Raw genomic sequence first — 144,179 nt, 5'->3', positions numbered from 1 at the left:
GCATCCTCAACTACCTCCAGAGTATCTGTGCTTCAGAAAAAGACTGGATACTTAACAAGAGAGGCCGACAACGGGAGCTGAGAAGGAACGTCCTCGTCTCCACCGTCTGAATCCTCGTCTGAATCAGACACATATCTGCTTCCTGCAGACACATTTAACACACACGCTAATTGACTCTTTTAATTGTCTGCGTTTGAACAAAGCCCACAGGGTTGTGGAGCTAAGTTATATTTCTGCAGAGGCGGTCGTTACCTTTCAGTTCCAGATTCAGTCAAAGTCTTTTCCGAAGAAAGACTGGGTATGGAGGCCAAGCACCAGTAGATTTTGGTTAACAGGACTCTGCAGGTCCATCATGAACCTGATCTGAAGATACAAACAGAGGTTGAGTCACAGTGACTCTTCACATGAAGATTTTTGACCCATGACTTCTAGATTCACTTCCATCAATAAATTTGAGAACTCAAGAAGAGCTTCTCTATCAGATAACTGTTCTAACTTGACATCCTCAGACTGGAGGACAATAAAGGCTTCTGTCAATTGAGTGACTATCACATCCATAAAGTAACTTCAGATGAACTGGAGAACATTGACTAGCAGGATTTCATGATTTAACTTGTTAGTAGTGACTTACCAGGTGCTGGTGTTCTCAGGGGGCTCCAGGGGCTCAGAGAACTAAAGGGTGTTCAAGCACCTCACATGGAGTTCTTCTTGAAGTAGTTTCAGCTGGAGCATCCTCCTTAGGGCATTTAGTAAAAAAACATCCTGGCCACAAGCAAGCTGAAACAGCTGATCACCAGGATGCAGGAACCTGAGCTGAAACAAACAATAATCAAGGTCTGATGCATCCTCAACTACCTCCAGAGTATGTGAGCTTCAGAAAAAGACTGGATACTTAACAAGAGAGGCCGACAACGGGAGCTGAGCAGGAACGTCCTCGTCTCCACCGGCTGAATCCTTGTCTGTATCAGACACATATCTGCTTCCTGCAGCCACATTTAACACACACGCTAATCGACTCTTTTAATTGTCTGCGGTTGAACAAAGCCCACAGGGTTGTGGAGCTAAGTTATATTTCTGCAGAGGTGGTCGTTACCTTTCAGTTCCAGATTCAGTCAAAGTCTTTTCCGAAGAAAGACTGGGTATGGAGGCCAAGCACCAGTAGAATTTGGGCAACAGGACTCTGCAGGTCCATCATGAACCTAATCTGAAGATAAAACAAGAGGTTAAGTCACAGTGACTCTTCACATGGAGGACTTTTGACCCATGACTTCTAGATTCACTTCCATCAATAAATTTGAGACCTCAACAAGAGCTTCTCTATCAGATAACTGTTCTAACTTGACATCCTCAGACTGGAGGACAGTAAAGGCTTCTGTCAATTGAGTGACTATCACATCCATAAAGTAACTTCAGATGAACTGGAGAACATTGACTAAGAACAAGTTATATCATGAAATACTGGTAGTGACTTACCAGGTGCTGGTGTTCTCAGGGGGCTCCAGGGGCTCAGAGAACTAAAAGGATGTTCAAGCACCTCACATGGAGTTCTTCTTGAGGCAGTCTCAGCTGGAGAATCCTCCTTAGGGCATCTAGAAAAGAGACATCCTGGCAACCAGCAAGCTGAAACAGCTGATCACCAGGATGCAGGAACCTGAGCTGAAACAAACAATAATCAAGGTCTAGTGCATCCTCATCGTTAAATCATTCAATCCTGGTCGTGATTTACTAGGTACTGGCTTTCTCACAGGGTTCCAGGTCACTCATAGAATTATAAATAACTTAACTATGTGTATTCTTTTGCACCACATTAATTTTCAACTATATATTAAAAAAAACGTGTGTCCATGACAAATAGTGGTCTTCAATCTTGTATCCTTGCCGATAGTTCCTTCTTTTCTTGTGTCATTCTTTCATTTTGCGAGATCATAGACAGGATTCTAAGATAACAGTGAGAATTTCTAGATTAAAGTCAGGATGGCAGCATCACAGCCGGGATTCAGAGCTGACAGCCAGTTTGACAGACAGGTGAATGTAAGAATTTTTGAATCTCTGATGCTGTGATACCACGTTGCTCTGCCCTTCAAACAACAGGGCTGTGAGTCTGATGGGAGTGGAGGCAAATGAAGTCAGTGGGTTTCTTAGCATTTTCTTCCTGAACCAGTGGTTTCTCGTCCATCATGTCAACTTGGACAAATCCATGATGACATTTTGTGTTTGATTCCAATGCAACACACATGGTCATCAAGAACGTAGATATTTTTTTCACGTGTGATCACAAGAACCTTTATTTCCTCGAACGTTTATTTGTGAAAAATAATAACACTTGTAAACCCTTGTGACTAACAACTAAAAAATAGCATCATAAGAAAAACATGAACTATCGTCTCACAGTTGAACCGATTTTAAAAGCGCCAACTGATTTGTTCTCAGCTCTGCCAGTAGTTTGTATGCTGCAGGAAGGAGATCATGGACGTTCATGAGTAAATGATAGCGGTTTTACAGCAACATTGTCAATAACAACAAGCATCACGCACAGACAATCTAACGATACAGGTTCACGCCACAAACAGCCACCCAGTAGAAGCAGATACAAACATGGAGCTCCTCAAAAAACAACGTGACTAAGTTTGTATGCTGAGGTGACATCGGGACATGACGTCAGTTACGTCACAATGATGTTTTTCCCTCCTGCGTCACTCACGTTGACTGTGGAATGTAGGAAGACCCAGCCATGCATCGTTAGCTGGAAGCTAACTGCGGCTAACGTCAGTGGGACTGTGCTGGAATGTTCCGTTGTGCTTGCTCACGGTAGCGTCCCGCTGGTGGTTGGAGTCTGGTCCTCCTCTCATTGCTGGCTGACAGACTGAGGTTTCATTACCCCTCATGTTCCACCTCGCTCAGTGGGAAAGAACCCTGGAGGCCATTGTTGTGACGCTGCACTTCCCCAAGGAGCTCAAACTCCCCACCTCCTTTTGTTGTCCTAGCTTCTTCTTCTCTGGTCGCCTCCACAGAATTACCAGAGCCAGCACCAACCTCTTATCCACAGTCAAATTCGCTCTGATGTGTCTGATACTACAACATTCTAGTGTGCTGTTGAAACTCAGAATGTAACAACTTCAATGGAACAAAAGTTCATCGTGTAATAACGGCTCATAATGTCATAAAATCATTAGCGCATAACATAATGACATCTTTGCTCATAATGTAACAATTTATTACATTATGAGCCCAACTATGTAGCCACTCATCGTGTAATAACGGCTCATAATGTAGCAATGGCTGCTACTGAGAGAAAAGTGCTGCATCATCACCATTTTTTACCACTGCCATTCCTGCAGGGTGAAAGGTCGTGCTTTCACCTCTCTGATTGTCTGTCTGGATGGAAGCAGAATCACAAAATGTCTGCAAAACCTGCTGGAGCATCAAGTCCATAACGACCACACCTGCGCACAGACTACTGAGAATTCACTGACAGGCAGAGGCCTGTGTTGGACTAGGATTTGGACATAGGTGGCGCTACAGTAACAGGCTGGATTAGGGAACAGGGAGGGGGACTGGAGTTCACTTTGTCACGACCCGGCTCATAAGCCATGACAAAAAGTGGAGATACAAAGTAGTGGATCAAAAAAGGAAATTAATTTATTGAAGAAGTGAGCAGCAACATAAATGTCTTCAAGGTATGAGGTGTGTCAGTCAGTATCATCAGTGTGTCTGTGGATGGATGAGTGGAGGACAGTGAGTGTGGAGTGTTGGATGGAGCAACCCTCACCTAGTAAGTAGGCCCAAGCCAACCAAACAGAAACATGTCAGGATCAAGAGAGAAGGACCAGAAGTGCTGAGAGGACGGTTCTTCAATACTCCACTGGGAGACGGGACAGGTGCTCCCAGTGGCACCAGTGGCCTACCAGCAGGATACCTGCAAGACAAACAAAACACACACACACACACACACACACACACACACACACACACACACACACACACACACACACGCCAGGCCCTGCTATACAAAAGGCCGTCACAATGTAGTTTGAGAGCATTTTACATTCATCCATCCATTTTCTTCCGCCGATCCTGTTAAGGGTCGTGGGGGGTGGAGCCTATCCCAGCAGCTTTCGGGTGAGAGGTGGGGTTCACCCTGGACAGGTCACCAGTCCATTGCACACTCGCAGCCACGCCTATGGTCAATTTAGAACATCCAATCAGCCTCGTCCACATTTGCATGTCTTTGAAACGGTGATACTGCGGCACTTTTCTCACAGTAGCAGCCATTGTTACATCATGAGCTGTTATGACATCACGAGTCGCTACATAGTTGGACTCATAATGTGATCAGTTGCTACATTATTACATCATGCGTAAAGACGTTATTACGTCATGCGCTCTTCATGAGCCGTGACTACATTATGAGTTGCTACCTGTGGTCCAACAGCAACCACATGCACATTCCAGCGGTGCTTCTCCAGCGCTGTGTGGCACCTGTGTCATACCTGTGCTGCAGCCTGCGACGACCACAGCACCACCTGCATCTATGGTAGGAAATGGTGTCCTGGATGAGTCCTGTGGGTGTCCTGTTACCAAAGGGGATTCCAACAGAGCTTCTGCTGAGCCACTGATTTCACATACGGCTCCACCGTGATGGATGAGGGCACTGATATCAAAGGCACCAGCCAGTTTCCTGTACGTGAATATATATTTAGAACATAATTTAGATAAGAGATTAGCAATTAGCAACAGGGGAACTATTCATTGGAACCCGCCATGAGACTGAGAGGAAAGGAACATCAGAGGGACCCAGACAGTGTGTGTGCATGTTCTGGTCGATGGCTCCCTCTACTGTTTCAAAATTGTTACAGCAGGAAGAAACGTCTCAGGGTGATCCTGTAGGATTGGTACTTCATACTCACAGGCTGTAGTGGTCGTATCAATTACTTGAGAAAAAAGACCAACAATTAACTTAAATATTGGTGACTGACCTACTTCTGAGCATCTGCCGTGTCACGTGACTGAGTGAACCTTGCTGACTACGGGAAGAAGCCAGAGTACCAGAGAGAACCCACACAGGAACAGGGAGAACATGGAGACTCCACACAGAAAGACCCCGTGCTCCAGCCGGGGCTCCAACCTGGAACCTTCTTGCTGTGAGGGGACAGTGCTGACCCCTGCACCAGCGTTTATCTATCAGCACATCGGCATTCTGAACTGGAGGTCAGGGAAAGGGGAGGGGGTTCTTTTCTCTGCTCCGGCAACAGTAGTATTTGTCACCACATTAATGTGTGCAGTCCATGTGGATTTGGGACTTCTCTCTCGGAGAAAACATTGGTTTTGGCTTCTACTACTGTCTGCAATAATTTCCACAGGAACCAGATTTCTGCTGCAGAAGCATTAAAATCTGTCTGAATACAAGAACACACATTGATTTCTGTATTGACTTGTTAGACTCATGCAGTAGAGACATGCAGTCGTTGAACATAGCAATTGAAAATGAGTTCACAGGTCAATTAATGTCAACAAATTTACTCTTTGGATCTGCAAGGCATTGACACAACAGGCCCATTTTGCTACATTGAACTTTTTTGATGTGGCATCTTTGTGGAAAGCACAGTTGAGACATTTTAAAACATTCTTATTAGCTGTGTTAGTCCCCCTCCTAGTGGACATTTTGAGAAAGTACAAGAAACAGGTAAGGAACTGTGGGGAATTCCCTGAAGGCAAAGGCCGACATCGGGATGGTGGGGTCCATAAACCACATGAAAGCAAGGCTCCATCTTGCCTCGTGTCAGTGATGTATCAGGACGTTTTCCCTGCTTTGGGTTCCTTCATACCAGCTGAGCATCGTTGAAACGCCGCTGCCTTCACGGGTATTGTTGCTGACCTTGTCCATCAATTTAGGACTGCAGTTCTTTACTGCCACTTCTGCTTCCTGTATCTGCTCTGATTGGTCAACAGCATCACGTGCTACAGTCGTACCTATTTGCTCCTGTTTCTCTGCTTTTATTGAAAGAGTCTCTGCTTTCTGTGTCACTTCACTTCAACCTTAGTAGCACCTGAATTTAGCCTGGATTGTACGAACATTTCTCATGAAAACTCTAGACACTGATGTATAAAAAACAGCCTCTTTTTCCCCACTGTCTTTTGTGTCCCTGTCCTCCACCTGCCTGTTTAGTGTGCCAGTCTTACAGAATCTCTCGCTCGTAATTGTGACCTAATCTCCCTTGTAAATAGGCCACTGTAACCTCACGCCTCGAGGAGGTTGTGTATGTGTGGGAGAGAGAGTTTTATGGGTATAAAGTTGTGGGTGTTGATGTGAACAAGGCCAGGCTGTAACTCTATAGCACTTGGATGTCCGTCACCGAGAAACTGGGGCTGAATGGTGGCATAATATGTGCACCTGACAGATACACGCACGCACACACACACGCACACGCACACATAAACACACACACACACAATAGCCATCATAAACTTGTGTTTTGGGGGTCCATTGTGTGTGTCAGTGTCCCACACTGCTCACTGGTGCTATCATAAATCTATAACCTTGACCTAGAAGCATTTAGGCAGACAAACTGGTTCTGCAACCTCCTTACGGCCTCACTTACCCAATATACTTCACACATAATCTGCAGGGGTTTGTGTGTGTGTGTGTGTGTGTGTGTGTGTGCGCACGCGCGCGCGTGTGTGTGTGTGTTTGATGCTAACATCCACAGTGGAATAAAACATGTTGTTTGTGTATCAGCTGATCAGTACAGCACTTTCCTGTTCCTGAATCCAATCTATCTTTCATCTCTGTCCTCGTTTCTTTCCGCCCGGGCCACCCCTCAACACACACTCTGTTGCTTTTGTAGTCCCACTCTCTCCATCACACCCTCTATATATGTGTGTGTGTGTGTGTGCGTGTGTGTGTGTGCGTGTGTGTGTGTGTGTGTGAGAGAGAGAGAGAGAGAGAGAGAGAGAGAGAGAGAGAGAGAGAGACAGAGTGCGCATGCTGAACATGTCCCTGTGCCAGTGTGCATTAATCTCCATTACTGAATCACGTGTATTAAGAGTTTGCAGGGAGAGAGACTGAGAGGACATCGAGGAGAGAGGCGTGCGTCTGTCGCTGCATTGGTTTCATGCAGCTCACACACACACACACACACACACACACACACACACACACACACACACACACACACACACACACACGCACAAAGGGTTTGTCCCCACACTTACCCTCTGACTGTGTTTGCTGCTCCACTCTGGATCCAGTTCATTTAAATATTAATCACAATTTCACCTCAGTGTGTTTTTCTAAAACGAGGTTGTTTCCTACATTTTCAGTTCTTAAAGCAGCCTCCACATTTATGGAGTTATATTTGATGATTGGATGAATATGAATTGTTATTAAAACTTTGATGCAGCAGCTTGACCCTATTGAAGTTCCCCATAGTTACCAAAGTACATGATTTATTCCCCTCATACATTATTTTCCAAATGTCTCTCACTTGACACTTATTAAGTACACCTCGTTAATACCAGGCTGGACCTGCTTTTGCCTTCAGAGTCCTTCGTGTCATCGATTCAACAAGGTGCTGGAAACATTCCCCAGAGGTTTTGGTTCATAATGACATGATATAGGATCACACAGTTGGCGCCCATCCATGATGGAGATCTCATGTCCGACCATATCCCAAAGGTGCCCTACTGGCTTGAGATTTGGCGACTGCCATTTGAGGAGGAGCAACACCCGCTGTGGTGTGGCTGTCTCCCGTCTGCTTTCCATGCGGTTCCACGTTTGTTGCGTTGAGTCTGAGTTACGACTGTGTCGGGGTTGACGCTGGGATTTGGCCAGTGTCTGCATGCATAAATGCATTGAGCTTGATTTGCTTAGCTGGTTAGATATTCGTGTTAACGAGCAGTTACACGATTACAATCACCGTCAATAACGTGAGAGTAGAAAACTTGGAAAACCATGGCAAGGCAAGGCAAGTTTATTTGTAGAGCACAATTCATACACATGGCAACTCAAAGTGCTTTACAGTTGCAGAAAAATCTGAAAATCACAAAAAGGCAGATAAAATCATAAAACATAAATAGAATCATTAATTTAAAGAAAAGGAGAAGAAAAGGACAAGAGTGCAGATAAAATACTTTCAGCTGTCGTATGCACGACTGAACAGAGTAGTTTTCAGCCTGTTCTTAAACCATCCAAACGACCCATTTTTTCCTGTTCCTGAAATGCCCTGCTAGGTTATGGTGAAGACACCCCCCCCCCCCCATCAAAAGATAATGTCATACAGAATAATGTTTTTTCATGATGCATTTATCTTTTAAATAATACAGATATATCTTTTTTGTATGTGGAATAATTTTTACAAGTTCGCTTGTAAGTACGCACAGGGGAAAAAACTACTAAAAGTCAGCTTTTAGCAGGCTAATTTTTAGCGCTAGAGTGATGCATCATGGCTCATGTAAATCCAAAGATGTAACACCTCTCTGAGATACTGACATGCATGTGTGGTGACATGTCTTTCCCCGGTCATCGTTTGGGCCTCCTGGGTTATAATATCCAGTTTAGGCTAACTGCTAGTTGTGTTAGCCACTAGTTTAGGATAGGTGCTAGTTTAGGTTAGCTGCTACTTTAGGCTAGCTGCTGTTTTAAGCCAGTTGGTTGTTTAGGCTAGTTGCTATTTAGACCAACTTCTAGTTTAGGGTAGTTGCTATTGAGGCTAGCTGCTAGTTTTGGCTAGCTGCAAGCAAACACACAACAATGTAAAGCTTTAACACTTAAACATGAAGTTCAGCTTAAGGTCTATTGGTTGGTAGTAATAGCTCTGAATACCTTTAACTTTTGGTGAGCCAAATTATGTATACTATCTGTAATTTCTTCATTCCAAAAAATACCTTTAGAATATGTAATGTATGTTCATTATCATTTACCGTTGTACGATTGTAAAGATTTGCAGCAGATTCCATACGATTATTGAGGAAGACTCAAGACATCTGGCCACCAGTGCTGTGGTTGCCACTTATTCAAGTTAGATATCATAGAGTCCCAAAAAGATTAATAACTGTGCATATAAGCCCAAACAACCTTGATCACCAAGAAAATTGGGGTGCACTTTGGTGAAGTGGACTATTTGAGCCACACTTACTGCTCTAAATGTCATTTTGAGGGTGGATTATTCTGATTCTTGACAAAAAAGGTGCTGTGAATAAAAATGAATCTTTCACCTACATAGGAAGGTGTGGATGATGTCAGCTCATCTCGATGACCAACAACATTTGAAGTCATGGCCAGAGAGCAACACAGCCCCCAGTTCTATCAAAGGTCAGCGCTGCTTTAAATTCTCTAGACATCTGGGGACTCAGCCAATGTTGTGACACATCTGAGCTTCAGCGATGATTTAATGATGTGAAATACCAGCGTCACATTTTCACAGATGGTGTGTGTGTAACTAAATCTAGTGCTTCTTTGTGTTAGGAAGTGAAAGTGTTGTACTAATGCAGGACCACACGTCTGGCTGTAGCCCGGAGAAGAAGAAGCCAAAGTGATTATTTGCACACATTGATTTTTGATAGTGCTGTCGATGTTGAGCTTGTGGCTTGAACACTAAAATGTAAATCCCCCAGCCTCAAGTTTTGTCTCCTACAGATTCTGGATAAAAGGGAAAAAAACAACAAAAACAAACAGCCTTTGGTGTTGCATTCTCTCCCAAGCTTGAGTTTCACCAGATTCATTTGACATTTTTACTTTGGGACGGTTTGCACCAGCCATAATGTTGTCTGTGACAGGAAAATGTGTGTTTAAGAAAAAAATACTCATTGTCCCATAAAGTATCTGTTAGCTTCTTCTTGTCTGCCACCTGGGATGTTTAATGTCACAAAACATGGAAGTCATCCATTCATCGTGGTGCCGTTATTATTACATGACCCCCTACTTAGCTTAGATTTATTTTTTTGGGCTAAAGTGTAAAGTTTCATCAAATCACTGCATCCAGTCAGAGTAGTTCTGGCTGTGTGTCTGATTCTAAAATTATAAGGTGATTTTAAATTGTTACTTCGTGTCACGCTCAAACCCACTTACATTAATGCATGCAAAGACCTTTTGGAGAAAGGTTTATTTGATGACTTTCGGGGAAGATCTGCCAGCCTGCCCGTGTGTCCTACCACTCATTGTGCTAAGCTAACTAACCGTTTGCTGGTCTCTGTAGGTCTCAGCCCCATAATGCACTTGTCTGGCTGTGGGGAGGGTGACGTGTGTCGAGCTTGCCCCCCCCCCTGCTTGACTTCTTTGTGACGCAAGGATGCACTAGAGCCAGCCATGTAGCAACAAGCTAAAGGCGGCTAACTATTAAGAAATCTGTCTTAAAATATCAGTTTATAACCGCTCAAGGGCATCATCTGTATAATTCACGTGCTCTTTAACAACTTGTATGCTCACTAATTCACAACCATTTGGAGTCGAGCTACAAACTACATTTCTTCCAATTCAGCACTTGTTCAGAGGGTGCGACTTGTAGTACTGAACTTGATGTGTTATGCTGTGTTTTTTTGCTCAAATATTATAGTTTGTGGATAGCAAACAGAATCCAAGGCATGGCTTACAAGGCATGGATCAAACCAGAGGACACAGGGTTTTGTAAATTCATATTTTTGATTAATTTTCAGTCGTTTTTTTTTTTTTTTTTTGATTCAACAAGTGTTGACTTAGCAAGTTAAATACATGTGGCTGGCTCTTTATGTCACAAAGAGGTAATGCGAGAGGGAAAATGCAAAACACACTTTTTGAGTGGAACCCAGTGCATCCCAGCTGCTCCTGTGATGGAGAATTGTCTTCCTCAAGAAGAAAAGGTAGAACGCTCCTTCATCCTTTTAAAGAAGCACGTAAACCAGATGTGTTTCCTGGCATCCAGACGGACCTTTTTCAGCTTTTTATCCCTGCAGTTTCTTGAACAATGGAAGCAGTTACTGTCCCATTTTATTTCAGGAGTCTTCTCACATGCGCACACACCTTTGCTATGCCAGGATATAAAGACAGCATCGCCTCTTGCAAAATCCTGCATGAGCTTTTGAAATGAGTTCTGTTCAATTGTTAACAGTAATTCATGTCTGACACAAGGTGCTCACTTCTACAGACACACAGCAGCTTTGCAGTAACCAGAGTGTAAAAGGGCTCATGCATTAGAGATGATTTCTCCCCCGTTTTCCTTGGACTTGCATTACTAATAAATATGCTGCTAACAGATGGCCCATAATTTCTCACAAACAAAAGCATTTATGTGGACTTTTTATCATTTTCCCACAGGAGGTTATTTGCTTTGTAGCTGACTGGGTTTATTCAAAGAAGACTTCCTGCTGAAGGGAAAAATAAATATTCAAATGTTGCATGTTAATATTCAATTCTGAGTAGCCACTCGTTGACTGGAGAAGCTGAAAATAGACCAGAATCTGACATAAACATCCTACTTAAAGACATGATTAAGTCATGAATTCATTACTATTTAATTTATTTAATAGCGTGTTCTCACCTGAATGACAGAACGCCTTCAACCCCTCTTGCTCCCTCTGTAGCCCTTCGTCAGTGCTGAATTATCCCACAGTTTTATTATTCCCTGGAGTCAGCTAGTGCTGACACAGCGCTGAGGAGTTGTCTTGTGCCGTCTGCTCCCCTCTTCCTCACCCTCCCCTTGCTCCGGCAGTCTAGGAGAGAAGGAACCAAGGAAGGAAGTAGGAGGTAAGGAAGGAAAGAAGGAAGGGAAGCTACCATCCCAGAGGGGCCTTTAGAGAAAGACCAACGGCAGGCGAACAAAGACAACATGATGAAAAGGAAAAGAGAGAGAAAGAGCAGTAAAGAGGGAAACATTAAACACCCAACAAGAGAAAGATTAGACAGAAGGGACAGATGGATAAAGACGCCGGCAGAAGAAAGACTGACATATTATGGATCCACCAGAGATTCTTGGCTTCAGCTCTGGCACACATTTGCCATCTAAAAAAACTCATTCTGCCTTTGCTCACTAATCTCTCACTCTTCCTCTTTTTTTTTCCATCTCTTTTCCCGTCTACTCCAAATATACAGTTCAAAGACCCCCTGCACCTCCCTTCCTGTTCCCACATTAATTAAATCTGTGTGTAATTACTGTCGTTGAGAAGGGAATCTGAGGCGAGCAAGAAACATTGGTCACGGCCTCTGTATCTTTGATGTGAAATTACTTCTGCCAAGTTTACTCCCAGAATACCAAGCCACGCCACTGGAGCAGGCGCTTCAAAGTGTTGAAGTCAAAAGCGTCGCATTTTCAACCGAGCCACTCATACCTGTTGATCCTGGTTCTGCATCTGAACCTGGGACCAGGGGCAGGCACAAGAAGAGCTTTACCACAGGAATCTAAGACAGCTGGGAATGGAGATTTTATTCTCAACCCGTCACGAGACTCCGGCTCCTCAGCTGTGACCTCATAAGCCATTAATCAACGACGTGTAGATTGGAAGACATTTTTTTTTAGAAATGATGCAAAAATGAAACATAAATTACAGCCATCGTGTTGATCAATTTGAAGCTAATAAACAGGGTTATGTGGAGGGTATTTTCACCAGTAGATGGGGGTATAGGCAACGTTACAATGGCTGGGGCCATGTAGAACGGCAGCTTGGCTCATGGTCTTGGTCATGTGCAGCCCTTGGCCAGAGAAAAATGGAGAGCGGAAACACTTGGATTTGGACAAGTTGCAATTGTTGCTGCTTTAAGGTCGAGCGCCAAGTTTGGGAGTAACTGTAGAAACAGCTGGTCAATCGTATGACATATCGGTACGCGACTGTACATCAGATTCTGTTCCCATTAGGTGTGTCCTTTTTCAAGAAATGAACAAACACCACCGAATTAGTGTAAAACTTCTCTTTCGCAAAAATGAAATCGCGCTGTTTTGTTTTTTTTCTGTTTCTCTAATGCGCATTTCCTTTGTTGCAAGCTTGCTTAACATTGGCTTGACAATTCAATGGGACCCGAGTGACTCCGTAGCATCATCAAGGCTGCCTTTCCTTCCTTTCTTGACCCGACAGCAAATCAGCCCCCTTAGCAGGTTTGATGGATTATTTATGAAACCAGTTTGTAATTATTCATCAGCTGCTACAAGGACTGGGCAGTGTATGAATCCATGACAACGTTGTTGTGCAGTGCTACAAAAGGACTTGACTCTGGTAAGCCACTGTTTGACACTGGTATATGGTGATGAAACTATTTTCACGCTGAGCTGCTCAATACTGACATGTGATGAGGGCAGCTGACATTTCTCTCTGTTCCTTATTGTAATTCGTAGGGTCCAAATTGTGTCTGTGCTCATGATGAAGGGAAACCCTCATCAGGCAACCATATTGGTATTGTTCATTCTCGCCATTTTCACCCGCTGTGTTTCATCATTCAGTTTTTTTTTTTAGGCACATTATGGCACCACATCAGAAAATGGGGATAAAAAGTGCCAAAATTAAGAAAAAAAAAGTTCTTATTCGCAATAAAGTTTTAACACTGATCAGCCTGGTCCCCACTTGATGTCTTTGGACTGTGGGAGGAGGCCGGAGTACCAGAGAGAACCCACGCAGGAACAGGGAGAACATGGAGACTCACCCAGAAAGACCCCGTGCTGCAGCCGGGGCTCGAACCCTGAACCTTCTTGCTGTGGAGCAACAGTGCTGACCACCTGCCACATGCTACTCATCCGCGCTAACGCTCCATCCGCAACCATCTTGTCGGTGATTGGCTGGTTTATGTTTATGTGCACATCCTGTGCACTCAGTGTTTGTTTGGTGTTTGTGAGCCCTGTGTGGTCTCCAGAGACCGGACTTTTTCAGAGTGAATTCAGGGGGCAGGCAGCTAGCGGATCAGGGGGAGACGAGCTACGATTTGAGACAGAGGTGAAATGAAGCCATGCAACAATGCTGAGAGCACCTTTAAATGACAACATACAAAAGTGATAAGTACAAACAGAGTATGGCCGGATACAACTAGAGAAACTCGGTGACATCGTTTTCACAGAGGAGAATGTCAGCGAAGTCTCTCTCTGGCTGGAGAACTCTTCGTAGTATCCAAGACATCAACATCCTGCCAAATGAGGCATGCAAGCGTCGGTCAGCATTTAGAACGTGCCAAGTTGTGGTCGAAGTCGCTCTATCATTTTCTGTTCTGAGCCCCACTGAGCTCCTCAATCTGGAGTGATGATGATGATGACGGTAACGAAATTGTTCTTACAGTACATTACCTTGTATTTCAACTGATATTATTTATCAAGTTATAGGTTTCTCTCTTTTTAACACATCTATTGATCCTTTTGTTTTGTTGTAGCTTCTCATTCACACTTCAGCAAGTACATTTGCATGTTGCTTTTTTCTGGAAACAGCAATATTCGCGAAAAACAAACTCACATTTGTTGAGATCCTTTTATGCTTGCTGAAGGTGTGTTTTTAGCTTTTTTATATATATAAAAAAAAAGATTAAATGGGCAAAACTGGAGATGGAAACACCAAATTCAAATAAACTCTGACATCGAGAATCTTTATTTCTCGTTACTGTCCAGCTGTGTCTGCCGCCGTCGTCCTCCTGGTCATTCCCAAACTTTGTCTTCGTTTCCAGAGAGGCAGAAATATGCCCAGCATTTGTGGGCTTAAAAGAACTCACAGCTTGTCCACCTTAAAGTAATTCCTCGGGACCAAAACTATGAGCCAGCCTGTATTTCTGGGTTGTCCTTGTCCATGTCAGCTATCGTTACCAAGGTCCCACTGTGTTTTAAAATGTCTTTTAAAATCTTACTGATGACCTTTCAGCCTCTTCGTGGCCACGCCCCCTTGCTGTATCGCTGATCTTTCAGTTCATGTCCCAGTAGTTGTATATGTTCCACTTTGAGATCCTCACGCCGGGGACTTTTGTCTGTTCCCGAAAACTGAAAGGGACAGAGCATTTGCAGTCAGATGTAAATTCAAGTTTGTCTGTCTTGCAGCATTTCTGAAAGTTACTTAAATACATTTGACATTTTATGTTAAAACGGCTCGTGTTTGTACTTCGAGCCCACTGGAGATCCTGCTTTCATAGCTGCGCTGAAGCAGAACTGCCCTGCTAACACAGAAACTCTGGAACAGCAACGCAGCGCAGCAACAGGGACATGACGTCTTTGAAGGAGAGCAAGGCAGTTCGACACGTTACCAAGCAACGATGTTTACTTTCAGCAAACCAGGGCAGAGCTTTAGAAATTCAGGATTCTTTAAAACACAGGGAGGTTATTCAGCATTTTGTGATTAATTTGGCTAAAGCGTAGACATTTTCATATCTGAAGCCAGCCAGCCGGCTTCTTGAAAGTTAAGTTTTAATCTGTTGCTGTCCCTTTAAACCCCAAATACCGATCAATTTGTGTGATAAAGGTTCAATCACAACCATTAGTAAAAGTACAGAAGTTAATGAGATAGCTGCTAGCCACAATTGGAATTCAAATTATAGTTTTATTATGTCATAATACCGTTGTAATTTATTAGCAATAAAAGTTATTATAACATTGCCGTGAAAATTGGAATTAAATCATCACATCCGCCCTCTATACTGCGGCTCGCAGAGGCACCACAGCCTCAGACTGAACTAATAACATCTCAGCTGTCAATCATCCTCGTTGCCTCCAGGCTAACCTCCTGCCATCTTCTTTTCTTCACACTGTGATTAGCGTCCCATCTTCCCTCTGTCCTTTTCTTCTCCTACGTGGACCACTCAGGCCAAGAAAAGACACACACACACACACACACACGCACACACACACGCGCAACATGAATAACTTTACGACAGATCTGTATTTATTATTGCACTTAGTTTAATAGGATTTGCTGAATAATGTGTGTGTGTGTGTGTGTGTGTGTGTGTGTGTGTGTGTATATAGTGTGCACACATGTGTTGTACAGTTAGGAGACAGTTTTGAAATCTCACGTCCTCCATAGCATCCCTCTACCTCTCCACACACAAAGATACACCCTGACATGAATAGTAATGTAGCTCACACTCCCACCATTTTACGTGTGTGTGTGTGTGTGTGTGTGTGTGTGTGTGTGTGTGTGTGTATTTCCCCAGCTTTTATTTAGTCATGAGAGAGGGCCAAAAGGCAGAGGGACCAAATGGATCAGAAAAGTGTGTCTGTTTTTCACGCGTTTTCACACACGCAGCGTAAGGAGTGCATATGTGCTGCGTATATTTGCAGACAGTAAACACACAGCTTTAGTTCTCCTCCACAGCCTCTTTTTGAGCACAAACAAATATCAGAAATAATTTTAAAAAGTCAGGTAAGCATATTTTTTTTCTGGCCATGTTGGGGGACAGGACGGGCAGGAGGCGTAATGAAGGGGGGGGGGGGGGGACAGGCTGATTGTAGGAAAAGCTGAGTTCACCAGGGAGAGATAATGGAAACAGATGAAGGGAGCCAAGAAGAAGAATATGGAGGCATGAAATAGTGTAATATTCAGAATCCAATATTACTTTTTTATGTAAGAGCACTGGCGTGAGCTTATTTTATTAAAACAGTGCAGGAAAAGGAGTGGCAGAGTGAGCTGGTGCGTGCAATCCATCATTTTAGCACTCTTAATACAATGTGTTTCCACAGAATAAACATAGACTGGAATTACAGCCCATAAGATCCACAACAGTGCTGTCACACATGAACACACACACAATTACAGCACAGCAGCAGAGCTCAGGAATCCTAAGTGCAGAACGCTGTTCACACCCACTAACTCGTTCTATGTTCTGGGGATGTGAACACTGTCGAGAGAGCGCGTGACAGGCGGACAGTTTAGCAGCTACACGCAGCCGACAGGAAGAAAAACACCCTGATCATTTTTGCCTTTTCTAGCAGCAAAAAAAAAAAAAGAAAGAAAAGAAATCAAACTTTGGCACTTTTGGAATTGATTTCTTCAAATTTGCAACATAATTTTCACAGCTTCAAATTTTAGGAAGGTAAACATTTTGATTTAATGTTTAGGTTGTAATTTTTATGTTGAGCACACTTTTACTGCGTCGGGGTTCACTGTTTTTATTCATGGGGCCTTTTGATTTTATACTCAGATCGCTGCGTCCCGATGGACTTTCACTGGATACAAATGAGCCTATAACTATTTCTGGTGCAATATACTTACTGTGCATTGGGCCTGTCAAATAAACAAAAAGTGAAAATCATCGTTTGAACGTCAACGTATTCTAGTTTTGGAAGTGTTGCCCTTCGATTCTGGAGGAATATGGAGACGCATCATCTGTGCGAGATGCGTAACTTCTGTGGAAGTCGTAACCTGCTGTTAAGATTGAAATCACTGACGTGGTCAACAAGGGTTGCTCGCTAACAAATGTTTGATAAATAACCAGCAGTTGCTCGTCAAGGAAATGATGTCACCGACCCGTCGCCGCCATAAGCTACGTTACAACAACAATGCTCTCGCAACAATCCTCCGACTTTACTGCCAGGTCAAGCTCAGTTGAGAATGTGTGTCCACAGTCTCAGAGCTGATTTGGAGATTTGAGCGTGGCTGTTGCTCACGTCTATACTAATATACCCCGAGATTCAGGTGAGAACGAATGAGCGCCCCATGTACGTCCATTTTCGTCCATTTAATTGATAATCAGGCCGATGTAATTTATTAGCGCTTCTGCTCCAGTGATTGATGGACAGCATAACACAAGTACAATCGCTTCAAGTGACCAGCGGCGTGGTTCTGCACTCGCCCGGCGTCCTCTGTGAGTTGCAGGATTGTGCCTCCTTGTCCAGGCTCATCGGTGATGTATACAGTAACAGTCAGTTGCCGCGAGGAGACGTGAGGTGACGGTCAGACAGCTCCATCTGCATATACAACATGTGCTCCTTTGTCGCAGCTGCTTATTCCCCCTGTCCATCAACATCTGCATGGGCCGGAGCAGAGCTTTAGAGTAGGGGGAGGGCTGGGGATGGGGTGGGGGTGAGGGGGGGGGGGTGTGATGGAGTGAAGGATGGCAGTAAGGACAATGAATGTGAGGAAGCTTGGATGAGAACCAAAGGCTGCGATGAACACAAAGAGCAATTCGCATCCTCGCAGCGTAGGATGAGTCATCTCGCTCAGCACTGCGCTGTGAATGAAACAGAACAGGATGGGGGGGGGGGGGCATTACACACTCACTTACAGAAAAAAAAAACAGACAAATACAAACTGCATGATGTCTACCTCAGATTCTGTCACTGAATGTGGGAGGAAGAAAGTGTCCCAGTCAGAGAGGATGTAGTTCCTGATGCAGCTCCTGCACATGTCAAGAAGTAACAGGTCACTGCTGAGTATGATCTCCCAGTAACACCGTCGGTGTGTCGCTGTCTTCCAGACTTTCATCCACCTTTTAATGCCTCTGCACTGACGGGTGTCCAACTCTAGTGGTGTCCCAGGGAAGCTGGGAGACAATATGACTTTGAATTCAGCACAAACGTCCACCGGGACATCACGATATGATCAAAAGGTTTTGGTCAAAGAGCACGTGTGCATGACATCTGTCCCATTCTCGTTGACAGCATATCTCACGAATGGACATGTCCACTGAGACTGAATGACTGACCGATTCTGTGGGTCAAAGGTCAAGGACACTGTCACCTTTTGTGAACGCAATATCTCAAAGGAATTTCCTCAAATTTGCCACAAACAACCAGTGGGACTGAAAGATGAACTCAAAAAGGTGCATCTTGGATCAGCACGCAAAACCGAAACGGCCGCTGTCGTTTGAATTGTAACATTTACTGAACGCTCAAATAAGCATCATTTAAAAAGGAGCTAATTCTGGATTGTTTCCTTCTGCCCAAAATGATTGAAACCGGTACGTCCTATGAATATGGTCTTCAAAGTCAGGCTCAGCCATTGTATTAAATATACTGCTGGTCCAACAGGGGAGCTGACGGGCAGAAATACCCCAGACTTTAATGTGTCTGCAAAGCTCAGGAAAAAAATGCTACGCTCAAGTAAAAAACTACTTATATAATGAAGGTGAATTACTCCACATGTAAAATTCTGTCTTTTATTACTCCACCCTGATCCTCAGGCGATCGTATATAACCAATTCTAATATAGAATCCCTCCTGGGTGTTGTGCACAAAATGGCCTTGCATCATCCCCCCCCCCCCACACACACCATTATTTCTGGTATTTCCGCGACTTCGCACTTGGTTTCAGCAGAGACTTCAAATAACAAATCAAGCAGATAATAGAGGGAAAGAAAATCTTCCCTCCCGCCCTAAGATACACTCCTGCAGTAAACGCACCAGCTTTTGTTCAGTCCTTAAGTGGATTCTGGTTAAATTATCTGTGCACTCTCTTATCTGAGGGCATTTAGCCTCTGGGCTTGTATCCGATTTAATTAGAGGTCAGTGACTGGATCAATCCACCCATCAATCAATTATTTCAACCAATCACTTGTAAAGTCATTTGTCACAGCTCGCTACCTCTCATCCATGACAGAGAACAATGTGAGTTCAAGTGAAAGAGCAAAGAAAAGTATTATCATGCATTCAAATAAATCAAATCAGAGCTGTCGATTTTAGAATGCCGATGGTTGCATCTGTTCTGCTGGACAATGGGGAGGATATCAATAAATGGAAGTCAAGTCTGTAACTCATCAGTTTCATTTCACAGCAATGGAGTCCTGAGAGGCCTGCAGGCGCCGCGGAGTCAGAGATTACGATCTGTTTACTCAGTACTTTCTTTTAAATACTCTTCTGATGTCACGTTATGCAATTTTATGTTAAAAGGGTTATTCTATTACATCCCCACTCGGGTCTTTGAGGAAGCCAGTCAAACTCATCAGGTCAGCGGGACAAACGGCTCGTAAAACAGCCAACAAAATGTTTTATATGAGTCAGGAAAAAGGGCTCAGAGGGAATCTGTGTGCGCAGTCATAAATACAGTTGAACCAGTTAATCAGCCCTCAAACGCTGGGGACAAATGGATAATCGTAGAAATTGTAGGTTTTTAATTTGCGCACTCACTGACGGAAAAAAAAACACAAAAAAAAACAACTCAGTCAATGCCAAAAATGTACAAAAACCTTGACATATTGCATTTATATCAAACATGTCCAAAATAAAAATGAAATAATACACATAAGCAAGAAAATAATACTGAAGGAATAAACTCATCTGCAAATAGGATGGACCTCCAGTGGACGATTCCGAGGAGGTATTTTACGTTCAGACTACAAATATCACGTCACGTTTATATGCCTGGGCAATGTGGTCCTGCCACGTTGACCTTTTGAGCACAAAAAGGTTTTCAGGTCATAAACGAGTCCAAGCGGACATTTGCATTTTACCTGAATTTATTTCCTCGAGGTTTTCCTGAGTTAACCAGAATGGGACGTCTGCATAGACGGACATGTGCCTTCCCCTTATCACCTCATCAACACGATGCCATCGTGAGTTCCAGGCTTCACATTACGTATTGGTGTCTGCATAAACAGTGGTTCAGGCCGGTCTGCGTCCTCTGAGACGGAAGGAAATCCAATGAAGACTTTTCCCCACGGAAAAGATGTTGTCAGTCTTCTACTTGCTTCGGCTTTTATGAGAATTCTTCGAAAGACGCTGATAGACTGACAGTTCATGCAATCGCCAGCTGAGTATGTCTCTCGAAAGTGCCTGTCCCTTTCCAAAATGTCCATAAAGAGATCGATCGGGCGCGTGAGGTTCAACTTGACACTACATGGTGCGTCTCTTCAGAAGTGACTGAAGTGGTCAAATCAGTGTTTGGATTCTTGCTCTGCAAACCCGCATCACCTTTTGTCAGTTTTTTGTCGAGATTTGTGTACATTTGGATAAAAAGAGCAAAGTTCTCCACTTGAGGTCATGCTGCTGGCTAACCCAGCCCAGCTCTTCTTTCGCATTTTCTCAGTGTTCTTCATACCCAAGAGGACACGTTTACCTCTAAAACTTCTGAACATCCCTCTACATAATGCTAGTTGCTAACTTGGCAGTTTTGCAATGTCCAGGCAGCATACGCCAACACTTTTTCTGAAGACAGTTGCCTGCTGTGACTTAAAGAAAACCTTGAAATATTGTAGACCGAAATAATGAGCTGAAAGGCAGAAAACATCTGAGGTAAATTAAAGTCTGGTGATAATTGGGATGCATTTGGTTCCTTACTGACCCAAAGGTGCGTGAGCAGCATCCGAAGAGGACTTTGTTGGTGTGCATGTCCCTGATTTGTTTAATCACAGCCCTCTGTCCTCATCGGTTTGAAGCTAATCCCTTTAGGAACATTAATAACAACATACATCCATGAAAAACACACACACACACACACACACACACACACACACACACATACACACACACACACACACACAACCCTTATACATATATCTGTGTGAGGACCTTCATTGATACAGTGCATTTCCTTGGCTCCTGAACCTCACACACACACACACACACACACACACACACACACACACACACACACACACACACACACACACACACACACACACATTCCACTTCTCCACACTCCTTTTTTGTTGTTGCTCTTTTTCTTTTGTTCTGATCCTGAGGCGAGTTGGCACGGCTGATGAAGATTTAGGACTTTTTATTTGTAGGTGTGTGTGTGTGCGCGCGTGTGTGTTTCGGTAACTGTTACACCAGTAGTTCACTGTGTCTACTCCTTCACTCTCGCCTTGGAAAGTTATCTAACATCACACGTACACACACACACACACAGTACACACTGACTGACCTTGGGGATGCCGTCATGTGTGCAGGCTGCCTTTCACACACTCACCACATACATGCTTTTGTGCATGTGTGGGTGGGAAAACACGCGATTAAAGTGTAAACTGGTGAATGAATTGTGTATTTACTGATACGTGCGTTGAGTACCTACGCTGGCATGCCTGTGTATTACTGACAATCTTTGTGTGTGTCTCATGGACAGAGCCTGAGATGTGTCAGACTGATTGGGTTAGAACTGAACCACAGGGGAAATTCTCTGCCGTGATTGGTTAGTTTCAGAGGCTTATATTCAGAGAGGAGGGGGGCGGCGCATTGTAGTTATCAGTCCATTACCCTTCGTTGAAGATAAGGAATGTTCACTGGATGTTTCAGGATGTGTGTGTGTGTGTGTGTGTGTGTGTGTGTGTGTGTGTGTGTGTGTGTGTGTGTGTGTGTGTGTGTGTGTGTGTGTGTCCGAATGCATCTGCCAGTGCATTCGGACACAGTTTACCTCCACAAACAAAGTCGGGTCTTGTATGTTTTCCGTGCAGCAGAAGGTCACAGGAGGCATCTAGAGTGTTCCTCCAGGTACAGGCAGTCAGTCATAGCTGAGATGCTGATCCACTCACCTCTGCAGAGGTCATATCTGCGGTCCCCAAAGCCCAGAGGCCTCTGAAGGAACATCAATCACTACAGACCTTGGACACACCAACACACACCTCCACTTTAACACTACAGGACTATAATGTCCTGCAAGGACAGCCGTGGTCCCCCCTTTCATGGGTTAAAACTTCACTCTTATCATGTGAACAAATTCCAACAGATAAAGATGGTTAAATAGAGCACCATAAGGGAAGAATATTCAATATAATAGGTGTGTTGCAGCTTGCTAAGATGGGAAATTCATAGGTTTTGTCGAGCTGATTCACCCTTTGGATCATAATAAAAGCACAAGATCAAAAAGGGTCATTTTCCTTTTTTGGGCACTGCCACTGTTTCAAAAGTGGCTACAAAATCTCATTAGCAATCCTTTTACAGGAATAATTTAAGATTTGGATAAAAAAAAAAGCTCAAGAGCTTTTAGTTAAATGACATGATTCCACTGAGATAGTCAGAATACTGACTTGCATGGAAGGACATTCGTCATGATAGTGGAACTGATGCAGATATTGGTGTTGTGGAGACAGGGTTAACAAAAACGATGATGAAGATGCAGTCAAGAACAGAAGAAGGAGTCATTTAATATGTAAAGTAAACTGAAACAAGGGAATCACATAAAAAAAAGAAAGGTGAACCGCAGACAGGAAGTAAAACAGAAACTGACAACATGAGAACACGCGCTGGAGACACCAGGGGAATACAGACAAGGTCCATAAATTCAGACAGTACAACTGAGGAAGCTCTGAAAGAGTTGATGCAACAGGGAGACAAACAAGTACAACAGGATGTTGCTCAATTTAAAAAATAAAGCAGAGGTCTGACCTTGTGATGAGATATCTTAAACGGCCCAGGACATGGCAACATGTGAACTACAGCTAATGTGAAATGAAGAAGGGCACACATTCCTTGGCCTCGACATCTGTGAACATCTTCAACGACAAGATGTGTATCATCAAACCTACTGACATGGAAGCACCTCACCAACATGCCCCGCTCACCTTCGCACAAATCCAGGATGCTCTTGAGGAGTAAGAGAAGGCCTTGACACTGTGGAGGCGCAGCAGATGACGGCTCAGGCCCAGAGGGAGAAGCTGGCGAGAAGAGGAGGGCGGGTGAAGACAGAGAAGAGGAGAGCATGAGAGACGAGCTGGTGGGGAGGCCAGAACAAGCTTGAGAAGCAGACATGCTGGGTTATGGAGCTGGAGCAAGAAAGAGAGGAGGGCCGGAGAGAGACAAGCGGCAGCGCCGGGAAATGGCACCCGATCATAAAATGACCTATAACAAGCCACCTCGGTGCCTTTACACCAACCATTGGCCTCAAAATGCACGTCAAGCAGGAAAAAGACCAAGCTGCATAAAGGAATACGGCTGACGGCACCAGGAGTAGTGACACCACATTACGATTGCTTGGACAGCTTTGATGTTTTCTGACCGTCTCAGGCAGTAATGACAGTACAACCACAAAAAAACAACATTAACATGAAAAAGGGAAACTGACGTGAGGAAACATCCCACATCATCATGGCTGCCACTCAAACACCATCAACTATTCAGCCCATTTATGAGACTGAATGTCTGGAGCTGCACACACAGTATCACCTGCAAGATTTTCAAATATCTAATAAATAACTTTTGATAGCTGGCAATCTCTCTACTGTACCTTGATGGACAATTTGTTGTGAAAATGACTTTCTCTTTTATCGGCCATCAGAGTCGATTGCGCGATAGAGTTGATTGTGGATTTGTGTGTATTTTTTTTCCTCTTTTAGTCTTTGATGACTCTTTCCGCTCAATCCTCTCAGCCACCTGCTGGTAAACCTGTGCCTGTGTGTGTGTGTGTGTGTGTGTGTGTGTGTGTGTGTGTGTGTGTGTGTGCGCGCGCGCGTGTGTACGGTTCACAAAGTGGGAGTGCTGACTGCGCAAATGAAGGTGACATACACTTTAAAACAGAGCAAGTCTCTCTCTCTCTCTCCGCCTCCTCCTCTCTCTCTCCCTCTCACAAACACATGCACTCACACTCACCCACTCACTCTCTCTCTCACACACACACACACACACACACACGTGCACAAAAAGTCAAAGAAGTATAAACAGGAACGGTTCATGTTAATTTTAAAGTGGCAACAAGACTGGATGGGACAGGACAACAACACAGATTTGTTATGAATAAAAAAGAGATAAAGAGGTTAGGAGACAAGAGGAGGACGTCAGGTTCAGAGATGGAAATGTGCTGATTAGGGGAGGAAAACATGAAAGGAAACAATAGGAGGCGAAAGGAGGGGAGGGGGATTGGATGGAGCGGAGGAGAAGAAGAAAAGACAGTTCTAAATACTTGAGAGAGCCACAGCGGACTGTAGAGGACAGAGGAGAAGAGAACTGACCCATTGTCTAGTAACGATATAATACCAAGCCAAGCAAAGCGGACTATCTCTCCGCAGCACAGCACTCAGCTCTGTGGACCACAAGCTCCACAGCCTTCGTGCTCTTCATTAGTCGTTTCTTGACTTCCTCTGAGAGCTGAGAAGACGCGAGGCGCAGCTACAGTGCTCTGCAGCTTGCACCAGTGCGCTAATGCATCCTTGCAAACAAGCTTTTAAGTCGCTCGCTCGTCCTTCGGCTTCTGACTGTCTCGATCATTTTACATCTTCTGGTCCCTAAAATAGTTTTGTTTTGAGGAACCGAAAAGGTTTGAAAACCAATCTAGTGTTCCGTTCAGAAACACCGAAACTAAGACCACAACAATTTTCACCCTAATTTAGATCATGACTGTAACTGTGCTGGTTTGACATGGTAATGAGGAGTCCAAAAAACTACCAGCATCTTAAGAAAAGCACCTAAGTGGTCTACCAGTCTTGATCGTTAAAATGTGGTCTGGGATGGTGAAACACTGGAAGTCATTTGACAGCAATTGAGCTGACGGAGTGAAGTGATGATGTCGTCTGTGTGACTTCTATCGGACGTCCAACCCCCTTAAAACCCCCCAACCTCTGGGACACATTCGGAAACTTTGGAAAAGGTTTCTCTATGGTTGATGGACCACGACTTCCACGCGATCAGTTGCTCTATAACATCACGTTGCGGTCATTTTACAGTTGCCGGTCATTTGGTTCAGATTCAATATTGCAGTAATTCATCATTCTGGCAAGAAACATGAGAATATTTGTTGAAAATCACATCGCCTGGGGTTTGGAAACCTCAGTCCACTGGTCTTAGCTATGTGGAGTGGGAAGAGTTACTACTTCTGGACAAAAAAGAAATCAGGTGAAATAAATGAGATTCTGTCGGCTGATGTGAAGAGTGATGGCTGAGAAGCAAGCAGGATCGCATGTGGCCCCCAAACGCTACACTCGAGTGGACCATGCCAACTCTGTGTTATGCACTCGAAAGGAAACAAAATGGGTTAAAAATGACAAAAGACTCTGGAGGATAGGGACATAACGGGCAGCACAATGGTGGAGGCACACTGCAGAGGCATCGTGTGTGTGTGTGTGTGTGTGTGTCTGTGGAGAGAGAGAGCCAGAGTTGTGAGCTGGCAGAAAGCGAAGGCTGGCGCTGGGGCAGGCGAGCCCAATAGGCTGGCGCTGCTGCAGCTATAGAGCAGTTGTGTGATATCACAGTGAAACAGATTGAGATTATCCCGCCATGATCCACTGAGGAGAACAGAGGGATGTAAGAAGAAGCGAGGGAGAGGGGGAAGCAGAGATAGAGCTGCAGGGCAGCTTTCATTATTTGGGAGGGGGTTCCGCTAAAGTTGACTTTCATTTCTTATTCTTACCTTCTGTACACACAAAGTTGTCTTGGAATCCCAATATTAATTACACTTGTTGGACAATATCCACAATATCAGAACAACATGCTGGATATATTCACAGTTTTCTCTCAATGCTTGTTCCTGCTCTCTTCTTGTCCCACCTTTTGACCTCCATCCCTTGCTTTGCCTCTGGGTCCCAACTACGTAATCCCACCCTCGCACCGACTTCACAAGGCAGATATGCCTCATAGTTCATCTTCATAGCCACCTTTCAATTTTCTAAACCAAACAATTATAACCTCCGCTGGTTTGAGAAGTCTTCTTCCCACAAGTCTTATAGGAGACGCTTTGGTATATTCCAGCCTTCCAGCATAGCCGTTTCTGATGGTATTAACCGTGTTATGCGTGTGATGCTGTATGTGCATGTTGAAACATGGCACAGCATGACATGTCCCATGTGTATTGTGTAAATGTGCATGTATGTAATGATGCACTGTGGAGTTCAGTAGAGTTTGAGGAGGGATTTTCTAAATTGGATTAGCCATTATCTCTGAGGATTATAAATCTGGTGGCAGTAGCCAGGGGATGGCAGTCTTGTATACAGCCAGATTGACAGCTGATCAGGTCTACAATATGAGGCCCACGCACCAGTGGGCAGTGCCCTGAGGCGAACAGCAGCTTGAAATAGTTAGTAGTGTTACAGCTGATTGCTTGGTTGATGAGATCAAAAGTGTGTTGATCCAAGTCAGTCAATGCATATCTGGGATGCTGTAAAGGGGTGGGGGTGGGGGGGGTGGGGGTTCTGGTGCCCGTCACACTGCCGGTTTGGTGTCTTTTCATGGCATCCAAAATTTGTAGCTACACCCTGGTGAGCATATAATGAAAAAAAATGAAGAAATAACAATTTCAGCAGATCAAAGTCACAGATTAAAGTCAGAGCCCTGAAATCAGAGTCAAAGATCAAAGTCGTGGGTTGTCAAGGAAGATTTTTTGGGGGGGGAATGTTGCACAACCCATGGCCCTGCCCCTTGAACCAAGGTGCCTATTGTCAAATTAATCTTTCTGATTTTCACCGTCTGTCATCCTGAGGGTTGCAAATTTTTATTATGTATCTAAATATGCATTTTCAATCATCAAAATGCAAACAAATTGTTTCGAACTTCATTTTCTCATTAATTCTGTTTGATGAAAAAAACTTCAACACACTTGAATTATCAAGGATTCGATTTGTACTTAACGTTTCATCCATCAGACCTGCTTCAGGGCACATGTTTCAACAATGAACCAAGAAGGTAAAAAGACAACTCATCCCACAACACACCTGTGCACCACTGGGTGGTAGAAGCGCCACCTCTTTGTCATTGTGGTCTCTGAACAAGGCCCACAGAAGACAGCAGTATTTGTTATAACACGCCTTAAAAAGACAGATATACCAAAGTGAATGTAGACAAAAACTGGATACAATCAAGAAGCGTCTCAGCAGCGTTTGATCCTGTCGTAGGCTGATCTGGAATGTTCATGCTGTTTGATCCCCTTTCAGAATTTGCTTCCTGTCACAGGATGACGTGAGTCCTTCCGGTTCAATGAAGAAAACAAAGGGAATAAGCGGTTAAATAAAGCTATAACATCACGCAGCTGTACGGTGGGGTTGGTGCTACTCTGTGGTTAGAGAGGCAATAAAGGGTGTTGTAGGTGCAGCGTGGCTGTGACCCCTGTCAATCTTCTCCTTGTTAAAGACAGACTGATTTAGCTGGGCCACACCTTCAGTCTGCTACGTTGGGTTATTTATGCTGCCTTACGTTCTGTGTGTATGAGTGATTGGATTGATAAAAATGCATGTGCTTTTAACTTAGATCGCATGGTGTGTGTTTGCTCTCATTTAATATTCTTTATGGGGCCTTAAAACTGAACAGTCACTGTATGAATAACCACACCAGACAGCTGACCGCTAGTTAGCTTAGCTGCAGGGAACGTGGGCATTGGGACACAGGGGCATCTCAGAAGTCATTAAATACACTGTGTTGTCTGAATTAATAGACCTGGAGTTGCGCTGAACAACAAAAAAAAAAAACAAGATGAAAAAGAAATGAAATTGATAAAAATGATTAGATGTAGTTATTTCAGTTCACCGCCAAGAGTGTGTTGAGTTTTAGTTTTGGACTCTTTAAGATTGTATTATGATGTTTGTGTTCCTTGTGTTTTTGTAGGGTATTTCTGTGTTATAGTTGTGATTGGTGTTTGATCAGACCGTTTGTTGGTTCCTATTTCATTTTGAAACTCAGCTGTGCATTCATTTGCTTTCAATACTTCCTGGCTTTGTCCGTTTCATGCCTCCTTTGACTCACACTTGTGTCTTGTCAGCTCGTTCGTTTTTGCTCTGTTCCTTGTGATCCAGCTCCCTCTCTGCCCTTGTGTTTCTTCTTGTGTTTCAGTTTCCATAAAATTTAGTTTACTTATCAAGTCCTGCCTGTGTGCCTCTGGAGTCTCCCACATTCAACTTCAATACCTGTTTGCCGGAACTACTTTTCTGACTGGGCATAGTGATTTGACACAGCACCTCAAAGCCCTGTCGTAACTCAGTCTGACAAAATGTTTGTAGACAAGAAGTGTGACTGCTGGAATATACACAGAGGACCTGCAGGCTTTGGGAGCCGAGAGAGGGTGAAGCCATCCAAGTAATTCCAGGTATGTACACAGAACCATCAATGAACAGTTTTTTTCAATGTGAGGCAGAACCCTAGTTCTGATAATGCCGGCAAAGACAGTTTAGCTGAAATATGTTTGAATTTTGAGATGGTGTTCTCCTGCACCTCACTGTTAGCATCCATTGCAGCTACGCTAATTAGCAGTTAGCCATCCAGTGTGTGTCTGGAATGTCTGGTCTGGTCTGTAATGCACCAGGGAGGAGAGGAGAGTCTTATTTGCTTGCCTGGAACTAAAGAAGCATGTTTCTCCATGAGTTGGCGTGTTCCTCTTTTACCGTTTCAGAAAAAAAATCAAAGGTATGCAGTTGGAGCGTGTTAAAGGTGTGCAAAACGCTGTCGCCTGACGTCACTTATGTTGACGTTTGTTGTAAATACCAAACAAAAACACAGCGAGCTCGCCCCAACCCCCGTGTTTCTGTAAATATCATGAACGTGCATCGACGTGGAAAGTGGACCTGTGCTGCGCTAACGTCGCTAAGATGAGTGAACAAACTCCAACTGTTCCGTAAGTAAATTTATATTCTAAATCTTTATGCAATATCTTTATGATATCAGGTTATGAGTTAATTCTGATATATTTAAAATTATTGTAGACGTTTATGCGAAAGAGACACTTCTTGTAGAATTTGTCCTTCCTGGAATCGATGCTAGTGCTAGCTAGGACCTATAGAGTTAGCGAGGATTAACAAACTATTACATTGGAAAATGGCTTACAAGTGTCTCAGCAACGACACTACTCAATCGACTCCTCTTATTCCCCAATGTATGCATGAGCGCTACCCCCCCCCCCCATTCACAACCATCTTGTCGGTGATTGGCTGGTTTATGTTTATGTGCACATCCTGTGCACTCAGTGTTTGTTTGGTGTTTGTGAGCCCTGTGTGGTCTCCAGAGACCGCACTTTTTCATAGTGAATTCAGGGGGCAGGCAGCTAGCGGATCAGGGGGAGACGAGCTACGATTTGAGACAGAGGTGAAATGAAACCATGCAACAATGCTTAGTGTACCTTTAACTCAAAAACAGTAACATAGCAGTTTCCCTAATAAAAGTACAGATCAAATCAAGTGTTAAATTACGGCCAGTACTGTAAACTGGTGAGTACACACACCTACAGTACAACCAAATGTTGGAAAAATTCCGTTGCAGCTGAGGCTGTTGCTGAGTCTACGCCAGATTCATTTTAAAATGAGGCCTCTCCTTGTTTTTGAACTTATTTGTGATAGGACTCTTATTTCAAACCCCGCATATATGAATAATTATCGTATTTTGCTTTTTGATGCATGCTAGTCACACAACTGAGTTTTCCAGTTCGTGTTACTGGTTTCCCAAAACCAGAATAAGGGTGCATCTATGTGTCTGCAATGTGCATATAGCCTGATGTCCATGTCACTGTGATGCAAACGTTTTGAAAGTTGGCAAAAAAGGAGGAAAAAAAAACCAAACAAGAAATGTGAATTAGTTGAATTTTAATCAAGTAGTCTAGAGGGGTGGCTGACAGCTTTGAGAGGGAGCGTCGAACCCCTGAACTTCCAACTCTCTCGAGACGGCACGGGCCTCTGAGTGTGCCATCGCATCCTAACAACCGATCATTAGCAATCTTGAGATTCCACCTTTGTGTCGGAGACTCTCTCTGATCCCGATCCTCCTTCAGGTCCTCCATCATGACGCGCGGCCCGTCAAACTCCATCTGTCCAGAGGTGCGTAGTGAGAATTGCAATGAGCACCCCTCGTGGTGAAGGCGACAACTGCACAACCAGTGGAGGACAGAGTACAGAAAAGTCAAGGACAGTGTCGTAGTGATTCAAAAGTCTTAGTTTCCAAAGAAAGTAATTCTGAATTCAAGTACAGATGGTCATAAAATGTACTACTCGCATAAAATATTTGTGTGGCAGGTCAAGTTACAACTATATTTTTTTATTTTGGCAAACAGTTTTGCTGTTAGCGGTCAGTCACCATAAGTCAAGCTAAATGTATGTGGCTGGCTCTTACTGCAATCTGGAGTCACTAAGTGGTCATGCAGGTGAATAATCCTGACAGATTTTGCAACTGCTTGCCACCGTCAGGAGAAATAACCTTGACCAGACGTTATTACACCTTCATCTCTCAGTAAATATACTCTGACACAGGAGCAGTCCAAGGTCTGGCTCTGCTAAAATGACTGACGACAGAGTGTACTGCAGTGTTTACGACAGAAACGCTCGTCCTGCCAACTCACATTCCTAATGAGGCTTTTGAAAGGACACAATTTTGACTCGAGGCGTAAGAATACAACAGATATTTTATGTAACTGCCTGAAGGAGAAGTTTAATGATGGCTATACTTCTACATGATACCATGAGTTTAGGTGTTGAACTTAAGTTTGATACGATCAAATATTCCAGATAGTCACCAATATGCAGTACAGTGGTCCCTCGTTAATCACGGGTGTTACGTTCAAAAAATAACCCGCAATAGGCGAAAGCAGTCAGCTTTATTTTCTACAATTATTATAGCCACGTAACTTCTACCTTCCTTTAGCTTGTCCAGAAGTCCGACGGTTAGCATCTTCCTCTGGCTTTTGGGTGCTACCGCAGGTGCCTTTGACGGTGCAGAACGTTTCGTACATTTAGTGACATTGACTGACAATGGTCTACAGCCAATCTGGATGCAGAACACAAATGCGCTGTAAAAAAAAAAAAAAGCAAGCCAAATTGCACAGAAAAAAGATCCGCAAAACTGCGAGGCCGCGAAAGGTGAACCGCGTCATAGCGAGGAACCACTGTACCAGCAATTGTTTGTTTTTAGCTCAAATTAAAGTGGTTACTTAGCACACGGCTGCATACGGAAGATGAGATTCTACTCACGGATGTGCCAGTTTGCAAACAGACATTTTTCTGCAATTTTGCTCTTTTGTTGTTATTTGTTTTTCGCTGTTCTCCGTCATCTGCTATGAGCTTCAAACTCCACGTGTGGCTCTTCCTGTGTTCTGGAGTCCCAAAGAACGAATGCAGGAGGAGGGGAAAAAAAACATCTTCATGAGCTCAAGACAACTTTCTGTGAGTACTTGAAAGGGAAAATACCTTTTTTTGTGTGCGTGTGTGTGTGTGTGTGTGGGGGGGGGGGGGCAGGTAAAGTATTGCTTTAGTTAATAGAATGCTGATGAACATTAACCCCTCCCTGGTAGGAGTGGTGCTAGCATTAGCTTGCTGCTCCAGGTTCTAGTTCAGGTTGCTTGTTCTTTCTGTGGCCTTCACGAACATCATGACCATTAATGCTATTGACATCGCCTTAGCTGCTGATACATGTAAACTGACTATAAGTAAATGCATATTATACACTCATAAGAGTAGGACAATGGTTGTCCCTCTGAATAAATGCATACTAAATGTATTTATACTGTGAACCTTGGTTTACTGTCAGTGCAATATGTGAACAAGGGGAGCACCAGCACTTTTTCTTCCCCACTTTAAGCACTGGTTAGGAAGACAAACATCTAAAACGGTGATGGCTAACAGATGGAACAGTAAGTGGGCTAGAGAACGCCACATCTCTGTAGCAGAAGCAAACAGCCGCAGTGCTCATGTTAATGATCCTGACTTGTGTAGTGTGTCGGCAGATCAATAATGTATGTCTGCAGGCTTCTGTTTTGTTACTTGTCTTGTTCTGCAGACAGAGAAATGAAGGGAGGAATGCTTCGCTGCCCTCACGTGATCACTTCCTGTGGTTTGCAGTGAATTAGACCAAAAGGGTGGTGGGCTGGAGGAGTTCGACACAACACACAGACAAACTAGGCAGTTAACATGCTTGCTGGGTGTTATCCTGGTCATCCTATCCCAGCAGCCTTTGGGCGAGAGGCAGGGTTCACCCTGGACGGGTCACCAATTCATCACAGGGCCAACACATAGAGACATTGGCTCTCCCAGCCACGCCTACGGTCAATTTAGAGTCTGGATTAACCTGGTCCCTCTTGATGTCTTTGGACTGTGGAGGAAGCTGGAGTACCAGAGAGAACCCAGCAGGAACAGGGAGAACATGGAGACTCACCCAGAAAGACCCTGAGCTCCAGCTGGGACTCAAACCCGGAACCTTCTTGCTGTGAAAAAAAGTTGGTACAGCAGTGTTTTCTACACATGCAGTTTACGCTCACACACTCGAAATGTCCATTGCCATTTTCACACACACACACACACTTATTCACTCTAAAACTTAAATTACAAATTTCTACCATTATATTTTCTGTTTTCAAAGTGTTACCTTGAGTGTCAGCTGTCCAGCCTCTAGTGGTTTTCCCACCTGGACGCCTGTTAGTCTCTGTGTGTTGTTTCTGATTGATTCTTTGTGAAAACATCAAGTCCAGCTTTCCCTCATTTAGTTGTCACACATTTATGGGTTCAGATCAAAGTCGTCATCATCGATCCCAGTTTGAAGGATATTTGCCTCATACTGGTGCTGGTTAACAGGCAGGGTCCAAGACAGTGATGGTAAACTATGTGAGGCGTGACAGCACTGCAGAGGCATAATTTATTTCTAATCCGTGGTCGTATCAGGAATTTAGAGGCAAGCGGGGAGGCACACGAAGAAAATGACAGACATAAAGTCACACACAGTTCATAAAACACGCAAATGACAAACATGCACTTTTCAGCCCCTTGAACGAGCTTTGCCACAGCTCCATTTGTGCTTTTATAGATGCGCTGTGCGTACGCTCTATCTTTATTGTCTTATTTATCGGTGACCCCAAGTCTCGACAGGACGTAGGCTGATATATGAAGTCATAATGTGTTGGAGCCCTCCGTTTTCTCCGTGAAACTGCTGATATTGAGATGACAAATCCTGAGCTATACGCTGTAGCACCACTGCACAGGCACGCTAGGAATGCTCAAAGGCAGTGATGCTGCGGCTTGTCTCATCATGCATCCTCCACATCTCCAAATTCCTTCCCCCAGATTTTATTTCTCGATTAATCACAGTTGGACTTCCTTTTCTCTGCACGTACGGCACTCCTGTTTCTGTACTCCCCACAGATCCGTGCAGATTGTGTGTCGCGTGCTAACTGACATCACGTGAGGCTGCAGCCTGCCTCTCTCAACTCTCTGTCTTCACGCCTCCTCCAGCCAGGAGAAGAAACAGGAAACATGTAGACGATCATGTGGTGATTTAACACGAAAAACCACCCGTGAATAACAGTTTCACCCTCTTAAATATCAGACCGGCTAACACTCAGCATCCCTTTTGCTCGTGTTCGTCATGGATGTCTAAGGTGGTGGTCGTTGGACTATAGAAGAGCATAGGAATGAGACTTAAAACCCCAAACTGTTGGTCGCGAAGTTGATGTGTGTGTTTTTTTTTTAATGGGTTACAACTTTTGCCTGCTGTAAAACTCAACTGAAACCTCAAACACACCTGTAAAACATCACACACTCAAATTTCAAAGCTTTTGTACGTCGTTAAGACAGTGGCTGCCAACATGTGGCTTAATACCAACCTCACTGTGCTCAAAGCATAGCATAACGTTAGCTTTGTGCTTGAAACGATCCCATTTGAAAACAAGAGAAGCTGTGTTAACTTCTGGAGATTAACTTGCAACAGAACGTCTCAAGTCTTTTGTTGAAACAAGTGTGCAAAGACTCGTGCAAAAGTCCCTTTTTCTTTTACGCAAAGGAAACCAGTGGCGACGCTAACATCCAGGTTATAAGCAGCACTGTATTCTACCCCCCTTTTAATGTTTACAAGCGAAGGTCATGCAAAAGTTTCAAAGTCAATGTGAAAAAAGTTTGATTCAAGTCATTTCCACAGTAAAATACGGGACTGGTGTGGTAAATGAAACACCGGCGTCACTCTGTCGGCGTGAAACACAGAAATACACAGAAAGTGGAGGAGAAACATTTTACCTTTTTAAAAAGGAAAAAAAATCTTTTTTTTTTTAAAATTGTTTTGTTTGCCTACAAGCTGAGGTAGCTGAGGAGTCATTTAGCTTGTTTCAGAGTCCAAATGTTGATTCTGCTCCAGAAGAGAGGGGTTAGACTCCCTCTCAAAGGGTGGGCTCAAAGTCCACTGATAGGAAGATGGCGGACAGAGACGGAAGGGGGGGGGGGTGTGGCTACTGGAGGCTGAAATAATAAATGAGCCAACACGCCTTTACATAAAGCCTGAGATTAGACTGAGAGGCGGAACGGGGCTGTCACCTCGACAGAGTTGGGGATGGAACTAAAGAGGGTTACATGAGGAGACTGGGGGATTAGGAGGCGCTACATGTGGATGGTAATGCTGGTAGATCATCTGATGTGACCGTCTGCAACCAGAAACCTCGGAGTGAGTTTCAGGACATTTTACACATCCACGTATCTCCCGAACTTCATGGCCTGTCTCTTTCTCCTCTCGCGTCTTTTCTCATCAATCAACTGAAATCTGAAGGGATTCACTCATGAAACCTGGAATTAAAAGATGTCCCAACACTCGTTCACCACGCTGCAGGCAGCTGCGTGTTTTGAGGGATTTTCTGTGGACATTTTAACATCGTCATTGAGATCCTCAGTATTTTTTTTTGATGATATTGATGATTTTTAATTACAGTATCTCACCGCCGGATTAAATTGATCTCATGAAAGCATGTGATTAGCAGCAAAAGAAAGAAATGATCAGTTGAAATGTTCAGGCTTCCATTGCAATAAGTTTATTATAATCATACAATATTTATGATGTTGAAAAAATGTGGAGGAGCTTCCCTTTTGTACTTTGCACTGCCATGCTAATCCCTTCACATGCTAACCGTCTGCTGCTGCTGACATGGCAGCACCCAGTTAGGCAGATTGGTTACATTCCTCCATGCATTTGCATTCCCCTTAAATTGCCTCCAGTCCAGTTCTGCTGTCGTATTAAGTTTTATTTTTATTATATTTCAAGGGTGATGTAAAGACACATTTTCCCACACTAAGTGCTGTGATATCACCAGCAGGAGAGCGTCGACTTGTGAGGGGATTTTGCATCGTAGTAAAACAAAGTCATCCATTGTGTTTGTAGTACAGTAATAATTGACAGGCAATGACAACGGCCGCCTCCTCTGTTCAGGGATGGTCACGCCAGGTTCATGTCGATGGCTTCTTCAACTCCACTTTCAAGCCGTCTGTCCTCTCTGGCCAATATGTGGACCTGGCTGCCCCCAAAGGACTGTCCCACCTCCCTCAGATGTAAGTGGACAGCAGTCTTGACCCGAGGTGTTGGCTCTCCTCAGCTGTGCTGTCCGTTTGTGTAGTGGTTATTGTGTTGTTCGTGAACTACGTTGCTTTGCTTGTGTCGGGGTGTTTTGTCCGTCTACAAGGACACTGAAACATCCCAGTTGACCGTGACTCTGTATCTAAGAGATGCCGTCACCTGGAGGACTGAGAATCTTCACCGTCCTCTCATGCTGTAACATAATATTACATATACTTGTGTAAAAAATACTCTAAGTTTAATTATCTTGCCTGGAGAACTGTGCCACTGCACGCCAAAGGGGGGGGGGGGGGGGTGGGATTATCGACCAGCTGTGTTAAAACAGGCCATGAGATTTTGTCTGATCTCAGTTGCTAAAGTAGCTCAGGTCCAGGTAGAATTCAAATGGGCCTTTGTGTAAAAACACTCCTTTCTGTGTTACTCGGATATTCAATTTCTGGATTTCCGTCTTGCAACACTGCACTGCCGGCGCCAGTCCATCTGGGGTCACTGTGTGACCCTCGGTCCAACGACCTGCTGCGCTCTTCCTGGTCGCCTCTTGTGTGTTATTCCTCTGTCTGCATGTGGTTTTGTTTCATAGTCACAATATGGCGCCTCCAGCTGCATCCTTGTGCGGAGAGAATATCCTATTAAGAAACGGAAAAGTCAAAAGTTGACTCCTCTAACTCAAAAGTTTGGATGTGTCTCTGTTCCATGTCCTCAGTCATCAAAGTCTTCAGAAGGGCTGAATCCAGAGCAACTGGAGCTGCTGCTTGTCCATTTTCTCTTGATTTGACTCTTCTGGGTAGTTGGACAGTTAAACTCTTCAACAATATAAGAATGAGACTGAACCTGGAGACGCATGCAGACAGAACTGGGACAAGCTGTTTTAATGATGGAGGGATGGGAAGAAAATGAGGCCTCCTAATGGTTGCTGTTGCCGGATCATGGTGTCACTCTCAGAGGAGCTCACCCATGGAAACTGACTCACTCTCAAAAACTCATGTCCAGCTATACTTGGATGACACGAGCATAGAAACACAGATGCACACACACACACACACACACACACACACACACGCTGCACAAACTGACAAAGTGCATATCTGTCCTCCCCTGACTGTGTCTGTCTCTCTGAGTTTTCTTGCCCCTCCTCCTGCTCTCAAGTGTTCTGGACTGTCTCCTCGTTAGCCTTGTTCGCCCCCTCGGCGCTCTCTCTTCTGAGCCCTAGCTTGTCTTTGCAGAGTGATGTCTTCATTACAATCCTCCGATGTCTATTTCTCTAAAGCTCCCCTCTGACCTCAAGCTTCTCCAAAAAACAAAAAAACAAACACTTTCAAACCTCCGAGTGCTTGTTAGTATTTTGAGGCTCCAGGACTCTCCCCCAGGCTGGTGGTCTCTGTACCTCCACAGTGGGTTGGCAGGTGGTGACTTGGTTCTATGAGGAGATCCATGGTGCCCTTGAATGGTGGCAAGAGAGGGACAGCAGGCTGCTTATCAGCTCTGGAAGCTGGAATAGAGGAGTAAAAGGTGACTGAGTGTGTGTGTGTGTGTGTGTGTGTGTGTGTGTGTGTGTGTGTGTGTGTGTGTGTGTGTGTGTTGGGGGATATCCTAGAGGGTTTTCTCCTCTCGTTCCCTGCAACGCCAGCAGAAGCAGAGAAGGAGAGACCAGCTGCAGGTCTGCCTACAATCACACAATCCCACTATCATTTTACATTTGCCCGCTCAATGCTTGACTGCTCCAGGGGCCCTGTTTTCCTGCTGTCACCACGGTTTAGAGTAAACCTTTCATCACACACAGCCGGAGCAGGAGCCCGTCCACTCGTAACCGCGTCTAGGTTGTGCATCACTTGAATTGCTGTCACGACTTGTTGCAAACCAGCAATGACCGCTTGAGCAGCACATTGATGACTGCTGACGGGAAGCCATCGGTGATTAGTGGGGTTGAAAACAAACGTGAGATGTTCTGACCTTCTGTTGAAACCAAACCACCATTTCATCTTCACTTTGTTCTTCAGGCTGATGGCGTCTACATTTATGCAGATGTCAGTATAAGAATGGTATGAAACTTAAACTGTTGTTACCTCCGTGATCTCGTCATTGTGAAGTTTGAAGACTTCATATTTGGCATCAGATGTCACTTCAGTGGTTTGAAAAAGGGTGAGGCATCGCTCACGACAACTTGGTTGCTAACAATGGCTGAGCTAACTTGCCATCTCGATGTCAACGCAGTTAATGAGGTCCTCAAAGAGCTAACTTGAACTGCAAGCATTGAGCCTCGAAAAACTCTCTTCCATTTATAATCAAATGAAATGGAATGTTCACGGTTTTATATGTAACCTGGATGTTCCTAGAATTCCCTCTGATGAAAGCACAGCGTACACAGCGACGATCTTGACCTGAATAACACCATAGCTGGAGTTCAAGATAATCAAGACACCCGGAGTACGTCGCGCGTAAGTAAACACCTCAATGGCACGATGAAGCCCAACCAGAGCTTTTGTAGCGCTCGGCTTTACAACGTGCAGTCCACATTCCAGCGAGGGTTACTAACCCTGGCTAACGTGTCTCAACACAACAACATAACATTCCCATAAACCAACAACAGTGCGCATAGCATGGTTGGAGGAGCACCAGTGGGTCCAGGTCATTTCGCCGTGCGTCTTTGGTCGGGCGTGTTCGGTCAGTGGTTCGACTTTGTTCTGCGGTATATAACTGAATTGACTACTTCAACTCATTGAAAGACCTTTTCAGTCTTAACATTTAGGATAAGACTACTCGTCGAACTATTGGAGTGCATGTGAACTTCACATAAACACAATGGAACATGCATTCATGAATGTAGTAACTGCATAAGCCATACATTATGGGACGCTCATGTTGTCATAAGTAATGGCTCATTCTCCTTTTATTGTTTAGCTTAAGTGTCCCATGATGAAGAGCAACTTCACCGCTGCCTAATGACTTATTAATGTCCTTATTAGCAAAATCCCCAACTATTATTGTAATTAGTGTGAGTCTAACGATCAGAGGGGACACACAACAGTGATGTATGTTTGAGGTCCAGGGGTGGAGTTGGACCCCGCCACTACGTCTCTGGCTGCGAGCTCGTGCTGCCAGTCGTGTTCAGCCTGGGCATGAATTAATTCACCCTCACTGACCAGAATTTGAACAGAGGCCAATATGGAAGGTATAGAGATGTCAGCTGCAGTCAGAGGCAACACCAGCACTCTCCCAAGATTAAACTGCCAGCTGGATTTGATGCTGATATTGCCTCTCGCAAACGCTGCCTCCCGCCTCCTGGTGCCTTGAATACATTCATATACATGTATGGACGAGTTGGAGGACGTCTAGACTTCCATCCCTTTCTCACTACTACTTCATCGACGCTTATCTCCACTTCTTTACGTGACCCCCACCCTCTCACATGACAAATTTACAGCTCAAGCAGTCAAAACGAAGACTTTCCTCTGTGTTGTGTTGATAGTTGTGTATTTCATCGCATTCATGTTTTTCTACTTGTTTTATAATCTGAAATTGATTTTTAAAAAAAAAATTGCAATCATTCATATGAGTAAGAAAACAAAGGCAGGAGTCTAAAGCTTCGCTAGCTAAACGCTAAACGTGAGCACACCTCGCTGTCTCCCGTCTTTATGCACTGACGTTTAACATACTTGGCGTTAGATTTACTTAACCGTGCAGCTTGTGATCGCTCGCTGTCCAAAACAACACAGGTGTGCTCGGGTGTTTCCGTGAGGCACTGGCTAATGAGCTTTAGGACCACACCACCATTCATTGTGATGGGGTGATGAACGAGGGCGCAGGTACGGTAACTCTAACAGCACAGTATAAACATAAACAGGTGATGTCAGGACCCACCCTGGAAAACCTGCTCCAGGATTGGAGGTGTTGCCTTTATAATCTGCTACTCTGGCTCCGGTGGTTCTGCCCATACGTTGAACGTGTGGACGAACGCATCATTGTGCGGTGAGGAAGTGGTCAAGCATGTGACCACCAGATTGATCTGTTTTTTTTCTGTTTGTTTCAGATCTATTTTTCTCTCGGCTTATTTAGATTGAGGTCATGTGTGGTCATTGTAGCTGCTCCAGTTGATTACTATGATTATTGACTGCAGCGACCGTTGCTGTGTTCACGTTGCGTACTGTGGATCAACCCAGTGTGTCTCAGACTTCAGTGTGCAAGTGCAGGAGGAAATGGTGCCATCTTCTCAACACACTGAAACAAATAAAAAGTTCATCATTACTTTGCATAGACGCATTTGTTTTCAAACCTAAGAACGTCATTGGCCATCTGGGACCTCAAATTCTACTTCTTGAAAGAAGAAATGCTGCTGCTGCTTTTCATTTCAACGTGTTTTCGGACACTCAGATATTCAAAATGTTTCAAGTACGAAGAACAACACAGGCATTTGAATTTTACTGTTAAAAATAATACAGGATCCAAGAATTCCAGTGTAAAATATGATCTCAATATTAAGCTGTCATTAACTATTAACTCAAAGAAGTCTGCATTGTAAATAGTCTCATGTTTAGGGTTTTTTTTTTTTTCTGGTGAAATTTGCCAGCGCTGGATCGATACTGACAGTAGTGCTGGACCGGATCCTTAATAGTGAGACTAGATCAAAGTACATGTCATGAATCACAGCTTTAAAGCCGATTGAGAATCAGGCCCAAACCAAACTGCTGCCACAGGTCGGCTCGGGTCTCGCTGCGATAGATTTTCTGTTGGTGCAGGCAGTGGATTCACAACTGTAATTGCTTTAATCCCAGTTAAAACCTGTTATGAATCCAAACTAATCACAAGATTAAAATGTTCTTTTTCATTGTATTTTTGGGGGGAGATGGAACACAAATTGCACGTAATTTGCTGAATAAACGAGTCCAAGCGTCATGGTGATGTGGTTTGTGGTTCTGTTGCCACCTTGTGGTCAACATTTGCAACTGCAGTTTAAGTGAAGGTCACTGTTGGCCAACAAATAGCTTGTTTGGGTTCAGACTTGAACCTGCTGTTGTGGTTTGAGCTCACACCAAAGTTTTTTGTGCTAGTATTTAATAAAACTTTATTGATGTGATTGTTTTTTTTTTGGGGGGGGGGTGGGCGGCAACAATTAGGATAGTCTTTAATTACCTTGCAAACTCTAGTCATTCCTGATTATTCTAGTTTCTTAAGCATATTCCAGTAATGGTCAACACAAATCATTATTGCAGTTTATAATTTCATGTGAATGTCTGATCATTTTTTTACAGAATGTATATTATTTTACATCATGCATGAAACACTGTTGGTTCCTACCTGCGATTGTTTTGACGGGGATCAGATTGAGTCAAACATGAGGTGGGATTAACGGGCTGTTGAGGGGACAAATGAACTGGTGAGATCCCGACCAGAGAAGTTGGGATTGATTTCTGCTTCAAGAGAAGTGTAGCCCAAAGTAAACTCGCCCCCTGGAGGAGACGGAAGAACTCCACCTTCCACAAAACAGGGTTACAAAGATCCACCCATCCATCATTTGGTGGTGCTGCCACTCTGGAGCTGATTAGGTCCATCCTCTTGGTACCGGGACTTTATTGTCTTGCATCCAGTACTTGCTGAGATATGTAGTTAGTAGCCCTCTAGTGTTCTTCCTTCCTTAGTTAACCAATAACAATGCACAGGTGAAGTGTGATGCTTGTCGTATAGGTGTGTGTGTGTGTGTGTGTGTGTGTGGATGGATGGAGTGGCGGCGGTGACGCAAGTTTGTGACGGACTGGGACAGTGTCACAGCATCTATACGTCCTTGTCATCACTGAGGGCGCAGCACTGACAGCAGCCTCACTTAGTTTGTCTCTTTAAGCCAACATCACATCAGAGATGGTGGAAGAGTACCGGGGGAGGGGGGTGGGGGGTTGGGGTGACAGGGGCACCTTAGCCCTGTCCCGGCTCACGCTGAAGAGAATAGGAGAGAAAGAGGAGGAGGGGAATTTGAAGGAGGGATGTGAGTGACAGAGCGGGAGAGGAACAGGGAAGAAGGGAGGGAAGCAAAGGGGAGGGCTAAGAGAAATAGATTTGTGAGAGAGTGTGTGTGTTAGTGAGAGTATGTGAAGCACGCTGCCAGCACTTGCTTGGTAATGCACTGTGAACAGGGACAAGCAAGAGACGCACGCACACACACAGGCACACACTGCCTCTGTCACACACTCTTTCACACCGCGCAGCTTCCTCACACGTCACTCACACACTCAGGCTGAGAGGTGCCCTGTCCGGGTCTCTCTCTCTCTCTCTCTCTCTCTCTCTCTCTCATGGACACACACTGTGCAGCTGGACTCATAGCAGAACCAGACCGGACGACTGTCACTCACCGCTGGAGACTCTCGCATGAGCGGCAGCAATACAGCATCTACAGTAAGGCACAGCTACCTGCCTGCACACCCCCCCCTTCACCCCATCGCCTCCCTCCCCCCCTCCCTCCATTCATTCATCCCGCGTTCTCCCAACTGCAAGGCAGCATGCACGGCTGAAGGACACAGCGCTGCGCTCCGCTTTGGTGAAGCGCACTGCCGAGAGAGTTGGAGATCCACTTGCGGGGACAGATAGACTCCCCGCTCTTCCTCCCTCGCTTCTTTCTTTCGTTCTTGGTCCCTGCCTGACTATCTGCCCCCTTTCATTCATGAATGTCACCTCTATCTCGGGGAAATGCTGGATTTATCAAGTCTTATACCCGTCTTTTCTCAGGGTGCGGGTGAACACCAGGGTGATGCCAGGAGAGCTTGACAGACGTCCGCATCCCTCCATCCTCGTCCCGGCTCGCACGGCTGATACCTCAGGTCGGACTGTGTCTTCTTCCCTCGTCCTGTCTTTGTTTCAAATGGAGAAATTTTGCACGTGAGGGACAAGTACAGGAGATGCAGTGTCTCTACCGTGTTATTTTGGAGAGCTGATTTATTTTTTTGTCCCTCTGAATAACATCAGCAGGACTGAGGAAGTTCACAGGACATTTTATTTTTTCTGAGACGGGTTTCTCAATGTGTCTGAGTCCTTTTTGGCCACGGTTGAGTGACACTTCCCTGGAGCTCAAGGATGAGAGGACGGGCACGCTTGGACTGGGATAAAGCCGCCTGTGGACTTTAGGGTCCTGGTATGTCAGAGAATAAAACCATGACCGCGACGAATCAAGGATTCACCTGAACTGCAACATTTAAAAGCCAAAAAAACTAAAGAAGCTTCAGTTTTTGGTGGGCTCCTTCCTCCACCTCCCCCACTTCTGTCTGTCCTCTTCCTGCCTCTCCCTCTACCCCTTCTCCACAGAGGCTCCCCTCCTCCACTCTGCACCCCTCCCTCAGCAGTGCTCCGTCGCCCTGGGTGAGTGGGCAGGGGGGTGGCCCACGGTACCCCCCAACACCTGGGCGCCACCGAGCCACCAGTGGCTCGTGAGGCAGCGGCAGGGTCAGCGCTGGGAAGATGGCCGCTCTCGCCAGCTCTCTCATTCGCCAGCGCCGGGAGGTCAAGGACCCCCAAGCAAATCGGCAGATTGCCAGCAAGCGGAAACCCTGCCCGAAGAGCAACAAGTCCCTCTGCCAGAAGCAAATCCTCATATTAATATCCAAGGTTCGACTATGTGGCAGTCGAGGGAGAAAAATGGAGAAAAGACCAGGTGAGTTCTGGAAAGGCCCTCATGTGTTCCCCACCTTCCCTCCATCCTTCCTGTCTTTTCTTTCCTCTTTGTTCCCTTTTCTGTTTGTATTGGATAACAGGATTTTGATGGTGGACTTGCCAGACTACAGATTAATCCTCAACTGTAAAACCTCAGCAGAGAACATCCACTGTCTGTAATTTCCAGTTCAGGGCTTAATCTGAGTCTGGGAAACATCCCAGCCAATCTTCCTGCTGGATTTATACAACAACCTCTGTATTTATGGTGGAGGAGCTCGTGGGTTGGATGGAATAAACTACGGTTTAATACTCGCCGCAGCACTGACCAGCTCATGTTCTTGCTGTGATTCAGGATTTTGGTTTCAGCACCTGTGAACTGATAATTGGCCCAAGAACAAAAACCACAGCGAACTTCGCTCGTACACCAAGTGATTTAGCCTGATATAAAAATGTCAAGAGACGCCTCATTTGCAATTCTGGGGGCCATTAGTCTCTCCGTGCTTCCCTCAAGGCAATTGAATCGCAGTAATTTGTCTTGTGTGTTTGCACATTAAATGTAATTGCAAAATTAGTCATTGAAGCTAAATGAGAGGGTGACTGGAGTGTGTCTGTGCTGCGTCGGTCCACCATCTGACGTTAGCAGCCAAAGATGAATTGGATGTTGAAAATAACTCTCCTATAACGTTGATGGAACATCTTTGGGATGACGACTTAAAATAACCCGCTCCCTCTGAACGTCTGCGCTATTTTTACTACCATTTATTCATTTTATCGTCCTATACTATTCATAAAGGCCATTTATTCACACGCAAACCAGTCAGTTAGGGATAATCAGAATTTCTTTCAGTGAATTAGACAAACCTCTGCTTTTTCGGGCTTTTTTTTTTTTTTTTTTTCCTGTTTTTGAGTATTTTTTGAATTTTATATTTGTTTCAAGGAATTTCTCTTTTTGAGGTAATATTTCAGTCTTTGAAAGTATTGCTTAATCATAAGTTTAAAGCCATGTAGCCTCTTTTGTGAATGAATTTTTGAAGCTGCTTTTCCTTTTGGACTCATTTCATCCGTCTACTTTTTTTTCAAAGGCACTTTAGGAGCTCATGTTTCTTTAAAAGCCTGCAGCTAACTATTCTTTTCATCAGTTCACCAGTCGAATATTTTCACCAGAAAGGAATCGTTCAGTCGATTAAATGTTGAGAACATTGAGAAACTTGGACTTTTCTGTCATACGTGACGATATAACAGCCAATACTTCTCATAAAGAGCCTGGGGCCAGCGACTGAAACGACCAATCAACGGGATGTTTCCAACCGTTTTTTTGTTCCATCAACTAACCGATGACTGTGGCTGATGTGAAACATGATCTCTACGACACCGTGCGAGTGAGTCTGCCTGAAGGTGCTTGTCCTCCACACTCTGCCTTGATTCAATTTAGAGTGCAGTGGGTGTGTGACTTTGCCGCCTGTGTGTTGAGTGATATTTATTACCCCGGCGTGCCAAGTTCATCATGATAATTACATGGGGAACCTTTAACGTGGGAAGCAGCATCTGCCAAATAAGCGGCTGCTCTCTTTTGTAATTACGGTTGTAAAATATGGTGGATAGGTCGTGACGGTGCCAGCTCTTCGGGAAGGGGCCTCGTGTACGCCATCCCGATTGTTTGAAGGCATTTCCATCACGATGGCTCTCGTGTTTCTCACACTGGTATGGATTTATTATGGTAATGGCGGGAGCGAGGCGCCGAGGTTAGACGTATTACCAGGTTCACCATCCCAGTGATGGTGATTTGATGATTTACAGGGGTCTGTGTTAAGTACCGTGTACGGCGGGGCGCGTCTTCATCATTCTCTCAAGGAGTTTCTGTGTGTGTGTTCAGCATATGGAGGGCACTGGTGACCCCTGGCCATGAGTGTGTGCAAACTGATGTATATTCTCATCATTTGTGAGTTCCTCCCGCCCTTTCCCAGCTTCAGCCTGAGGCCACATTTGACCCCTGGACAGAAATAAACGTCAGAATATTCCTGAGCTGCAGCCGTCCTCCTCTTCCTCTTCCTCCTCTTCCTCTTCCTCAACCTGGCGAGACTACAGAGCAGCAAGCTCACACGGTCACATCCGGGTTCCTTTGCTGCTGCTCGTATCACGTGGCCTATTCTGCTTCCTGTGGCTTAAAGTACTTTAAAATCGTCTTATATTTTGGCTTATTTTGGTCCTGTTCTCTTCTCGTGGCTTTTAACAAGGACAGATTCTTAATTTCGAACTTTAGCACAGATTTAAGAGTTAAAGTCCGCAGCAGCACCGGGGCACACACACACACACCCAGGCGAGTCGAAGTGTTCTCAACCAGGAGTAACTTGATTCCCAACTGCATTATTTCCATTTGTTGGCCTGATTCTGAAATGATTTCAGCCTGTTGTGATCATGTGTGTTTCTATGTGCTGCTTTATTTGGAGCAACACGATGATCTGATTTGTTCCAATGCGTTCAATGCAATGAGGAGGGTAGTTCTGTTTTACAGAATCAACACTTGTAGAAGCTTACAACTTGTCACGCAAGACTCCACATTCGTATTACAATTCTAAACAGAAACCTTGGCGTTACGGACGTCGTGAATTTGTCACCAGTGCAGCTGCTTCGAAAGTTTTCAAGCAGCCAAAGAAAGAGCCGAAAGAACCAAAGCAATATGGTCCGCATCAGGCTGCAGGTTGCGCTCAACATCCTGGGGGTGGGGGAGGGGGTCTTCATCCCTGCAAAACATTCTAAAAGTTGCAACAAGTTTCTCCTGTTCTCACTTAGCTGGTGCGTAAAAGTTGGTGCGAAAAAGAGAAAATGGAAGCAAAGATTTACTCCACTATGTCAGCTACATCACACGATGTCACTGGACAACTACGAGAACACTCTTGAGCCTGTCCTTGGGGGAAACTGTGCTTTTGGTGGGTGTAATTTGACAGTAGCCAGCCAGCCTTGTTCCAGAATGTCGACTTTTCAAACTGTTTACCTCCACCACTCACTTGGACTGCATATGTTAGGGAAATACAGCCGTGCTCGGTGGAAGGAGAGAAAGAAACTGAAGTTCTCCTCACGAATTTGCTGAGCTGGTATATTTGTTACGTGGATTATAGTATGTGAGGTCGCTAGGGAGAGGAAGTCAGGCTGACGGAGTGATTCGAGGTGAAGGGGATAAGAAGACCTGTTTCAGCTGTGTGTCACATATCAGACTGGAGAAGCACAATGATGATACGCGTCCCACCGTACTGCTGACCCACCGTTTCAGCTCAGACCCTCGGCTGTGCGACGTTTATGACCGGGAGGGAGGTGAGGTGAGCCTGAAGCTTGGCTAGGAGAGTAGGGTTGTAGAAATGAACTCTCTGATTCATAGCGGAGGGTGTATTGTTCCTGGCGGTGGGAGGAGCGGAGCTGATCTGCAGAGCTGAGGCCCGCTGACAGCTTCATATTTCGTCACCCAACACACCACCTGTGTGTCCTGTCTCTCACAGTTGACACCGGCAGAATTCAGAGAGAGGAAGAGCACCGGAAGAATGCAAATGTTCCCATCGTGTGCAGCTGACTCTTATGATTTTTGGTGGTGGGGGAGAGGGGCGGGAGTACGAACGCGCGCGCGCGCACACACACACACACACACACACACACACACACACACACACACACAACAGTTGTTCTTAACCATATGAATCAGTAAGCACAATATATATAATATAGTTTTTCAGATATCCGTCATTTTTCTATCTATCAGCCTCTTCTTCTTTGCTTAATATACTGTTGTTGTGAGGTAAATATGTGAGCTATGGGCTTTTCCAAATGCTTTGTAGATAAAGAAAACCTACTTTTTTCCAAATTCAAAAGGTTTACAGGTGTAAAATCTTGTGTAAAATATCTGGGGGGGACAAAAAAAACTCCAATATGGTGCATCGGTAGTTTCAATCTGAAGTGGAGGTGCCGGGTGGGGATGAGCCCTCCGAATGCGGCTGAAGAGACAATTGCTTTGATCTAAGACAGAAAGAAAAAGCGAGGCTAAGTTAAATGTTTCCATGGACACCGATGGAGTGAAACTGTGTTCCCTTGAGTTCATCCCTGCAGATAAAACACTGTGTGTTTGTGAGCACGTTTGTGTGATGTCATGACAGGAGAGTTCAGGGCCGCTGAGGCTTCTGCAGGAGAGCAATTGCACTGAAGAACAGTGGTGTGTGTGTGTGTGTGTGTGTGTGTGTGTGTGTGTGTGTGTGTGTGTGTGTGTGTGTGTGTGTGTGTGTGTGTCCTCAAACAATCCCTGCCTACCTGATGGATGTGTGTTTGTGCGTCCCAAACTGACCTGCATTCTCTCCTTACACTGTCATCCCCCATCTCCCCCCACTCGGTCACCACCTCACCTCTAAACACACACACACACACACACACACACACACGCCCTTTCACCCTCACCTAACCCATACTAATGATGCCCCAGAACTACAGCGCATGCAGCTTTTAACAAGGTCAACTTAACCTGCACAAACACACACTTACAAGAAAGCCATCATAGGCCACAACACATGGACACACACACACACACACAAGTGCAGAATGAATGAATACACACGTTTACACGAACTCATAAATCAGACTGATATGCTCACACACACACACACACACACACACACACACACACATACACACACACACACACAAACAAATGATGAGATTTCATGATAATTTGGGTGGGGAGTGTGGGAGACAGATAATTTCACCATAGCTGTTTGTGTGTGTGTGTGTGTGTGTGTGTGTGTGTGTGTGTGTGTGTGTGTGTGCGTGCAGTACTGATATGATCTAATGAGGATGTTAAGCCGCCTATTGGATATCAAAGCAAAACCAAAATAGCTCATGTTGTCCTCTGCCTGCTGGAGCTGCCGTGGAAACCCTCCTCTCTTCTGTTAACAGGAGGCGATAACACTGGCAGTTGTTGCTGCAGCGCGGGGCCCAGCATTCATCCAGTTATTGCGGATCTGGGTGTGTGTGTGTGTGTGAGGCTCATTGTTTTGCCGTGATTCATCAGGTCACATCAGCTCCTCTCATTAACACACACTGATTTATCAATAATGCGCAGCAGCGTTTGGAGAGCACACATTGAACTGGGGCAATTTACTGCCTCATAGAGCGGACACACTGGACAGGCCCCACCAGGGACGACTATATTTCTCTTACTTTCTCTCTTTATCAGCTCCTTCCTCTCAATCTAGGCTGGCTTTCTCCTCTCTCTTTCTTCCTTTCTCACAGCCTCGACCCCCCCCCCCCCCACACACACACACACACACACACACCATACACTTATCTTCTCAAGGACATCTGTCTCTCTCTCTCTCTCTCTCTCCCTCTGCTAATGTCTGCATGTCTCTCTTGAGCTGCTGTGTCTAATCATCTTGTTTTCGGGGCCACTCTGGTAGCCAGTGGATGCTACAGCACCAGAGATACTGGAGGTATTGTGCTGCCATATTAGATAACTGCTGCTCTATTGTGAGTGGATCGGGAGTGAGTGTGACGCACTTCTAATGTAAGGAAGCCTAATTACTCCGAGTGTTAACGATTGTTCCACATCTTATCACAAGTATTTGCACCTTCTGTGGAGGTACAACACACTGAAGTCTCGGTGAATACTTTTAAGAGTACAGAAAATCTAGCAATTATACATTTAAAGAAACAACAACCTATAACAACTTCAGATTTACACGTTGAAGTGGATTGACATTCCTCTCAGCAGTTTTCTGGTGGGCCAACGTTCCTTTTGGGCGGATACAGTTGTGCTGGACCATCCTGTTGGTTGTGTCAGTGGGCTGGTCCAATCATAACCCCCTCCCCCTGCGGCTCTGTGCCTCATTAATTAAACAACACATCCGTAAAGACAAAAAAAAAAAGAACGACTTTCTTGCAAAATGGAAAAAAAACCAAGTTGACAGCGGCGGGCCAGTTTTGTTGTTGTGGTCCCAGTCCAGCCCTGGGAGGCTTGAACCCCAAACACAAGGGATGAGATGAACAGAGGGAAGGGAAGACCTGAATACATGTATTAGTATCCACTTCTACAGTCTTGCCAGGAAGAACTCTATATATCTTTTTTTTTTTGGGATTAAATTATATTTTCTTTGACCTGCAAATCCAGCTGAGGCGTTGGCAGCACTTTTCACACTCAAATGTGTCTGCAAATCTTTCTCTCACCCTTTAAATGGCACCAACAACCTTCACCATCCAGAGGTGGACCACGTGTAGCCCGAGAGATGAAAAACTGCTGACCGGTTTGAGTTTCAGACTTTTTTTGGGGGGGATATACCACATTTATTTAAAAGGAACTGAGATAATAAGGCTGTTGCTCTTATTTTTGAGGTGACTGAGAGGATTGGGAATGAAAAATACCCTCCCAATGAAAAGGACACGACTAAATTCACACTTGCAAACAGCCACTTATGGACGTTAATAGCGGGCGAGCAGATGCACCCTCCCTTGAAGATGCAGAAATGAACATCTGTACAGTGAAGCGCAGGAAATTAACCTGCTACAAGCCAGTGGGCTTTTCAGATTGCCTCATTTCATCGTTGTTTCTGAAAGGATGCTCATGAAAGGATTTGTACAATATAAGATATGACAGAGTACACATGCACCCCCCCACCCCCACCCCTCATACATTTTATGATGTTGCAGCTCACATTCTGACCCTGTTTGTCTGAATTTTGTTCATCTCCACAGATTAAAATTAACCAAAAAAATACCCCCACATGTAATCCATCTGTACATTCTTCAGACACCTACTGTGGCATGCGATGCCGCACCATACCCGCTGCTCCCCTGCCAGTGCAGCAGATGCAAGAGGCGATGCCCTGAATAAATAATTTGGAGACGTCAACATTCCACCTATGTGATGATCAATGAGGGCTTTCACAGCCGCCCCTCCCCAATCCATTGATTTATGGAACCGACCACCATTTGCTTTGTCGCAGAGCATTTTTTGGATCGGCATCCATCATATTTATCAGACAACGTAGAGTAGTTCTGGTGCTTGTGTGTGTGTATGTGTTTGTATCCATGTAGGTGTTCTGATCTGAAGACAAGCTGGTGTGTTTAAAAAGAAAAAAGGTCTCTTTCCCACCTTGAGATGACACAACATGGAAATTCCAGAAGTTGCAGTTTTCCACAAGAACTTGAATGCAACTTGTTGATCTCTGGCAGGATCTCTCTGTGCCTCCGTCTGACTCCAGTGATCCGTCCACACTGACAAACCTTTACAGGGACTTTGACAAGACTTGTGTGTGACAATCTAAAGACAATTTGCCTTCAGCTCACGAGTCTCAGATTAAGATTTTGCAAAGACTGGAGATCTTGCAGTTTCACTATTTACAAGATTCCTTTCAAGATCATCCATTCTGAGATCAGTCAACTCAGATGCGTTCTCAGATTGGGGGAGCGTTTATACTTCTTCAGTGGTTTGACTGTTTGAACCCTGCACTTACACAAGATGGTGGAGGGGCTTGTATGCTAGCCAAGAGGCGGCTGAAACAGTACATAATTTACTAAGTCAAAGCAAGTAATCACCAGAAAAATGCCAGGACACGTTACGGTGGCATCTGTTGAGTGTTCCGGTTTGTGCAGCTGCTTCTCTGCTTGTTTCACGGACGTAGGCGTGTAGTATTCCTTCACGAGGTGCTCAGTAGCACCCTCTGTCGCATGACAATGACAGCACATTGGTGGAAAATCAAATCAGTGGCGGGGAAAGAATTGATATTTAAAGAACACTGGCTGTCATAATCACCCTTTGCTGGGGGAAGAGACCCTTTTGCAGACCCCTCAGCTGAATGGTGATTGCAGTCCCTCGATGTGTGTTGAGATGTGAGTGATGAGGGTAGCCAGACTGGTGTCCACCACTCCTGTTTCACGTGTCCAACAATACCTCCTCATCTGCTTGCTTCATGATCATACAAGTGTTTCCTTCCCTGGTTCTGGCTGCCTTAATGAAGCTCGCAGTGCCCCAGCAGGAATGAGAGGAGCTGCTTGGACTGGACTGGCTCCGGCACATTCATGGCACACACGTGGAACACGAGCAGGAGAAGCGGGGCCAGGGCTTTTCAGATCTGGAAACTTTGCTCATCATGTAGCATGTCGGTGACATTGAGCCAAACAAGCGCACACGCACCTTGGCTGAGGCATCTGCATGCATGCAAGTGCAGGCAAATACATTCATCTGCACATTCATCACTGGATTTAGCATTCCGCTGGAATTCTCTGCTTCTTGAGAGCCCAAGTAACAAATGACTGGTGGATGTGGAGTCAGCATCTTGTCAGGATCCCCGCCACTCCCACCACCGACCCACCCTTACCTTCCTCAATGTCACCAACACCCCTCGGCTCCAGTGCACTGTCCCTTTAATCAATGGCGCTAGTTTAGATCACATATCAACATGCTGAGGACAGTAAAGCCCGCATTAGCATTTTATATGCAATCAATTTGCTGCATGGTATGTCGGGAGAACTGAGTGTGACATGTGTCACATGGAAATGCAACTTTGGGGATACAGGACACACACACAGACACACACAACCACACGCGCTCACAACCACATACACTGTAGACAAATCCCACAATGCACGAAAGCCCTCTGGCTAGATCCAGAACAAGACACAAGAGGCACAGGGACATCCAGGACTGCAGTACATAGAAGTAAAAACACATGCATTATACACACATGCATATATATATGTGTGTGTGAGAAGAGTGTGTGTTGTCTCTGTCCCTCTCTCAGTTCAGCCACATTGTCCCCGACCAGTCTGACGCTGTCCAAAAGACAACTCATTAAATCATGTCATTTTATTCACTTCTGAGTGAGCCTGTGTGCTTGTTCACCTCTCTCTCTCTCTCTCTCTTGTTCTCTCTCTCCCACACACACACACACACACACACACACACACACACACACACACACACACACACACAAGCTCAAACACTGCTGTTGAGTGGCGTGCAAGAATAAGCTGTCCTTACAGGAAAAGCCTGTGTGTGCATGCTTTCCTGCTTGCGTCTGTATCTGATTACGTGTTAATTTACTTTGATCCTGGAGACTTTGGCACCCCAGGGTGGTGTTGGATTTCCTGACAGGTGCTTTGGACTAACACATCAGCACGTGTTTGTCCGTCCCTCTGTCCGTGACTAAAAAAGGTAACCAAGCACATCTCACCATACTCTGCAAACTCTATGACTGTGCAGTTGCATGAATTTTTTTACATGAAATTTTGAGCTGATTGGAAGAATTTTGGCACCTGAAATTCGGGAACATTGTGAGTCTCCAGCAGCACGATATGTAGAGCAATTCAGAGTAATTAGCTTCAAGCAGCTGTAAAAGTCAATGGGGAGACAAATTCTGCGAGTCTGAAGCTGTCAGACTATTTAGTGGATTATTGAAATACATGGACTACCTCCACGAGCCTCACCGAACTACGGCGAGGTCTTTGCAGAGTCTGACGAGCTGCAACATTTCCTCTTTGCAGAGGAGTGGAATATGATTGACACTTAACAGTTTCCTCCAGATCAAACTGAGAACTGTTTGTAATGAGCGAGGTGAATTATTATTATTATTATTTAAAAATGCTGACGATATCAATGTTTTTGTTGACTTTTTAGCTGTGACGCATCAGTGACTGGTACCCGAAGTTAAAGCCATTAATCCATCCGTCTCTATGACATCTGTGAGGGAGCGGCAACGTCGGTAATCAACGTTACCAAATGAACCAATAAGCGCCGTGTTTCAGTGATTTTTTTTCATGTCCAGGCCTCCTGACACTTGGATGACTTCCGACGAGCGACGTGGAGGAATTCTCCGGTTTTATGACGTATCTTTTGTACGTTTAAAGTTGGACACTGTTAACTTTAGTGGTGTGGGAGTTTACTGCAACACCTTCCCCCGTGAAACTCCAGCAGGCTTCTGTGGACTGCAAAATTTCTCCTGGTGTTCCATAGGCATTAGGGAGAGTAGATAATGGCTGAACTTTCTCTTCTTCTTTTTTTGGGGGGGGGGGGGACTGTTCCTTTAAAAAGTGGCATCAAAGTTTGGGAAGCACTGACACACATTCCAAACACTTGGGCATCCCGCTAGAATTCAGCCATGACAGTCCCATTTCTATGAGCCAACTCACTTTGGTGCATTTTAGATGTGTCTTGATAGGCTTTTTTCTGTTTTCACTCCCTCTTTTTCCATTTGTTCTTTCTCTCTCTCGTTCTCTCTCTCACTCTCACTCTCATTGACGTACTTAAGGTGCTGTTCCCGAGTCAGGACACAAATATAGCTCTGAATAATGTAGCTTGCGTGGGTTTACAGACGAATAGGAATGTAGAGATAATGTATTGTGTAATAGTATAGACAAATATAACACTGCAGGCTTTACACAAAGGAAAGACGTGGCAAATCACAGAGGAGCTTACAATTGCAGTCGCGCGCGCACACACACACACAATAAAAGAGGGCACATACACACACACACACACACACACATCTATATGATCTATATGTAACAACCCCTGGAGGAACACTGGCTGCTTTCACCAGCACACATATAGATGTTGACTCAGGACATACTTATGTTTCTACAGAAGGATTTGGCACATGTTTGCTCTCTTTTCAAACGTCTAGAGACATCAGATGATTCCCAAGTGTATCTGTGTGTGTGTGTGTGTGTGAGTGTGTGTGTGTGTGTGTGTGTGACTGTAGCACCCTGTGTGCCTCCCCTACACAAGCACAGGTGTGTGACGTGTCCTTCAATTTAATATGCCATCAATCTATAAACCTGGAGACAAGCCAAAGCGCACAATGTCCTCAAACACACACACACACACACACACACACACACACACACACACACACACACAAACTCCAGAAATATCGGCTGTGCTTTTAGAAGACATTTTGCATGCAGATGAGAGGAGAACTTCCTCCAAAAAGTGAGACCGTACCGCCACCATTAAATTATCCATAGGATAGGAAATGAAGATAGAAACAGATGGACATAGGAATGACTTTTAGCCATTCATTAAATATCTTATAAAGAAGTTAAAAAAATTCTATGAAGCCTCCTGATCCCCTACCATTCCTCGTGCTAAGCTAACTAGCAGTAGCAGCTAGCTCTACTTCTCTGGCTCTGGAGAGAATTACAATTTCCCCAAATGCGCAGACGTCATTTTCCTTTGTGAATGCAGTTAAAATAAGGATTTTCTTGATGCAGTGCAGTTGACAGATGTTGGGGGGGGGGGGGGCATTCACTAAATCCTACTCATCCTCAAGATTAAAGTCCTGTAGGTTGGCAGTTGAAATAGTTTACATCCCACTAGGAGGAAGATGTTTTCATGCAGCAGGCAGCTAAAGGGCAGAGGGAGGTCCTGTGTCAGGTTGACACTTTGTAAGCCCCCTTAAGGCCACCAGGCCATGAAGGACAGCCATTCACGCGTATTTATCATCATTATTTTTAAAGCATTGCAGCTTTATTAGATATTTTGAAGTGGTGGGTGACGCGGCTCGGGTGTTGACATTCAGCAAAGGTCAGAAGACAGATTCAAAGATGATGCTGTCGAGCATGATGACTCATATCTACATGCTCCACGCAGTAATGGATGTATTAACATATGTATTCAAGTGTTTCATGTAATCTTACAGACAAGAAAAAGCATTAAATCCTTCTAATGACACCTGACAGTATTCATGTCACACTCTCACTTTCAACTGGTCCCAAATACACACGTAGAGCTGCAGCATAATTGAGTGAAAGCTAACGCGTCTAGATGTTCCGCAGCTAGAGATAATGACCAGACGACACAGACGTAGAACTCCTTGGTAACTGAAATTGAATGTGACAGAGAACAAGTTGGTTCCAGAGAGCTGAATCAGAAATGACAGCTCCATCACACATTCATAAGTGTCTGATTCCTGCGGTTTCCTCGTACCTTCATCCCTCCGCTACGCTCCCGTGAACACGGACGCCATCTTAGCAACCCGACGCTGACAGAGACAGAAATCCTTTCAGTCTGTTCAAACTTTCTCCAACGCAAGTTTATTTTTCTCTCCTGAGATTTGAGTCTGTTGGATGTTTGTGTCCTTTTTGGTTTAGTGTTAACTATTATGTCTGATGTTAAACCATCACAATGTCTGTACATACGGTCTCATAGCAGTGTTTGTACGCATTAAGTCGGTAAGAATCTCGTCTTTATCCAGACATTCTGGGAGAATTATTTCAGATCATCCATCCACATCATCAAGAATCTCATTTGTAATCACCTAGTTCAGAACCTGCAATCTAACAACCTGCCTCACAATTTGTAGTCTCTTGAATGAGCTGCCATGACTCAGGCCTCATGCTTCTCACCCCGACCTCAAGCCTCGTCGACCACTCCAGGCCAGTTTCTCCTCACATGGCGCCAACAGTGAGGGTTGCTCCTCGGAGCTCTGCCCACGTGCAGGCGACGTCCACAGATGTCCCAACTGGACGCACCTTGTTGCGAACGTGAGGCTCTTCTCTGTGCGCGACAGGCGTTCCACGAATGTTCTGATGCTCTGACGTTCTCAGCATCCAAATATGCCAGGGCTCTCACGTCGGCTCCTTTCTCTATTCATAAGTGACAACATCTTCACTCCAGGCTGCAAGAACATGGCAAAACACCCGATCGTCTTCACTAATATTGCGATATGATTCGCGGAATCACTGTTAATTTTTAAAACCATTCAGATATTCCTGGAAAATCCCATATAAGTAAGATAGTGGCGTGTAGCCAGGATATCATCTCTGCAACGTCACATTCTGCTGAAAATCCTATTATGTCACAGGAGTCACACCGTCTGGCTGGTCTTGGGTCGAACTGACTGATTTGGATTCATGTTGCAGCCTTGATTGACTCCACCTGAACGTGGCTATGATACGTGTGTGTGTGTGTGTGTGTGTGTGTGTGTGTGTGTGTACATATACATTATAATTCATACGTAATGCACATCATTATGTGAGTTTAATTTCTCGCTCGGCTTCTCTAATTGACAGCTACAGAGGTTTATGCTCCACGTAGCCGTTTCAGCTGTGAAAGCAACTGGACTGGACACGCAACTCTGAAAACAGTTCACACCATTTATAACGCCAGCTGTATAAAAGCTACGTGATTAAATGATCTCCCCACCTTCAAGTCGGCAAATTGATGTCATCTGCTTTTACCGTTTCAGCTGTGACACGCGGCAAAAAGAATCAGAACGCGGACAATTTAGTCTGCTAACGTTAGTGCTAAAGTCTCTAAAAGCTGCATGATACAGTTATTGATACGCTCTAAGCCAGGCACATACGCCGGCCCTAAGAGGATTAGGTTGGAGCGCTTATCCATCTAAATATGCTAATCATCTTCTTTTACCTTTCTGGTGCACACAGACATCAATCTCATCCAGAACCCGGAATTTTTGGAATAGTTTGAGATGCACTGAAATCAACTGCTTTTGATTAACAATGGTGCTGAGCGTGTCGTGGACTTTATCTTTGCGTGGCTTTGTGTTTGTTTTTTCTTCTCAATATTTATATATATATAAAATATTATTTTTTTCTCATGTACTTCCTTTTTCTTTTCCATCTTTTGAAGCGCAGAATAAATGAATTTAAGCTTGAGGTTCACCCGTCCGAGATGAGCTTTGTGAATACGAATTTATCTGAAGTATCGCTTTAAGAATTCACAGACCTGTCCATGTCTTTGCTACCACATTAAATACAGAAAAAGAAGTGTGTGTGTGTGTGTGTGTGTGTGTGTGTGTGTGTGTGTGTGTGTGTGTGTGAAATATGAATGTCGCACTTCTCAAAGCAGAGCATCTGCGGTGACGTGAGCGATCGACTCTTGCTGGAAATTAAAGTGAATTGGGAGATTGTGTGATTAGAGCAGATGAGGACGGACAGAGTGTGTGACCCCCAGCTGGAGGTGAGGAGAAGAAAGTCGTCGAGTTTGTGTTTATATCACGTTAGCATGCGTGTTTCCAACCTGTCGAGGTCTTTATGTTTTTATTATCCACATTGATCGAGCATGACAGGAATACTCCGGAAGTCTGATACAAGTATGTATTCTTGGTTTTCTCCAGGAGGCTCTTCCTCAGGTCTCCTTGAGGGGTTTGGAGGACTGTGATATCGGGACATCTTTGTTTGGGTTTGGTGATACAAAAGCAGGTGCAATGGTTCTTATTCACATCACTTTTACAGTACTGCACTGTGGCAGAGTAGCTGTGTTATTTTACTCGGTTTTATAGTAAATGACAGTCATTATCCATCTGTGTTAAGTTGTAGCTCAGCAGCTGCTACCATCTGCTCCGTGTGTGTGTGTGTGTGTGTGTGTGTGTGTGTGTGTGTGTGTGTGTGTGTGTGTGTGTACTTTGAAATGGTATTAATAGTGAACATTTGCTTATCATGCATGTTTACACTGAAATGAGCCAGAAAGACATCAGCAACACGAAAATAATAGAAATGTAGATCTGTTTTACCCAGACAGCAAACACTCAGTCTGTATGTTCACATGTTTGAAGAAGTTGAGAGAAAATGCTGGACTAGAGTGGACCGGACTGGAATACATTAGACTGGACTGGACAGCATGTAAACCACTTGCTTGAGCAGCAACTCAACAAGAACCCAGCACAGCTTAATCAACTCCTGTTTATTTAAGAAAAGGAGTCGGAGCACATTGTGATTGTTCCACCATGCCGTCTCAGTCTGATCAGCGTACGGAGGACCTCAGGCGGCTGGAACACACAGCACACCACTGTTGGGCTCATGTCTGATGTTGTCGTCCTCATTTTGCTTTAAGTCTTTGTGCTTTTGCTTCTCGTGGATGAGGATTCTCCCCCAACAGTCATACCCGCTCAAAGAGCAAAAACCGACACGGACATCCATCCATCCTCACCTGCTTATTCAGAGGTTGCGGAGGTAGCAGCTTCAGCAGGGAACGCCAACCTTCCCTGGTCACATTAGCAGCTCTGACTGGGGGACCCTGCGGTGTTTCCAAGCCATTATGGAGTTGTAATTCGTCCACCTGGTTCTGGGTCGGCCTGTGGCCTCCTCCCAGCTGGACGTACCTGGAACTCCTCCCCAGTGAGGCGCCCAGGAGGCATCCTGACTTGATGCCCAAACCACCTCCACTGACTCCTTTTGACACCAAGGAGCAGCGGCTCTCACGGATGACTGAGCGTCTACCCCGCCTGAGGAAACCCATTTTGGCTGTTTGTGGTGATGACCTCGTTCTTTGGGTCATGACCAATATGAGGGAGGACTGAGCGGTAGTTCAAGAGCTTTACCTTCTGGATCAGTTCTGGTGCAGGAATGCAAACGCAAAGCCGGTCCTGCTACTCAGAGTATCTGGCCCATCTCACTCTTCCCTTCAATCGAGGACCCAGAGATCCTTAACCTCTATTCCTTTGGGTCCACGAGTGTTGGCGTCAGATAGAACGCTGACCCTCAACCCAGGTGTGAAGCGATTCACGACCAGTGCCTCCCAAACCATTGTCAGATCAATGTTGAAAATAAGAGGCGTCGTCGTTATGGCCTGATTCAGTTTGGCCATGAGATCAGTTGGTTTGTGGTAAAGATCATCGTACAGACACGCTCGGGTACACGCAACTCAACCCGTGGGCCGACTAAAACGAGACATGTACATGTGTTAAATACCACGGTGGGACCTCCAGCTCCAGGACTTCATCGACACCCACTGGCAGTAACCATGTTACTCCAACTTCAAAATTTCAGTTCAATGAAAGCATTCACAATTTCCCCTTCATCTGCCAAAAGATCCCAAAACAGAGATGGAACACTTAAGAGACTCGCTGCAGATTTTAGGTTTTAGTTTCTTCAGTACAATCCAGGATCAGTGGGACAAGGACCCGGAGACCCAGCTCTGCAGGAGGTGAGGAGACAGATGGGGAGGGAAATAAAGGGAGGAGGAAAGGTAAGAAGGAAAGGAAACAGTGAGAAAGAGAGCTCTATCTCGGGCACCGAGAGAGAGAGAGAGAGAGAGAGATGGACAGATAGGGAGAAGGAAGAACTAAAAGCAGCTCCAAAACGGTGAGGAAGAGATGGTGCGATATAGAGATAGATGAAGAGAAGAGGTAGGTGGGTGGAAGTAAGGAGGGAAGAAGAAGGGAAAGATGGAGAAAGGCTTGGGGATGACAGAGCAGGGCTCGACTCTACAAAGAAATGGGGAATGAGGTGGAGGAGAGGAAGATAAAGATTCAAAAGAAATCCTCGATTCACTCAAATGAATGTCGAGTGAAGTCGATTCCTGACTCTCACTGGAAACCTCATCAGATAATTTAGTCTGAAAAATGCCAGTAATTCAGAGTGTGTGTGTGTGTGTGTGTGTGTGTGTGTGTGTGTGTGTGTGTGTGTGTGTGTGTGTGTGATGAGGAAGATTTCAGTGCTGAGTAGGAATTTATACGCCTATAGACTCTGTGGGAATGGTTTTATGTAAATATGGCAGAGTGTTTGTGCGTGTGTGTGTGTGTGTGTGTGTGTGCTTGTGTGTGTGTGTGTGTGAGACTAAGTCTGGGGGCAATGCTGATGCTTCAGCAGATCTTTAAGCACATGTAATTAACAGGCCAGTAATAAATGAGTTAAAGGGGTGGAGGATTATGTTTAATTTTGTGCATGTACAGTAGGAGTGTGTGTGTGTGTGTGTGTGTGTGTGTGTGTGTGTGTGTGTGGATGTGTGTGTGTGTAAGGGGGGCAAAGTCACTTTTGGTATGTCGCTCATATTGCATATCAGGCGTATCTGCTGGCTGAGATAAGTTATCATTATGAGATATGTCCTGCCTGTGACACACACACACACACACACACACACACACACACACACACACACACACATACACATACACACACACGCGCGCTGTCATCCCTGCACCATTTGCATAAAGAGAGCTTTTGGCAACGCCCTTGTAGCCTCAATGACAGTATCTTTACATTAGTCAACGTGCGCTCACACACACCAACACACACTCCTCCTCACACATGCAGTGTTTATTAACTGTTCACCAAGATATTGTTCTTTAATTAAATCGTGAGCTGGGAGATGTTGAACCTAAATACACAACAACAATAGGAATGGCACTTCTTTCCGCTTTCCTCGAGCCCTCGTATATGGCGCCTAGACTTGCAGCTAGTCGCGCCGCTCCTCGTACCCTGAGCTACTCGACTGGTAAGCTAGTTTGGCTCGACTCAAGTCCACAAGCTAATCCAAATGGATGAATTTAAGGTTAAAACACAGAAGAAAAAAAAAAGTGAGAGAACTCCAGCAGGGCTTGACCTCCAGCAGGGCTTGACCTCTAGCAGGGCTTGACCTCCAGCAGGGCTTGACCTCCAGCAGGGCTTGGCTTCAGTCAACCCATAAAAACTACAACTGCAGCAGTGAAGGGTCAAAACGATGGGCTCTATCAAGCTAGCAGGGAAGTAAAACTCCTGTGCTACACAGCTATATAACGCTAGTGAAGATGTTTAGATATAAACGTATGTACAGTATTGCTTTTAAATCTAACTGTGAATGATGGAGTGGCGCTAACGAGTATGGAACGATGCCTCTCTGAAAGACTGTAAATGGAAAGAATCACGTTGTGGTGTATGATTTTATTCCTTTAGGAGAGCAGAATATTGAATTCCGAATTTGGACACGAGGTTTATTTGACAGCCGGGTGAAGCCCAGTACATCCACACAAATGTATCATTAACTAAAAATGGAAAGTTCTTATATTCTTGCTTTATGTGAAAGTAGACGAATGCACCGTTACTTGAGCATCAGCAACAAATCACAATATTATAGAAACACATATCCGTTTCGAAAAGCGTGTCTTAAATTCAATCATCCAACTTGGAGACGGCGGGGGGGGGTGGATCTGAGGAGGTCTGATTCTGCTCAGATGTCAAAAATGACAGGGTGGCTAACTGGTGCGTTTGGACTGTTAGAATGGAATCTCAATTTCTGTCTGCAACTGGTGTCATCTGACTTGAGGTCAGGCTATGATGCAAGTTTTGAATTCCAGCCCCAAATCCTGCAGCAGCATCTGAATTTGGCTGTTCAAGTTCTGGTTTATTCAGCGTCAGATTTGAGATTTGGAAGAATTTTGAGGGATTTGACCAAAAACTGAGCTGAATTATCAAGAATCCTGTTTTATTTCCTCTTCGTATCCACTCGCTTAACAGGTTTGTAAAACCCACATGAACTTGGAACCAACTAATGTTTATATATTTTACCGAAAATTATATTTTAATGAGTGAAGCCACTTTAAGTTATGCGGCAGCATTCTAAGGCAGATGTAACATGGCATTCATCACAAGGTTAAGAGGAACCCTCAAGCCTTAGACACAGCAGATTCAAATATTAACTAGACACACACACACACACACACACACAAGAATCTTGTTGCGTTGTGTGAGGTTTCCAGCAGACGTATAAATGTAAGATGAATGTCACTGAGGGAGTAGGGTTGTGCTTATGTCAGAGAAAAATTGTGTGTGTGTGTGTGTGTGTGTGTGTGTGTGTTCAGATCATGGTTTACATTTGAGCATGTGAAAAGTCCCGTAAGTGAGCCACTCAGAGTGAGGTTGCGTGCAGTGACTCACCCGGGGAACCAGGAGGAGAGTTGTACTGCTGTGAAGTTCCTCTCCCTCCACGCAGAGAGATTGATCCTTGCTGGACCCGTGGCACGTGTGCAGGAGAGGCCCGGCTCGTGATGCTTTTCTACGCGTTACATATTCAGCGCCTGCTTTCAGTGTGCCTATTAGACTGTGGTGTTTAGAAAATGAAAAAAAACCAAAACAAAACAACAACCTCCTGCTCTTAAGCAACTCACGGAGCCACTCACACGTGAACAAATAAGACTGAAAATGTTGACATGGATGGAACACAAACCTTAACAGGTTTTTCTAGCCTCTAACCTACTTTTCGCTTGCTTGAATCCACAATCCCTTGACTGTAATCTGTAATGTCAACATGATGCACAGCTCAGAGGTTGTGCTCTGACAGAGACTTTGTGTACTCACAGTGTTGTCTGAATTTGTTTAGTACACTCAAACAGTATTGTAATCTCTCCAAAAATAGAAGTACCTTTCACTGCCTGCAGTAGATTCTCCTCTGGACTGGCGGCTCAGAGCATCGACTATATAGTTTGTGCAACACTAAATCGATGAGCGATGATGAAGGCGTTCATGGACTGACTGCTTTCCTGATGTATGTTTCTAGATAGCAACATGACTTGAACTGAGTGAGACTGCTGGAATGATAAATGCTGCGACCGTGAATGTGAAATTACTGCATTTATCCGCATCAAAGTCGGTTCACTAAAAGTGCTTGTTTTTGTCTGCCAAACCTCATTGAGAGGTTCTGTTCCAATCATTTTGGTTCCGGGTAATCATGTGGACCCAAATGCATGAGAGAGCCTATTTTTGTTCCTGCTACTACCCAGGATGTGTCTGACATCACTCACTCATTGCGAGCACGTTGTAGATGTGGGTCCGGTTAAGAGAGAACTCGAAGTATTTTCTAATCAGGTGTTGGAGCGCAGTGACATCACTAAAACGAGCCTGTCGTGGTCAAACGCTCAGACCAGCTGTAAACAAGCCAGCCAAATTAGCTTTGGGAGCTAAAACGGAAGTTGAGTGCCCCTCTAATGCGACTAATGTCCTTTTTTTCTCCAACAGCAGACGTTGTGGCTCGTCATAAAATCACACGAAGGTTAACGATGATCCTGTTCAATTAAACTGACGCGGGAATCTCGGCCGGCATGTACACAGTAAAAACCCAGCAACCTGTGAGTGCACATGGAATGCAGCCCCGAGTCCTGCAATTGAAGAGGAATCCTCGGACCGTTAGACTGTGGCCAGGGTGCGTTTTGCGTTCTGTTGAGAGACTTAAGACTCTTCTGTTGTATCTCTTTTTTTTGTTGAATGAGCAACAGTATTATGTTGCCTCTCTGGACAACTGGATTTGATTTCTTTTTCAGAATGAATCAAATTCTCAGCAGTGTCCCGGATGTGTTTGCGGGGCAACTTTGGACACAACGGCAGGGCTTTAATTCTCTTTTAAATTGAAGTGGTTAACATCCTTTCCATTTGCACATTTCTCAGTCTCTCCGCTCTCAATCCTCCCGCAGGGTTTGACTTCACTGTAATTACAAAAACCTAACTCCCACTCCAGCAGCAATTAAAAAGACAAAATAGCAGAGGACCCCCCCCCCCACCACCACCACCACCTACACCGCTGCCTCCCACTCATTTCACCTTTCCCCCTGTAAACCAGAGTAACGCAGCTGAACAGCATGGGAAAGCTGATCACCGTATTGAAAGGTACCACTCTGCTCCTCCCCAGTCTCCCCGCCTCTCCCCTCCCTCTTTCCCACCACCAGCACTCATTAACCAAGTACACGGCGAGTCTCCGGGGACGGCGGGTGGAAGCAATTAGTCTTGTTTTGCCTCGCAGTGGCACGACAGCAATGATGGACTTGACGATAGTCATTACAGCCTTACGTGTTGTTGTGGTTGCCAGGTCATTAGCAAACCCTTCAGTGACCCACCAAAGGAACGTTGGCTTTTCGAGCGTTTTGGACGCTAAACTAGAGTGGAGGAGCATCTGGTCCTCTGAAGTGCCCTTGGGTGTCCTCCAGAGAGCAGAGACATGCTGCTGCTCTCACTGCAACCTCTGACCCCCTGTGGAGTGGGGTGAGAGAATGAGAGCATTTCCCTGCGTGCTACCAGATTAGGCGTATTAGTGGTGGGGTAACTTTTACACACAGTGTGTATTCGATTTTGGCATCAGACGGTAAATAGATGAGGCAAATACATATAATACATGAGCACAGACTCGGGCACCTTCAACTCCAAACACTCGTCACACCCCACAAGTAATGGGAACAAGTTCTTTATCGTTTACTGGCATGTAAAACAATCAAGGAAGAGCTGGGGAGGAACAACAGTTAGCCTGATTAAACACTCGCTCATAAACAGCCGCGGTTGATTTGAGACAGCGCCGAGTAAAAGCTGCTAGGACGTGGCTGGATGATGCGAGCAGACTTGCGTGGCCTGCCTGAACTAACGTTTCTTCTTGATTACCTGTAATGGTGCGAGTGGTGCAAAACTTTGAATCCAGAAATCTGATTGAGTTTATTTGCTGCTAGGACGTCTATTAGCTTGAACAAGCGATCACGCTGGTTTGTTTCTGCTGAAGTGCCTCCTTTTCTGCATCGCGCTCTTTTCTCAAAGTTGTTCGACGTTCAAATTTGAGTGAAACGCTGCGATCGTCGCTGTCCGCAGGTCCCAGTGAACAAAGGCTGATGCTGCAGAGACTGACTGTGATTGTGTGTGAGCAAACGTTCTCCATCAACGCTGGAGCTCTGAACCGCGTGACTGGACTCAGCCACACATGGCAGCGTCTCCTCCAGCTCTGTGATGCAGCCTTCATTTCCTCCTTGCAGAGGAATTTCAGCTGGAACTACAAAAAAAATGTTTGGTGGACACAAACAAGACCTTGCAACAGTGTTGATACTTTGGTAAAAATGATAACTATTAATACTTGAGGTGAGGTGTGGTGGTCCTGGCAAACTCAGGTCCTCCTGTGTGGAGTTTTCACGCTCCTGTCGCTGCTCTAGACCAGCCTGCTGTTGGTCCCTCAGTGCTGCTCTCATACGAGATCTCATGTCGTGTTCACGCCAGCCTTGTGTGGTCCAGTTGAACTGAAACCTGGAGCGTTTACCTCCTTGGTGCAGTTTGTTTGGTTGGTGTGAACGCTGGCCTTGAACTCCGGTGCCGACCAGTCAACTGCTCTTGGGTCCGCCTGGTAGGGGCGGTCTCGGACCGCTATCAGGTGAACTCTAGAGCGGTTTACTTCTGGTGTGAACCCCATCCGCACACGGAAGCGCGCCGTGTTACACGTCATATTCTGTTTGTATGATGAGCCAACTTTGTGATTTGAAGATGTATGTGATTGTGAGCTTTTTATTGTCCACTTACCTCACTGGTCGTGCTTGTATGGCAAAGGAAAAAACATGGAGGGAGGCTCTCATCGTTGCCTGTTGTCTCCTGTGATACGACTGTCCGATTGCGGAGCGTCTTCTGCCACGTGCGTGCATTAATACAGTATTTAATTGCCGCAGTCTTCCGAACCGTTCACGTGCGCGGTCCGTTAAAAGTCCGCTGATATGCAGTCCAGATCTGCACCAACGTGAAGGTGAGCAGACGATCCTCCATGACGTACAGTAAAAATTGCGAGGGATTTGTCGTCTACCTTCCTTAACTGTACAAGAAATCACCAAACGGCTTTGCTGCCACGTGACAATTTTTGGAATGTTTGAGTTTGGCCTTTGTGATCGCGAACCAGACCAGTTGAGAAATTGCAACAATGTATCATTCTCGCTTTAGTTTGAAACAGAAAACGGACCTTTTGGCGTGAACACGACCTCAAGTGCCACCACAACCCCGCTTCTTTCTCCTTCTCCCTAAATGGCCTGTGCTCACAGGAGCTGCTGACAGCGCTGAAGTAGAACTGAGAAACTTGTAAGCGTCCGTTCCAGTCCCAGCTCACAACTGAAAAACTCGTGGTCGCGAAATAAAATGAGATCCGGTGATGGAAGAAGACCTCCACCACCTCGACCTGCCTCACACAGACTCAGCATGAGGTGATGTCATATGTGCATGTGAGAGAGACACAATCTAGATCTAAAAATCATGGCCGACGATTTGATTTCCCCAAAAAGGTGCAGTGTTCCTTTAAAAACAACAACCTTGTTCTGCGTGCACCTAAATGACTCGACTACACTCGGCTCCATCAGTTCTCCTGGAAATAAAATCAATTATGCTCATCCTCTTGGATCATGCAACATCCTCCCCGTTAACCCCATTCAAGCTTTGTGTGTGTGTGTGTGTGTGTGTGTGTGTGTTCTGTGTGTGAGTTTTAGCATACGTTCTTTTTTGGCCTCTCAGGCAGCCCTGCTCTGCTGCAGCATAATGGAGATACACGACTGCAATAAAGGAATCACTAGCAGCGAGCCAGACAAGCTGACCTGCCAACAGAGAGGAGGAGGAGAGGTAATAAAGGGAGTACTGGGAGAGGGAAACGACAGATGAACAGATGGATAGCTGTTGAAGGTGATCAAGCTGGCTGCAGATGATGGGGTTTCCCGGATAGGTTTTTAAAGGGAGGCCCATCTCTGAATGAATTAACCCCACCCTGTTCAAAAGAGCAGCTCGTGTAATTACTGTGCAGTTTACGAGCTGGGAGGAGATTGAATCCCTGAGAAGGAGGGAGAGGAAGAGCGGCAGGTGAGGAGGAAGAGAGGGAAGAGGGCTTTCTCTGGGTTTTCATTATCTCCGTGCACATGAGCTACTGTACAAACTCTGTTTTCTCTTGTTTTCTTGGCCTGCAGCAGGTTGAAAAAAAAGAAAAAGAGAGAACCCACCCACCCCCTTCCTGCTCTGTCAGGGTAACTCCATCTCGCCGGTTTAATTTCAGCTGACAGATGGGAGCGCCGCGACGGAGGAACGGCACAAACAGTAACCATTTGACTTGGGCTCTCCGTTGTGTTTATTGTGGAGTCGCCTCAGTTTGCTATCACCAATCAAAAAGCAATTGTACTGGATGGGGAGCAGCTGCTTTCAATGAGAACAGGAAATAATTAGGAGTAACATTTTGTGAACTGCGTGGCATTTGAGTTGATAGCGGAGCAGCCAATGAGAACACAGGGGAATGGAGCCTGTGTGTTTTGGTACAGGGGGCATGAATGAATTGAGGACGGACCGGAGGAGAGAGGGAGTCTGCAAATCTGTTTAATTAAAGAGTAGCGATGCATGAGATTAGATTGGGAGCCTATGGTGTAAAGGATATGATTACACAGTGAGACAGACAAAGACTGAAGGAACAAAGGGAGTGAGTTAGCGAATGATGGCCAGAGATTGGGGAGAAAACACCAGCCACTCCGCAGACCCCACCTCGCCTCAGTCCCACGCCACTGCTTAGCTTGCCAAACCACCCGGGGTGTTTCCTGTCTCCGTGACGAGGTACCTCCTGAGTCGGGTGTGTGCGTGCGCGCGCACCAGTAAAACATCCCTGTGCTGTGCAGCCCGTCGGACGCTGAGCGCCTAATTAGTTGAGTCGTCCAGAATCTGGTGACAAGATGCTGTAGGACACACGCTGCTGTATGTCCTACGTCCTTGTTCAGAAGCACACTGAGTTGCACTCTCTGAGGACAAAGATTCTATTACCCACAGGCCACTCTTTTAATGTCATGAAATAAAAAGCATTTGCTGCTTGGCCAGTTTACCTTCAACTCATTTTGAGCTGATGTTCCTGCTGCAGAGTCTCTAACAGTCTTTGAAATTGGATTTACAATTTCTGCTGTCTGCGGGATTGATGTTCCCCGTCAGCGTCAGGTTAGAGCAGAGAGTAGCAGGACGTGTATTACTGACGGATGTTTGCTTTGTCTTCGTGCTCTCGCATAGCAATCAAAGAAGAATTAGGGAAACGTGTCCTTCTCCAACCAACATCAAGGAAAGGTGCTAGTTCCATCGTGTTTACCCTGGCACAATGATACGCCTGTTTGTCGAGAGTTAAACACCTGCTAGTTACACTCGAAGGAGCCTCCTGGGTGAGACGCCAAACGTTTCCAGCCGCCATCAGCCGTCCCCGTGACGAGGATGCCTGAGAGCATTCACCCACGGCTTCACTCTGAATGTGTCACAGCCGCAAGTGAGTTTCACGCTCAAAGTTGGAGATTTTCACTCGTGAAAATGCCAAGAGGCATCGCTCACCCTGCCTGACAGCAACAGGCGCAGATGTGCATCTTTTTGCGTTTGTATGCAATGTAAGTGTGAAAATAATTCTCAATGCCTTGTGGGTGTGAACGCGGCTTCAGGATTCAGCGGATTGAAAGAATCCAGCTCATTAAAGGCCGACAGGACTGCAGCGCTAAGGATCTCTGTCCCGATGGGTTTGAAAGCATCAGTCGCAGCTTTGATTCACACCCTGCGAGTACGCATGTACGCCGCCCTGGGGGATGTCTTCACCTTCATTTTGTGAAAGATTGTGAATGGTTTTCACACACTCCTCAATCTCCGGTATTCTCCGCCTCCCCCCATCACCAGCATCAGTGTGATTCCGTGACCGTTCAGTAATACTTCATCCAAAGATGGTGTGCCAGAGAAGAACCTCCACTTTGTTGCACGGCTCAACTTGTCTGCAGGATCAAAAGCGCCAGCAGAGAGGGACGTCCTCGCCCTTTCTCAGTTTCCACCTCCACACCTGCTCTTCCTTCACCGTCTTAGAGGGGAAATTCAACTTCTATCACTGAGCATATCCGTTTTTTTTTCATCCGAAATGTAAAGAACAAACGCACAAACAAACCACAAGCTACATGCTGGAACCTCAGCAGTTACTGCAAACTGCCAGTCAACCTCTTGAATGAGCAGTTAAATCAGTTCCGGGAGCTGAAAATGCAGGACGAGTGCCGTAACAAAAATCAGGGAGAGCAGTGGGACGAATTTAATCACCAGCACTGCACCAACAGAGGTTTTATATGAGATTGGTTGCTAATTAGATGCTTTTGTCAGCAACAGTAAAAGAAAAAACATTTTTAAAAAAAGGAACGTTCCGTCCATCAGAACTTTGATTGGTGGTGAATTCTCTGATAGTGAGGCAGTTAATAGAAGGCAAAGTCAGCACAGAGCAGCCGAATGCCAAGATAACTCATGATTGATATATATATATATATATATATATATCTCCAAACCATCTAATATCCTCCACAATGAAGACAAGGAGAGAAGCAGCGCCACAGGTGATGTCACTGCCACTATCACAGTACATGTACACCAATACTTATCATCATAAAATCTATTAATATATATGATCTTTGTATTTCTGAAAGTATTGGCCTGAAATTTGAAAGGAAGGACTGATTCAGAGGCTCGTGGTGCATCGCTGTGGAGTCAGACGGATACTAATGCTGTATTTGGTGAGCTCAGACGCCGTTGGTGGTGTTTGTCTTCTTCCGTCGGCAGGGTTACGCCCAACCTTCATGGGGCCCCTGTTGGTGAAGGCCCCAGTTTCCGTATTTGGTCATACAACAGGAAACTGGAGGAACTGGACTCCACGTGGTTCGATCTTTTTTTAAAAACTCTAAGCTCAAAGACATCCGTCATAGCGTCAGAGCTCCTCCTGATCTCACACACACACACTCACACACACACACACACACACACACACACACACATCCCTGTACTTTTATCTTTGTGAGGCCTTTCATTGATGTAATACATTCCTAGCCCCTCACCCTAAACCGAACCATCTCAACTGACTGCCTGACCCTAACCTTGACCCTAAACCTAACCAGAAACTGATTCTAACCTCGACCCTAGAACCAAGTCTTGACCTTCAAACAGCCCTTTGAAGATGTGAGGACCAGCTAAAATGTCCTCACTTTCCAAAAATGTCCTCACTTTCCAAAAATGTCCTCACTCTGTTGTTAAATGTGTATTCTAGTCCTTAATATGTGGCAAGTACAAGAACACACACACACACACACACACACACACACACACACACACACACACACACACACACACACCAGTGGGTTTTCCTCCTCAGTAATAGCCGGTGTGTGTAGGAGCAGATGGGTGATGGGTTGTATTGAAGGGGGAATGGAGAATGATTTGATGAATTTAAACATCCCAGAAAGACTCTTTCCTCAATTGTGGATTTGGACGACATCCAGAGGTGCTGAGAGAACCAGCACGAATCCGCTTGCTATCACATTATTGTCAGAACCACTGCACTCCTCCACTTACGGCCATTTGGGGGTTTTTTTGTCAAGAAATTAATGTTGAGATCTGAGTTCAGTCTGCCTCAGTAATGATTGCAGCCACAGCAGATAGAGACAACCTGTGTCTCCTGCCGCTGACATGAGTGACGTTCCTCCTGATCACAACTGGAAGACTTTTAATTTAATTGACTTTACGGTGGCCCTGAGAGCACAAAACACATGCAAACTAAGAGAAGATCCATTTCAAAAGGCATGAAATGTACGTGTGTCTCTGTCTCTCTGTCAAACTCCAAGAAGACACCCACATATTCACTCCTCCAAAAGAGGAAGAGACGATGGCGTCTAGTGAAGTGAGCATGTGACGTCTGGGCTGCATCAGCGGAGGAGTAGAAGTACCCCTCTTCTTTTACTTTAGGAAATAGGTCGAATTCATAGGTTTTTCAAAGTCTTTCTCATATAATTACCTGTACTTCTACTTGGTCAAGCCAGCCAGTGTCACAGTGTTGTAAGTGATTATGGTTGACGGCCTTGAAACCTCATTATTTACTTGAGGTGCAACAATGTGATTTGTCATTCTTTATATTCCAAAACACACACACACAAACACACACACACAAACACACACGCACACACAGAGTGTTGTATTCCGTCTTCACCAAAAACACAGGCATCATTATTGATTGAGATCCATCCCTTCACACATGAATTAATCCACCACAGCAAATAGTCCCAACAAATGAGCTTTTCCAGTCCAGTGTGAAAAACGCTCACCTCCACCTACAGGACATTACCAACACCTTCAACCCCTGATTTCAAGATTTACATCTTCATCCCTGTTCGGCACGGGGGCGAGGATGGAGAGAGTCAGGCGGGCGAGTCCCCGTATATCTCACGTGTTTAAGTGCATGTCACATCATGCCAGACAGGTCTAGTAAAACCTGGACGTGTGTCTGGGAGTGTGTGATGAGTGTGAAATGAATGGCATGTTGTGGCTGGTTTGGTTTTTATAGTCGTGAGGATTCCTAGCAGTCACCAGTTTTCTCTTAAAACTGACGACTGGAATCTAGGACGGTCCAAAATCCGGTGTGTGTGTGTGTGTGTGTGTGTGTGTGTGTGTGTGTGTATGTGTGTTTGCAGGGAGAGAGGGAGAAAGAGAGAGTGAGAGAGAGGCGTTCTCTCCTCTCATTCATCTCTGAATGTATGGAATCTCCCTCTGCTCGTCACTCTTCCAGAAACACACACACGAGAGATATACGGAACTCTACTGTGTCAGAAGATATGAAAAGAGAAATACTTCTCTCTTTCTCTCTCTCTCTCTCTCAAGCTAAGTCTCCCTCTCTTTTTAAGTTCATTTTAACTCCCAAATGAGGCAATCACATTTCTGATCCATTAGAGATCAGGATGTGTGGTGTGTGTGTGTGTGTGTTCTTGTACTTGCCACATATTAAGGACTAGAATACGTATTTAACCAACAGAGTGAGGACATTTTTGGAAAATGAGGACATTTTAGCCGGTCCTCACATCTTCAAAGGGCTGTTTGAAGGTCAAGACTTGGTTCTAGGGTCGAGGTTAGAATCAGGTTCTGGTTAGGTTTAGGGTCCAGGTTAGGGTCAGGCAGTCAGTAGAGATGGTTCGGTTTAGGGTGAGGGGCTAGGAATGTATTACAACAATGAAAGTCCTCACAAAGATATAAGTACAAGGATGTGTGTGTGTGTGTGTGTGAGTGAGTGTGTGTGTGTAGGGAGACAGCAATTGGTCATTAACTAATGCATAGTGGGAGAACGTGTCTGCCACTGCTGGCTCGCTGAGGTTAGAGGTCAGTGACGCAAAAACACACCAGTCCCTTGCAGGGCCAGCTCAGCCTCATCCATCTCTGTCAGAGTGTCCGCCAAGAACTCTCTCTCTCTCACACACACACACACACACACACGCACGCGCGCTAACACTTAGCTACATGCAAGCATAAATGCACAGGGACACCCGTGTTGGTATTCTCAGGTGGAAACTCAGGGTCACACAAGCACACACACACATGCCTGCATTGTCCATGAATACTTACACACACACACACACACACACACACACACAGAAAAAAACACAGATGGAGCATCCTCCAAGCATCTGGTGTAACAGTTTCACCTTAATTTTTCACCTTAATTTTTTTTGGAAACTCTCTTGAGAGACACGAGAGCAAGAGAATGACGGCGGCAAGTGTCATGACCTATTTTTCGTTTAGGTGTGTGTGTGTGTGTGTTCTCAACTTTCCTTATAAACAATTTATGAGTCACGGTATTTTCAGCGTGGCGGTGCAGTGGTCAGCACTGACGCCTCACAGCAAGAAGGTTCCGGGTTCAAGTCCCGGCTCAGGTACGGGATCTTTCTGTGTGAGTCTCCATGTTCTCCCTGTTCCTGTGTGGGTTCTCTCTGGTACTCCGGCTTCCCCCCACAGTCCAAAGACTGTGTGTGTGTGTGCACATTCAAATAAACTTGGAATTTAGGTACAGTCATTGTGATTCTTCTGTTTTCAAGGTGAGATCAGGCGAGGTTTCTTTTCTCACTGAGGTGTTTTTCTTCAGTCCCTCTTGTTTTTACCTGTTCGTGGTCCACCCTTGACACACTGACCCCTGCTAGCAAACCCAGTTACATCACACACAGTCACCTGACATGGTTTTCCAGTTGTTTTTTTATAAACTTCCATCCATTGTCTTCCGCTTATTCCTGTTAAGGGTTGCGGGGGGGGGGGGGGGGGGGGGGCTGGAGCCCATCCCAGCGTCTACGGGTGAGAGGTGGGGTTCACCGGGCCAACATAGAGAGACAGACAAGCATTCACACTCACATTCATGCCTACGGTCAATTCAGAGTATCAATCAGCCTCGTCCCCTCTTGATGTCTTTGGATGGTGGGAAGAAGCCGGAGTACCAGAGAGAACCCACGTAGACACCCATGTACAAACTCCACACAGAAAGATCCCGTGCCCGAGCCAGGACTCGAACCTGGAACCGTCTTGCTGTGAGGCGACAGTGCTGACCACTGCACCACCGTGCCGCGTTTTTATAAGCTTATTTCCCCTCATTCATACGTTTTGTACATGTCCTTTATTTTATTGTATCGTGTTATAGCAATATTAAGCTGGAGTTTTACAGTCAGGGAAGCAGGACACATTAAAATAAAACAACAGACCAGGTTTAGGTCCATCCAGGCAGATCAGAAATGACCCAGAAACCATCATGCCTGCTGGGACACGAGCCACCATGTTAATGTTCCTGCTACTGGATCTGAATATGATATCAGATAAAGCAGATAATGGCACACACAGGCTTTTTCATACAGCCGGAGACACACATTATTTCCCACATATAAAAGTAACAACTATTGATGGCTACACAGTGACAAGCATGACCTGCATGTTGGCGCTGTCGCTGACCCGCCGCCATTCATACTCGCAGCCACCCCAGTCATGGCTCAGACAACCAAATACAAACAGCAACTCTCTGAGCTCGGCATATCTGGTTCTGCCTTGCTGTGGTTCAAGTCCTACCTCACAGACAGATCCTTCAGAGTGTCACGGCGAGGAAAGGTGTCTAGGTCACATGGTCTATCGACTGGGGTTCCTCAGGGGTCAGTGCTTGGTCCCCTTCTCTTCTCTCTGTACACCACCTCACTTGGTGCAGTGATCCGCTCCCATGGCTTCTCCTACCACTGTTATGCTGACGACACTCAGCTTCTCCTCTCTTTTCCACCTGATGACAGAATGGTCTCAGATCGTATATCAGCGTGTCTGGCTGATATCTCCACATGGATGAAGGAACGCCACCTTCAACTGAATCTCTCAAAGACTGAACTGATGGTCTTTCCAGCTTGTCCATCTGTTCAGCCTCAGGTCAGTGTCCAACTTGAATCGAGCCTACTTGCGCCCACAAACTCAGCCAGAAACCTGGGTGTCATGATTGATGACCAGCTGACCTTTAAGGTTCATGTGGCCTCAGTTTCTCGGTCTTGCCGTTATGCCCTTTACAACATCAGGAAGATCAGACCCTTCCTGACCCAACAGACCACACAGATTCTGGTTCAGGCTCTTGTCATCTCACGCATTGACTACTGCAACTCTCTTCTGGCAGGCCTCCCTGCAGGCTCATTCAAGCCTCTGCAGATGATCCAGAATGCAGCAGCACGTCTGGTCTTCAACCAGCCCAAAAGGGCACATGTCACCCCGCTGCTGGATTCTCTTCACTGGCTTCCAGTGGCAGCCGGGCTCAAATTCAAGGCACTTCTCTTGGCTTACAAAACAATCACAAGAACGGCTCCAGCCTACCTGGAATCCCTGATCCAGGTCTACTCTCCTTCTCGCCCACTACGCTCTGCATGCGAAAGACGCCTGCAGCTTCCAGCCCAGCGCAGCTCCAAATCTCTAGCCAGACTCTTCTCTTCTGTTGTTCCCAAATGTTGGAACGAACTACCGAACTCTGTGCGTTCTGCTGAGTCCCTCTCTACTTTTAAGAGACAATTGAAGACTCAATTGTTCATAGAGCACCGAGGCACTTAACCTGACTCTTCTCCTCTTTGTCCTGTGGGGTAGAATAAGTCAGAGGGTCCAAGACCCAGCACTTAGTGACTATGTAGCACTAACTGGGTTGTGTGATGTTGTATGTTTGTCAAAACAAACAAAAAAAGAGGGGGGGGGGTGACACTTCTTCTGCCACTAGATGGCAGTACCTGTGACCAAATCACAACTGAAGCACTTTTGCGCTTCCTATGGGTTTCTCCTTAAGTCTAAATTCCTGCTTGTGTTGTACGTCGCTTTGGACAAAAGCGTCTGCTAAATGAAATTGTAGAATTGTACAATAACGCCATGTTCCTGAATTTATATTGTTGGACTACAACAATACCTCATCCCTGGCATGACCACTTCCTGTTGGACTACAACAATACCTCATCCCTGACACGATCACTTCCTGTTGGACTACAACAATACCTCATCCCTGACACGATCACTTCCTGTTGGACTACAACAATACCTCATCCCTGACATGATCACTTCCTGTTGGACTACAACAATACCTCATCCCTGACATGATCACTTCCTGTTGGACTACAACAATACCTCATCCCTGGCATGATCACTTCCTGTTGGACTACAACAATACCTCATGATCACTTCCCGTTGGACTACAATACCTCATCCCTGGCATGATCACTTCCTGTTGGACTACAACAATACCTCATCCCTGACATGATCACTTCCTGTTGGACTACAACAATACCTCATCCCTGACATGATCACTTCCTGTCTCCAGCATTGATAGTTCCTCTGTATACCTGGTTGATTAAAGTCTGTGAGACAAAAGAGGAGCACAACTGAAAATACAAATATGCATAATTAGGTTGATCTAATTACTTCTTATTGTGAATTTGAAAAACTTGTGTTTCATTCCTTACAATACACTAACAATCATTCAGTATTATTCCCTTCGCATTTTTATGAGGATATTTATTTCCTCCACTTGCGCATGGCTGTGAGTTATGGCCTAATATGCTTGAAGTGTCATCTAGAGAGCTTCTATAGAAGGGAAATTGGCTTGTACGTGCCTCTAATGGCTCTCTAGGGATATTCCTCTTTATCTCTGTATAAGTCAGCACTCACCAAGAAAAGGAGAAATACAACATGGCCTAAAAAACTCTGATAGATGTAAGGTGTCGTGAAGAGAGGGACGAGAAGAAAGTGTTAAAAAACGGACAGGAGAGTTTTACTGAGAACTACTGGTGATGAAGAGAGAAAAGGTGTGTGGGTGTAACATTTGGTTCTCAGCCATTGACTCCTCGGTGTTACAACACCACACCGCGGCCACTGGTGATTGATCTGCCCTCCCACCGTCCTCTCTGCCTCTGGGATCACCCTCCACTCCTTCGTCTCTTGCTGATTCACTCACTTGCTTTCATCCCCTCCCCTCTGCAAATGATTTTCCACACTTAATCTCCTCCCTCTGTTTACTCTCTATAGACTGCTGCGGGGATGGCGTATTTTTGTAGGCCAACCCAGAAATTAGCATCGCCACGGGTTCCCTCCGCTGAAAGCCAATAGGATTGCGACACTGGATTTCAAATTATTGTTTGAAACAGGCTCTCACATATGAGGCTTTATTTTTTCCAGCGTGATAACTCGCACAAAATCCAAATAAATGCAGTAACTAACAAACATGTGGCTGTGAAGGAGTTACAACAGGGATGCGGGGTTTCAGCGTCACCACACTTCAGCTTCAGGCTGTTGAAGTTGCTGCGATACTGATCGGAAAGCCTCTGATACCGTTGATGGACGTAGCATTGAACTAAAATATACAAATGTTTTTAATGCACTGGTAACCGTGGTGAAGTTTAAACATCTGCGCCGCATCTGCAGTCTAATGAAGCCACTTGTTAGCAACTGCTGTTAGCCATCAACGTTTAACTGAAAATCTGTCTAAAGACAACCAGTCGATCGACAATTCTCAGCCTCAGTATATCAGGACATTAGAACTCTTTCCTGTGCCACCCTTCTCTTCTTCTTTATCAGTATTCCTCCTATCATTTCTAACCCGAGCGTCAGCGCTGTCCTTCTTTAGTTTCCATTATCCCAATGGAAAGAATTGATGAAAATGGCAAAATTTGGGGGGTCTATGTGAAAACAGAGGTCTCAAATTGACATTAAAAAAAAATTCTGCCCTCTTGAGGTGGTTGTGGTGTGTCCTCTAATCGACCAGCTCTTTCTTCAGCCATCGTCTTCCCATCCAGCATGTGCTGGCTTTTTTGTTTTACATTTCCACAGTTAACTGTCTTGACAGTTAACTGTGGAAATGCAATTCTTCATTCTCCCTTCCATCATCTTCCTCCTCTCCCTTTCACGGTAACTACTCTTAATCCATTTTCTTATTTCCAATAATGCTATTTCCTCATCCCCTGGGCCCTTGCCGCGTTGTTTTCTCGTCTTCTCTCTCTGCTCTCCTGGTCCCCAGAATAAATCTGGGGTTTTCCTGCCTCTTCATGTATGTTTTTCTTTCCTCATCCTCTCCCTCTGGTGGGTCCTGGCCTGGATCCAGACCTCATTTGGTGGGTTATCCCTGCTGGTCACATGTGATGGATCCTGGAAACCTTGACTTGAACTGACTGCTGTCTATTACTTTCCCCTTCGATCAGGCTTCTGAAAGTCTGCTGCAGTGTTGTGAGGTAAAGATGTGGAACAACATCTTTGCTCTGTTTGTACCTTAGTTAGTTACCTTAGTAGCCCCAAAACCAGCAGTCTCCACCTTTGTGCGGAACAACCAAAGGACCCTAACATACTTAGAAGCAGGTGCAACCATCCATCCATCCATTTTCTACCTCTTATCCTGATTAAAGGTCGTGGGGGGTGGAGCCTATCCCAGCAGCTTTCAGGCGAGAGGCAGGGTTCACCCAGGACAGGATCACCAGTCCATGGCAGGGCCAACACATAGAGACAGACAACCATTCACACTCACATTCACACCTACAGTCAATTTAGAGTCTGGATTAACCTGGTCCCTCTTGATGTCTTTGGACTGTGGAGGAAGCTGGAGTACCAGAGAGAACCCAGCAGGAACAGGGAGAACATGCAGACTCCACACAGAAAGATCCTGTGCTACAGCCGGGGCTTGAACCTGGAACCTTCTTGCTGTGAGGCGACAGTGCTGACCACTGCACCACCATGCAGCCCCAGGTGCAACCAGCAACCGGAAAAACCAAGAATGACCAAACTGTAGACCCACCACCCACCACCGCCCATCACAGGGTGGTCATATGGTGATATATGGCCTGGCTGTAACTAGTTTGGACACGACGACGCACGGGAAGGAATGGAACTTTGTGTCAATAACTCTGCATCATCTCAGCCGACCAACATCGTTCAGTCAGGGTTTTTACTACGGCTACGGAAGATCGTACACAAGCCCAAACCACTACTCCCGACATCGTTTCGGTCTGAAGTGCTGCTAGTGTGGAAGTGTGAACATGTGGAAGTAGAGGGCGTAACAACCAACTTATCAGTGTTCCGCTCCATGGCATTGTTGGAAAGGTTAGCTGGATTTGTTTGGAGAATTTTTATCGACAGGACAGGACGTGACCTGGACCGTAAATTCCGGTTTCTGTCTCCCTCTCACATCTTCTCTTTCTTTCGTGCTGTCTATGATCTTGTAGTTTGGTACCTTTTCCTCTTTGATCCAGGTCAGACCTGACTCTCTGGGTACACAGCCTTCTTTTTCACTCATTCTTTTGCTCCTTCTCTCTCTCTCTCTCTTGGTGTATTTGCATCTCTCAACCACAATAGCCCCCAAGGGTATCCTTCCTTTTGCTTTTGCTCCTCTCTTGATTTATGCGCTTTGTCTCGCTCCCTCTCCCTCTCATCCCATTTTCCATCTCGTTCTTTTATCCCTTTTCCTTATCTCCTTCTCCACATATGCTCTCTCACTCATTCCATCGGACAGCTTCTTTTGTTTCTCTCTCTCTCCAACTTCATCCTTCTTTCAAGCTTTAAATCATGAAGTTCTAGAGCAGACGGAGAAAAGTTCACCCGTTACTTTTTCTAATTAATACGTCTTCCTCTGCCTAACCTGTAAGTGTGTGTTTGTGTGTCGGGGGGGGGGGGTGAAGTTTTTTTTGTTTGATTTTTTCCCCCTCGTGTGTACTCGTGCCAGTATGTGCTTTACAGTGTGTATTACTTTAACATCCCAGTTAAAAGCCACTCTACTGTAGTGTAATAACCTTCAGCGGTGGTGCTGGATGTAGTTGCTGCCATCTTTGCTGCAAAGGAAGTGTGGAGTTTGGGATGGTGGACGGAGGCGCGGTGAGTTCAAGTCCTGCGAAAAGTGTTAGTATGAAACTCTCAGTCTCTCAAAGCCCCCAGATCAATAAGGCCTAAGCTTACTGATGGTGTTGTGAGAGACTCGCGGGTCCTGAAGGCCCAGATGTTGAGTGGCTAGGGTGTTGTGTGAGTCACGGGCTGATGTAAAGGTAGGAGAGAGGTGAGTAAATTAGTGCTAGCTAATCAATGTGAAGCTCAAGCAAGCCTGAACACTGTCCCTCATTTTTCAGAATAAGGCTCTAAAATGCACCTCTTGCAAAACCCCTGGATGCAAAATCAACAGGAAGACGTCTAACAAGGATGACGCGCTCCTTTTTCTGCAGAAATATTGCTGATTGAGTTTTGCTGTGAAAAGCACATCAATAAAGATTAATCACCCCATCTGTAGCTGTCAGTAGCTAACATTAGCATGGCAACCAGAATCTTGCGTCCAGCGAGCAATAAATAACCACAGAATTGGTGCCATCCGTCTCCCACAAACACACTTGAAATGATCCTCAGCTAAAACCAAAGGAAAGTGGTCAGAAGTGGGAGGCGGAGCTTTTATCACCACTGATTTCCTCAAAGGTAAAGCCGGACTAATCAAATGGCAAAGAGGGAATTTGTTCTGAAAGTGTCCCGCCTCTCTCTCCCTCTCTCCCCGCCCTCTGAGGGATGAGGCTGCTGACACTTGGCTGATGACTGATGGTCCTTGTAAATATGACCATTACACAGAGATCCTGCCCGCCTTTATTCCCATCACTCAGTGACAGCCGAGGCCTCTCATTTTTAAGCAATTTAGCGTTGTACCTGATGTGCGCCTTGAAATCTGAAAATATGAGCACGCGTGATATTCTGTCTCCTACCGAATCCTGGTGTTTCAACAGTGTGTGTGTGTGTGTGTGTGTGTGTGTGTGTGTGTGTGTGTGTGTGTGTGTGCAAATAACAGCCCACTTGCTCTCATTTCAATACAGGACACATTATTGCTTTTCTGGTTGCCGTCAAGTGTTTACCATTGGATGCAATAAATGCTGGGAGATGAAATACTAGCAGTTGTAAAATCCATATGTCCATGGATTAATAGCTTCAGGCCCGCGTGCTAGCGGTGAGAAAGACAATATTGGAGTCAGTGGGGAGTGACAAGCTTATTAACTCTGGAGAGAGCTGAAAAGTATTTCTGGGACCAGCGTGCAGCGGCATGGCGGTTAAATAGCAGTGGCCAAGCAGGGATCCGCTCAAAGTGCTTTATTTGGTTAACAGGAATTAAACTGACCTCCATCCATGGGCAAGAACGCGGGACAGAGAAGGTTTGAGGGTTTAATCAAACCTAAAAAGGGCGGTATAGAGGAAGCATGCGTCCCCCTCCAGTGCAGGCTCAGACTGCAAAGATTACATTCCATTACTGCATGAACAGCATGCAACTGTAAATTACTGCTGTGCCGTTGCTCGGCCTCGAGGAATAATTACTTGAGAAAATTCAACTGTGCTTTGTTTCCACCTGTCAGGCAGCACAAAGAACAATCTGTCAGCCAGTCGACTGCGAACGTTGGGTAACAATATGGATTCTGCTTGACTGCAGGAAAACCACAATGCTGCGGTACATACATTTCAGAGAAAAGCAATAATTGTAAGTTATTAGTTCACGTATTAAATCAAATCACAACCCTGCTGTATGAATTGAGTGTAAAAGTGCTCCAGAGCTCCTGGATGTTTCAGAGAAAGGAAGGCGATGTCACTTCGAAAACGTCGACCTTCTCTGAACCTTTAGGAATGAAAGAGCTTCCTGCTGCTCCTCCGGCAGCAGGAAGAAAGAGTCCGTGTACAGTTTGAGAACATTTATATTTCCAGAACTGGAACATAAACACAAGTGGAACAACTCTTACAATATTCGCACGTTCAATTGAAAAAGAGGAAATACGCACGTGACGAGTACTGCTACTGCTATCATACCGTTACTGCAGCTGAGTGGCGTAGACGGTAGTGATTTCACACTGCAGTTATCAGCTCATTAACCCCCCCCCCCAACTCAAAACTGGTCCAAACCCAAGGAGCGTAATGGTGGATTTCCACTCTAAATGCACAAATAAATCATATTAATAAACAGAAGCCCTTCAAAGCAGGAGCATTGAGGATAAACGTATCAGCAAAAAACAAGGATGCAACTTGAAGCTTGAAAATCTGGAGTGAAAGTTATTCTGATTTGGGATCAGCTTAAGTTGTGGACGCGTTGATCAAGTGAGTTCTGTTGCGCTGATTTACTGTCCTGACCTCTTTTTAGCTCGTGGAGAACTGCATTACTGCATACGGAACATTAATCCCTCGTTTTACGTCAAAGCTGGACTGCACCTGTAGGAAGGGCTTGCAGTTCTTCCGGCGGTTCTCGTCATGAACGAAGCGGAAAAAGTCTGGATTTCATATTTCACACAACGCCAAAGGTGAAGCGCCAAGAACGGTAGAGGACCGTTCTCTCGGTAACGGTTCTAACTCTGTTACCTCTGGTCCGTCTCCTCTTTGTTTCCCCGAGTCATTTGGGGGTTGCCGTGATGTATGAAGCTGCTGATTCTCCCAAATGAAGTTTTCAAAGCGAAGAATGACCATATTGCCACGGTGATGTAGCACATCTGTGCTCCCTGGAGTTCCACTGCATCTGTGCTGACACCGACTGATCGGAGACCGTTTAAGATGATGTCTCGGCAAACTGATGGCGGTGTAATCATCAGTTATTGTCGCGCTGCCATCAGCTTCAACTCGATTGCCAGATTTCAGTGCCTGACGAGAGAAAAAGAAAAAAGAATGATTGTGATTGCTAAATCAAACAACAATTCTTCCAAGTGAGGCGGCGTTGCTGAAGTGGGCTGTATGAGACACATAGAAAGCCCAGTGGAACGTTCACTCCATCTTTTCCTCTCTCTTTTTTCCTCTTGTCTTCCTCACTATTCTGCAGAGTCCCAGCAGATTTTTCCCTGTTGACTCCAAGTACAATCGTACATTCTGCAACTCCATGTCAGCTTCCTGTTTTCTTTTGAAAGAGAGGGAAAATAAGGACTGAACTGGCGGTTGTGAACGAGGGAAGAGAACAGAGGAGAAGAGATGAGGCTTAAGAGGGGCTCATTACAAATAAAAAAGCTACTTGAGTGGCCGTAAATGATGAGAGGACACTTGAGAGGAGAAAATAAAAGAGAGAGCGTTGGGATTAGGGAAGGTGACAAAATGTCTACCTGTGTGTGTGTGTGTGTGTGTGATGACAGAGATTGTCCTTGGCAGACCAGCTCTGCTTCTTCAGCCAAGCTCATTCTTGTCTGAGGTGCCCATCAAGCTACGCACACACACACACACACAGACATTACAAACCGCAGTGTGTAATGGGTGTTGAAATAACACTCGCTGCTGCCCGGTTGTCATCTGACTCTGGAATCTGGACTTTGGACAGGTGGAGGGTTCAGGGTGACATTAATGGCTGAAATTCTTTGTCTTTATTAAAGTCACTCCATAATTGCCGTCAGATGTCAGTGGAATTACCAGCACAAATCTTCCTTGTGTACATTCACACGTACGACAACAGCATGTTCTTGCGATGAAGGATTCTGATGACAAATATATTATCTGATAACGCTCAAATATTTGCTCCCAAAACGATTGATTTTGGTTTTAAATGTAGGCTTTAAACTGCAGGGTCCAGGTTCCAGAAGGCGTCAACCCCGGAACAATGCACAGCGGTCGTCTGAGTCCCGGCGTGGGCTTTTATTTGGAGAAACTTCCTCAGTAGATTGTAGATGTATCCTTTAGAAGTTCCAGTGACATTTGACCTCATCCTTGAGTTCCAGTGGATGTTTGTGGCAAATGTGGAGAAGTTCCCTCATGGACTTCTTGGAAGGTAGCCATGACCTTCTTGTTAATCGGATACCTCAGCAGCACTTTGAGGGAATGTTTGTAAAATCTGGGACATAAAATATCCACTGGGACTCAAGGATGAACTGAGAAATTTCGGGGGTCAAAGGTCAAGGGAGCATCGCAGCTATACAATATATGTCCGCTTTAAGGTGGTATCTCAGGATCTGGACTAAACGTCCACCAGGATTTTAGGATGAACTGCGAGGTTTTGGTGATCAAAGGTCAAGGTAACTGTCACTTCACATCAGTGCAGTAACACAGCAATGCTTTCAGGGAATGTTTTTTTTAAAAACATGGTCAAGGTTCAGGTCAATGTGACAGGCACCCATGGTGGAGTCATGTGACCACGACGCAGTAGTTCTACCTCTATGCCATCAATCTGGTCCTGACAGTGATGCTGATTTACAGACCCCCAGGAACTTCCTGCTCTCAGCCCATAATAAAGCTTCTGACCGAAGGTGAGAGTTCAACCCTCAACCCGCGTTGAATGACTCAGCATTTCTTTGTCCCTCACGTCAGGGGTTGAGTTTAAATTCTGCCCTCTAGAGTGGGAACGAGACAGCAGCAGGCTGTCGAAATTAGCCTCCAGAACGACTCACGGCATTGTCTCCCATGTGTAACCTTTGCTTTTACATGGAGTGAGTGAAAAGTGTGTGTGTGTGTGTGTGTGTGTGTGTGTGTGTGTGTGTGTGTGTGTGTGTGTGTGTGTGAGAGAGAGAGTCCTTGTGAAGGGGCAGTGTTTTCTTGGAATGTCTTGCATCACAGCATCATTACCAAACAGGGAGAGGCGGAGGTGGAGACCCATTAAAGGTCAACGTCAGCTTCGGCTCTGTTTGTTGCTCAGTTCCGCTCTGCGCCGAGACAGATGTTAAGCAGCACATGGCCTGGTATGTGGCCTGAGGCTTAATTTGGGATTAACACTCAGGATATTAGAGATTACCACACTCCACGTTTGAACCCCTGTGTCTAGTCAGCCAGCAGTGGATGGATGAGTTTTTATTCCTCAGTCGTTACAGCGACTCAATCTCTCCGCTGAGGCTGAAACGTGTCACCCTGACAGCGTGGAGGGTCGGATTCCACCCCAGCATTTCTTTGACTGATTCACATCAAGGATTCATTTAATGAGCTTCAGCTCCAGTACCTTTCTGAAGTTCACACAGAGATACGTTCCTGACACTCTTACCTTAGCATCTTTTTTATAGTAAATGTGAGAACATTGAGTGTTGAGTTTTCCGGTAGTGAAGAATGTTCTTTTCTACCATACTCAGGCAGCTCCAGTAACCATCCTTATACATTTTCACACAAAATGGAGGCTACCAGTTCCCTCCGCAACAGCAAACACCTGATTTCACAAGTGACTGAGACCCAGCAACACTCACTATTTTCACCCTTTTCACACTGAAAAACGCGTGTCAACGTGGGTTTTTTGGACCCAAGTTTGCTCGGCATTAGGGCGCATTCAAGCTTCCAGAAGACCCGGGTGTGAACTCCCTCTGTGAGGCTGCGTGCCTGTGTTTTTCTCTCTCGTACGTCATCGCGCTGACGTTATCGTTTCACATAAACGTGCGCCGGAACACTGACAGGTAAACAAACGACAACATGGACGTCGCTGAGTCGAACGTTTGCGTTGTCGTTGCGTGCGTTGCAATGTAGTCTCTTTTGCAGAGCATACCAACTTGGCGCAGATTGGAAAATGTCCAAGCGCTAATTCAGCGAAGGAGGATGGAGTTTTTGGCTCGTCTGGAAGGGAGCCGAAGAAGCTACAGGTGAAGCCTGACAGGCGGCACAGTGACAAAATCAGGATGAGACAGGAAGGTCGAGTGAAACCTGAGGCAACGCGGGTTGCCGTTTTCACACTGCAGGCGAGCCGAGCAGAGCTGAGCCGAGCCGCCAAACACCCGGGTCGCTTGGCGAGTCGGTCGACACGGGTCAACCCTTTCAGAGTGTCCAAAAACCCGTGTTGACCCACGTTTTTGGTGCAGTGACAAAGGGGCTGATATCTCTGAGACCCCATGACGCAGGTTGACCTGATGGTTCCTGAGCCAGCCTTGATTTATTTTGGGTTCGTCCTGTCAGGCGAACCTGTCCTCCAGCACACTCTTATTTTACATACATGAAGTTGTGGTGCATTTTTAATAAACTGAGGTATGAATTCAGTGAATATTTTTGTTTAAAATGTTTGTTTTAAAAGGAAAAAAAAAGCATGACACAGCTGGTTATAGCTGGTATGTTAATTCCTTTGCAATTCTCAATACTCATATTTAAACCTTGGCATAAAAAAGAATTGCGCTTTCAATTCCATGTTGGGAATTTTTATTTTAATCGTACCAACTAATCAAAAATGCTGCTGTAACAACTGATTGTGGAAAAGTTGAGATAAAGAGAAGCAGCAGGGTTGCATAACTGGTCTATGAATTTCCTCCTTTAGGGGAGCAGCACATTTATTTTCCAGCTTGACTCTGATGTTTTTAGACGGGTGAACCAAAGTGCAAGAGCACAAGTGGAAATCAAACTGCTCGTTTCTTTAAGAGGAGAAAAGACGGTGCGGGGTTTGGTTCTGTAGATAATCAAGATATGGTGCTGGTACTGGACTGCAGCTGCTCACCGTGCAGGACCAGGGGAAGCCTTCCTCCCTGTTCACCCACCTGGATGGTTTTGAAGCTGCTAATTTAAAGAACAACTTTAATAATGGACAGGAAAAAAAAAGAATGAAACTTACTCTGAATGACAGTCTGCCTTCGGAAATAAAACTTGTAGACAATCCTGAAAATGTGCAACTGTTTCTCAAAGTATAGACTTGTCACACACACACACACACACACACACACACACACACACACACACACACACACACACACACACACACACACACACCTGCTGTCCAGCGAGGGCAAACAGCCAGATGCCCCTTACTTCTCTTTCCTCATCAATATTTGATTCTTCTCATTAAAACCGGGTTGTGGACACACTCCAGCATCCTGACATGTCTTCTGATCTGCTGTTTAATTTCTCTAAGCATTTGATGGGCGAATGAGACCCCCCCCCCCCCCCCCCCACACACACACACACACACACACACTCCCCTGGAAAAAAAAAAAAAAAAGTACAACTGAACACAGAAGAGGTTAGAGGAAAGTGAGGCTCATCTTTTGAGCGGCGGTGGGTGAAAACACTTTATTGGCACACCGGGACAAACAGTTGTCTGATGCCTTCGCGTGCATTGAGTAAACGATGTCGGTCGGTATTTGAAAGCAGAGTAAACAGATGACAGGAGGCGGGTCATTACGCTTTCATCATGATGATTAAGATGATTAAGTTGCGCTTTTTAAGTTTGTATCATTTATGCAATTTGGGCTTTATGACAATAATGTGGCAAAAGCAGACGTGGATCACAGCGACAACCTTCTATGTTTATGGTGGCTGCTGCAGCGTATACTAATAGACGCTTGTGGGTTGCTAGCAGAATTTTATTGGAAGAGATAACCTTGTAAGTAAAGAGCTCAAACAGCATCACAAATATATAATTTGGGTTTGTCCAGCTCGCCACGGCTGCTTCACACCAGCTACTCTTTTTCCTGTTTCCGCTGAATTTCTAGGCAAATTTTAGGCACCCCCCCCCCCAAAAAACCTCAAATTTTCATCAGGTGCGTAGACGCAGATAGAAGTGCTCATGTTTGGCCTCAGAGGAAAGTGTAAGAGGGAGCGTCTCTGGCTGCAGCTTCAGAAGAAGAGTGGATGATACGCTACAAACAGTGTGAGGTCTTAGAGGATTAAGCTTGGTTGGACAAATGAACTGTACATGTGTCGCTCCACATGTTGCCGCTGAGTTTATTTAGATTTGAGGTTTTCATCTCCTTCCAAATTTCGCCGCTTCCATCGACCATTTCTAAATGAAACGCACATTCAAAGTGACACCCTGCTCTGGCAGCTGCACGGTGTCAACTCGCCATCACGGACCCAGACGCATCCATTCATTACCATCCGACATCCCTCACCCCTCCATCATCACCGCTCCCTCCATCTCCATATACGGATTTGTTCCTCTTTAACTGACCCCACGTGACTCCCTCCTTTCCTGTGGCCATAATTACAACAGCCACTAGATGGCATCAGCCACATAAACATGAATATAGTTTGTGTTCACCCCTTGTCTGCTCGTTCTTTGCTGATAAAGCAGATGCGTGTTTCTGCTTACTTATCTAACAGACATGAACTTCCTCTCTTCCCATTCGCCCAGGCAATGCAGTTTTTGCTCAGCTCTTGCAAGTTAGCACTTAGGTGTGTCAACAATTTGCAAAAATGACACGTCCCTTGGAACTCATGTGAGGAAAAAGAAACTGGAGCCTGAGTTGCTGGTCGGATGAGGAGCTGTTGTACAGTAAACTGAGTGCAAGTGCAGGACAAACCAGTGTTTTTGCACCTAGAGAATGCCCGCTAACACTTTAAGACACGAGTGACGCACTGTCAGGGTAAAAGTCTAATGAAGTTCTGTGGCCACAGGTCCTGTCTCTTGCATGTCATTTATGCTGTCACTTCTCACATTTGTGTTTGTGACCAAACACAGTTTGAAAACCTGAGTGACTCACGGAGGACGTGTCCTGGTGAATGAGCTCGGGATGCGTGACACCCTGTCGCCCTCCATCGTAAACATTCAAGATTCACGACAGCGATCTGATCTGACGACTTGAAAAGTGCTGTGTAAACTTATTTTTAGTTTTGTCAGACTCCTACGTGTTTTCGGCCGCATCCCCACACAGCTGATTCAAACAGTTTCATTAGTTCAGCTCAGATTAGAGACTTGGACTCATCGACTGCAACAAATTGGAAGATTCTTCCGACGTGAGTGAAGGTCTCGGATACGCTTGCAGCATTAAGCGTTCTAGCGTTATGTTCTCTTCCTGTATGTTTCCTCTGGTCCTTTGATACATTTTTAAAACAAAAAATGAGCACACTTTGTGTCATGGTCAGCTGATAACAGTACTGTCAGTCACCAGTGAAGAGCTCAGTGACAACACACACCCACACACGCACACACACACGCACACGCACACACACACACACTGGTCTGTTTGACTATTGCGCAGTATAAATATCACCACCTGCCTCCTGTTTGATCAATGAGCACCCTCATAGGTTATTGTAGATGTGTGCATTCTTTTATGTGGACTGACAAGCGTGTGTGTTCCCGATGCTAACATGAGTTTAACCCCGTGTTTGCTCTGCAGAGCCCCAGCTGAAGGGCATTGTCACGCGGCTCTACTGCAGACATGGCTTCTACCTCCAGATGCTGCCGGATGGCACCATGGAAGGCACAAAGGACGAAAGCAGCTCCTTCTGTAAGTGAATCTCTCTCTCTCTCTCTCTCTCTCTCTCTCTCTCTCTCTCTCTCTCTCACACACACACACACACACACACACACACAAACACACACACACACAGATATTGTCAGCTAGTTTGATGAAGGTGTGTGTTTTATAGCTCAGGCAGTACATGGACCACTGGGAGTTTCCCCTGCTTCTGTGCCAAAAGATAGTTACGAGGGACTTCCTGGTAGGAGAGTCATATATCTGATCCTGACAGCACATGAATGCACAATAACACCACCATGCTTTGTGGTTTGATTCACTCTAGGATCAATCAGGCTGAAAATGTATGCACACTTGGCAAGGGGCTCTGGGAGGATGCCAGCTAAATGGGACTCACTCATATTATGTAATAAATCACAGCAGATCCCCGGCAGTGCTTCATATGCTTAATTGTTTTGCCTAAAATCATTCTGACCTTACAGGTATAAGTCTTCTGTACATATGAAAATCTCACCTGTGTGTATTGTACCCGTGAGTGTGTGTGTGTGTGTGTGTGTGTGTGTGTGTGTGTGTGTGTGTGTGTGTGTGTGATCTAGGTCTTGGCTGATTAAGTAGCTGTTTGCTATTAAGCAGCCAGGAGTAGTAGATGGTGTTCCCAACATCCCTGCTGATCTCAGGCACTGATATGGGACATGCTGATTCTGAAAGTATATTCCAAGTATATTTACAAACCAAATGAAGCACTATACTGATTATTCAGAGCAACACCTGCTGCTTTATGTAATCGCCAGGCTCCGTTTTATAAGTCGAGCAAGTTTGCTTTTAAATCAGAATTCCAATCCACTGCAGTCCAGATCTTATTGATTGTCTGCTGTAATGCTTTAATGCTTTGATGTTGAGACCTTTGCAAAAAACTGAAATGAAATAATGTACTACTTCATTTTAAGTACAGTTGAATTTTTGGTTCATGCTGCTGCTCATGTGTACAAGTATATCTACTCATTTTCAGTTGATAATTCAAGTTGATCATCTGGTCATATAATGTGCTGCAACCGCGGCACAGATATAAAAATATGTAATATCATACATGTAACTTTGCTGCTATCTGAGTACCAGTAATATATATATATATATTTGGGCTTTTTTTTTTTTTCCCCCAACCAGTAGCAGGGTCCTCTAGGGCTCCTGGACCAGCAGCAGAGTAGATGTGGCTGTTTTTACAACAAAGACAGATGACGAGCCTTTTGAAAGCACTAATACAGTAATATTCACCTCAGTCTAATGAAGAGGGTTTTTTTTTTTTGCTCACTCACAGTATTTGGCACTGTTTTGTTTGACTTGCAGCTGCAGTATTTGCAAATGATGTAATAATATAAAATGGCCCTCTGAGGATCTGAATCAAAGCATAAAACATGCTGTCGTCCTCTGTTGCTCGCACGCACACACACACAGACACACACACACACACACACACACATACACACACCCCTAACCCTCAAAAGGGGTCATCACGTGGCTGATTACTAGCCTAAAACATCATATCCCATCAGCCCCTGGAGTCCCTCCAAACCTCCCAGAGAGATCAATACTGTATTATGGGATATCCCCCATGTGGCAACACAGCATTTTTTTCTGTCAGAACACCAGTTTGGATCGAAAACACGAAGTTAGCACAATGTCAGATATATAATCCATCGGGAGGAGGAGGCGGAGCAACAACACATCCAGGTTGTAAAATTTGTATTTAATTGAGACGTCAAAATCTTCAGATGCATCATAACTAGATTTTTTTTTTTTTTTTTTTTACATATATGATGATTCTGGCAGATATGAGGTTTTTCCTGATGTAAAGTAACCATGTCTATATTTCACCTCCACGTTTCCGGGTAATGTTTGCTGATCAGACATTTAGGGACAACCATCCAACTGAGACGCTGAATGAAACCTACGAGCACAGAGGTGCCATTCGCCATGTTTCCATTGTTTAACTGAACCTGCCCCCTTAGAGGAGCCTTCCCTGACACGCAAGAACCGAACCACTGACCCACTGTAAACAACCTCAGAGTGAAGGAAATGGTCTTGACTCAGGCTGGGCCTGCTGAGTCTCAGTCTTTGCTGGGTGTCTCCTTGCCGTCACAAAGTCTTGCCTTGGTAAACTTTGGTCCGGGTCCTGACCCTGTCTGGACTGCACTGTCTATGTGGTGCTATTTATTGCAGAGACACAGTCAAAGGGTTTCCTACGTAATGCATTTAAATTGAGGTCCAAAATTATACAGTGTGGACGTAACATGACGTGTGTTTTTTCTTTCTATCTCTACAGAAGTAGCTCTACAGTAGCTCTACAGTAGCTCTACAGAAGTAGCTCTATAGTAGCTCTACAGTAGCTCTACAGAAGTAGCTCTATAGTAGCTCTACAGTAGCTCTACAGAAGTAGCTCTCCAGTAGCTCGACAGAAGTAGCTCTACAGTAGCTCTACAGAAGTAGCTGTACAGTAGCTCTACAGTAGCTCTACAGAAGTAGCTCTACAGTAGCTCTACAGTAGCTCTACAGAAGTAGCTCTACAGTAGCTCTACAGAAGTAGCTCTACAGTAGCTCTACAGTAGCTCTACAGAAGTAGCTCTACAGTAGCTCTACAGAAGTAGCTCTACAGTAGCTCTACAGAAGTAGCTCTACAGAAGTAGCTCTACAGTAGCTCTACAGAAGTAGCTCTACAGTAGCTCTACAGAAGTAGCTCTACAGTAGCTCTACAGAAGTAGCTCTACAGAAGTAGCTCTACAGTAGCTCTACAGTAGCTCTACAGAAGTAGCTCTACAGTAGCTCTACAGTAGCTCTACAGAAGTAGCTCTACAGTAGCTCTACAGAAGTAGCTCTACAGTAGCTCTACAGAAGTAGCTCTACAGAAGTAGCTCTACAGTAGCTCTACAGAAGTAGCTCTACAGTAGCTCTACAGTAGCTCTACAGAAGTAGCTCTACAGTAGCTCTACAGAAGTAGCTCTACAGTAGCTCTGAAAATTCCCAGACCTGATAGATTCAAAGCCACTAATAATCCCATCGGACATCAGCACTGCTCCAGGAACTGATCAGACCTGCGTTCGCCCAGCAGCACACCTACGCCCAAGCAAACACCCACCGCTGCCGCTTGCTGAACTTTAAACATCCTCATGTTGAATCTGAAATATTCATCGCGTTACATGGTGGGGCGTATCTGAAGGCAAACAGGGCTCGTTTCCAGACAGATGTAAAGACCGGTGTTGCGTAACAGTGCTCCTGGAGTGCCGGGTTATTAAACATCAGTCAGTGGAGGTCACATAGAAAGATTTTACATGGATCTGATTACGGTCCCTTTTATTACAGCTATTATTGCATCAACCCCAGGATCTGCTTCAACAGCAACCTTGGTGCTGTGTATTCTCAGGGGACAGGCTGGCTGGGTGACAGGTGGGGCCCATCGTAATGCTGTACAGTGCCATGTTTTGTTTTTTTAATTTGATGTCATTCATGCAGGAATCATCATTGTGACTGAGTATCAATCAGTGGCACAATCATCTACCCGGCTGCACAGAACAGGAAGGGATGTGCGAGCCCGTCATGTGTGTGTGTGTGTGTGTGTGTGTGTGTGTGTGTGCTTAGGGGATTGTCAGGCTTATCTTTAGTAGTCGCTCTGGGAGTTGATTCAGTGTGAATCCAAATTTCACACATTTACCCCCCCAAAAAACACATAAATAAGCTTTTCTCTAAAGGGCCTCCTGTAGGATTTGCCTGCTTTCTCTTGCCTCTCTCGCTTGCTGTGACCCTGACTTTTCCCTCTGCGCTGACCCGGTTTGACCCGATGTGTGACTGACTGAACCGGTTGGCCTCTGCGGGGCAGGAACACAGAGGGGAAGCAGCGTCTTTCACCTCAAAGATATTTACAATACAGGCGAGACAATGAAGGTAAAGGTCGGTTTCGGGATGAAATGTGAAAGAATGCAGCAGAACAAGAACTGAGGAAAATGGGTTTTATAAGGCCTTGCAATACTTTTATCAAATTTTTACCAGCTCCCCCTCAGGGCCTCCGTAACTAGGCGATAGAGGAAGTTGTCACAAATCTGGAAGTGACTGCATATTAAAAGCAAAATGCGAGAAAAAGGGATGAGAGGATCAAAGAAGAGAAGAGGGCACGGTGGAACACGCCAGCGAAAACAGAGCCAGCGAGACAAGGCGGATTGGCAGAGGAAGAGAGAGGAAGTGCGAGGAAGGGGTGAAACGTGAGGATGGCAGAGAAAGAGAGAGAGAGAAGGGAGGGAGGGAGCAGGAGGAGCAGCTGGCACTCGGCTGATGGCTCCTCAATCACTGAGTCTCCACCCTCTGTTAGGAGGTCAGAGGAGCTGCCATCGCCTTCCTCCAGCACTCCTCATTCTCCTTCCCGTTCTTGGCTCTTCCAGGCCGTTATGTAATAAATCTAGGGGGGGAGGGATTGCTGAGGGAGTTGAGATTTATTAGCTATTCATTGGAGAAGGAGATGCTGTTAAAGGACTATACTGCTGTTTTTGGCTACGTAGTCATAATTACTTATACTAATTTACCATAGAGAGGTTTGGATTTGTATTCGTGTTGTGCAGAAGCATGTCCTCGGGATATTTCTGAGGCACGGCGGGGTATTCAGCTGCAGTCCGAAACCCGCGGAGCTGAAATGAAACCCGACAGAAAAAAGATGTTTCCAGTTGTGCAACCCTGCTCCCAACGTTCCCAAGCACTGCAGCTAGCAGTCTGAGCTATTTTCTATGTTTTTGTTTTCGTTGACCTGTCGGTAACGTGCAAAGAATCACAAGGTCACTATCGTTCCAAGTGTGTCATCATCACTTCAGTGGAAAAGCTGAGGTTGGATTCAGATACTTGACGAACAATCAGTTCAGTTTTTGGGACGTCATATCACCCTGGCGGAGGTTATGACCTCACAGCGCCCTCTAGTTTGAAATCTAAACATATGACGTCGGATCTAATTTTCTTCAGGTGGAAGGGAGGTTAAATAACATCAAATCAATCAGGGAGAGGAGAGAGCGGGAGATGACGACGGTCTGTCGGAATTCTGCATCTTGGAGAGAAAATGAGGGAAAGACGAAAGAAGACTCAGAGAGACAAAGCTAGAAAGAGTAGAAATTAGAGAGATGAAAGCTATATTGACTCTCTCTGTGTACATCAGAGAGCCATAAGGAGGACTGTGACTCTCTGACTTTTATCCACTTTAATTACCATCTCCTGCTGTTGGAGGGAAATTTTACTTATCTGTGTCTTTGCTCTGGAACAAGGCTGCTCTCATTCTCTCTTTCCCCAGTGCTTGATAAGGCTTCCTCGTAGAGGGCAGACAGAAAAAAAAATCAAAGACTTTTCTCTGTGTGCGAGCTGCAGCGTTCAAGGAGACCAAAAAAAAGTGTTAACATCGAAAGCAAAAAATCTCTGGCAGAGGTAAAAGAGTACAAGAGCAGGCTGGTGAGGATGAGAGGAAGACCAAAACAGAGATATGATACAGAGGAGAGACAAGAAGAGAGAGTGATGAAGATACAGACTGAGAAGGCTGCTGGGTAAAATAGGACAGAGATGAATGGACAAGAAATGGAAGAGTTTTCCTTTCAAGGGAGAGACCGACGGTAGGCAACGAGGAAATTGAAAGGGAACAAATAAGGAAGATAAATGGAGGGACGTACAAAAACACAGACTACGATAAGGAAAAGGTTAATTCATCACAGGGAGGTGCAAAAAAACAGGAGAGGAGGTGAGAAAAGTAACAAGGGAACAAGAGATGGACTGAAAGGAAGACAGATAAAAGCATGCAGAGATCAGTTATGGAGTGGGAACCCTGCGGGAGCACGTGGAAGTTGAATAACGGAGAGTGAAGGTGGTTGTCTTGTCATCAGAGCCGTTGACCACCAGGGAAATCAGCTGTGAAGCGTCAGCTACAAGACATTTAATCTCATATTGAGTCTTTTAAACCCTCGTTGTTTTTTTTTTACAAGGTCAATGTGTGAATGAAGGGAGGCTGTTTTATTTATTACAGATGCAAATCCACTTTTCCACACCGTCATCAGTTCAGGTGTCATTTTACTGCCACAAAGGTTCTTAACTTCCACCGCTAACACTCCCTCCTCCTGACCACCGGCGCTTGACCTGATCCGACGCATTCACGTGGAACCTCCGCCGCGATGAAGGGTGTCCCAAAAACGGAGTGAAGCCAAATCGATTTGAGGGGGAGCGGCTGCTCAGCCCTCCTGTCAGCCTCAAAACTGAGCCCGTCAAGACTTCAGGCTTAGAGCAGGTGCTGGTGATCCCTTCCGTCCCAATGACTGTTTTTATCGCCTTATAAATTTCAATCGGTTACCAGCTTCCTGATCAAACCAGTTCCCAAAGCCAAGTTCTTTTCACGACTGAGGTTATCGTCTGAATTCGCTTCGACCCCTCGTGCCACCGGTGGTCTTTAATTCTATTTTATTCTTTTATTCTATTTTAATACTTAATTTTTGTAAAACACTTGAGGTTTTTCTTTTGCTGGTAAGAGGTCCAGGAATTGTGCGGTGGTCCATCTGTGGTTGAGGCACTCAGGAAACAGACATGAACAGTGGTGGTGAGATGAGAAATCAATGATGGAGGACACAATAAGCAGCTTCACACCACAGACGTCCAGGCTACTGTGAGTCCCTCCATCCAAGACAGAATGTCATTTTACATTGAAGTAGAAGTTGCCATCCAAGGTGTGGGGGGGGGGGGGGGGGCAGACGAGGGCAGCAGAGAAATGAACAGTTTACACAAATTCCAATTAATTCACACGCATCACGTGTGCCTTACTGTGGGGGGTGTTGGCCCCTACCCATGCACCACCACCCATACCTCCCCTCCAACCACCACCCATACCTCCCCTCCACCACATCCAGCTCATTCCTGGTTATAGGATGGATCACTCCTCATCAGCGTTGCAATCTGAGCAAACCTTATTTTCACGATTCACAAACTGACTGAACTACCAAGCTAAAGCCAAGAGAAGAACACGCAGACTCACTGCAACAAGTCCTCTAACCTGTAAAAACCATATAAATCATCACTGGTGCGCACAGTCAGGTTGGGTCAAGAGGAGAAGTGAACACATCAAGCACAGGTTAGGAGTCATGGGCTGGGACGGCCGCGCCAGCAAAACGGAACGTTCTTTTGGAACCAGTCCTACCTACTGTACGTTCAAAATCAGCTTCAGCTGGAGTTTTCTCACCTTCTACTGCTGTTGTTTGACTTCCTACCTGTGCGTAGGGATGGGTAGCATAAGGATTTTTATGAATCTGATTTCAGTTCTGCTCATCAATTCGGGTTTCTAACGGTTCCTTATTCCAGTCCCACCCCCCACCCCCAAAAAGGTGAAAAATAGGAAGCAAACTAAAACAACATCCATTCATCCATGTCTGCTTATTCCTATCAAGGGTCGTGTGAGGGTGGAGTCTATCCCAGCAGCCTTCCCCCTGGACAGGTCACCAGTCCATGGCAGGGCCAACACATAGAGACAGACAACCATTGGCTCTCACAGTCACACCTACGGTCAATTTAGAGTCTGGATTAACCTGGTCCCCTCTTGATGTCTTTGGACTGTGGAGGAAGCTGGAGTACCAGAGAGAACCCAGCAGGAACAGGGAGAACATGGAGACTCACCCAGAAAGACCCCGTGCTCCAGCCGGGGCTCCACCCACAACCTTCTTGATGTGAGGCGACGGTGCTGACCACCGTGCAGCCCAACCTGGTACTCACTAAATTCAGTTGGAACTTTCAGTGCCCAGCCCTACGTCGTGTGGTCATAATGACTGTGGCCGCTAGACAGCATCTGTTCCTCTTGTATCTGTATTTTAGCATATCATGATACCTGAAGTCGAAACCTGTCAAGCTCAACAGGTATGTAACTAACAATCACAGTAATGTACGCACCAAGTCATAGGATAAATCTGTCACTCAGTCCATCAAGTCCATTAGTCTCTCTGAACACTCCTCCGCTCGCTTCGGAGAACTAGATCTTGTACATGAGCGAGTTGGGTTTTTTTTTTCCAGAGCAGGGAGTGTTGTTGTTGTCCCCCCCAGCCACGGCATCACAATGCTCACCCACTCAGCCTATCTCACACAAGAAACAGGATAAAAAGCAGAAGTTAAACTCTGTGTGACTCCACTCGGATAACTATAATCCTCTTCTCATTCCAGTGGAGACTAACTGGGCAACACAACACAAGAGAGGCGAGTGGCGGCGGTGGCGCAAGTGCGCTGGCCTGCCGACGCATTTGAACTGCTTCACTCTTCTTCCCTCTGCTCGGCCGCCCCGCCCTCCTCCTCCCATCTCCGCTCTCTGCTTGTTTATTTATTGTGTAGATGATCTCAAGCCTCAAATTGACTTGTGAGATTGATTTGGCAACTCTCCTCCCTCCCTGTTAACACCCCCCCAACTCCTCCTCCCCTCTCCTTACTCTCCCCTCCCACTTCCTCCCTGACAAAACTTTTGATCAATCTAGCTGCAAACACAAATGTGTCAAATGACTATCCAGGCAGCGAGTTATGATTATCAGTGTGATAAACAAAGCCTTGTCTGTTTCTTAATTGACTTTGAGGAAGAGGAAGGAGGCAAACTCTCTCTTTGAAGGGAGGAAAAAAGAGAGAGAGATAAATGCTAAGAGGGAGGGAGAAGAAAAGCGGGATGAAGGGGAATTAGAAGACAATGGAGGGAGGATGAGAGGTAGGAAGTAACCGACCTGTCAGGATTTCCACTCGTGTAGCATTAGCGACAATAACAGGCTGATTCACGACTCAGGCCAGAGCATTTTTTGGAACAATTAAAAAGCAGGTATTGAATCATAATATTGCCGCTTGGCTGCAGTGCTACAAGGATGAGGGACGCTTAAATGAGAGAAGCTGGTTTTTCTGTCACAAACAAAAACAACAGGAAATGACCTCAAGACCCACTGGCGTCTTAGGTCCTGTGTAATTTAGGGGCTTTAACCTTCTTGCTAGCATGCCTGCTTTCCACGCCAGTGGTACCCTGATCAAGTCCAGAGACTGACGTCACACACTCATGGCATGTTACTGCAACTGTGAACACATGAGACAAAATATCTCATTATGTAATTAAACATTTCCTGATGTGTTTGCACTCTGTTTTTGACTGCGAGAGTGAAAAAGATGCTGAGGTTTGGTCCACTGATGCACATGAGCGGCGGGCAAGAATGAGCCAAGGAACCACGCTGAAATCTCTTTAAAGTCTGGCAACTATAGATGGAAATGCTATGTAGCTGCCTCACCCCCCCCCCCCCACACACACACACACTTGTAAAACATATCTACATGCAACATGTTTCACATTACAACCAAAGTACTTACCCACACGTGTCATTTAGGCTACAGGTGTACGTGAGAGAGCAAGAAGAGTAGAAGAGTGTAAGAAGGATTTAGGCAGTGTGTGTGTGTGTGTGTGTGTGTGTGTGTCTGCCTGCCTGCCCTGCTCTATTTGTCATCCTGCCTGTGGTCTTTGGTGACACCTTGTTCATTTGCGAGACCGACTGTTTGAGATGCAGAGATCGATGGAGCAAATAGAAGCAGGGCCCTGCGGGTGAAGTGGGGGGGGGGGGGCACTTTTCAAATTCCAAAATTTAAACAGAACCTTTGCTGCTTTTAAAGTGAAGCGGTAGACAGTAAGCGTCATTCCCTTTTCATCTAAAAGTAAAATAAATCTTCACATTTGAAGTAGAAATGAAGACAAAAGATTCAGAAAACACTTCCAAATTCAAACTTCATCAAAAAGTTTTTTTCTTTTCCATCACAGCCAACATGGCCTCATCTGATTACTAACATCCATTATGTTGGCAGAAGTTTTGATTTGAAATTGATTTGTCTAATAGACGCTATGGGCTCCATGAATCTAAAACCTGCTGCTGGGAGTTAATTTTTCATCTCTGGGAGACATCCGTCATCCTGACCGCCACGCTGTCACTTTATAATGCAAACTTTAATTTGTCACTTAACCCCCAAAATGAAAAACAACAACGCCGGCGGTGGAAGTTTATACAAAGTCATAGAACATGAGATGCTTGCCTTGCACGCACAATAAAACCACCGGTATGAAACCATGGGTGGGCCCAGAGCGCCCTCCAGTGGACCGTGAAATGCCCTCAATTAAAATTTACTTTTATTTTTTTTTTAAGTGGAAAAAATAATCCAAAATATGTTGGAAGAAATAACTATAAGTGCAATAAAAATGCGTATTCAAACATTATCAGCAGTTTGAGATCTTAGCAGTTCGTTTGGCAAGCTAACCGCTCCATCAGTTTTAAATATTTCATTTGTAATTGTACATTAAATTCCAAAGCTCCTGTTTGCAACAGCGAGTGGAGTTGTTGCTCATTCCTGTTAAGGGTCGCGGGGGGGGGGGGGGGGGGGGTGGAGCCTATTCCGGCATCTACGGGTGAGAGGTGGGGTTCACCCTTGAGGGGTCACCAGTCCATGGCAGGGCCAACACATAGAGACAGACAACCATTGGCTCTCCCAGCCACGCCTACGGTCAATTTAGAGTCTGGATTAACCTGGTCCCTCTTGATGTCTTTGGACTGTGGAGGAAGCTGGAGTACCAGAGAGAACCCAGCAGGAACAGGGAGAACATGGAGACTCACCCAGAAAGACCCCGTGCTCCAGCCGGGACTTAAACCTGGAACCTTCTTGCTGTGAGGGGACAGTGCTGACCACTGCACCACTTGTGCTTATTTCAATTAAATTATTAGATTAGAATATCAAACAGAATAAAATAATGTGATTGAGAGCATTTGATCTATAGGATGTGCAGATTTAATCCAGCAAGGTTCAGTGGCGGCATTTGTGAGATCAGAAATGATTCTGATAATATTTTTGAGAAAGAGCAGATCTGTGTTAGCCTTCTGAAGCTAGCCCTTCGTCATCCCTGCCCCTCGTCATCCTCGTCCCCCGCCATCCAAACCAACTGCTCCAGGGGCTGCAGTTGTCATAGCATTTTGTCGTCATGATGGTGTGACCGGAGAGCAGCTGGCAGCCTGAGGCCGTTTTGTCAGTATCACTCAAGCTCCCGCGTCACGTCCTACCGAGGCACTGTTGTAGATGTCTCACGCTCAAGAGGTCTGAGGAGGACAGACACTCATGCGCTCCACGGGAAAATATGTGCATGATGGAAAAGCACCTGAACAGATTACAGGAAAATATGTAGGCAATCTCATGACTCCAACACACAAGTGCACAACACGGGGGCTGCTCCAGTGGCTGGAGCGAGAGCAGACGCAGTACCTACGTACCAAATCCAAGGCTCCACAGGAGGAGAATTCAGCTAACTGCATTACAAAGTGCTATTTACCATGTCAGGATGGAGGAGGCGAATTCTAAGCAGGCACTTTTGCTTTCTGCTAAGCTGTGGTCACTCTATCTCCCTCCCCAGCAATGGCATTCACCATTCTGTCACTCCTCCAGGCCTCCGGGGTACCAGCAATCTGACTTTTTACTACTAAATTTCCTTTTTATAATCCCTTCCTTCCCTCCCTCCACACTGCCAAGCCCTGATAGATATACTGGGGATGAAACATGAGACAGCTGGAAAGTGATTGTCTTTTTATACCACGAGGAAGCTCTCTGCGCATTTAAGAGAAATAACGATTGTTCCAACATCCTTCCTTCCTCTCTGTGTCTTTGCAGTGCAGTTCAACTTGATTCCTGTGGGGCTCAGGATAGTGGCCATCCAGAGCACCAAGACGGGGCTCTACGTTGCCATGAACAGCGAGGGCTACCTCTACACTTCGGTACGGTCAGCACATACAGCACAGCCTTCAAAGATCATATTTTGTGAGTTTTATCGTGCCAAGGTGACAGTCTGCCACCTCACTGCTGGCAGAGATTAAACAAGGCAGTGTGTGGCACCCCCGGACACACTCTAAATCTCTCTTTTGCTACTGAAATGGAGTGAATGCACAGTTATGACAGCTACTTGTGCTTGTGTGTTGTTGGTGACAGCATCCAACTGTAGGTGTCTCTTATGAACCATTTTAAGTGGCCATTTAAGTATCAGACAGAGGGATGATAGTTGTCAGCAATGTAATTAATTATTCTCCTATTAGACAAAAAAAAAAACTTTATGTAGTCATAAAATACACTTTAAACACAGGAGGCAGGGTTTTCCCTGGCCCCCCGATGTGGACTTCCGTAAAGTTCAGATATATTTCCCCAGTTTATCTACCAGGTATACATGTGGTGAGAATATATTTACTCTACTTCAAAATTGACTGGGACGAAAGAGTAAACCAGTTGCAGCAATACAAAAAACTAGTAAATTGTAAAAGTACATTTTGTAGAAAACTGCAGGTAAATGCTGTATACAAGCTTTGTTTACCACTGATGTAATATTGCAGTACTTAAGTTTGTAAAATTAAACAACACGTCTAGCACATGTAACACATTTCATTACAGCAAACAAATGACTGTCTAGAAGAGTTGACGTGCTTTTTGTTTACTTCACGAACAAAAAAATTACCTAAAATTTGCAACATAATTTATTTATTTTTTTACACTTAATAGAGATGGTTTATGCTTTTACAAATAAAGATGAAATGTGCAAAACAGGAGACTGAAACACCCACGCAGTGAATCATTTAGTCTCATGACTGACCAACTGTTTCTGCGGCCGCCGTCTTCCCAGTTACCCCCAAACTCTGCAAGAGGTCCAGTACGAGCTGGCACCAAAGAAGTGTTGGTTACAACTTACAATTGAAAGACGCCTCTCCTTTTGTCTGTGGACAGCCATAACTGACACGTTGCACGTGTGCGGTTTCTTCTTTGTCACAGCCATGGCAACATCATCTGTACCACTGCCTTCTGACCTGGTTCGTTGGCTTCAGGACACTCGATGGAAGTCAGCTGTAGATCTTCTCTTGAGGCGTTTTTAAAAATTCGACAGGCTGAACTTTATCCGTGCGATGAGCAGCTGCCTCCCCTCAGTCACACCGGCGCTTGTGTGCTACATCTCATGTGCTGAAAGAGGTGGCAGATCTGAGCCACCAGTTTGAGAGGGAGTTTGAAGGACATGTGAATAGTTGGAGGGATGCATCAAAGTGCACTCTATCTGGATGCAGAGAAAACTCTTTTTCACCCCATATCCTTGTGGCGTGCTGGTAAAATATGTGAGATCTTGTTTGAAGTGCATAACAGTGCTCAGTTTCAAAGTCCACGTAATGCTCCCTGCATGCTGCCAGAGACGAGGACATTAGATACGTCCAATTAAATGGAACAACTAAAACTCCTCCTGTGTGCTAAAATCAAATGTGAAATCAATACAGCAGGGGTGGCCGACCAGTCAGAGACCAAGAGCCACATTTTCACTGTGTTACCACAAATCACATCATACACTCGGGCACACATGAACATCACCACATCCCTTCCTCACACACACATACCTTTGTTCAGCCAGATTTATTGTAAATGTCACACACCAACATGATAGTGACAGAAATTGACTCCTACAGTACTCAGACCACAGGCCAGTCATTTTCCACAATGAAAGTTGTGTGTTCTGTCTCACACAGACAAACTCCCAGTTGCTGAAGATTTGAAGTTTTGAAATGCGCCAATGACGCCTTACATATAAGGCAGAATGGCTTGCCATTACGTTCGACAAAAAAAAAACCTCTCCCACTCTGTTAAAAACATCCCGTGTTCATCATCATATTTTCGTTTCGCTGTGCATTCATTCCCTGCCATTTTTAGAGTGAAGTCATCCCATCCCAAGTCATGCACGTTTGACGAAGATACCGAATTGAACGCAAGCGAAGCGAACACGCACATTAAAAAAAACAACACAAACACAAACTTTGATATGAACGTAAGAGCCACATGAAACCGGGCGAAGAGCCGCATGCAGCTTGGCCAGGCCTGCAATACAGTTACATCTGTCCTCAATTCCAGCAGCCTCCTCACTTAGCCAACCACACGTTGAATTCTTGAAAGTCCTCTTTGCCTAGAAAAAGTAGTTGGCAAGTCCAGCTTGGGGTGAGTGCCAGATGAATGAGGAATTTTCTTCCTCATTTGAGTTTGTTCATTTTTAATAAGGAAAAAAGCCAAGCAACCTCAATTGAACTCATTGTTATTGTATTATTATTAAAAAAAAAAGTTTTATTGTCCAAATCCATATTTGAACCCACTGTAAACTGAAACAAAACAAACAAAGAAGCTTTCTCTTAATGAGCCCCAGAAATGGACTTTTCCAGGGCTTGGAAACCTCTAGACAGTTCACAGTAGAGAGGTTATACTTACCCAGGTAGATAGAAGAAAGGTGACCCATTTTCACTGAGAGATGGAACTAAATGGAGAGAGATCCGCTTCTTATACCAAGCGAAGCAGAGGAGGAGGACCCTCCATCTTACCTTAAACTGCTATTTCTGAGCGCAAGTGTCAGCACCAGAGTCAAAGATAGAAGAGGGCATGTTTTTACTCTCACTGCCTTCAGGGTCTGGAGAGAGGAAGTGAGCATCCGTTAGCAACCGTTAGCATGTACAAGGAGCACGAACCCTGGAGGGCAAGGGGATTTTGTGCAAATGGGCTGATATTTTTAATGTGAGCCTAAAATACATTTAATAACGGTGCCTTTTGGGACATTTGTTATGCTTTTCTAGGATAATTTCAGGAATATTTCGGTGGAAGGTCCTGTGTAACCCTTCTAAAGCTCAAGGTCGAAGGCATCCAAGGTGCTATTGGGGCAGATGAAATCATTTTAGCAAAGATAGTCTGGCTGAAAAATTCCGGGGCCACTTGCAAAGTAGTTGTCTGTAGTCTTTATAGTAATCATACGAGTGTTTTGGGTGTGAACGATCACTAAGTCATCCCTCATCACCTTTAAGATGCACCTAATCTGATCACTAAGACTTAAAAACTTGCACCTTAAAATAGCTGTAATCATCCTGCAGCACAGACTTCAGGCTGTGGACCTGTTTTTTATTGGTCAGTGTTGCTATCACTTTGTGCCAGACATGAGATATTTTTTGCAAACTTCCTCCTGTTGCTTTCTGTATACCGTCAGCAATTTAGCCGTGTGCTTCCTTTAAAGATTTATAATGAGGGAGGAGATCATGGCAATCACTTATTGGTCAGTCTGCATTAGGAAGAGGAGAGAAAGGTGAGGTCAGCGAAAAGGTGATAATCCATGCACAAATTAGAGTAAAGGGTGGTAAAATATATTGCGCTCCTCCTGTTAGCATGGAGTTATGGCCGTATAAGTCTCGCCAGCACTTAAGACCAATCTGGGGCTTGTTTCAGAGAAGCATGAGATCACACATCATTTCAGCTTTCTGCAGCTTGTTGGTGAAGACTTCCTGCAGTGCTTCACTCTCAAAGGACATGCTACATTTGGCTTTAAAGCAGCATAAGCTAGTTTAACTGAGCTGCAGCGATGTCTGCTGATGCAGTCAATTCTGTTCATGTAAGAATGAGCAGGGTACCATAGTATGAAACATGAGGCGATAGAAGGACTTCTGTTTCTATTCTTTGTACTAACAGTGAATCTTAATACCATGACTGTTGTTGTGTGGACCCCCTGCAGTACTGTAAACACTAAAATGCTGTTGCTGATGGCTAACTCTACACCCAATGAGCTGTTCGTCCATTCTGGGCGAATATATTGTGCCTTAGTGTGATCTACAAGAAGATGAATCTCCAGGATTTTTGTTGTTGATGTTGTTTGGTTTTGGGTGAAACAAAGAACATGCAGGTTGGATGGTGAGTGTAGTGTAATGAATATGTTTCAATTACTTGAGAATCATTTAAAACCAGTTGTAGCTGCTGGTCCAAACCAAAATGGCAGATGAGGCGAAGGGGAAGCTACGTAGCAGATATTACGCAATGGCTGACAATTGCTCTCCAAGAACAAAATCCAGAGAAATTGTGGTTTATTAACTCAATGCGTGGGTTTGCGGGGCACGGTACTGCACCTCACTGGGTTGAAATGACACCCATGCAGAACCCTTGTGCAGTACATGGAACCCAAAAACTCCTCAAGTAGTTGTAATGTGCTCTGTTTAAAATGAGTGATGACAAAGATTCCTAGTTTCACATGGCACTTGTAAAAGTACAATTAAGAGGCTTCAAACGACAACTCAATGCTCCTTTAACCGAGTTCCTCCTCTGGAGTTTAGAGCGACAGGTGCAATGTGCTGTTTGCTCCCTCTGGCTCTGAGGCACCACCTCATTGTGTGATGTTCTTCGCAAACATCAGATGAAAACACATCACTATGGTCCAGAGGTGTTTTCCCCTTCTGCCGTTTCGTTCAAATGACAAAGGCTCACCTCAGCTGCGGTGGCGCTCCAGCATTCATCTTTCATCGGCGTCTGTGGAAGACATTTCTTTTTGTAGATAATTGCAAGGCACATTATGAGGATTAGAAAACGAGGTGAGTCTTCTCCCAGCAGTGTATTTACCATCAAGGCTTCGTGGAGGAGAGCAAAGTGTTTTTCCCTGCTTACCCACATCATTTCTCTTTATTTATCATCATTCTCATTAAGTGCTCTTTAGTTGTAATTTTGTTTCTTAGTTTATTTGGTAACTTTTTCGTTTCCTTTACTATTCTGTTCTCTACTCCTCTGGTGCCACGATTTGTGATCTTATTACCATTTCTTGTTAAAAAAAAACGAACGTCTTCTTCCACCGTAATTTCCTGATTATTACTGTTATAGTTTCACACCTCAAGTGCAGAAAGGAACCTGGTGGACAGCCTTGTCCCATACATCTCATTTACTTTTCACCCCTGTTAAGAATCCGTTTGAGTCGGGGTGAGTCAAAGATTATGTCGACTCAAATGAGCACCTTAGTTAGGGTTAGACCACCACAGATTTAAAAAGCAGTCCCTCCACAAAAACGTGATAATGTGATCGCATAATTCAGACTCAGACTCGGTTTTATTTGTCACCAAGGGACGGAGCCCAGAGGCGAAGTGGAATTACACACTCAGTTGCCTGATACAGCTCTCACAAACAGTCACAATTATTACAGGTTGATCGTAATAATGGCACACCTCAGAATTCACGAAAGCACGTATACATTTGTTGTGTACAGTATGTGCGCTAAACTTGAGCAGTCCGTTGTCCCAATGGAGGCAAGTGAGAGTGAGGCATCGCAGCGTGGGCCCAAGGGAGCTGGAGAGGGCAGAGGCGGGATTTGGGTAGGAGAAGGGGAGGCCATTTGCGTCGAGGAGTGCGACCACTCTCGCCGAGTCCCAACCAGAGCCACACATTCTACACATAATCAGCCAAAACCCACACATTTTGCGGGTCGGCATTTTGCCACATAAATTATCCAATTCCATACAAAGAGCAGCCATTTTCCTCCTGTTGCCTTGGGGGCATTGTGAAGTGACGTCATCAGAAAGCTGCAAACCCAGCGAAGAAGACATAATGAAGCCTGCAAATCAGTCTCATTTGCCAACGACAATGAGCTTGGAACTTGTTTGACTCACAGAGGTTTGAGCCATGTGTTTATTGAGGTCTGAAATAGAACAAAATGGGAACTTAATTATTCCCAGCACTTCCTGTGATGCAGTCTGATTGCCTGTTATAAGAAGTCATTAGAAATGACTCTTTACATTGAGGCCGTAGCCCTGTGAGGACAGAGTATTGGGGGAATCCCCTTTTTCATCAAACTGCAAGTTTGGCAAATTCTTTCTTTATGCAATTTCATTGCATAAATATCCTGCATATTCCATCACATTTTTTTCAAGACAACATGCCGCATAATCAAGGATTTTTGCCCGCAACAATCATCATGCAAGGACTGAAAAACTTTCTTGTGGCAGTTAAATCTCAGGCTGCCTCCTCTCTTGCTGTCCTGTTTGGTACTAGTATAATGTAATACAGTAGAATTTTCTGAGTACTACTACTCTCAGCAAAGGCTCTCCTGTGAGATTCTTGGTCACTGATATTTGTACAGAAAATCTCTTTTCCCTGTCAAGCCAGATTTATTTCTAAAGCACATTTAAAACATCAGAGCATTCACAGAGGCAAGAGACTGGAATAGTTATCACAGGGTAGAAAAAATATGATGTAAATGATTCAAAAAAAAGAAACAGCTAAAAGCAACTGCAATGTAAACAGTAGACCTTGCCCCTCAACGGCAACGTGAAAGGGCAGGAGGAGCCTCCAGAACAGCAGTTCTGTAGCTGCTAGACTTTCAAAGAGGGTCAAGGGATGTTTTTGCTGTTTCTAGGCTGCCCTGCCTCTCCCCTGAGCCTGCACGCTGGTGACTTAAGCAACCACGAACACACAGCAGTCACAACATCAGGACGTACGATGAGTTTAGTGGACTGCGGTGTCTCCCTGGCAAAGCCTGCATGAATTATTGATCAGATGCAAGAGCAGTAAATCCACAACTCCCCCCCTCTGGCTTTGTTTAACCAACAACACATTTTAACCTCCAGACACATTTAACCCAGACGAGCAAAAGCAGCCCCTCAGAGGAGACGGGGACAAAACAAACAGGAGTTATCTCATCTAAGAACACGTGGTCCTGTCCTAGTTTGCAGCCAAAATGTCCCCCTATGGCCCTGAGAGATGCGAAGGGATCCCCCCTTTGGTAGCGCTCAGTAGGAGCGGGAGGTAGAAAATACATTCTCCCACTGCACCACAGAGAAATAACACACTTCAACACTTTTAATTCTTCATGGATTTGTAAGTTGTTTTGTTAGACAACTTAAAAAGGTGGTTATACGCTCAACGATTGAGCAAATTTGTCCCTATGTGAGCTCCTTGTTTCATGAGGGAAAAACAAGATGATAATCGAGGTGAGAAGAGCATCCTTTTTCCTTTTTCTTTTTTTGCTCATTTCCATAAAAATATTTCAGAGTTTTGTTTCAAATGAAAAACCTGCAGGTTCCACAACTGAAAGCGATACTTCAACCGGATATCATTTTGCTTCACTGACAAATTAGTTAAACCTTTTCCTCCCCGACACTTTGGGACTCCAGAATCATCACACAGTAAAGTCCACATCTTCTTTATTCAGCTTTGATATCAGTAATCCACAAACACTTTAATTTGAGATAAAAACAGACTTTAGCTCTTCCACGTCGGCGCCACTGTGCTCTAGCGTGACTTAGTTGGCTCACCTGAATGCGCCAGCTGGGCACGCTCGGCTCTACCGTGCAGGAGTTTGAAGCGCAGGAGTTATAGTTTGTTTGTATTTGGCTCAAATTTGTGGATTGCAGCTGGGAAGAGAATGTGTGGATTGTATTGGAAGATGCACTTGAGTTTTTAGACAGATGTTTGCGGACAGTTTTGTTGTTGTTAGCCTCAGTCCTAGTTAGCTTCAAGCCTAATCCTTTCTGGAGGTATGCAGAAGTGATGAAGGAGGGGGAAAATGTCATTACGAGCTCCAGAAACCTGTTGTAATATGCACAATAGCATATATATGCACAACTAGTCCTGGTCTGACGACACTTTTCCAGATCACTTTTTAAAGGACTTGGTCTTTGACCTAGAGGACTCAAGATTTGATGTCAAGACTGATCAAGAACACACCTGTGGCATAGGTACTATTTGATTGGATATAAAATTGCTTCAAATGGAACCGATAACTTGACTAATTACTTTCAGAGGCAAGATGCAGCTAATTTTTCCGTAACTAATTTTGGCTTAATAGACCATACTGTAAAGATTCAAATGCCAAAAAAACCCACTCCAGAGTCTGTATATTTACAATGGGACATTCACTGAGACCTCCTGGCTCTGGTCTTGGTTGTGACATGGACTCGACGCACCTCAGTCTTGGACATGACTCGGCTTTGGGGTGAAGGGTTGATTTAATGTTCAAAAGCTTTATAGGGGAAAAAAGGTGACGCTCTCGTCATGGGTGTCGCCTGTCCTTGCGCTCTCACCCTGGTGGGCATGCAGGGTTCCTCGCGCTCCGTCAGGGTTGTTTGATTGACAGGACAGGCTGGATGTGACCACAAGAACAACTATCAGGTGGGTTTGTTGTCACTGTTTCAAGAGGATGGAAGCAGACGGGGAGAGCTGGGAGTGGTGGATGCTGCTGCTGCTGGGAGGGAGGCTCAGACTCATAGCCAACGTAACGACTCCACTGGGAGCAACAACCGCCACCGTGCTCATCTTTCTCCCCCCATCCACCCCGGTCCGTCTCACTCGTAGAGCCTTTACTCGCTTGTCAGTCTGCCGCGCTCCCTGTCCGGCAATTTGTGTCGCTTGGCCTCTGTTGTGGTTTCTCTCTACCTTCTCTCATCCTCCCTTGCTTTTTCTCACCCTGTTAACCTCTTTTACTCACAATATACATCAGGCTCCTGACGTGTCCCTTACCTGCCATCCTGATCCTGCTCCCTTGAGTTCAGCCTCCTTATCCTATCAGCTTTCCTCCTTCACTACCGTCTCCCTTTGCCCCAGGTTTTATCCCCTCACCCCACCCCTACAATTTGTTCACCAGTCAGGCTTTTTGAATGTCATTTAGAAAAGACATTTACATGAGTAGTTTAACATTGCCACTTGCTGTGAATGCATTTCCCTTCATGCATTTCTAAATTTTGAACCAAGTAATGCATCTGCCCACCTAAGTGATGGTAGTTGATGCTGTTTTCCATGATGTCTATATACCGTCACATGATCAGGGGGAGAGAAACCAGACTGAGATAATAACTGATTAAAGTAGAAAAGAAAATTGAAAAAAGGATAAAAAAAAAAAAATACTGAGTCAAGTGTTACATCCATCCATCTTCTTCCACTTATCCTGTTAAGGGTCGGGGGGGTGGAGCCTATCCCAGCAGCTTTCAGGTGAGAGGTGGGGTTCACCCTGGACAGGTCACCAGTCCATGGCAGGGCCATCACATAGAGACAGACAACCATTGGCTCTCCCAGCCACGCCTACGGTCAATTTAGAGTCTGGATTAACCTGGTCCCTCTTGATGTCTTTGGACTGTGGAGGAAGCTGGAGTACCAGAGAGAACCCAGCAGGAACAGGGAGAACATGGAGACTCACCCAGAAAGACCCCGTGTCCCAGCCGGGACTCCACCCACAACCTTCTTACTGTGAGGCCACAGTGCTGACCACTGCACCACCGTGCTGCCTTCAAGTGTTAAAAATGAATGGAAGTTTTGAGAAAATGCCCCCATGAACAAAAGTGATTGTATACAGACACATACTGGTATAAATGCAGTTAAAATCTTCTTTTACACAAGCAGATACAAACAAACCCAGGAACGTTTTTGAGAGGGTGTGTTGTGTTTGCATCTTGTATTGCATATGAAAACCGGCCATGGTGCCAGGACATTGACAGCCAAAGCCTGGTGAGCCGTATTCGTATCAGCAACATCCTGTAAATATAAGATGCAGGTGCCATATTTGGCTGCGCAGCTCCAAGTCTTTTCTCCCACACGTGTCTGAGATGGAAGTTGTTCAGATCTAATAGAAGTGAGTGAAGTCTTAGGGGCAGATGCGTGTGTAGGCCGGGCCTGAATGTGTAATTAGGTCTTGGATTAAGAGGTCATCGACAGATTTTTCTACTTGTTTGCGATCGTTGCTTCACCGATCGTCTTTTCCCTAAAGATATGTTGCGGGTTTCTTTAAAACAAAAACAGTTTTTTTGCACCACAAAGATGAAGATACCACTGAGAACATGGCCAGGTTCGTGACGTGGTGCGTGGAAGTGAGCCGCAAAGAGTAAAATTGTGGGAGAGGTTTGAGCTTCTTGTCCAGTGACCCATCACAGATATCAGCTGCTTGAGTTGACAGGCATCGGCCAAATATGCTCAAAAGACAGGCACTTTGTTACCCCTTCAAGTTGGATGTGCCACACAGGGCTCGGTTTTCAAGTTCAACAGTGACCTACATATACACACACACACACACATATATATATATACTGCATATACACGTACATACAAAGGTACTGCGGTGGCTGTGCAGTACTCCTGTTGTGTTGGAGTGACCGGGACTTGCTCGGCAGAGGTTAATAGCAGGGGAAACTCCTTGTCATAGCTGCATTGTCTAAAGCACCGGTGCGCGCTTACCTGTGGGTACCTCCAGAAAATTGCTTTCCGATAAAAATAGTGCACAGCTGCAGACCTGGCCCACTTTATTAGCCGTGCGGTCCGGAAAAGCCTCCTGGGTAGAGAGACGGTAGCGGAGGAGTAGGGCTGCTGGTGCGGGGGGTGCTGCTGGTGTTTGAAGCTGTTGTAAAAAGGCACACATTGAACAAAATAAGCATGTACACACACTCACACACACACACACACACACACACACTCCTCCTGTTCAATTTAGCGACCCTCCCCATCCCCGCAAACACACATGAGCAGCCAGGTATAAACAATCTGACAGAGGTAGGCAGACGTAATTGGGCCGGATTTGTACACCCTGGACGAGCTCTGCCCAAACTCTCCTCAGTTTAATAGGCTAAAGTTGGGCAAAAGTAAAACTTTACTGGATGACATTGTGGATGTACACTCAGAGGATAACAATGAACACAGCTCCACTTGTGACCCAGTACTGTGTGTAATCTTAGTCGGGGCGGAAGAGAGGAAGCTCTGAGCTCCACTTCTCTCAGGAGAGGATCTGCGTTTGTGCAGCATTAGCATGTTGAGAGGTTTGAGGAAGAGGAGCACTCCCGCTGGATGGCAGGCGTAAGGCACCTGATGAAGCTGTCAAAGATGGCGGACGCTTGTTTACTGACACAAATCGTAGAGCAGCTGTTGGACACTTTACCGCCTTGCTAAGATCCAGAGTGGCTCCGCCAGAAGTGCTCCGCTCTGGAGGATCTCAGAGAACACCACTGGCTAAATTTGGTTCCTACCAAACATTAGTTCCCAAGCACAAAGGAGGTTGCTAATTGTGGGATTTTCCTATCATATATAGCAGGTTGTTAGCTTACATAAATACAGTAAAGATGTACGGGCCTAGAACTGATCCAAGCGTGCTGATGAAGTGCAAAATCAATGTATTTTATGTAAATCAAAGGGAAATGCATGTGAACCTTCGTGCCATAGCCTACAAAAATAATGTAATTGATGTGAATGAGTTGCAACCAAGACCAAGAACTCGTGCTCGCCGGACCCATCTTTATCACAGCTCCACATGTTGGACAACATTGTTGCATTAAGGCTGGATTAACAAAGTTCAACCTACATTCAGCAAACGGCAGGTTGCCAGAACATTAACTGACAGTCCGACTGGACTTGTTCGCTGTCAGATGAGTAATAGATTACTAGAGAAAAATAAAGTTCTCTGTTCTTCTGAATTTGTAAGATAAGTTTCCACACTTAAAATAAGTTTAAACATTTTTTCAGCTTTGTTTTTCCTGACTTAATGAAATAATGATCACCTGACATAATTAGGCATGTGGCCTGTCACTCCTTCCTTACATACTGTGCCTTTAACGCTGCTAATCTTTCTCAGCAGACTTGTTTTTCTCTGAATGTCATTAATTCTGGAAAAAAAAACAACAACCATATTTAATTTTTGTGCTGGGTGAATGCAAACTACTTCAATATGAACAGGGCATGCGAATTTTGCATCGCTTGCATCCCCGTGTAAGATGAGTGTGCCTTCTCTGCACTCTCTATGGCCTCGTTGTGGCTGCAGATCCACCGGGAACTCCTACAGTGATGCACAGAGGTGCCAGGAGGCCTCTGCTCACGTGACCCACCGAGGGGGGGGGGGTGAAAGGGAGAGGTGGTGGCGGTTGGGAGGAAGGGAGGGAGGATGTAGGACATCAGGACGGAGGCAAAATTTCATAACCACCTCTGAGTGCCGCAGCTGCATCTAGAGCCAACACAATAGCCTCGCCGCATTTTGACAAGAGTTACGGCTGTCCCAGTGAGCTGAGCGGGTAGCGCTCTGTTCCGCATTCTGATCACTACTAACAATCAATAAACACACACAAGGTCACATACACACAGTGAGCCGGGGAAGCAGACACACACACACGCAGAGTATAGATGTATCTGAATAGGTTAACCACACACACACACACACACACATGCATACACACGTGAATGTGTGGAAACAATACTTGAGTAGTTTATTGAGATGGATGTTCTTCAGTTACAGTTAACACATCCATCATCACTCCACCAGCAAGCTCTGTGTGTGTGTGTGTGTGTGTGTGTGTGTGTGTGTGTTATACACCTAAATGAAGTCTCCAACAGAGACGACGCAAACTCACTGTGAGATTTTCTTTTTTAAAGGCAGCATCATAAGATGCACCATCATCTCTTATTTAATGTGGAACTCTTCACTTCAACGTCTTGCTTTTTTCATTTCTTTTTGTATCCGTGGTGATTATACATTTTTGAAGTACGATTCAACAGCTCCCCATCATTGTGGTGTAGACCACCAACATCCTATCAAGTAGATTCCAGTAGCCCTTCATCAGCAATCTCTAATAGCACCGATTCATGCATAAAAAGTGGAACTATTTCACAATTTAGACCTTTTAGCTTCAAATACGTATCCATTACTGACTTCAATCTTTCATACAATAATTTGATCTCACTTTAACAGTTATAGAAGAATTTTATCACTGTAGGCATTCGAAGTAAAAAGTTTCATATTTAAGAGTGTTCAAAATTTGGCTGCAGACCAAGTCACTGTAACTAACCTGCTACATTCTCCTGCTTACATGTTGCCGTTCAGCAGTTTTTCGTGATATACTTTCACCATATGTGCTGTCATAGTTGCAGTAATTCCATATTAATTCTCCTTTTAATGCTAATCTGCCTAGTAACAGCCATGATTGTAATGCAGATGAAGCGTACGGTGTAGTGTAGATGTCACCGCCACACGCACACACACATTCTGTGACCTCACACACACTCCGACACACCTGACAGGTGGCTGACTAGCAATTAGTCATTTTCTTCAATAAAGCCTTCAACAAAGTCCTCTTGCAGTATAACACACACACACACACACACACACACACACACACACACACACACACACACACACACACACACACACACACCTCCCTGTCCCCTGTGACCTTCCTCACCCAACCATCCCATCACAAAACACTTGTCTCTTTTTCTTTGAATCAGCACTCTTGTTTGCTTTCTTCTGCTCTCCTTCCTCTCTCACTCTTTCTCCCCCTCTTTTGCACTCTAATCGACCCCCCCTCATACACACACACACACACACACACACACCCTCCTCCTCTCCCCTTGTCACATACACTCATACATAAACGCACCTTCCTCTTCTGACGTGGCAGCAAAGGTGTGCGGACATCCATGGCCTTGAGGAAGAGGAGATGGAGGAAGGAGGAGCTGAAGAGGACAGCAAAAGAAAGGAGGGAATGAAAGGCAGAATGCATTCCTCCCTCCCTCCTCCACCCCTAACCCCCCACCCCCACCTTCTCACTCCTGGAAAATCCCCAAATGAACAGCAAGGGTCTGGTAGTCAAGGTGAGAAGCAGAGGACATCCCTCTCGCCGCCCCCTCCCCCCCCCAATGCACCCACCTACACCCTCTCCAGCTGTTCTCATTATGTGTGAGTGTGTGTGTTTCCCCCTTTTAACTAACTTTGTGGGGCCAGAAAACCATGAGCCTACGATACTTCATAGGGCTTCTTGATTATTGCAAAAGTCAATATTGTGATTATTTTAACTTGTGTTTTATATTATAAACCGGGACTGTAAGTCTTATAGAACCCAGCATCCAACTGTGATTAAAGCCGGACCATCAGCTGATCTGTCTGCATCCAAACACACCATATAATGTAAAAAACAAAACGCTAATTCCCTCCGCAGCCGAAAGTGTCATCTGTTGCAAGTTAATTCGCCAATTAAACACACTGCAAACTCAAGCAGTGCGAGTGCTTATACCAATGCCATATGCCAATACAATCAGGGAACTGAGATCCAATCAGGCCACATTTGAGAGGCGTAAAATCTTCAACAGGAGCTGAAACTGGGAAGAACAAATCCCAACACGCCGCCGCCGCCGCACTGCAACTCTGAGCCTCTCCTTTGAAGCCTTGACTTGGCTGCAGTCACGCTACAGCAGAGCAACGTCATACCGCTGCATTCCAACTCATAGAAACAGCAGGAATCTCTTCAGTTATTATTATCATTTCATTGTTTCTGTTTTAGTTGATCAGCAAAAAAAAACCTAATAATAAAATTCCACCACATTTAAGGCACAAAACAGCAATGTTAATGACGAAGTGCTACACTGCTAGTGTTAGCTGCTAGCTTAACACATGGTCTTCAGATATGACCCTCTGGATCTTTACCATCACTTATTTCTTCTGTATCTGGTTATCCTGCATTCTGGGGTCAGGGTCAAAGGTCACAAACCTGTGTGTGTCATCCCATTTGTCTTCATGTGTTTGGTGTTTTTTGTTGTTGCAGTCAGATATGAAGATCACATTCATGTGCATGCAGATTTTCTTTTGTTTCCTAGTCTTGCCAGTGTTTCTCTTGTGTTATCTGGAGCGTATCGGTCCTGGTCCAGCTCCAGCGCTCCTCAGGGCGTCCCTGTAAATGCCAGAATGTTGGCATGGACTAGGACCCCTCTCGGCCTGAATTGCTAAAAACTTCTCTCTCCTCTGTTAGTCAGAGACTCACAGCCACTCTTGAAGGGCCAGAACAATCATTCTAACTCTGTCTATTGAAAGGTATATTTCACTCAATAAGAAGGATTAGAATTAATGATTTGATGCTAAAATGATTGACAGCTGTTCTGATTGAGGCACCTGCAGACTTCTGAAGAGGACGTTAAATTCCCATAACCAGGTTTGATTCAAACCGTAAAAACGGTTCTCCGGGTGAGCGCGACCTTGATTAACCGCCGACTTCTACTGCAGGATAGTCCGACTTCATTTGTGGGGACATTGAGTTTCTCCAGTTGTAGTTCTTGCATCAGTCAATTTCCAGTGAAATAAGATATAGAGGCTGCTTGTTCTTGCTTCTTTGGAACTTGATAAGGTTGTTTTTCACTTCAGGGTTTGATTTTATTTGATTTTATTTTTTTTAATTTTACTTTGCATTTATGTTTATGCATCAAATAATCAAATGCTGCCTTTGAAAGTTTCTTCCAAGTCGTACTTCATTTTCTTTAAGTCTGAGTGAATCTTAAAGGTCAGCGCTGGTGATATCGCAGCAAAAAAAAGCCAGCGAGGCTAAATGTTGAGCATGCATAAACTAATAAATGATGATTACTCTTATCTTTTATTTTGGATGCTTCCTCAGCTGTTTGTCCTGTTTGTTAAATGAGTTTTTCTGCTAATTTGCTCCGATAATAATCAGCTTTGCTCGTAAACAAGCTTCTGTAACCTTGCTTTGAGGGCTCGCCGTGCTGATTCACACCCTTATGACCAGATTCCCATCTGCAGGTAAATATTTTGTCATCACTGTACAAGGACAAGGGTGCCCACTTAATTTCACCTCCGGGTCGATCCCGGGCCGCTTACACACACTCTCAGTACAGATATTTTACACGTTAAATGTGCTCTTGCCGGAAACTCTTCGCATATAATGACATCACAACCCACAAAATCTCTCTCGGAGGCCAATAAACCAAATTTGCTGTGCAATGTCACAAACTTTAACAACTTCTGCCTCTGTATCACATAAACTCCTCGAGGAAAAGGAGCTTTTTGTGTGAAGGAAAACAGCTTATCAATCCGATCCCCTTCTATAAGCTGAGCCATCATAACCATCACTGCCACCATAACTTTAACCCCCCCGCAGGATATTTTTATGGCTTTCATTGTATTGCGGAGTGGAGAGATGAGAGAGGCATGACAGAGGGAACGAAGAGGAGGATTTGTTCTGACAGACTGTTGAGAGACTTGAGCCTGTAAAGCAAACGTGACCTTTTGACCTTTTTTGTCTCATCATGTATCTCATCCCCAGGAAAAGGAAAGCGTATATCTTCCCTCACTAAGTTGCAAGAGGGGACGGATATCAGTGTTTCGACGGACATCGCGGTCCGTTGAGTGATTGATTGACACGGCTCAGCCTCAGAAACCACAGAATCATTTGGGAATGATAACAAACGGGCCTGTTTCCGGGAGCTCGTTGCTCCTCGGGTCACATAGCCACATTGAACACTTCACACACATTAGCCAGCCGTAACTGACCACTCGATCAAAGTATTTTATGTCCTCAGTTGGAGAAAGAACACTGCAGACCGTCACTCTGTTGCTGCTACAAACACAATTTAGAAGCAATTTACCGTAAGAAGACAAAGTATTTGTGTTGACGTCACGTCTTGAGGTGGGCTCCTTGTGGGAAACTTGGAGAGGGAAACATGGTGGTGGCTACATCGGCAGCAACACACTAACACACTAACAAATCACCTGGCTACCCTCTCCTTTTTTTAAAATGTTTAAATGAACAGAAATACGCTTGATTTTTATTTTTAATTAATGCCACTGGAATATTTAGGAAAAAATTCACATCTAAGCAAAATGTTAAATTCCCATTCAAATAAATCCCGGATCCAGATCACTCAAAATTAATCGTCCATCCTGGGTTGGATTGTTAAGTAGCGGTCAACTTGAAAAATTTCTCTTGAGGTTTTTAAATAGAACATTTATCCAAATTCATAAGTACAGAAGGCAAAAACCGACAAATGTGTCCATCAAACTGGAATCTAAGGAGTTCAACGTGCTTGTTGGGTTTTTTTGGTACATTTTCCTCTCTTATGGAAGACAAACCAGCTCGTCTGATTTTTTTTGGATGTTGTTGCTGGTATACAGTTATGCTATCAACAGCTCGCGTGACGCATTCAGCGCTCTGCTTGGGCATTCTTGACTTTTCTCTCAACTTTGCTTTTCAGTTTCTGTGTACCGCCCTGCAGACTGATGCCCTTTTCTGGGGATGGGTGGGGTGTTTATCTATGCTAATTAGGAACAACTTCACAAGGGTAATGGGATTCCTCATTATTTGAACAAAGGTGAGGACATGAATTTGGTTTGCCTAGAAGTAATCCTCCTCAACCTCTCTTCAAAAGTCAGCCATGATGAGGGTATTAACGTAGTTGTAGGCAAAGAAAGTTTTTTTCTACAGTATTAATACAGTAGCTATTCACCGCTAGCATTCATTACAGCTAAGCTAACTAGCTGGTGGTCCCTCTCCCTCGTGTGGAGAAGGAGAGACGAGAGGGGAATAAATACTGTATCTGTATACCTGAGACCATAAATGATGAACAAAAGTCCCCCCCCCCCCCAAGAAATTAGCATTTCCCTTAAATTAAAAGCTGTCGCTCTGTGCTATTCTTTCTTAACTAGCATCAGTAAATATGTCACTATGGACTCAACAGTTTGTTTTAGGCCCCCCCCCCCCAGGGAATGAATTAATCAGATAACACAGGTGTGGGACGTCGCTGGTCCGTCTCGCCACCTGGAGAGACACAGAGGAAGCAGCAGATCCCTGGAGACTGTTAGCATCTCCTCAGGGACACTTTGGCAGGCAAGATGCCAGGTAGAGGGGCTGACTTGGTTATGGGCCACTCTGGACTCCAGGAGGAGATGAAACCCTCAGTCAAAGCGAATCCAGTTTTCTGGCCTGGAAGGTTTTTTTTAACACCAGATAATTTCAGTAAAAAAAAAAAAAAAATTTTAATTCTCCACAAACATCTGAATATTGGGCTGCACGGTGGTGCAGTGGTCAGCACTGTGGCCTCACAGCAAGAAGGTTCAGGGTTTGAGTCCTGGCTCCAGCACAGGATCTTTCTGTGTGAGTCTCCATGTTCTCCCTGTTCCTGCTGGGTTCTCTCTGGTACTCCAGCTTCCTCCACAGTCCAAAGACATCAAGAGGGGACGAGGCTGATTGATACTCTAAATTGACTGTAGGTGTGAATGTGAGTGTGAATGGTTGTTGGTCTCTGTATGTTGGCCCTGTGATGGACTGGTGACCTGTCCAGGGTGAACCCTGCCTCTCGCCCGTTGATGCTGGGATAGGCTCCAGCCCCCACGACCCTTACTAGTAAGGAATAAGCAGAAATTTACAGTCATGCAGTGTTATTTATTTGACTTGAAACCCAAACTTTTAGACCGGGGCTTGATTTTGCCCCCCACCCCCAGCTGTTACTGGACTCTTCACTTGCTCAGCAGTGATTGTAGTATCTGTCAAAACTACAACCCTTGTTGGTGAGATGGGGGGGCTCCCAGTGTGTTTCGACTGCAACAACAGGAAATGCAGCTATTGATCACCAGCTGACACTGCAAACACTGAACACTATAAATATGACACACACACGCACACACACACACACACACACACACACACACACACCCATAAAAGCCTGCATGTACTGTACATGGGGCTCATTGATGGTGAGAAATACGTTCGTCCTTTGGGACGAGGTTGATAAGTGTCTGCGACTTAAAGCCCCTGAATTAACCCGTGCTTGCCCGATCAACGCTTGTAAGTCGCTTTAAGTTCTTCACGCTCGGTTGCGTCGCGTATCCAATCAAAGCCTAATCCAGGTTTTTTTTTTTCCAGTCCTAATGCTTATTGACTTTTCACAGAGGTCTTACATAGAATCAATTCCAGCTGAATGCATGGGAGCTTTAATGTTACCAGCAGCTGTGTGCTGGTGAGCGGCGCTGGGTAGCGTCTGTAGGTGTCAACACACGAAAATGAGACGTGTGTGTGTGTGTGTGTGTGTGTGTGTGTGTGTCATTACAAAACTAATTCTTTTGTACTTTCACTGCCTCCTTCTATCTTTTCACAATCTCTCCTGTCACTTTTTACCCCACTTTTTTTCTCCTCTTCTTCTCTTTTTTTCTCCCCTCTCATCTTGTTCACTCTTTTCCCTCACCACTCCCTGTCTCACTCCATCTCGCTTTTTTCTCTCCTCTGTCTGTGGGAGTGAGTGATGAGGGAAGCAACTGATCCATCCGTCACCGCTGATGTTTGTGTGTGTGTGTGTGTGTGTGTTTGTGGTGACATCTGGTGCAAGGCGGCCCCCCACTGATGTAAGAGGGATCCGTCATGTCTCTCTTTCACAACAGCGAGCATGCATGAGCGGATGTACGCCCCCGCAAACAACTGTGCGCGCGCGCGCACACACACACACACACACGCACAATATGCTCTTTTCTGCTCTAAAACTGTGCGAAAGAATCATTTTGGGTTTCAAAAACTGTCTTATTGGCAATCCACATACGTAACTGGCACATTTGGGTTCAGCTGGGATTTAGGACTCTCTTAGGATTTTTGTTCCCAAATGCTGGGGTCCAAGTATGATGTCTAAGGTCTCCCACGGGCCATAAGGTTGACTTGGGACGGGGCAGATCAAGGCCAAATGCAGGCCTCCAAATTATATCCATGTCTTTCACTTTGTCTTTCCCCCTTTCTTATCTTTTCTGGCAAATGTTTTGATGTTCCCTTCCTGAATGTTCGGCACTGACTCTGCAAAACCAACATCAGCCAGCAAGTTTTGCACAATTATCAGCAGCAGGAAAGCAAACTTCCTGCGCGTCTAGAGCATCCCCTGCTGAACAGAAGAGGAACTGCAGCTGCCTCCAGAGGAGGGATATTGGCTTTATTGGACAGACACACAGCGTCCTCTGAGTTGTGTGTGTAACGAGGCCTCAACCGCCTCCTCCACTGTCTTCTTAAATGTTCAAGTTGAAGAGGTGTAACAAGGCAAAGCTTCTCCTCCGCGCTCGCTGAAGGAGAAATGATGAAATCAGCTTGAAGTCCAGCCAGACTAAATGTTCTGCAGACAGATGTACATCTCTCTCCCCGTCAGTGTGTGTGTGTGTGTCTGTGTTCAGTGAATAATGTGTCTCTTTAAATGAGTGTGTAATAGTATGTTATCCTGTAAAGCAGCACCGCTGACAGCAGCCCGAGTGTGTGACACAGTAAATGCGGCTGGCTTCTGGTCAAGACTGAGAAAGGGCCTATCTGCCTCATAAAGAAAAGGATCTGTGTGTGTGTGTCTGTGTGTCTGTGTGTGTCTGTGTGTGTCTGTGTTTGCTTGTCTCAATATACGCTCATGCAGTCCTCCTCCTCACACTAGCTGGCTTGTTACCATAAAGGTCAGAATAAGGATGCACCCCAAATTTAAAGGGTAGACTTGCAAAACAAAGGCTGGCTGGACCACCTGATGTAAAGTGATGTCACATGTTATAAATAAGAGTAATTGTTCTGTTCTGTCTTACCCATGATCCCTTTGGCAGCACCCTAACAAGGGGTTATCCCCCCCATTGCACCCATTCTCGTAGGAGCCGTCTCTGTCTTCACTTCTTCTTTATTATTTTCCTTTGTCTCCTGTGGCTTAGCTGCCTCCTTCTCTCCATTCCTTTACCCAGAAGTAGTCTCACTCATCTCATTAAACCTCCTTCCATTAAACTGTGCCATTTTTTCATGTGATGTGACTTCCCCATGGAGAACCTTGAACTGGGGCCGGGTCACACGAGTGGTGAACCAGCGGGTCACAGTTTTATAAGGCTGAAAGGGAAAAGCTGGTTCCAGGACTAGTTTGAACAGAGATGGCACGGAGAAGACCTCAGTTGCAAGGGTGGTGCTCTCTCCCACCAGGAAGGTAAAGGTTTTACAGTGGGGGCCTGCTTCTTCTTATTGAACCACATGAATCTGAGGCTTGGGGGGTGGGGGCAAAGTGTTGGCTGGAGGACAGGATGAGTCTGGGGCGGGTTGAGCAGTGGCACTACTCTCAAACAGACAGAAGCCATCATCTCCCTGGTAGGCAGGCACCAAGGCTGAAGGGAGGTTGTTGAGGAAGCCAGGGGGAAGAATTGCCAGCCTGAAAGTGAAGGCAGGGGGCTGCTGACCACTGAGAGGTGGGTGCTTATACAGAGTTCCTGCTGCGGTCTTCAGGGTTACAAAAGGTACAGTTCTGTTTCGAGAATCTGCTCCAGAAATCCTCGAAACAACGTGTTTTGCTCTCAGGTAGCGATACGGGCAATTCCTTATGGATAGTCTTGTAGCCTGTAGGCACTGGTGGTTTGTTTTTTAGCACCAAAAACAACATCATGCATCCGTCCATCCATTTTCTATACTGCTTATATGTCACGTCAAGCGTATCCTGGCTGCCTTCAGGTGAGAGGCGGGTTCCCCCTGGACAGGTCACCAGTCCATCACAGGGCCAACACATAGAGACAGACAACCATTGGCTCTCCCAGCCACACCTACGGTCAATTTAGAGTCTGGATTAACCTGGTCCCTCTTGATGTCTTTGGACTGTGGAGGAAGCTGGAGTACCAGAGAGAACCCAGCAGGAACAGGGAGAACATGGAGACTCACCCAGAAAGATCCCCTGCCCGAGCCGGGGCTCGAACCCTGAACCCTCTAGTTATGAGGCAACAGTGCTAACCACCGCACCACCGTGCCGCCCCCCAAAAAATTATTTACGTATAGACTTTGCTATCCAGTCACACAGCATGTGACCTACTACAGCGGGGAGGATTATGGTAAAAATCTGACAGCTATCCTTCCCGTCTTACTTGCTGGTCTCCCAGGATGATAACAGCTAATCGAAAAGACCTTCTTTGCATAAGGTTGCTAATGGATTGGTAATGACATGCTGGTCACACACTCACACACATATCCACACTCACACTTCTCACACGGCGACCATAAAGCGAGATTCAGTTTAATTCGCGTAATGAATCGATTCATGAACTTGAGTGGGCAGAGCGGAGTATTGTGCGACGTCGGCAAGCTTCAATTCCACACATATAGACTAAACACACACACACACACACACACACACGGCAGAGGAAACAGGGTTAATGATAGCAATCTGATTACACCTTCCAAGAGACTCCAGACCTTTGGATTTCACTCCATGCCATTAGAGCTCTGTTAATGGGTGGGCAAGGAAACGAATGGCTGCCTAAGTGAATGGACGTGTAATTAAAGAATAGGCGATACCGTCATTGTAATTAGCTTGTTTATGTGTGGAACAATGGATGGAGGCAGGCATTAAGGAGGTGGCATCCCATTGTCTGTGGTGGCAGACAAGAGAAGCAATGGAAGATGGAAAGGAAGCAAAGGAACGAAAGCAAGAAAGAGAGAGAGAGAGAGAGAGAGAGAGCAAAGTCCTTATTCAGGCCTTTTCCACTCACCCGTCACATCAAGGCTCCAAATCAATCCTGCAAATTGGTTTGTTCCTCGACAAGGTTACCAAATGACGGAGGGATGGAGGGACTGAAGTGAACAAGGAGAGGGAGAATGTGAGAAAGAGAGGGAAAATGTGAGAGATGTAACGAGATGGAGATAGAGGAAGGAGGGTGGAGGATGTCCCACTGTTGACATATTGTTTAATGCAGAAGTGTGTGTGTGTGTGTGTGTGTGTGTGTGTGTGTGTGTGTGTGTGTGTGTGTGTGTGTGTGTGTGCGTGTGCGTGTGCTGAAGGCCAGCAGTGGGGTCGTTGAACTATGGAGGAGGTGAAGGATCCGGTTGATTGTTGTTTGTTACAGGTAAACCCCAACTGGTTGAATAATGGCGCATCCCAGCTCAGGAGCCACTTTGTCTATGCAGCAAATAGACATGTGCACATGTTGGAATGAGATTATCAGCATGAGTGTGTGTGTGTGTGTGGTTGCGTGTGTGTGCAGTCACAGATGCTCCTGTAACCCTGTCAGGATGAAATGTGGCATTCATTTCCCCTCATTCCCAGCTGAGCCAGTGGAATTGAAGAGTAAATATATAAATAATAGAACAGATTAAATTAAAAAAAAAAAAGGCAGACAGTTCAAACGTGTTATTCTCCCTCCCCGGGACCTGATGCATGGATTTATGTGTGCGTGTGTGTGTGTGTGTGTGTGTGTGTGTGTGTGTGTGTGTGTGTGTGGTTGTGTGTGTCTCTTTCAGGAACACTTCACGCCAGAGTGTAAGTTTAAAGAGTGTGTTTTTGAGAACTACTACGTCACCTACTCGTCCATCCTGTACAGACAGACCCAGTCGGGGCGGGCCTGGTACATAGGCATCAACCGGGATGGGCAGGTCATGAAGGGGAACCGGGTCAAGAAGACAAAGGGAGCTGCACACTTTCTGCCTAAACTCATTGAAGGTACAATAGATGTTTATTGTCTAAAGGGGCTTTAAATATTTGTAGAAATGTACTTGTTATATTGAGGGAAGACACAACGATGCTAGATGTTAGCAGGTGTTAGCATAATTTTGTGTGTGTGTGTGTGTGTGTGTGGGGGGGGGGGGTCTCTTGTTCTTGTTCACTAACATCTCTGTGACCCTCTCCCTCCCCAGTGGCCATGTACAGGGAACCGTCTTTGCACGATGTTGCTGAGCAGAGTCCACCCAGGAAAACGCCCAAGACCTCCAGTGACTCGCCTGTCCTCCAGAACGGCAAGAAAGACCCTCAATCCAAAACCAAAACCTCCACCTCCTAGCGTTCAGAGACACGGAGGGAGGAGGGCTGGTCGGGGGCCACCGGAGGACATCTGAACAGAATTGTTAGGGCTACTCCCACTTGCAACACTGATCCCTCCAGGACTCTTGAGTTCTGCAAGACTCTGGTGGAGCAATGGAGAAAACTAGCAGAGTGGAGCTATCCATGCAACAAGTCAACGCAGTCATCGCTTCAGAGGAATTTACATTGCCAACCCTTAAAAGCTGACAGTTTTTATCCCCTTTTTACCGTCATAGACCCCTCCTCACCAGCCCTTCTTATTCAATTACCTCTGTGATTGTCAGAGCCTGGGACACAAAAGCAATAACTCCAAGAAGAAGTGAAGCATGTGAGTGTGTTCAAGCAGCCGAACACACATCTTCTAGCCATCTCTCCAGTCAGCCAAATAACTCCACAAAGTCTTCCTGGTGTTATCACTAAGGGTTCAAGTGGTGGAGTCTGTCCCTCTGCAGCACGTCATATTATGATTGTTATTATTATTTCCCTCATGCTAATGTTAGCCTGACCAGTTACCACGCAGACGTCCGTTCTGCAGCCATCTGCCTCAGTCCATGTCTTCTGTATGTGTCAGCAACTTTGTGAGATGGCCAGGATACTTGTCAGGCCTGTGTATGAGTGCGTGTGTGTGTGTGTGTGTGTGTGTGTGTGTGTGTGTGTGTGTGTGTGTCTGTGTCTGTGTGTGTCCATTCACCTTTGCTGCGATTTGATTAGTTTGTGACACAGACTCAATTTTACACTCGGCGGCACAAGAAAACCCCTCCCGTCCTCTAAGGCTCCGTTAATGGAGTCCAGGACCGATCAGAATCTTTCAACCCTTAAACGAGGATCCGAGAGCGAGCTCCCTCAGTGCATCGAATAACCCCCCCAACACACACACACACACACACACACACACACACACACACACACACACACACACACGCGCACACACACACACCATCATTTTTACACTGACATTTACTCACGCACTGAGGTGATTGTACACCTGAGCTCCCTGATATCCATGAGCAACCACCGCAGAAAATGATCTCTCGACTTAACACACTCAAGAAGATGACATGCATTAACACACACACGCCTGCTGATATAGTGTATGTGTGTGTGTGTGTGTGCGTGTGTGTGTTTATGGGAGTGCGTGTGTGTGTGTGTGTGTGTGTGTGTGTGCAGGTTCTGGGTGATGATGATAAGGATATCATCATCAGTGAGATGTGATAATGATGGAAACTGTAGCTTGAGATTGCACTGCATTAGCTATTTTTTACTGTGGCTGGCCATGCCCCCCCCCCTCCCCACACACACACACCAAAACCCCCCAGGGCCGCTTGTTATCTGACCACCTTTCTTTAACTGAATGTGGCACCTTGACTCAAAGCCAAGATGCTGTTTTTATTCAATACTCATTCAATTAAAAGTGTGCTGCCACGATGTGACGAGGAATTAACTGCTGCTCAGCTACAGATCGGAAATTCAACTCAAACTGTGTTTCAGTCATGAAATTGATGCTTTTCACGTATTGACTGGCTACCCACTGGTTACTCTGGCAAAGTAAATCTCCTGTTAAGTGCTGTTAGTAGAGTATTTGATATTCACGACACATTAATTAGCATCCAGGGATGAAGGACCGATGTCGGCTTCCCGTGTGATGCCTTCAAACTGCCTCCAACATGATCAGTACTGAAGGCGGCGTCTCTCTACCACCGATGCCGCCTCTCAAGTTTTTCAGGCTCACTTATAGGAAGCAAAAATATAAGTTGTGCTATAAAGCTTGATTTGTAGTTGTGCGTCGGGTCTACCTGGACCCCTCACCGTAGCATTAGCATGTGACCTTTTCAACTGTTGGGACAGTCCGGCACTTACTTTGGGTTTCTTCACTTATTCCACCAGCATATGTTATGTCGCAATGCAGTGTGGACCAAAAATATGCATTATGCTAAAGCTGTCAACATATCGGCATGACTCAAATTTGGAACTGAACTCAAGGGTCAACCACGTCCTAAAATTCCCTGACATCATGTCCAAAGATTTCGCAGTTTTTCTCCTGATAAATATAAAACTTAATAAGCACCAACTGCAGTTAATTTGTTAAGAGCTCAGTCGTCAAATCCTCTTCAACCTCTTTGATTACGTTTTATTGAGGAGAGAATCTACCGACAGTCAACAAAGTCGGGTTCAAGTGTTGCAAAGTGGTGATTGATCGTTTTATTCTGAAGAGAAAAGAGAGAAAACTGATGATTCAAATAACAACGCTTCATCAAGGCTGATTAAGAAAATGTAATTCAAACCAATGGAATTTAGATTCTAAAGCTGGACTCGTACTCAGTAAAGCAGTCCACCAAGTTCTATAAAAATATCATCCACAACTGAGAGATGGGCCGACAAATAAACAAGCCATCAGGTGCCGTTGAAAATAATCAAAGCCATGACAAGCCTGAAAAATTTTCCTGAACTAAATGGCCCCCATCTGATGATTATTAGAATTCTAATATGTTGTGTTCATGTGCCTCTCTTGGAACTTGAAAAACTTCCATTTTTCTCTCTATTTTCCTAACTTCTTCAGTCTAGGTCAGTGATGGAAATAGCCAGTTTGGAATTGGCTCCATTGTGGAGCAGGAGGCTGCACGGTGGTGCAGTGGTCGGCACTGTGGCCTCACAGCAAGAAGGTTCCGGGTTCGAGTCCCGGCTCGGGCGCGGGATCTTTCTGTGTGAGTGTCCATGTTCTCCCTGTTCCTGCTGGGTTCTCTCTGGTACTCCAGCTTCCTCCCACAGTCCAAAGACATCAATTTGGGGACGAGGTTAATCCAGACTCTAAATTCACCGTAGGTATGAATGTGAGTGTGAATGGTTGTTTGTGTGTTAGCATCCATATGTAGCACAACTATCCTTGCAGCCTGTCTGCACGTTGTGCATTTATAATAATCTGATCCTGTCCTTAGTAAAAAAAAGGCACTTTTAGTGGATGTAATTTGACGGTGGGCTGTCGCCCCATTGGATCACCTTCTAGCTGCTCTTAGGCTGCAGGCAGCTCTGCTCCCGCCCCACACCGACAGGGATTTCCAGGTTATTTCCATCACTCACCTGGACTAAAACGTAAGGAAAATAGAGTCCAGATTGGAAAAAGTGAACGTCCCCTTTTAAACCCGGTAAACTGTAGAATGACCACGGTTTATGTCGAAAGTGAGCAGCTCAACTCAACCAATACAGTTGAGAATCTTCTATCATTAACTGTGTTACTTGATGTGGGATTAATACGAAGGAATGAAAGTCACACGCTGTCGCTGTCCTCTGAGATTTCGAGGTTACATTTTCCACAAAATGAACAAAGATGAACCGGAGTCCCAAAGAGACAATAAATGAAGAGTCCGAAATAATGATTTTAAAAGCAGAGCAAGTGTCAGGACACTCTTCTTGTTCAGGACTTCTTTTCTTGCGTGTAACATGACAAGGATTCATTTTTCCTATCAGACTTGACCAGGCGGGGTAATTGTTTCTGCCTAATGTTTCTGTATTGCTAGAAGTTCTGTGTATTCAGGAGGAAGAGACGCGTCTAGATTGATGATCAGAGCTGGGAGAGAGGGATGAAGCGAAGAAAGGCAAGATTAAAGGAGGGAGCGAAAGAAAAAACAGTGGTGATGAGCAGAACAAAGAGTTTTAAGAGGGAATTATGGTAATGTGGACAGTGTTCCCTTAATATTAGACACACTTCTCTTTCTATGCATAATCCTCTGCTCCCCTGTTGGTGTCAGTGGGAATAATAAAAGTTGATAAGCCGTGCAGAATGGAGGCAGGTTGCTACCTGAGAGCAGCAAACATTACTGACTGAGAGCGGATGAGTTTACTGAGGAAAGAAGAAGGGAGGGGAAGAAAAGATAAAAGAATGAAGACTCTTGTATAACAAGAAACCAGTTCAATGAATTGTAACCTGTTGGAGTTGTTCTCCCTTTATTGTTGGATATATTGCACACTTGCTTGTGTTAACCACTTCTTTCACACCCCACCAAGGCCTGCAGACCTTAATTAAATCATTAACAAGACCTCCAGGTTGGCGGGTTTGACCGGTTCCCCCCCCCATGGGTCACTAAACCCAGACCACAGTGTTTGACTGTTATTTACAGTAATTACACAAATATTGAATTAAACGAGCCTCCTGCTAGAATAGAAGTGAGACTGCCTGAGACGACTGTGAGAGAAGACGGAGAGGAATTAAGAAGAAGCATAGCCATGACCACTTCTGTGACTTTATTCTAAGGGCTGATCTAAGCTGCAATATTTATGTCATGTTTGTTGAAAGAATTTATACAGCGAGAGACGGAGCGGAATCAAGGGCTGATATTTTAGCGTAAGAGTAAGTGTTGCTGTGTGTTTTCACACACTTGTAATGTCTTCCGTGTCTCTGAAGGAGACTTCATAAATGTGAAACAAGGCTGTGCTACATACGTTAGACAAATAAAGTGCCGCAGGGATGATGTATTTTTGTGGTCCCCAACTCAAAAGTAAACCATGGGCTCCCTCCACCAAGAGCCACTGGGATTATGTGATGTCCTCCGTGGAAAAGTTGATAACATTTGCTAGTTCTTTTCATAACAATCTTCACAAACAACTGCGTTATTGTTATTTTTTCCCCAACCTAAATGCATCACATTTAACCTCCTATTTAGCAGCAGCTGCATTTAAAACTTGAACTCACTTGTCGTATTTACTGTTGTATTTTATGCCGTAGAAAAAGAAAATATATTTCAAGCCAATGTCAAAGCAATACTTCACCCAAAAAGTGTAATTTGCTTTGTGTATCATCCAGTATAATCCACATTTTCTTTATCCAGCCATACACTCAGTACTCCACGAACACTCTGATTTGAGCGACACACAAGCGATAACATTTTGAGTTTGCCGCTACCTTGAAACAGCATGGAGGTAGCGTGTACTAGCTTGTCAGTGCTCACACTGGAAGGGTTATAGTCTGTTTTTTTTTTTAGAGCACAGATCAAAGTGTTTGTGGATTATTGAGCACACGACTGGATAAAGAAGACCTGGAGTTTTACAAACGATGCACTGAAGAATTTGTAAACTGACATTTTTGGACAGTTTTGCTGTCGTCTCCATGAGCTTCAAGCTAACGTACGTTGCTGGTTCTTTTCTGCATTCTGGATTTACAATGAGGTAATGAAGGAGGGAGAAGGAAAAAAAAACCTGTGTGAACTCAAGACACCTATTTGTGAGTACTTTAAAGGCTAAATATGCTTCATGGGTGAAGCATCACTTTAAGCTAATGCTAACCACAGACCCTATTTCAGGGCATTTAATTGAAAACACATTCAAAAATCCCACTGATTTTGAGACAAGGGAGCCAGACGTTATGCTAGCATGAATGCTACCTTGTGTCTGGGTTTCAGGACTCATTCCAACTGTTATAAAGGTGCATCATGGGATATCTGTGTGAGGATTTGACTGCTCTGTCTCTCAGACGCATAAAACCATCAAAATGTATGCAACTTCTGTTGATGCACATGCCTGTTCAGATGCAAAAAAAAAACACCTGAAATGAGGCATTTCTGGAGAAAAAGAATATTTAGTTCTTGTGATATTTGTAGGGCTACAATCATCTCACTCCCTGCCTCTATCTGTGCGGCTGTAAAGCAGCAAGAGCCATGATTTAATCCAACAAAGCCATCATTTTCATTTCCAGCATCAGTCAACACTGACATCTAGTGAGTGATGCCCTCACCTCTCAGCTCACTACTAGATATTCATACTGCATACGACTGTGTGGACTCAGCAATTATGTGCAGCTCATTAGAAACGATCCAGGTACTTAAAGTCAGTCATTTCCTCATATTTGTGAAAATTCAGCTTTTTATTTGACCTCCTGACGCCGCTCGCCCAGGATCTTGTTTTTGCAGAAGCACTGACATGTATCGACTTTTGTCATCAGATTATTCCTGTAGATGTGAGTCTCTGGGTATTTGTCAAGCGGGAGGGAAGAATGTATAGAGTTTGCATGTTTGCACGAGTGTGTTTGTGTGTGTGTGTGTGTGTGTGTGTGTGTGTGTGCGTGTGTGTGTGTGTGTGCGCGCGTGTGCGTGTGTGTGTATGTGTGTGCACGCGCGCGCGCGCGTGTGTGTGTGTGTGTTATGCCTTGCTGTGATTTTTCTTCCTCTGCTGTAAATCTGTGTTATTTTTTGGGGTTCCATGCTGTCTGCTCTCCTCCAGCCTTCACATCAAATGACTGTGTGTGATGTAAAGATTGCCTTTTTCTCCCGTCTGTGTGTGTTTGTGTATATGTGTGTATCTGTGTTTGATGAGTAAAACCCCCTCATGGCTCAGTTGAATCCTTTTAACTAGCAGATTAAAAAAAAAAAAAGACTCTAAATGTTAAATATTTGCCCTTTTGGCATTTCTTTGGTGAATTTTACAGAAGAAGCAAAAAGTGGGTGTCAGAAGGGTTAAATGATATATACCTGATTCAGCCACACACACTCACAGACACACACCCACACCCTGGGGACTCCCCTCCTGTCTTTTTTTTCCCCAAAGTCAGGGCTCTCCCTGCTTATTGAGCAAATTACAGCTGCAGAGAGGGTCGTCCGGGGCTGTGAAGGACTCCGCGAAGGAGAGAGTTTCATGAAGAATTTTCACCTTCCTGTATGTGTGTGTCTGTGAGTGTGTGTGTGTGTGTGTGTGTGCGCACACAGGCACGCATTGGTATATATCTATATATATATATATATATGTATGTGTGTGTGTGTGTGTGTGTTTTATGGCTCTCACTCATCAGCTTTTTGTGTGTAACTGTTGTGTAACTGTGATTGAATACATCTGTTATGTCCATTATCCAAAAAGAGAGAAGTACACGGAGAGAGAGGGAAATAGAGGATAAATCAAAGGCCGGATCAATGGGAGCGAGTCCTTGGAGAGAAAGCAATAAACTCTATTAACAAGGTGCAGCCACGTTAGCTGGGAGCAGGAGGAGGTGAAAATATAGGATTAATATTGATAGAGAAACCAACCACGTGTTATATTCTTATATTTTTCTAACACTTTTGCCCTTTTTGTATGAGCTGGCTCTTCTGTGTGTGTGTGGGCGCGCGCACATGCGTGCGTGTGTGTTACTTTGAGGTGGAGTCCCGTCACCACATCTGCAATGCAGCAGAAAACACAAAAAAGAGAGAGGGAGGAAAAGAGGGAGGAAGAGAGAGGGAGGAAAAGAGAGGCTCACGTGCTCCGGCAAAAAGAGTGACGCCGTCCCTTTAAGTTCTTTCTTGCGCACTTAAAAAAAAAAAAAGTGCTTTTCTATATTGGAAAATAATGTCACATTGAAGATAGTGACTGATTAACTTCAATTCAAGTGTGTTTAAAAGAAACAGCTGCATTGCACGCGCACACACACACACACACACACACACACACACACACACACACACTTTGCACCAAGCCAGTGCGGATGTGGCTTTGTGGGCTGACCTTTACATGCTCACACAACATTACGTGTGGACGTGGATGTGTTCATTTACTTGCAAGTGTGTTTTTTTCTTTGATTGTGTTTCGATTTTCTGGTGACACGCGTGTGGCCCGTGGTGTTATGACTCAGTCTTCGTGTGTTCATGCGGGTTTTTTTGCGTGTTTTGCTGTAACTCTCATATTGAGCTCAACCTGTATAAAAAGGGAAGCTACGTATGCCAATGCTGACATGTCTCCTCCTGCCCCCTCCAACACACCTCACCCCCCCCCCCCCCCCACCCAGAGATCTTCTGCCAATCACCGACTCAACTGACCTCTAACCTTTGACCTCCTGGCCGGATTTTAATGGCCTCACCTGCAGCATGTCGGACTGCTCACTCACTGTCCGTCTCTTCCCTCAATCACGAGCCTTTTGACCTTTGTGTGAGTCGGTCCTTGGAGGATTTTATTTTTTCTTCCTCTTCTTCTTCTTCTTCTTCTTCTTCTTCTTCTTCTTTTTGTACTGCATGGACGATCCACGTAATTGTGACAAAGTCTTCCAGAAAAGATTTTAAGGAACTCGCCCTAATCTTTCTTTACTTCCTGTCTTCCAAATGCAAAAAGAGTGCTTTAGTCTTCCAGCTATCAAAGCCACAATGACACTATTTTTGTATTCAAACGGGCAAAAAAAAAAAAAGTCTATTTATCTCTCTATATAAATATATCCATGCAAATGTGGTCGGGGTGCATTAACTTCGCCTGTTACTGGCAATTCGGAATGACGACCGTCACTTTGAGAAAAGAGCAGAAATGGACTACAGAGAATTGTGGGACTTGTGGTTTCAAAGAGGAAATCACGCGGGGCGAGACTCTGAGCATGCATGCGCCAATCATTTACTGGACATCTTCAAAGAAACAGTCTACCCGATATTTACTCTCGAATCCCTCTCCTCTATAATCCCTAAATCGTGTCTCTGCATTTGCAATATGATCTGTATTTATTTCTATAATAACTTAAAGTCAAGGGAGACATATTATTGGATATAATTGAATAAAACAAACTAATATATTTGTATGATTGTAACATTGGTCTCCTGAGTCTTTTCTTGATGTCACTCCACAGACATGATGTTGACCCTTTCACACACAACTTAGCGAAGAAGCAGAAAAACACAAATGACGCTGTGACTTTTTCAACGATGTTAAGCAGTTGAAATTTTTCCCCACGGCTTTGTTATTTCAAGACCACAAGATACAAGTGGTGGAACTTTTCTCAAAAGTATGAAGTACATAAATTGAGCGGACAAGTTTGGAGGGAACTCGGGGGTCTACTGACCTTTCACACCATCTAACGGCACTTGAAGTGTTATGTCACGGATGAAAGGTCAGAAATGTATCTTGAAAGTCACTAAATGGATGTCTTTGACAGCTTTATTCGTTGGTCCATTAGCTCTCAGCTAAAAATATATGGCTTGTGTTTTCTTATCTTTGGAGTCACTAAGAAATCATGTGAGTTCCCCTCACTGTAAGAACTTGAAGGGGAAAATTTCATTTTTTTATGAAGTATCATTGTAAGGTTTCTGTGTGTGGCAAGTTCCCAGCCTCTGTAGGAGCCGGGGATCGAACCAGGAACCTTCTGATTATGTTAAAAGAAACAACAACATTATTACATTTCTTGTAAAATCGTCGTCGTCGTCGCCATCTTCCGCTTATTCCTACACATTAAGGGTCGCGGGGGGGCTGGAGCCTATCCCAGCGTCAACGGGCGAGAGGCAGGGTTCACCCTGGACAGGTCGCCAGTCCATCACAGGGCCAACATATAGAGACAAACAACCATTCACACTCACATTCATACCTACGGTCAATTTAGAGAATCAATCAGCCTCGTCCCTAAATTGATGTCTTTGGACGGTGGGAGGAAGCCGGAGTACCAGAGAGAACCCACGCAGACACGGGGAGAACATGCAAACTCTTGTAAAATATTTTCAGTTTAATGGATGTGTCCAGGAGCAGCACAGTGGAGCAGTGGTCAGCCCTGTGGCCCCCCAGCAAGAAGGTTGTGGGTGGAGCCCCGGCTGCAGCACGGGGTCTTTCTGGGTGAGTCTCCATGTTCTCCCCGTTCCTGCTGGGTTCTCTCTGGTACTCCAGCTTCCTCCACAGTCCAAAGACATCAAGAGGGACCAGGTTAATCCAGACTCTAAATTGACCGTAGGCGTGGTTGGGAGAGCCAATGGTTGTCTGTCTCTATGTGTTGGCCCTGCCATGGACTGGTGACCTGTCCAGGGGGAAGGCTGCTGGGATAGGCTCCACCCCCGCATGACCCTTAACAGGATAAGCGGTATGGATGGATGAATGGATGGATGATGTGTCTGGGTCCCAGAGATTCTTGTTTGACTGTCCAAAAAAGTAATTAAGTATTATAGTTGGAATAAAACACTAAATTTTTAGACTTTAACCTGAAAGTTTAACCTAGGTTTAACCTGAGACCAAGTCGCCTCCTGTTGGTTATTTCTTAAAACAAAGATGGTTTTATTTTCAATACACAATGATGAAATAAAGTGAGATCTTTGACTCCATCTTGAAATCAAACATAATCATCAAAATGCTTAATTTCACCAACAGCATCAAGGTTATTATGGAATCTGATTATTAAAACCCTCAATTAAAAAAACAGCAACACTCTAATTTAGTTCAACTGCCTACTTTTGAATGCGACAGCACTCTGGTTTGGCTGCTGGGAGCCATTGCTGACTCCAAGGCGCTGCTGAGCCCAGCTCTCCCTCTGGACCACCCGTGTGAAGTGCGACGGGACACTGGCTGCTAGCTGTTAATAGTTAGCTTCTATGGTAATTAAATTGGCGGCAGACCAAACGGCCTTGACAGTGGATGGTAGATTTACGTTTCTGAGAGCAGAGAGATCTTTTACTGTTTTTACTCTCCCGGAGCAGTTAAATCTTTGATTGACTTAATGACAACATTTACATGCGCCCACTATTCCACCATTAGTGCAAAAATGACAATATTCAGCTGTTAAATTCTGTCTGGCAAAGACAAAGAGCAGAACGTTCTCCCAGGATGTGTTAATGAAAGAAACTTACTCTTTGGATGCATTTGGGGAAGTTATGTAGACGTTGTGGTGCCATTTAAGGTATAAATAAAGAATCTTTCTGTGTAGGCTCCATGTTCTCCCTGTTCCTGCTGGGTTCTCTCTGGTACTCCAGCTTCCTCCACAGTCCAAAGACATCAAGAGGGACCAGGTTAATCCAGACTCTAAATTGACCGTAGGTATGAATGTGAGTGTGAATGGTTGTTTGTCTCTGTATGTTGGCCCTGCGATGGACTGGTGACCTGTCCAGGGTGAACCCTGCCTCTCGCCTGTAGATGCTGGGATAGGCTCCACCCCCACCGCCCTTAACAGGAATAAGTGGAAGAAAATGGAAGGATGGATGGATGGATGGGTGGCGACTGGGTGGGCTGGAGCCTTTCTCAGCTTCCTTTGGGTGAGAGGCAGGGTTCAGGAGTACCAGAGAGAACCCACGCAGGCACAGGGAGAACATGCAGACTCCACACAGAAAGATCCCGTGCTGCAGCCGGGGTTGAACCCACAACCTTCTTGCTGTGAGGCGAAAGTGCTCATGCCGGAAGACTGCTGGGATAGGCTCCAGCCCCCCTGCCAACCTTAACAGGTTAAGAGGTAGAAAATGGATGGATGGATGGATGGACAATAATGATAATAATAATAATAATAATAATAATAATAATAATAATAATAATAATAATAATAATAATAATAATAATAATGATACACCTGTTAAGGGTCGCGGGGGGTTCACCCTGGACAGGTCCCTAGTCCATCGCAGGGCCAACAAATATAGACAAACAATAATAATAATAATAATAATAATAATAATAATAATAATAATAATAATAATAATAATAATTCAACTTCTATATCCTGACCATGACAGGACCTTACTTTAATCAACTTCTTTTCATGCTTCATTCATCAACTGATAGATTGGCATGAAATTTTGTATCCTGATGTCAAGTAAAAGCAGCAAAAGCATGCAGGTACTCCCAAATGTGCACATGTACTCGTAATTTTTACTACTATGAACATGTGGTTAAACACAGATCGGGATGTAATCAGACTGAAGCTGCTAATAAAGTAGAGTCAAACCTTTATTTGTTTTGCTCATGGAGCCACACAAACCCCCCTCCCTGTGGGCACCTTGACCACCACAAGACCCAGAACAGAGTCAGAGAGCCTGGAAGGGGTGAAAAGCTGCCACCCTCACCCCCCCAGCGCCCCACACCTCCCCTCCCTCCAGAGCGTAATTGGAGCAGTTGGCTGGGTCGGCCTGACTGACAGACAACAACAGTGCAGCCTGACTCTCGCAAGCCTTCCTGTGAGGACCCAGTCAGCCGCTCCAGAAGAGGAAAAAGACGAAGAAACACGTCGGATTAACTGACTCAGGATCGGTTTTGAGGCGAGAAGCTGGTCTAGTGGGTTTTTGAGGGGGTGGGGGGGATACACTATGAGAGGCCCAGATCTGCTCCTGCTGGCATGTTGCTTATGCAGCCTGGGTTCACTGGGAGGTAAGTCACAACCAGTGTACCACAGTACAGCCCTCACACGTAGTCGTAGTACTACTAAAACCTCATGGTACGACATGTAACTTTACCATCACAGGTCATTTGTGCAATAGAGCTTTTATTTGTAGGAGAAGATGAAAGTCTGGCAGGTCCACAGATCTCAGGCCTGATGTAAACGTGCTAAGCTGGCCCTGCTGCCCGGCTTCATTGATAAAAATGGATTGCAGTAATAGTAGTCAGTCATGAGATAGTACGAGTAAAAGCAAGGCATTAAATATATCTCAACTACAACTACAACCAATATGGTGGAAACTTAATATGGCACATGAAGCACCATGAGCTGCTCTGACAATGTGTCATGAAACGCACTCGTAACTTTGGGCTTTACAGTAAATCATGGTGTCTGGTAGGCTAACAAGCAGTTAGCTTAGCTTAGCTCAGAACAAAGACAGAAGTCACAGGGAAGGTACTTCACAGCAGTGTAAGGCCAAAAGTAATGACGTGAGAATCATTTGTCATTGACTTTAAAAGTGTTGTTACTTTACAATATCACTACTGCAGTCATATGTGAAGGATTTCAATAGAAGTACATCACTCACAGCTTTGTTTATGAACATTTTATTCATAAATACATGATGCTTGATTTTTTCATGACAAGTTCAACTTGAAAATATTTTTAGATTTATCAAGCACAATGCAGTCTCATATGTCAACAAAAATATAACACGTTTTGTCCTATTATTCCCTGGCTCACTGTGCAATTAGTGCAATATTTGATTTTATTTATCTATGTTCATCATTTTTATAGATTTACACACCTTGCATTTGTGCAAGTACAGGTTGTGGTGACGTTTAAGGAAGCAATTTAGTATTTATGCTTGCGAAAACGAGTGAGTATCCAAACTCCATTACCCACCACTCTTCACACTCGAAGCCACTTCCTACAGCAGCTCTGATTGGCTGACAGCGCGTCATGTGGTACAATATGGCGGCGTCAAGTTTGAAAGTGGTCAGCGGGAGCGAAAATTGGGGTAAAACTCACTAAAGATGTTCAGTATCACTACGGAGCTAGAGTGTAAAGACTACTAAAAGTCAGTGAAGTTCCGGGCTGGACTGTAAGTTGTCCCAGAGGGAGATATTCACCCCGGACCGCGCAGAAAATGGCACACCGGTCAACTTCCGGGAGCTTCTTAGGTAAATATGAAGAGCAGTAACACAGCAAGAGGTCTTTTCGCCTGAATTTGTGTTGTAACGCGTTTCTGAACACAGGAACTCAGATCATATTACTAAAATTAGATTAGAAATGCGTTATATTAATAATTTACTTATTTAAAAACATAAATACTGTACTATAATATAATCCTGCCCCTCAGACTTTTGTTATAATTGGAAGCCATTTAGAAGTGAGATAAAGCTACTAAGAAATTAGTGTGTCAGAACAAGTTGAATTTTTCAGTTCTGTTACTTTTCAGTAAATTATGTAGACTGTATTGTCACATTATATGGTGACATCTTCCATTGTAGCCCATCTACAGATTGAATCTTTAGGTTCTGGCTATTGCTGTTTTTATAACTTTAATATTATATTAAAGTGTAATCATGTTGGTCTGTAGCCGATCTTAGAGCTCGCCAAACTACAAGGACCAGCTAACCCTTAGGGAACAAAGTGGTGTGTACAAGACAAGATGGGCTCTGGCTAAATATATCCCCTGACAAATAACACCTTTCATGTTGCAGTATCAGGGATGTGGTGTCTTAAAGTGGCTGGTGGGGGTGTGTGAACACCTGAGTCGCATCCCGCCGCGTTCTCGTCTTAAACAAACAAAAACACAACCAAACGCAAGATGGTGATGGTCAAATATCAATCTTGAGGAGTCCATGAACAAATCGTCATGAACGTTCGCTCCACCTCTAGTAATTTATAAAGTATTTATAAGTATCTATTTGTGATCAGATGAAACAATTAGAGGTCGTGGTCACTTAAAATCCTTCCATCCATCCATTTTCTTCCACTTATTCCTGTTAAGGGTCGCGGGGGGGCTGGAGCCTATCCCAGCGGCTATGGGCGAGAGGCGGGGTTCACCCTGGACAGGTCTCCAGTCCATCACAGGGCCAACATACAGAGACAGACAACCATTCACACTCACATTCATACCTACGGTCAATTTAGAGTATCAATCAGCCTCGTCCCCTCTTGATGTCTTTGGACTGTGGAGGAAGCTGGAGTACCCGGAGAGAGAACAGGCAGACTCCACACAGAAAGATCCCAAGCCAGGACTCGAACCCGGAACCTTCTCGCTGTGAGGCGACAGCGCTAACCACTGCACCATTGTGCCGCCCCCATTTAAAATCAATTAGTCAATCAAGTGTTCATTTATAAGTCCAGAAATCACAAATCAGAATTTGCCTGTAAGAGGCTTTACAATCTGAGGACATCCTCCATCCTTCGGCCCTCAATCCTGCTGCATTCAAACCCAGGAGCTCTCTTGTTCTCTCTCTGTTAATCAGGTGCCTCTGACATGGAGAGAGATCTGCTGAAGAAGGTCTTCACCAACTACAACCTGAAGGTCCGCCCGGCGCGTGTCCCCGAGGAGAGGGTGGTGGTCCGGGTGGGAATGATTCTCTCGTCTTTCGTCGGACTGGTGAGAAACAATACTGCAACGCTCCAAACTTTACAAGTCGAACATGACTATAGTTTGTGTAAAATACACAGGATGAAAACTTTTGGTTCTACCTTAAAAGAAAAAGGGCTGCTTCTCAGTTTTTGTTTGAAACAAGAAAATGTGGCGGATTAGAGTCAGAGTTTTAAGAGACATTTCTCAGTTGAAGCACTGTTTTAACACGAGAAATAATCTGGACAGACGATCCAGTAACACCGTCTGAGCTAAATATATGTAGTATATGTAATATATGTGTAATTTATCTATTAAACTTGATATTGATAGATGAACCAGTGATAATGTTGTGATGTGTAGGATAATTTGTGCTACATTCATATGTTTATTAACCTTTAGTATGTCCCGTTCTTGTACTACTTGTACTAATAATATCAAAGCAGGCTTTGGTTTACTAGCCTACAAAACACAACACTTCACTCTAACTTGGGGGGGGGGGGTTGTCTACTTTAAGAATGGTCCATCCATCCATTTTCTTCTGCTTATTCCTGTTAAGGGTCTTGGGGGGGTGGGGGATGGGGGGGCTGGAGCCTATCCCAGCAGCCTTCCCCCTGGACAGGTCACCAGTCCATGGCAGGGCCAACACATATAGACAGACAACCATTGGCTCTCCCAGCCACGCCTACGGTCAATTTAGAGTCTGGATTAACCTGGTCCCTCTTGATGTCTTTGGACTGTGGAGGAAGCTGGAGTACCAGAGAGAACCCAGCAGGAACAGGGAGAACATGGAGACTCCCCCAGAAAGACCCCGTGCCCGAGCTGGGACTCAAACCTGGAGCCACCGTGCCTCCCAAAAATCGCTATATATTTTCGTCAATTTTTGAAAATCAAATAAATTGGAATCGAACTGATTTCTGAGTGAGAGGCCATCTGCCTGCACCAGTTGGGTTGATGTTTCTGGTTTTGATACATGAAAGCCGGGAAATACTACGCAGATACGGCCCCAGCCTGGGTAACTGCATAGAACATCAATGACAAGCTACTTTCTAAAACTTGTAGAATGTCAGGAATGCAATTTTCTTGTGGATAGAAGCTGTGTGAGACACATGATCAAGTTATTACTGCTGAAGGTAAAAAAATAAAAACAAAATAGAAAGACTGTCTTGTTCCAAAGAGAACAAACACTATGTTCAGTACGTCTGGAAAAAAATTGGGTTTTCTCGTATTCAGAACAATTTAAAATTATGTAAATCTAAGCTAGAAAAATAGTCTGTATAGTTTACAACAATGGAAGTAAAATAAGTTAGTACAAGTACTATTGGGGGCAGATGAGGTCTGCTTCCTGTGAGCAGGAGAGAAGCAGCTCAGTGGCTGAGATGCAAATTTGCCACGTCGGCATTGTCCGATGACCCGATTAATCACCATTTAAACATTACAGCTGTAGATGTCATCTCTCTCTCTCTCTCTCTCTTTCTCTCTACTTCATTTCTGTCACACTAGATGATGACAGTCAGTTATTCAGAGTCAAGAAGTATTTGATGGCCGGCTCACAGGATAATTGTGCCAAGCACCTCAACAGCGGTGCAGAGAATCGGCTTCAACTGTGTGGAAAAGACTTTGAGCTGCAGCTTTGATTGAGTGACACAAAGAGTACTTTGAAATGTTAAACTCCCCTAAAAACTGGGGAAATGGGGATGTTATAAAACTTCTGAATGACTCTTGTGCTTCAGCATCACAGGCACACACCGAGACTCAGCAGTACACGCGGGGTGAGACATACACATGGGCTTTTATTGTCACCATTGTTCTCGAAGGTTCCAGGTTTGAATCCTTTCTGTGGGGAGTTCGCTTGTTCGCCCCATGCTGGCGTATGCTCTCACCACACCTAAATCATACATCCATCCATTTTCTGTACCACTTATCCATTAAGGGTCACGGGGGGCTGGAACCTATCCCGGCGGACAATGGGTGAGAGGCGGGATCCACCCTGGATGGGTGCCAGTCCATCGCAGGTCCATCAGGAGCAACTAGGGGTGCAGTATCTTGCTAAAGGATACTTCAACCCCAGGGTTGCTAGACGGGCACCCTACCTCTGGGCCATGCTGCCCCCTAAATCATTCATGTTAGCCAAACTGGAGACTCTTCACTGGTCTGCTGGTGTGAATGGTTTTGGGTGTCTACAGGTTGGCCCAGTGGTGTACAGGATGTACGACCCTGAACAGGATGAGTGGTATAGATGATGGATGATGATTGTTCTTGAAGGGTGGCGTGAAATCTTTCCCCCCAACAAATCCCCTCAAAGCAGAAGGCCATCCCCACTGATCCTGGGTCTGCTCGACGTTCCTGCCTGTTAAAAGGAAGGTTTTCGTCACTGTTGCAGGATGTGCTGCTGATGGAGAATTGTTGGGTGTAGATTCATTGAAGGAGTGTGGTACTGGACCTGCTCTACTTGGAAAGAGTCATGAGAAGACTTTTGTTGGGGTTTGGCGTGAGACAAATAAAATTGACTTGACTACAACCAAGGCTCAGAACCATCAACATAGTGCTTGCGTACAACCGTGAAGTCGCTTCATCATCGTCCTTGACTTGTTTTTGCCAAGGCAAAGAAATTTCCTCTCTTTCTTTCCCCTCTTTTGGGACCAGAGTGGACAGTCTTCCTCATGTTTACATGTGATATGAATTTTCAGGTCATGGATGTGAATTATTCAGATACGTGCCACAGGCGTGTGGACAGAGATCATGTTCAAAACACCTTATTCGTGTGGCTATAGTCTCACTGTGAAGAGGAAGTCATGTGGGCCCAACGGTCCAGTTTGAAAACTGATCCAGTATGGCTCCCAATGCGCTCCTGCCAGGAAGTAGTCAGTTGTGTTGTTGTTTTTAAGATTGTCCAAGAGTGACAGCGGACAATGCATTTGAACAGTTACAGGAAGTACTATGAAGGTCAGTAGTACGTGTTGCTGTGAGAGATGGTTCTCATCAGACACCCCCTGTCCCTCCCCCTCCCCCATGCTCTGTTTCACGTCCCAGCTGTCTCTCTGACATTCCTCAGTGTTTTAAATAGAGACAATCCCATGCACACAGATGAACACACACACACACACACTTGCACACACAATTCAAACATGAATTCACAACAAACAGACGCTGCATCGCCAGTCTGAAGTAAATTAAACATGAAAATGACTCAAATCTTCCTCCACCTTAAACGCTTGGGAGTTTCATAAAAGAATCTGTGACTGGCTCATGTTTGTGTGTTGAGCTGAATCAGGGAAATTCATCAATGGACCGATGTGCAAATGTCCAAAATATTCATCTAAGTCAACATTGTACCTTACCTCTTCACTGTACACAAGTGTAAGCCAGTATTGCAGCGAGGTTGCTAGGAAACCAGTAAATACTACTGTACGGGAAGTTATGACACCCAGCTGCTGTGTGCCAAGAATCAGTAAAGCCCTTACTGTGTCTTAAATGACTCCCTAATACACTATTTATCCCCTGCTATTTTGTTGAAGTACCACCAGCTGTGGTCATTAAAATTGAATTTGCAAGTTAAAAAAAAAACAAAACAAAACCTAAAATAACAAAGACATCTAATTTGTTGGCAGAAACCCAACAGATTTTAATGGCAGCCTTATTAAAAAGCTCTTTAACAAACTGAAACGAGTTCCATCTATCCATGGGGGCAGGGGACTCCCTCTCCCTCGCAATGGACTCCAGCACCGACAGGGGACCCCGAGGTACCCAAAACGTAGCAGTCCTGCATGCCCAAAAACTATTTAAGGCAGGTGCTGGACCAGATGACAACAGAACATCGGAAAGACAAGAGAAGTTCCCACAGTGCGGTTCCCCCTATGTGTAGTTTGTTGGGGCATCCACTTTTATGAGTGGAGTCTTTTTCTTCTAACTAAATTTACATACAGAGACAGAGCCATTAAAAAAAAAAATCCCAGGAGGGTCACGTGGTGGTCACATGATTCTCGTGTTCAACTAATGTTACGCTGGCGGCACGGTGGTGCAGTGGTCAGCGCTGTCGTTCCGGGTTCGAGCCCCGGCTGCAGCACGGGGTCTTTCTGGGTGCGTCTCCATGTTCTCCCTGTTCCTGCTGGGTTCTCTCTGGTACTCCAACTTCCTCCACAGTCCAAAGACATCAAGAGGGACCAGGTTAATCCAGACTCTAAATTGACCGTAGGCGTGGCTGGGAGAGCCAATGGTTGTCTGTCTCTATGTGTTGGCCCTGCCATGGACTGGTGACCTGTCCAGGGTGAACCCCGCCTCTCACCTGAAGGCTGCAGGGATAGGCTTCACCACCCCGACCCTTCACAGGATAAGAGGTAGAAAATGGATGGATGGATGGACTAATGCTACGAATGATGGTATCATTCCCTGTATGTCATTCTTAATTCTTTCAACTGGTGTCACATGACCACCACGTGACACCCCCCTAGAATACTGTCTTCTTAAACATGTGACTACACTACACTTCACTACGCCACTACAGAGTCCAGAGAACCGGGGCCAGGGGTCAGCCCTGGTTGAGCCCCAACACCGACCCAGGGTTAACATCCGTGTCCCTCAAGGTGGCCCCATTGGACACCTTGAGGGACACAAGTATGCACCCTATTAAAATCCACAAAATACTTGCAAACTGGTTCGATGTCCTCCCACGATTCTGCCAGACGTCCCATAAGAGGAAAGAGTCAGTCCACTGTCCCATGATCAGGACAGGGTTTTCGCTACAACGATACCCTCGTACTCCATCTGATTTAATGTATTATTGCGACAGAAGCAACGGTAACACATTTCTCTTTTTGTTTTCCTTTCAGAACATGAAAAATGAGGAAATGAGTACAGTTGTTGTCATGAATCTGGTAAGTGAATGAGAGTTACCATGCATATGTAGAGGAATGAATGGGAACGGGAATAAACTAGAAATTTTGGGAATAAATTAAACTAATTCTATTTAATCCTGCACTGCGCATTGTTCCATCGCATGCACATTTGTAAGCATCTTTCATGCCACTGCAGGGCTAACAGGATTATCAAGAGCCCAGAAAGTGTAAGTTATATTTAAAACAAACCGCAGCTGTTTGATGGAATATTACAGTGAAAAAATGTCAATGAAATGGGGGCATTTATATTTATTTTATGGTTTATTTTACAGGTTTATTTTGATACAATGTTTACAATTTGTGTGTTTACTGAAATAAACACACCCACTACTTCAACACTTTTAAACAGGAATGGACAGATCACCGCTTGACATGGAAACCCAAGGACCATGATGGGATTGAGGTGCTGCGTATCCCGGCTGGGAAGGTTTGGCTGCCAGATATTGTCCTCATCAACAAGTAAGCACGAGACGTCACTGGAGAAGCTTTTGATCACTTTGCCAAGGTTTATGCCAGGTGGATTATTTATTTATTTATTTTTTTTTTTAAGGCACTCAAGGGTTTTTATTTTCTGCAAATATTGATTGTTTTTTTAATGCATACACAGGAACATTGATAATCGTTAGAATAATTGTTGTAATAACAGATATGACTGATGATAATAGCATATCTTAACTACGATAATGGATAAGCATACTAAGTCAAAGAGAAAGCACTGCGGGCGAGAAGTCCAGTTAGTAACATGCGTTAATGGGAAATTAATGTAGAAAGAGAGGAGGAGGGAGAAGCTCAGTGCAT

The 144,179-nt window shown here is 45.0% G+C and overlaps 2 protein-coding genes across 2 annotated transcripts in view; both read left to right on the top strand.

Moving 5' to 3' along the window:
- The first annotated feature begins 35,031 nt into the window (after positions 1-35,031).
- Positions 35,032-132,353, top strand: fgf11a (fibroblast growth factor 11a). The gene is made up of 8 exons (XM_086196823.1): positions 35,032-35,102; positions 35,859-35,977; positions 42,300-42,383; positions 42,714-43,632; positions 88,379-88,489; positions 100,157-100,260; positions 123,289-123,487; positions 123,682-132,353. The coding sequence occupies exons 4-8, from the start codon at positions 43,440-43,442 to the stop codon at positions 123,822-123,824; spliced, it is 750 nt and encodes a 249-aa protein (XP_086052949.1). The 5' UTR covers positions 35,032-35,102; positions 35,859-35,977; positions 42,300-42,383; positions 42,714-43,439; the 3' UTR covers positions 123,825-132,353.
- A 3,398-nt stretch (positions 132,354-135,751) lies between these two features.
- The window catches only part of chrnb1 (cholinergic receptor, nicotinic, beta 1 (muscle)), a 23,670-nt gene continuing 15,242 nt past the window's right edge, over positions 135,752-144,179 (top strand). Inside the window, exons 1-4 of the mRNA XM_086196846.1 lie at positions 135,752-135,877; positions 138,383-138,516; positions 143,316-143,360; positions 143,731-143,840. Of these exons, the coding sequence (XP_086052972.1) occupies positions 135,817-135,877; positions 138,383-138,516; positions 143,316-143,360; positions 143,731-143,840 (350 nt within the window). The 5' untranslated portion in view covers positions 135,752-135,816. The remainder of the gene's footprint in view (positions 135,878-138,382; positions 138,517-143,315; positions 143,361-143,730; positions 143,841-144,179) is intronic.

This window comes from Aulostomus chinensis, chromosome 24, assembly GCF_037954235.1.
Source record: "Aulostomus chinensis isolate RoL2024-O1b breed Wild chromosome 24, RoL_Achi_v1.0, whole genome shotgun sequence".
NCBI classification, from domain to species: domain Eukaryota; kingdom Metazoa; phylum Chordata; class Actinopteri; order Syngnathiformes; family Aulostomidae; genus Aulostomus; species Aulostomus chinensis.
The sequence above is the reverse complement of the archived record's forward strand: the minus strand, read 5'-3'. Positions and strand labels throughout refer to the sequence as shown.

Excerpts from the sequence above, each read along its gene's own strand:
- fgf11a (XM_086196823.1), top strand. The coding sequence starts at position 43,440 with ATGGCCGCTCTCGCCAGCTCTCTCATTCGCCAGCGCCGGGAGGTCAAG. Across the intron at positions 88,490-100,156 it reads GGACGAAAGCAGCTCCTTCT|TGCAGTTCAACTTGATTCCT; the intron begins GTAAGTGAATCT and ends GTGTCTTTGCAG. Across the intron at positions 123,488-123,681 it reads TCTGCCTAAACTCATTGAAG|TGGCCATGTACAGGGAACCG; the intron begins GTACAATAGATG and ends CTCCCTCCCCAG.